The following is a 144,179-nucleotide window of genomic DNA, read 5'->3' as shown; positions in this document are numbered from 1 at the left end:
CGGTGATGTCACAACACACCACCGCTGTAGCCAATCGCTGAGCTAAGCGGCTGTGCCGAGGTAGGCGTCCTATGAGGAGTTGTCGACATGACATTACCGCTGCAGCTGAGCAGCGGAGAGGAACCAGTGCAGGACCCAGGGAGGGTGAGTACATTCTCTGTTATTACAGGTATTTTAGGGCCTTTGATGTCAGGAAGGCTGGACTTGCTGAAAATTAAGGAATCAAAATTGCTTTCCGAATCACCAACAGTCTTAAATAAGCAGATGATACAATGTTGATAACAACAAGCGTAGATGGAATGAAGGACGTATTACTGATGGCCAGGATGGAAAGCTTGTACATGGGACTCCTGCTCAACACAAAGACGACAGATACTGACCACTGCCCCGCACGACCAGGACACATTTGAGATAGACGACTACGAACTGGAAGTTGTAAAGGACTTCACCCTACACGGATCAACGATCACTCAAGATGCAGCGACAACACCGGAAGTCAATAAGTGAATAGTTATGGGCAAATCGGCATTGAAGTCACTTGGACAAGGTCTTCAAATCGAGGAACATTTCACTGGCGACAAAGACACGGCTCGTACATACTCTGATCTTTTCTGTAGTAACATGGATGCGAAACCTGGAAGATAAAGAATAGTGATGAGCGAATATACTCGTTACTCGAGATTTCTCGATCACGCTCGGGGGTCCTCCGAGTATTTTTTAGTGCTCGGAGATTTCGTTTTTCTTGCTGCAGCTGAATGATTTACATCTGTTAGCCAGCATAAGTACATGTGGGGGTTCCCAAGCAACCAGGCAACCCCCACATGTACGTATGCTGGCTAACAGATGTAAATCATTCAGCTGCGGCAAGAAAAACTAAATCTCCGAGCACTAAATAATACTCGGAGGACCCCCGAGCGTGCTTGAGAAATCTCGAGTAACGAGTATATTCGCTCATCACTAACAAAGACTAAAGACAGAAGAAGAATCAACCCCTTCAAAATGGAGAAGGATATTCTCAATACCATGGACGGCAACAAGAACAAACAAATGAATTATGGAATAAATCAAGCCAGACATGTCACTCGGGAAGGATCACCAAGCTACGACTTGTCTACTGTGGACACCTCATACGAAGAGATGATTACTGGAGGAGGACATCGGGGTCGGAAGAATGGAAGGAAGACCAGCAACTCGATGGCTTGGTACTTGTGTCAGATTTATACAGATAACTCCTTCGAAATGTGGAGCTGGAGAAGGATATTATCAATACCATGGACGGCAAGAAGAACAAATAAATCAATTATGGAACAAATCAAGCCAGACAGGTCACTCAGAGGAAGGATCACCAAGCTACTGTCTACTGTGGACACATCATACGAAGATAGCAATCACTGGAGAAGAACATCATGATCCGTAAAATAGGTACAAGGCAAAGATGAGACCAGCAATCCGATGACTTGATACAATCAACATACAACATAATGGTGAAGACCCTGGTGGACCTATCTAGGCTTCCACAAGATCAATCTTCCTGAAGAGCCTTCATCCATCAAGTTGCCCTGACTCGAGATAAAGCTGAAGGCCGATAAAGAAAGGGAATATCCAGTAAGCTCAAATATTGGGGGGGCTGTTGCTTTGGTCTCGACCATATGGAACAGTGTTGCCTGTGATATGGAGGAAATCTCCAGGAAGCTGAGATGTAGGATGCCTTTTTGGCCAATTTGGATTTGCCTGTGTGTGATGGAATTAAGATAGATTAGGTATGAAGAGCTATTTTTATGGGGGTCCTCACCCTGGAGAGCTGCCTTACATGTTCCTCTCTTGCCTATAAGGGCAGGTGCAGACAACAGTTTTTTTTTCCTCCATCTAAGCAAATTGTCTCATCAGAGTGGAAGAGGACTAGAACTCTAGTGCCACCTATTGGCAGCAGCAATCCTAAAAGTCAGTCGACCCCTTAACGAGCCTTGTCACATGACTAAGGATAAACGCCAAACCAGAATCTTAATTTGCAGACACTGTGTTTCGGGGTACTGCCCCTCGTCGGTGCAAAGTGGAGATCTGGCTTGGCTGAGTGCTACTTCCAATAGGTAGCACTAGAGTTCTAGTCCTCTTCCTCGCTGAAGAGACAATTTGCATATTTCCCAGGGGAGCATTGTGGCTTTAAGTCTCCTCATCTTGGCATGTTTAGCATGTCGATCTCTGCAAGGAGAAATTACACTTCTTGGATTTCTCCATCTGAGAAAATCCACCCAATTCGGCAAATCGCAATGTGATCAGAGTGGGATCTATGAAAATCAGACCCATAGACATAAATGGGCGAATGCCACCAGATTCAGTTTCTGCAGGACAGGGGCAGCGACTAGAGCAGTAAGGCTATGTGCACACATTAAGGATTTCTCGCAGAAAATTCCTGAGAAAAAACGGACATTTTCTGCAAGAAATCCACAAGAAAACCAAATGTGTTTTTGCCGCGTTTTTTTCCGAACACTTCCCAATGCATTTTGTAGTGGGAAATCCGCAAAATTAATGAACATGCTGCGGTTTTTACCGCGATGCGTTTTTTCGCGGAAAAAACGCATCATGTGCACAAAACATGCAGAATTCATTCTAAATGATGGGATGCTTATTGTATGCGTTTTTTTTCGCGGTTTTATAGCGTTTTTATCAGGAAAAAACGCGAAAAAAACGCAACGTGTGCACACAGCCTAAAGGTGCAATTTTTATACGGGCTTTATTCCCTACCAGGCTACGTGATTAGTGTATACTATCAGCCTGAGACTCCATTTAATAAGTGCCACCGAGCCCTAGTGTCTGGATCAGCACAATTCTTGCAGACTTCAGTTCTTCTGAGGGGAAAAAGCCGCTTCCATTGTGTGCAGTATTCAGCTTTGTTTCCATGTTGTCTTCTTTAAAATTAGTGCGCTTTTTTTTTTCTTCTCCTGGCGTGTTTGCGAAATTTTATTCCCACAGGCCCTAGCAGGACTTCTATCAAATTCTGGAGATTTTATGTTTTGTTATGCTCTTTCATATATGAGCACTTCTGATGTATTTATGAAGTTATTGCTTTCCAGCCCAGCGTTCTGTATCCTGATCCAAGTCTAAAAACTAGTAGCTTTCTAATAACAGAAAGTTACTCTTCTTCAGAAAGAAAAGATGCATGTCAAATATATATCTTCCAAATAATGGACTCCGAAGGGATGCGTAGACTTTACTTTTAGTAGATCATTTTTTCTTATTAGTTGTTATTCTGCTGCACGCATGCACAGTATTATAGTAGTTATATTCTTGTACATAGGAGCAGTATTATAGTAGTTATATTGTTGTACATAGGGCAGTATTATAGTAGTTATATTCTTGTACATAGGGGCAGTATTATAGTAGTTATATTCTTGTACATAGGGGGCAGTATTATAGTAGTTATATTCTTGTACATAGGGGCAGTATTATAGTAGTTATATTCTTGTACATAGGGGCAGTATTATAGTAGTTATATTCTTGTACATAGGGACAGTATTATAGTAGTTATATTCTTGTATATAGGAGCAGTATTATAGTAGTTATATTCTTGTACATAGGGGCAGTATTATAGTAGTTATATTCTTGTACATAGGGGGCAGTATTATAGTAGTTATATTCTTGTATATAGGAGCAGTATTATAGAAGTTATATTCTTGTACATGGGGGCAGTATTATAGTAGTTATATTCTTGTACATAGGGGGCAGTATTATAGTAGTTATATTCTTGTACATGGGGGCAGTATTATAGTAGTTATATTCTTGTACATGGGGGCAGTATTATAGTAGTTATATTCTTGTACATGGGGGCAGTATTATAGTAGTTATATTCTTGTACATGGGGGCAGTATTATAGTAGTTATATTCTTGCACATGGGGGCAGTATTATAGTAGTTATATTCTTGCACATAGGAGCAGTATTATAGTAGTTATATTCTTGCACATGGGGCAGTATTATAGAAGTTATATTCTTGTACATGGGGGCAGTATTATAGTAGTTATATTCCTGTATATAGGAGCAGTATTATATTAGTTATATTCATGAAATGCATGCAAATTATCAAAACATGGAAAGAAACCTCTATTTTTTTCATTATGGAATATGAGCCATATACAGTAGTCCCAGTACTTCCAACCTCAGCTGCTGTCACTGAGGTTATTAGTGGTCGCCTGAGAAGGTTCTGCCACACTGAATGCATCAAAATTGTCAAAATCCACCGCTGGCAGCTCCTGTGTAATCCTCGACCAATGGCGTCCCCCATGTGCTTGATGGGAGACCAGGTCGGACACTCTGCATCGATGGTTGCACATTTAGAACACGCAGGCTGCTCACCATAGCACGGGCAATATGCGGCCTGGTGTTGTCGAGTTGCAAAACGACTCCTGGGACACCTTGCAGAAATGGCCGCACCACAACCAAATCAATGTATCAGTGTAACTGCGAGCTGGAATGTAGGCTAGAGGGGTCCGGCACACCATAAAATTAAACTCACCTGTCAGGAAGGGGTTAAATGTGTTCGTTTTAGCATTTTACTGCATCCGTCTGCACTCTCGGCAGTAACTCGTGGGATCGCTGCAGCTATAAGTATTATGCACTAATTGTAAATGGCCGCACGGTCCCCTTATTTTCGCATTGGTGTAGTGACTGCAGTCACTGTTTCCTTGGAATTTAAGAAATATTTATAGAGCTGATCAGGTATCTCAGCGATGTAACAAGGATGAGTGCGGGACTTGTCTGTCCTACTCAAGGACGTGGAGACGAAATTGGTGTAAATGTACTCGGCTGTCATTACAACTGGGGAAGATATATAGGCGCTTCATGATACATAGTGTATGAGCAATGCAGCCGCTCTCCAGTGGAATCCGTCATCCTGTTACTAGATGTAAATATATGTGTATTTCATGCATGTATTACCATAAAGTGGGCAACGTGCAGATTCCGCACTGCAGTCCCCTGTGCTCCGTGATGTGGGTACGGGACATAAACGTATAAATAAAAGATATAGGTGTGAGTTATCATCCTTTATTACAGACCCGGGACAAGCAGCGTGGTCCTAATGCTCAGGGAGGAATTCAGAGATTGCAGGTACGGGCGTGGAATGGATTACTGATAATTGCAGCAGTGGAACGGACACTTTATTAGAGACCCCGGTCGTTTCACCAGCGGAGCTTCCATGTATGAAAGTTATACACGTGTCCCCAAAGTGCAGCGTGAAACCAGCAGATCAGTTTTCTTATGATCAGTTTAAGCATGAATCCACATTAGAATGGGAAAAATCGAGTGATCTGAGTGGCTCCCAATGAGACCTGGTCATTGGTGTTTAAGAAGTCCTGGCCCGGAAAGTCAACGTTCCAACGATGTGAAGAGTATGGCAAGAATGGTGTGATTAGAGAAAAACATCCAGAGAAAGGGGACGAAAGCAAGTGGACAACAAAAGTGGTGAAAGGAGGATGTAAAGAATCTGTCTGATTCCAGGTTTGGAGGAACATGTGAAGAACTGTTCTGATAAAAGGGATCAGAGGAGAATGTAACGAATCATTATGATAAATGGGGTCAGAGGAGGAGGTGAGGATTTTTTTTTTTCTGATAAATGACGTCAGAAAAGGATGTTAAGGATAGTAATGAAAGGATCAGAAGAAGATGTGATGGATCGTTCTGATGAACTGGGTCCGAACAGGATATGAAGAATAATCTTGCTGAAAACATCGGAGGTTGTTGAGAATCTTTTTTTTTTTTTTTATTAAAGGGAACCTGTCACCCCGTTTTTTGAGATTGAGCTATAAATACTGTTAAATAGGGCCTGCGCTGTGTGTTCCTATAGTGTATGTAGTGTACCCCGATTCCCCATGTATGCTGAGAAATAACTTACCAAAGTCGCCGTTTTCGCCTGTCAATCAGGCTGGTCAGGTCGGGAGGGCGTGGTGACATCGCTGGTTCTTCCTCAGCTTTACGTTGGTGGCGTAGTGGTGAACAAGCAGCGCGCGATCTGCGCTGTCATCCCTTTCGTCGGTGGGGGCGGCCATCTTCCTGGGGCCGCGCGTGCGCAGATCGACCAGCCTGATTGACAGGCGAAAACGGCGACTTTGGTAAGTTATTTCTCAGCATACATGGGGAATCGGGGTACACTACATACACTATAGGAACACACAGCGCAGGCCCTATTTAACAGTATTTATAGCTCAATCTCAAAAAACGGGGTGACAGGTTCCCTTTAAATAGGTCTGAGAAGTATGTGAAGAATTGTTCTAATGAAATGATCAGAGGAGTTTGTGAAGAATTATTCTCATGAAAGTATCAAAGGAGGATGTAAAGAATAGTAATAACATATGAAGACATTTTCTCATGAAAGGATCAAAGGAGGCTGTGAACAATCATTTTGATGAAATGGGTCAGAGGAGGTTGAGAAGAATCATTTTGATGAATGGATCAGAGGAAGATGTGAAGAATCATTCTGATTAGATGATCTGAGGAGATTGTGAAGAATTATTCTGATGAAAGAATCAGTGGTGGATGTGAAGAATATTAATGAAGGAATCAGAAAAAGATGACAAATCATTCTGATGAAAGGATCAAGGGAGGATGTGCAGAATCGTAATAAAGGGATTAGATGAAGATATGACGAATTGTTCTGATCAGGAACGATCCGAGGGAAATGTGAAAAATTATTTTGAGATGGGTCAGAAGAGGATGTGAAGAATCAATCTGATGAAAGGATGAGAGGAGGATGTGAAGAATAGTTTTGATTAAATAGGGCTGAGAAGAAAGTGAAAAATAATTGGTATTAAAAAATCAGAGTAAGATATGAAGAATCATTCCGTCAAATAGGTGTTGCACTGTCAAGACCACTATAGCCACATACAACTCTGGGGTCTGAGTTGGCGCACGCTTGTCCTGTAATACTTGTGGATAGATGACCCCTTTCTGGCATCTCGACAACGTTTCTACTACAACATAGCATCCAACAGGAGGGAAAACTCCAGGGAATAATGATATACTGAAGGGGTCGGGCATGATGCCATAGGGGGGATTTCGGTTTCATGCTCTGCCCCATACCCTTTACTAATTATAGGATACAATATCAGTTTTCCCAGATTATTCCTTTAAAGTGGTTGTGCAGCAAATTAAAGTTTAATGTAAAGGACTCCATATTCAATGTCACCGATCCCCGCTTGCTCCTGATCTCTCACCGGTGCCAGTTAGTATCTGCTTTCTGGTTCTGTTTTGGCACAATGAAAGGCCAGGAAGTGCTGGCTCAGCCAATGAAGGGCTGAGGCGGCCTCTGTTCTGGCCACTGATTGGCTGAGCAGGCACTTCCTGCAGTTGCCAGTAGGAAGTAAGTACAGGAACCAGGTAAGTAGGAAGAGCAGGAGCCGCCAGGGATCGGTGAGAAGTATCTTGTCTTTTTATTTTTTTGTAAACCAGTTTGAGCCTTTTAAGAATATTTTTGCCTATTTGCCAACCCCTTTAAGAAACTGCATTCAGAATACATCAGTGATATGAAAGGAGCCGTCTGAGCATCTTACCGCCAGGAATAAAAGATGAAGCAGCGTGGGAAAAAGCTGAGGCCGCAGAAAGAGAAAGTCAAATATTAGTATTTGTGGCAGTTTCTATGCTTGGTTTTATGACTGAATTGTTTGGCTCGATCTGTTATAAAGGGGAGGAGAACGCGGCGGCTGATGTTTGCTCAGCACATCACGCCCCGATTGCCGGTATGAAAGGCGCAGCCGTCTCCTCGTGTGCTGGCCGGGGAAGCAGAACTGCAGCCGCACACTCCGAGGACGATATCTACCAGATACAGGACAGATTTAATGTCCGGACGACTCATCCTCCTGCCGGAAAAATCAAAACAAAATCGTAATTAAAATGCTGCTCGGGGACGAGGCTTTATTTGTATCAGCGGGTAATTAAATTGGAGGGGAGCGGGCGAAGCGGAAATTGTGGAGGAGTCACATTACTTACACTAGATAGAACTTTTATTTGGGTGCTACATGGGCATCTGTTCACTGATCTGTAGACGCTGATTACTGATATTATGTTGGTACTATATGGTAATAAGTAAGCAGAGTATAGCACTATTATCTTGGCGCCATACGGTAGTATTACATAGGCATTGTATGGCGGTATATTCTATCTAAGCACAGTATAGCAGTGTTATATAGTCTCAATATGGTGCTATTATGAAGTCACTGCATGGTAATATTATGTAGGTACAGTGCAGCACTATTACGTGGGCACTATAGTACACTATAATGTACTAGTGTATAGCATTATGTGGCCAGTGTGCTATACAGGGACGTAACTACAGTGGGTGCAGGGGTTTCAGTACCAGCCAAGCCCTGGAGTCCGGTGGACCAAAAAGGTCTCTATTGGCCGATATGAGAAGACCAATGCAACTAAAGAGCTATATTTGAGGATCTTGTTGGAGAGTTTACTGATTAGGGCACATTAACTTCAAGTTACACCACTGGTGGTATGGTGGTATTATTTAGGCACAGTACAGAAATATTATAGTTTCTGTATGACCGTTATAAAAGCATGGTATAATAATGTTTTAACCTCAATATGGCACTAGTATGTTGGCAATGTATAGTAATGTTATATAGGCACTGTATAGCAGTGTTATTTGCCCTTTTGAATGGCAGTGATTTATAGGTACTGTACAGCAGCCCTATTAGAGCACTGTGATACACTATTATGTGATAGTGTATGGCATTAGTATGTCAGCACTGTGGTATGGCAGTATTATGTACTGTATAGAATTCCTATGGAGTTTCTATTGAGCCCTATTATGTAAGCACGGTATAGCAGTATTATATAGCTTTTTGTGGCACTAATATGTTGGCACTGTATAGCCATGTTATAGCCTTTCTGCGGCGATGCTCTGAAGGTACTATAGATCACTATTATATAGACAATGTAATACACTGGTGTGTAGCAGTGTATGGCAGTATTATGTGATCACTGTGGCGTTATTTAATACTGTACAGAAATATTGTGACTTCCCCATTATGTAACTAAAATATAGCATCGTAACACCATGATGTTGCTCTGTGGTGTTCTGATATAATGTAAGTTTTGTACAGAAAAGTTATTGCGTTTCTGCATAATCCTATTATATAGGCATGATTTATCAGTATTATGTAGTCTGTGGCAATATTAGATTGGCATTGTATAGCAATATTACATTGGTACTATGTAGCAATTTGAAGGTACTGTATATCACTAGTATGTGGGCAGTGTAACGCCCTGTTATGTAGCACTATATGGCAGCATTATGTCAGTGCTATGTGGTAGTATTATAGATTAAAGATGCCATTACCGCAAGGTGCTAAAATATCCAGTTTTGTGTGGGGGAAAAAAACAGGTGACACCTAACGACTGATGGGGAGAAATCAGAAATGGTTGCGGCTGCCATCATCCAATATTTTCCCTAGGAGGGTCCGATTACTGGCTGACGGACAAGGGCTCCTGTGCAAGAACAATATATGGGCCCTTTGCAGCCCAATAACTCATCACAAGGCACAATTCCACTTGCTTTGGGGCTGGATGTGGCCCCTTTACCTCTTGGGCCCCTGGTTCTGACTTTTAATGACCCTATGACGTCTTGCTACATTTCTCGCAATCACGCCAAGTAAACACTTACCATACAGCGACATTTTTACAGCGTAAACCAACACTATTCTCCTTTTTTTTCATCTTTTCTCACCATGAGGAAATGTCACCAGTCATCGGCCCTGCAGTAATTCCATCCAATTTTTATCATGTCCTCGCACACTTGATGGAAATATCCAAAGTCAGAGAAGCAGTGAATTGCACAAAGAAATAATATAAAAAAAGAGCAAATAAATATATATATAGTATGAGACCAAATCCTCCAGTTGTCTCCCCCGCGGTCAGGGAGATTGGGTTGGAAGCAGCTTTACTTCTCAGAGAGCAAATCTCCCCAGGCCTGCAGGCTCCCGCGGCGCCCAGGATCCTCCAGCGACTCCACACGCATGCACACAAGGCCTCCTCACGTGTTAGCCCTGCTTCCAATGCCCAATCTGCCATGCCTGAATCTCTGCCGCCAGAGAGAGCTGCCCAGATAACATATATACACGGAATATAAGCCGTGGTTTATATCATGGCAATCGTGGGGCGGAAAAGCAGAATACAGGACAACGGCGGGGTATTAGAATAAACAGCACTTATTAGATTGTTTATCATCGAAGAGTTCTGCAACTTTCCAGAATAATTGTCAAGACTTCTGCTTGCTGTCAGTGAATAGAAACGTTCACATTTGCATTCTGCATTTTCCTCAACTGAAAATGCAGATCTCTAAAGGAAGATTCAGATGGCCATATAACTCTGCTGAGGGTCACAACTCAATGCTCGGACTGGCCGTCGGCCCTGACTGATTAACCCTCCAGATGCTGCGGTCGTGACATTTTGGAAGGTTGTGAAAGGGAGGGAGTTCCCTCTCTCAACCCCATCGGCACCCCCACTATGAAATCACGGGGAGCCCATGGCTGTCATAGCACCTAGAGGTCAAACAATGACCCCCTGGTTTGCCAGGTATGGTGGCCTGTTAGACCCAGCCATGCGTAATATCACAGGTCTCATGCCTTGCAGGATGCGTTTTTTCTCCAAAACGACGCATTGCGACGTACAGCAAACAACGCTAGTGTGAAAGTAGCCTAAGTGAAAAAGATTGAATATAGTTATTAAAAAAAAACACAGCAAAAAATATTCCAATATCTATTTAAAAAAAAAACTAAATTAAACAAAACAGGACACATATTTGGTATTGCCCTGTGCAGAATGACCCAATCTATAAAACTGTCACACTAGTTACCCCTACAGTAAATGCAGTAATAAAAAAATAAAAAGGGGGGGGGGGGGGGGAGGGCAAAAAACTATGGTTTTTCATTATACTGGTGGAATAAAACATGGATCAAAACTGCAGATAGGGTTAAAAATGGTATTGCTGAAAATGTCATCTTGTACTGCAAACAAACAATCGCCATACAGCTCGATCAGTGGAAAATAAAACGCTATAGCTCTCAGAATACAGCGATGAAAAAACAATATTTTTTTTCTATAAAAACAAAAACTATAAAATTAGTCTCTATTGTGTAAACGCACCAGAATATAAAAAATATCTATAAATGTGGTAATGCTGTTATCGTACTGACCCGAAGAAGGAAGCTGCCTTATTACTGTTACTCCACGTGGAACGCCATATCCTCTCAACCCCCTCCCCCCCCCAAAAAAAAAAGAGTTTCTAAGTTGCTGGTTTTTGTTGATTCTGCCTCCCTTTAATTGGAATAGAAAAAAAAAATCAAAAAATATAATGTGCCTAAAAATTGTACCAATAAAAACATCAACGCCCTGCAAAAAATAAATTAAAACGGGGTCACTTTGGGGTATTTTCTGTCATATAGCCCCTCAAAGTCACTACACTACTAATGTGATGTGGGCCCTGATAAAATACATTTTGTAAATTGTGTTGGAAAAATGGAGAACTTTTACAAATTATGTTTCAAAAATGATATTACTGCAAAGTAGTCGTGGTAAATATTATTCATTAACTATTTTGTGACATAACTATCTGATTTAAAGGTGTAAACATTCACAGTTTTAAAAGTGCAAAATTTTCAATTTGGGGGGGGGGGGGGGGTCAAATTTTTTTATATTTTGAAAAATAAATTCTAAATATATCGACCAACATATGTGGCGCCCCAGGGTCCTGGTCGTCACAGTAGCATTGCTGTCCTCACGGGGAGAGTGATGTTACGCTTGAAGGCAAGAAGGGATAACTGTAACCTGGTACCACCAACATGCAACACATTCACACTCCAGGCCACCAGGGGGAGCTTTTGATCCTACTTAATAGGTGACTCCCCATATAGAACTGGGAGTCTGTAGGGAAAGTCTGTGAGTTCTTGCCAGGAAACAGACTGGATCAGTCTGAGGCAGCAGAGGGTTTACGGAGCTGTGTAGCTGCAGTGCAGCAGCTCCTGGAAAGAGACATTAAGGCTACTTTCACACTAGCGTTTTTTTATGTACGTCGCAATGCAAAATTGCCTGCAGGATGCATTTTTCCTCCATTGACTTTCATTAGCGACGCATTGCTATACGTCGCATCTGTCGAGCGCCGGATGCATCGTGTTTTGGCGCACCGTCGGCACAAAAAAACGTTACATGTAACTTTTTTTGAGCGTCGAGTCTGCCATTTCCGACCGCGCATGCGTGGCCGGAACTCCGCCGCCTCCTCCCCGGACCTTACAATGGGGCAGCGGATGCGTTGTAAAACTGCATCCGCTGCCCCCGTTGTTCATTTTCTTCGCAGTTTGCGTTGGGCCGACGCATGGCGACGGCCCTGTACTGACCCTAGTGTGAAAGTAACGTAAGAAAGCAGAATACATTGCAGAGAGCGTGCAGGACAGCAAATCACAGGAGAGAATACCAGGGGGAGACCAACCCCGAGCAGGCTGCCTCCTGAGACCGGTAGCCGGAACACTGAGGTTGTAAGGACCTCTGACTTGCATCAGAGACTGGCAGGACAGCTGAACTCCACATTACCTGTCCGATCTAACACCCAGGAGGCACGGTGGCACCCCTCAGAGGCCGGGGCATGCTAGAGTCCCTATAAACAGCCTCAAGCCACCAGTCATACGGGTTATATCCTATCCGGGGGACAGAGAGAGAGAGATAACATCTATGAGGACCTTATGGGAAGCCCTAAGCAGTAAGGGACTACAACACCACGGCGCACGGGAAGGCTTTTGATTTCCTCCTGGATAAGGGGACTCCTAACTTGCCTTCAAACCGGCCGGACCCTATCTGTCCTGTGATCCGGTGCCCTGGACTGTGGCTGCCTGAAGTCGACAGTAAACAAGGTAAAGAGACTGCAACCTTGTGTCCTCGTTCTTTACTGCGCCTTTGACCATCCTCCATCTACACCGGGAAGCCCTGGGGATATACTTCACCTGTGGGAAGGTTTACCATCTAGCTGCCATAACATCACCCCAGAGGACCTCTTAATGCAGCGTCGGTCCCCACTGACCGAAAACCACAGATGGCGTCACGAACATAAACTTTATTCCCTTTAAAGACCTTCCCCTTTTAAATGGGCGCCATGGGCCACGGACCCGGTCGCCACTGTAACATCCCCCTGTGAACCGCAGGACCCGGTACAGAGTACCCCAATGCTGGGCGACTCACATACACTGCTAATATGAAGTACAACATGTCACGAAAAAACATTCTCAGAATCACTGGGATCCATTGAAGCATTTCAGACATTTTTACCTCTTAAAGTGACACATCAGATTTTAAAAATAAGGTTCGGTCAGTACCATACAAAGTGACTCGATCCTTAAGGGGTTGATAGACAGCTGTAATCTTGGGCAGGAAGAATTTTAATAGATTTATAGAGTGAACGATGAGTTTAGGAGGCAAGGGATGGAGAAAGAAGCAGATTTCTTTGATAAAATATATTACATAATTCCTTATATTTGCTAGGACTACTGATTTATGCAAAACTTAAGTTTCGATTGCAGAGGAGTGGACGATCCCTTTAAGGAAAACGAAAACTTTTCTTTAACAGCCTGGCAGAAGAAAGTGTTTTTTATTCTAATGGGGAGAAGCTTTGTATTAACAGACCTCTGCATAATATAGCGGATCCGTGCGATGACGCAGCAGAGGTAATTCTCTGGGGTATAAACAGAAGCGGAGATGAAAACTTTCCGTAGAGACGGAGACATTGGGTCTCGCGGAGAGTTCAGGAAAAGCTGAATTTACTCCTTTTGTGGCAGATTAATAGTCATTTAGGATCGAGCCTACGTCTTGTATTTTTCATGGCACGGACTAATGAATGGCCTCCACGCGGCTTTAATACTCTCAAGGTTCGCGTCTCCGAGTCTCATTTCTGTAGGTTCCATTTGAGGGAATTGTTTGCTTCCTTTTCACCATTCTGTTGCACGACTTTGCCCCATCGGACAAGTTATTTCCAGACATTTTGTCCATTTTTGCTCTTTTGTGCTGGATGCGATTTACGATAGAAGAATTAAAGCTGAAATATCTGTATTCAGGACAAGACCCCGCTATAAAGATATTGTAATACATTCAATGGAAACTCCTCAGACGACGGGAGAAAGAGGATCTGGCCTGAATAATAAAGCCGAATTCTTCCCGTCTAATCACCCAGACTCTATTCCTGAAGATACAGACGTGCGTCTGCCGGTGGCGGCCCGGGATAGTGTGCGCGGCTTCCAGACCTGAATATCAGAAAAAGACGCGACAAAGCCGAAGAGGCATTCAGAGACTATTGAGGACGAGGCACGGTCCCTACATCAACCAGCGCCAAAACCAACTGCAGTCTGGGAGAGGTGAGAATGGCGCTGAGGCCTAGTCCTGACACGAGCACTGACTACATCCCTGCATTATCGGAGGTTTTGGATAACGGTCCTGATTCTTTCTTTTGATGCATTAGTTTTCCCCTGCCTAGAGGCCTGGAGAGGTAGCACATAGATATGGGGCCTAAGATCTGATGGTTTATGTGTAAATTGCTGTTCTTGGTCATCACTATTCACTATCCCTGTACTGACGTCACTGTATTTATCATTCCACTACATCACTGTGTGCATTATCTCTGTACTGTGTTGTCACTGTGTGTATTATCTGTGTACTGTGACATCACTGTGTACTATCTCTGTATTGTGACATCGCTGCATATTATCTCTACTGTAACATCACTGTGTGTATTATCTGTGTACTGTGACATCAACGTGCGTATTATCTGTGTACTGTGATATCACTGTGTGCATTATCTGTACTGTGACATCACTGTGTGTATTATCTGTGTACTGTGACATCACTGTGTACTATCTCTGTATTGTGACATCGCTGCATATTATCTCTACTGTAACATCACTGTGTGTATTATCTCTGTACTGTGACATCAACGTGCGTATTATCTGTGTACTGTGATATCACTGTGTGCATTATCTGTACTGTGATATCACTGTGTGCATTATCTGTGTACTGTGACATCACTGTGTGTATTATCTCTGTACTGTGACATCGCTGTGTACAATCCCTATACTGTGACATCGCTGCATATTATCTCTACTGTAACATTACTGTGTTTTATCTCTGTACAGTGACATCACTGTGTGCATTATCCCTGTGCTGTGACATCACTGTGTGTATTATCCCTGTGCTGTGACATCACTGTGTATTATCCCTGTGCTGTGACATCACTGTGTGTATTATCCCTGTACAGTGACATCAGTATGTGTATTATCTCTGTACAGTGACATCACTGTGTGCATTATCTCTGTACCGTGACATCGCTTTGTGTATCATCTCTGTACTGTGCATCGCTGTGTGTATTATTCTTGTACTGTGATATCGCTGTGTGCATTATCACTGTACCGTGGCATCGCTGTGTGTATTATTCTTGTACTGTGATATCTCTGTGTGCATTATCACTGTACCGTGACATCGCTTTGTGTATCATCTCTGTACTGTGCATCACTGTGTGTATTATTCTTGTACTGTGATATCGCTGTGTGCATTATCACTGTACCGTGACATCGCTGTGTGTGTATATATGAAGCTTCATTTTCTGATACCCATTTCTGTCATTAGAGTCTGGCAATGGACAGAAGGAATTATTATACCGGACCCCCTAGCTGTGTACTCTTGGCCCGAGCACCTCCTAATGTGGAGCAGGTCTTCTGGGAATTGCTTGTAACCTTGGTACTGGGACACCGTTTTCTGGGCACATGTATGGGGGGTACAATCTGTTACCAGGGTTTCTATTTTGGAATGGAACCTAAAATGCAATATTACAATCCGGCATCAATGGTTCATCAGCCTAAGTGAGCAGAGCTGCCGTATTCCCCGCAACACATGCTTCGTGACAGCTCTATATATTTTCATCTGCGGAAATTGCATTATTGATCACTTCATACTTCTTTTCCTTACAGTGTTGACTTCTCGGAGTTGCCAGAGACCCTGTAAATGACTCGATGTTGAGGGCGCCCACCGGGGATGTTGTACTTGGCACGTTACAATGTAACTCTCCAGATTGCTACAAACCTATAGTCCATGACCCTCCTCATTCTAGAATTTTTTTTTGTCTGATCTTACAAAGCCCCTATGGGCGTAGAAGAATGGGTGGGATATTGGAAATACAGCACCGCAGTCCCTCCTGTGATTTCTGGATGTTTGATGTGTCGGGGGAACTTGTGAGCAGATGCTGCATCTTCTAGAAATTGGACTAAGGGAGGCGGCAGAGGGCGGTGGCCACTCCGGCCATCTGGATGGGAAATCCAGAGAGGACTGAAGGATGGAAACTCGGGAGCTGCTGAACAGGCACCTTGCATGCCAATTGTCAGGGGGGGTCCTGCATGTGATGGGAACATGTTGGGGAGGGAGTAGTATTGTCTTCCTACAGGTATATGCCTAACCTACCAGAGGGAGATCTCCTGTGGGAGTGAAGACTTTTTTTTTTTTTTAACCTCGTCTTTGCAGCAAGCATATCTAGACCAGCATTTAATGTGCACAAGGTTAGAATGTTGGGTTGGGGGGTGCAGATTTCTGGGTTAAATTGTGCAATTTTGAGTTATTCATAGAGAGGCATCGGTGCATTAAAGAAGGTAATTGCATTGATGGGAAAAGCAAAAACCTCTTGGCAGAATGAAGGAGATGTGCTAGGCATGCATTAAATTGGAAGCCCCTGTAGATTTCCTCATTTCTTAACTTAGAGGGATTGCTGTTTGGAGCAACACAGATTATGCTTTAGTGTAAATCCTTCAGGTGGCTGGAATATTTTTCTGAAATATCTGAATAGGGCTAATGCCTTGGTAGGGTGGACGATCTGCAGCAAAGGAGATGGACGCTGAGATGGAACAGGCTGCTCTTCTTCCTTATTAAAGTAGATGAGACCTGAGACTGATGAAGCAATGACATGTTGCTTGATGCCAAAAGTCCCGATACTACAGTCTAAACGCCTCCATTACACATCCTTGTGATTCCTGTACAGGAAATACCAGTACTGGTGAGATCCGTGGTCCATATCCGTGTGACATCCGTATGGCCTCTTTGTATCAGTTTGCTGTCCGTGTGGCATACGTGTGCCGTCCATGTGACACATATCGGCGCCTGGGAAGAAGCAACTACAGTTCGTGCTGATCCCAGGAGCCAGCTGCTAAAGGCAGATATCATTGTAGCCTGGTCTCCCTTAACACCCACTGTGTATATTTTGTGTAAAATAAAAAAAAAATGGTGTGGGCTCCTGCATAATTTTCATAACCAGCAGAGGGAAAGCCGAAGGCTGACGGCTGATGTTAATAACCTGGGAAAGGGGTAATATTCCTAAAAGATTCCCAGACTGTTAATAACAGCTCACAGCTGTTTTCTTAGCTTTTACTGGTGAGTTTACTGGGGACCCCAGAAAAAATGATGTAAGGTCCCCCTATAAAATCAACCCAGCAAAGGCTAAACAGACAGCTGAAGGCTAATATTAATAGCATGGGAAGGGGCCATGGATATTTTTTGTGAATAGGCTTGTGATCGACAAGGGTGGTGAGTGATAGACCTCCTCCACTGATCTGATATTGGCAACCTATCCTAAAGTGACCATCATAGCACCATCACAGACACTTGAAGACTGTGGTACAGAAACGCCGTAATTTGCTCTTCCTTGGCTCTTTTTTTTTTTTTAACCTTCCTTGGATGCTGTAGACTTATACTTACCGTATATACTCGAGTATAAGCCGACCCCCCCCTAATTTTGCCACAAAAAACTGGGAAAACTTATTGACTCGAGTATAAGCCTAGGGTGGAAATGCAGCATTTACCAGTGAATTTCAAAAATAAAAATAGATCATTATTTCCCCATAGCTGTGCCATATAGTGCTCTGCACCGTTCATATTTCCCCATAGCTGTGCCCCATATAGTGCTCTGCACCGTTCATTGTGCCCCATAGCTGTGCCCCGTATAGTGCTCTGCACCGTTCATTGTGCCCCATAGCTGTGCCCCATATGCAGTGCTCTGCACCGTTCATTGTGCCCCATAGCTGTGCCCCATATACAGTGCTCTGCACCGTTCATTGTGCCCCATAGCTGTGCCCCATATAGTGCTCTGCACCATTCATTGTGCCCCATAGCTGTGCCCCATATACAGTGCTCTGCACCGTTCATTGTGCCCCATAGATGCTCCACATAAATCTGTGCCGCTGCTGCTGCAATAAAAAAAAAAAAAACACATACTCACCTCTCATGCTTGCAGCTCCCAGCGTCCGGTCCCGGCGCCTCCATCTTCCCGGCGTCTCTGCTCTGACTGATCAGGCAGAGGGCGCCGCGCACACTATATGCGTCATCACGCCCTCTGACCTGAACAGTCAGAGCGCAGACGCCGGGAAGATGGAGCGACGCCCGGCGGCTGGAACGCGGACAGGTGAATATTACATACTTACCTGGTCCCAGCAATCCTGGCGCTCCCCCTGCCGTCCCACGGCCTTCGGTGCCGCAGCCTCTTTCTCTATCAGCGGTCACTGGCACCGCTGATTAGAGAAATGAATACGCGGCTCCACCCCTATGGGAGGTGGAGCCGCCTATTCATTTTTCTAATGAGCGGTCCCACGTGACCGCTGAAGAGGGGAAGACGCTGCAGCACAGAAGACCGTGGGACGGCAGGGGGAGCGCCAGGATCGCCAGGACTAGGTAAGTATGCCTCAGCGCCCTCACCCGCCGACCCTGCCACCCACCTTGACTCGAGTATAAGCCGAGAGGGGCACTTTCAGCCCAAAAATTTGGGCTGAAAATCTCGGCTTATACTCGAGTATATACGGTATTTTGATTTCTCCAAGTTGAGGAGACATGGGATGATGTTGGTCCAATAAGAGAATTGAATGCAGTTGGGTACAAAACTTTGAGAACTGGTGCCCAAGTAAGAGAAAAATAGAGTAAAAAAAGAGTCTTGGACAAAGAACAATATGAATAAAAGAATGTAAACGTTCTCAATGGCTGATATTTCTTAAACCGGGCCTGCCATGGCCATTAGTCCACAATTACATTTTCGGGGCACAAATATATTGACTCAGGATCTAGAATCCTATTTAATTCCCTATTTGTGGTTACACAGTGTCTGATTATGAGGACGCTGTGGCGGCTAATGATGTCTATTAATAACCAGGATAAGAGCTGGAGAGAGGTGCCGCAGCCCCACCTAACCTCAGGCCTCCATTCCAGGAAAAGCACTTTACATCGCGGTAGGAACACAAAGTCCTGGAACTCAGAAACCACTTATACTCTCATGAGTCGCGCTATTTTGCCGGGCCTCGCTACATATGTCACTTAAAAAAGTGTTTCCTAATGAGCCACTATAGGATTTAATTTGCCGCCATTTCCATTCTCCACCTTGTCGTCACATGTCAGAGTTAGTGATCGGTGTTGTGAATATCTATAATGCGACACTTAGTCGACATTACTGTCAACCCTGAATATTAAGGACATCAGGTAAAATATCTTCTGAAATAAAGTGATCGTGCATCAGCACAGATATATACTGACAAGCAAAAGAGTATCAATGTTGAGACCTTCTGACTTTCAGGCTCCATAACCATCACCTACTGCTCTGAACGTGAGCCTGCCATCATTATATAGACAATCATCTCTTCTATCTCGTACATAAATGTGACTTGTAGCTATTTAGCATATGATTAGTTATCTGACCAGAAAGTCAGAACATTGTTAATCTTTTGCTTATCAGTGTATGTAAGTTAATTTGTTTGATTATAAAAAAAAAAGCAAAAAAAACCCCATAAAAATAACAAAGTAATACAAAATGGAAAACAATTCCAGGACATGCCTTTCGGTTTTGGACAAAGTACCAAATCAGACTAACCTGCGATTGACTTAAAATTAGACTCGCCTTTCTCACCTTTTTGGGCTCTTATAATTTTAATTAACCTACAAATGGTGGTTTTCAGACGGTGTTATTCTTTATTCACAATGGCAAAGACGATAGATCTGTCCGAACAGGTCAGAAATTATATTTTTACCCAGCACAAGCAGTCTACACAGGACAAGACCCTCTCTAAGGCTACGTTCAGATTAGCGTTCCGCGCCGCTGCGTCGGCGACGCAACGCACGAAAAACGCGTGCAAACGCAAAACGCTGCGTTTTGCGACGCGTGCGTCGGTTTTTGACAAAAATCGGACGCAAGAAAAATGCAACTTGTTGCATTTTCTTGCGTCCGACGCTAGCGTCAAAAACGACGCACGTGTCGGAAAACGCAACAAGAAAAACGCATGCGTCCCCCATGTTAAACATAGGGGCGCATGACGCGTGCGTCGCCGCTGCATTTCCCGACGCAGCGTCGGCAAACGCTAATCTGAACGTAGCCTTAAGTACTTTGCTTTCTGGCTTCAAGAGTTCGAAATGTTATCAAAAAGTTTCTACTTATGGAATACTGAAGTATCTTGCAGAAGGTGGTGAAAAGAGAAATATTGGTGAGCGAACCCTACAAAAGTTGGTTTAAAATGTGGAAAAGAAACCGAGTGTAATCTCCAGAGAACTTCAGGCTGATCTGGAAATATCTAGAGTAATGGTTTCAACGGTTAAGCCACATTCACACCTTCAGTATTTAGTCAGTGTTTTACATCAGTATTTATAAGACAAAACCAGGAGTGGAACAATCAGAGGAAAAGTCTAACAGAAACACTTCACCACTTCTGTATTTTTTACCCACTCCTGAATTTTTTTAAAAAAAATTTCAGTGTGAACATGGCCTAAGGGTTGCACACTTAGCAAAATGGTTCCATGAGCAGAGGCGAAGGAAAACCAAAACCCCACAGTTTAGAGAAATTAAAAAAGGGACTGAACTTTTTGAAACATTACACAGATAGTGGAAGTGCATAACAGCATTATGTTCTTGCATAATAAAATGAAACCTATAAAGGAATGTACAGTGACACATGGTGGAGGATCCTATAGAGAAAAGTGCCTGCTTTGTGTAGGTCCTATACAGAAAAATGTAGCCACGTACAGTAACACGGGTGTTCCCCAAATACACTGAAACACAATAAGGTGCCAATAAAGAATAGTGCCCTGTATGTACAGTGACACATAGTGGAGGATCCTATAGAGAAATATGCACCCCTATCGCCAGATGGCAGAGGAGCATTGGGGTGAAATATGTGTGTATACATATATATACTGTTTTGCATAAGTTGTATGTCTTTTTATTATCATATTTTATACCATTTCTTACTGTAACCACTGAACCTTTTTGTATTAAAGTATAAAACTTTAACAAGTTGAACCTTGAATGTTCTAAAAGAATCCATAGCCTTAGGTGTGTGAGCCTTATGAGTGGTAGACATTATTAGTACTAATATTTCCGGGACTCATCGCCCGTGTATTCGGTGACTGGTGGCGGCGGCGTGTATGAGCGGGTGTGTGGCCTGGGTCGGTGTGTGATTTATGCTCCCATTACAGCATAGAACAGAGGTTGAATGCTGGACTGAGAGAGTGGAGATAGATTAACCCTTGCAGGCACAACGCAAGTCACGTGCTGAGAGCGGGCACGTGACTAATTAGTTACACCACGGAGTAGGGATCCGTGACAATATAGAGAAAAGTGCCCCCTACCTACAGTGAAACATGTTGGAGGCTGTAGCGTAAAGTGCCCTTACCTACAGAGACGCATTAAGGAGCTTATAGAGAAAAATGACTCCTACCTACAGTGACACATGTTGAAGGATTTGGGATTATATTGCTGTCTTTAGGATTGCAGTCTTTGCATGTGTTATGGAAACAATGAAATCAGAGATTTATCAGAGCATTTCACAGTGATACCTGCCCCCAAGTGTAATAAAACTACACGGTGGAACCTCCAGCAGGATCATGGCCCAAAGCACACATCCAAATATACACAAGGGAAGTAAAAATGGACTGTTATACATTGGCCAACAATAATTCCTGATCTTAATCCAATAGAAAATCTTTGGAAAAACTGAAAAGGAATCCTGCAGCCATAGAAGATCTGGAGAGAAGTGTAGAGGAAGAAACTGCCAACAGACCGGAACAATATGGCACCCTACAGAATGTAGACAGTGTTATGTCCCATTGCACACTCCATTATGGAGGTATTCACTTCATTTGCCTCACTTTGGCACCATATGGCATCACACACACACAGTAGAAGAAGAGCTGAAAGTTCAATAACCCGTGACCAAAGTTTGTAGTCTGCACCGGAGCTGTATACACAAAACTGCAGATTTTAATCAAAGCTAAATGCAATTCTATTTTAAATACATCGAAGCAGCGATCATATTTGCCAAGATCTGTAAACTTTAAATGCACGTATGTTGCAAGTACAGAATTTTGGTTAGCTGTGGAAAAGTTGCATAACTATTGTAGATTGTAAGCTCTCACGAGCAGGGTCGTCTTATTTTGCTTTAATTATTGTATTGTTAACGTTGTTACTTATGACTTTTGTGTTTGAAACTGTTAAACTGTAAAGCGCTGCGGAATATGTTGGCGCTATATAAATAAAGATTATTATTATTATAACTACACTGTGGCTGCTATTGGAATAGTATTACGTTTTCTAGGAAGCACAGACAGGTCGGCAATAATTGCCAGATGTGCCTGGCAGCATGTATATGACGTCTTCAGGGGGTAGGCAGAGCCAGTGAAAAACTTTTAAAGGGAACCTATGAGGTTTGATAATGCTACTGATCTGTGGATATAGGGTTAATCTGCAGGTTAATGGCACTATATAGTTGCCCAACCGCAGTACTGAAAGTGTGGCACACAGGAGAAAATTAAATTTATTCCTCTTGGGAACTGCTATCTTTACGTCCTGCAGGCGTTCCGGGAGTAATTACAGTTACCGAGACTGCTGTCTGAAAGCATGCCCCCTCAGCACTGACTGACAGCCAGATCTGCAGCTATGCACAGTAGAGTCAGCTGTCAGTCAGTGCCGGGTGTTCCCACAGCCGCTGCTCAGTTCTGTCCTCTGGGCACGCCTGCATGATGGAAGACGGCGGCTCCTGGTCGAAGTAAAGTTCATTTTCTCCAGAGTGCTGCACTTTCAGAACTGCTTCTGGGCACTTTCATAATGCCATTAACCTGCGGATAAACCCTGTATCAGCAAGTAATTAGCGTTCTCTGCTGTTACAGGTTCACTTTAATACCTACCAACCATCACGGATCCAATGTTGCATTCCTGAATTTGGGCAACTGTTCCTGTAGTTTGGGGGTATGACCTCAGGATATAGATACAGTTGAATACCACAACGGTGGTGCAGGGAGCCATCAGCTCTCTACTCCACTGTTTAGTTTGTGTAAAGACTGAGGGACCTTCAAGGTTAGTAATTCTCAAGTCACATGACTGGCAGCAGAGAAGCAAGACATATGCAAGTAATATGCTTGTGTGGGGTCATCATACTGTGTGGGGGGACACTGGGCATTATATTGTGTGTGGGGGACACTGGGGGAATAATACTGTGTGGGGAGGACACTAGAGGCATCATACTGTGGGGTGACACTGGGGGCATCGTACTGTGTGGGTGGGATACTGGGGGAATTGTACTGTGTGGGAGGGACACTGGGGCATCATACTGTGTGGGGAGGACACTAGGGGCATCATACTGTGTGGGGAGGACTCTAGGGGCATCATACTGTATGGGGTGACACTGGGGGCATCGTACTGTATGGGTGGGATACTGGGGGAATTGTACTGAGTGGGAGGGACACTGGGGGCATCATACTGAGTGGGGGCATCATTATGTGGGGAGGACACTAGGGGCATCATACTGTGGGGGGACAATGGGGGCATCATTATGTTTGGGGAGGACACTGGGGGCATCATACTGTGGGGTGACACTGGGTGCATCATACTATGTGGGTGGAGATACTGGGGTCATACTGTGTGGGGAGGACACTAGGGGCATCCTACTGTGGGGTGACACTGGGGGCATCGTACTGTGTGGGTGGGACACTGGGGGAATCGTAATGTGTGGGAGGGACACTGGGGGCATCATACTGAGTGGGGGCATCATTATGTGGGGAGGAGACTAGGGGTATCATACTGTGTGGTGGGACACTGGGGGCATCATACTGTGTGTGAGGTCATTAAATTGTGTGGATGGCAGTGGGGGAACTGTGCATAGAGGGAATGCGAGCATTATAGTGTGTGGTGGATTGTGGACATCATGCTGTGTGTGGGGTACTGTCCTGTGTGGAACACTAATGGGCTAGGAGGAATATTTCTGTGTGGCCAAATATAAGGACAGGGCAAGTTGAGGGAAGTGACTAAGTGCAAAATAAAAATTGGTGTGGCGCACTAGTGAGTATGTCTCCTTTTTCCTCATCTTTCAATGCTGGGAGGTATGGTTAATGTGTGGTCAGGGCAGGACCCTCAACTCGCTAGTCATGGCCCTGTCCTTTTTTTCTATGGGCGTTATGGAGATGGATAGAGAAAAATACACAAATCAAAAGATATTTAAAAACTGCCAGTCAGGAGGTGAACATGGAGGAAGGGACGGTGTAGGACCCGATGCTGCAGTCATATACTCAGCCTCATTGGCTAACACCCCACTAAAATACAGAATACCGTCATGAGTCCAATAAAATATGAATATTTCACAATGTGAAATTTGCCAGTTTTCGGTGCCTTATTAAGCAGAAATGGGCACATCTGTTATTGCTTTCAATTGTGAGCCCATCTGAGCACAGCGTCATTTTATGAGTTTTATCCTGTTAGTCGAAATGTTTTAATTATGTAATTGCAATTATCCCGACTCTGCAGGAGGCTGCTGCTGTATAAATCATTCAGTTATTTCATGCACAACACAGCGCTGTCAGCCATTACTGCCCCGCGTCTATTCTGTAGGAGCGAGACTATCCAAGGAAGATCGCCTGCAGACCACCAAATATCCTGAACTTTACATTCTGCGAAATGGCGTATGTTTACACACATAAAAAGATATTGCAATATATAGTCCTAATCACGGCCTGCTACGAGGCTCAGCTTCACCAGAGGACCAACATGGCAGCGACGGGAGGGTCCTTCATGTCGCAGGAGAGCCCAATATACTAGGTGGTCAAACTCTCCATGTCCATAGGCCACAACAAGCAAGAAGGACTGAATCTCCGGTATAGTAATCTAACCAGATCAGAGTCAGATCATTTTTATACTGAGCTTTATGGCTGTGACTTATTCATGGGATTATTGCAGATCCAGCTGAAGGATTGTCTGTTAGCGTGCAGCAACATGGTATCATGTATACCTATTGTAGCTACTATAATTAGTGATGAGCGAGTGTACTCGTTGCTCGGGTTTTCTCGAGCACATTCAGGTGGTCTCCGAGTATTTGTAACTGCTCCGAGATTTAGTTTTTCTTGACACAGCTGCATGATTTACGGCTGCTAGCCAGCCTGAGTACATGCGGGTGTTGCCTGGTTGCTAGGGAATCCCCACATGTAATCAAGCTGTCTAATAGTCGCAAATCATGCAGCTGAGGCAACGAAAACTAAATCTCCGAGCTCTAAAAAATACTCGGAGACCACCCGAGCGTGCTCTGGAAAACCCGAGCAACGAGTATACTCGCACTTCACTAACTATAATGCTATCATACTGTATGTGCAAGAATATAACTACTATAATACTGCCCCTATGTACAAGAATATAACTACTATAATACTGCCCCTATGTACTAGAATATAACTACTATAATACTGCCCCCTATGTACAAGAATATAACTACTATTATCCTGCCCCTATGTACAATAATTTAAATACTATAACACTGCCCCTATGTACAAGAATATAACTAATATAATACTGCTATGTACAAGAATATAAATACTATAATACTGCCCCTATGTACAAGAATATAACTACTATAATACTGCCCCTATGTACAAGAATATAACTACTATAATACTGCTCCTATGTACAAGAATATAACTACTATAATACTGCTCACTATGAACAAGAATATAACTACTATAACACTGCCCCTATGTACAAAAATATAACTACTATAATACTGCTCCTATATACAAGACTATAACTACTATAATACTGCCCCTTTATGTACAAGAATATAACTACTATAATACTGCTCCTATGTACAAGAATATAAGTACTATAATAATGTTCCTATGTACAAGAATATAACTTATATAATACTGCCTCCCTATGTACAAGAATATAACTACTATAATACTGCTCCTATGTACAAGAATATAACTACTATAATACTGCTCCTATATACAAGACTATAACTACTATAATACTGCCCCTTATGTACAAGAATATAACTACTATAATACTGCCACTATGTACAAGAATATAACTACTATAATACTGCTCCTATGTACAAGAATATAACTACTATAATACTGCCCCTATGTACAAGAATATAACTACTATAATACTGCTCCTATGTACAAGAATATAGCTACTATAATACTGCTCCTAAGTACAAGAATATAACTACTAGAATAAAGTTTCTATGTACAAGAATATAACTACTACAATACTGCCCTCTATGTACAAGAATATAACTACTATAATACTGCCCCTATGTACAAGAATATAACTACTATAATAATGTTTCTATGTACAAGAATATAACTACTATAATACTGCTCCTATGTACAAGAATATAACTACTAGAATAAAGTTTCTATGTACAAGAATATAACTACTACAATACTGCCCTCTATGTACAAGAATATAACTACTATAATACTGCCCCTATGTACAAGAATATAACTACTATAATACTGCCCCCTATGTCCAGCAATATAGCTACTAGAATACTGCTCGTATGTACAAGAACATAACTACTAGAATACTGCCCCCTATGTACAAGAATATAACTACTATAAAACTGCCCCTATGTACAGGAATATAACTACTATAATACTGCCCCTATGTACAAGAATATAACTGATATAATACTGCCTTCCAATGTACAAGAATATAACTACTATAATACTGCTCCTATGTACAAGAATATAACTACTATAATACTGCTGCTATGTACAAAAATATAACTACTATAATACTGCTCGTATGTACAAGAATATAACTACTATAATACTGCCCCTATGTACAAGAATATAACTACTATAATACTGCCCCTATATACAAGAATATAACTACTATAATACTGCTCCTATGTACAAGAATATAACCACTATAATACTGCCCCTATGTACAAGAATATAACTACTATAATACTGCCCCTATGTACAAGAATATAACTACTATAATACTGCCCGTATGTACAAGAATATAACTACTATAATACTGCACGTATGTACAAGAATATAACTACTATAATACTGCCCCTATGTACAAGAATATAACCACTATAATACTGCCCGTATGTACAAGAATATAACTACTATAATACTGCTCCTATGTACAAGAATATAACCACTATAATACTGCCCCTATGTACAAGAATATAACTACTATAATACTGCTCCTATGTACAAGAATATAACCACTATAATACTGCCCCTATGTACAAGAATATAACCACTATAATACTGCCCCTATGTACAAGAATATAACTACTATAATACTGCCCGTATGTACAAGAATATAACTACTATAATACTGCCCCTATGTACAAGAATATAACTACTATAATACTGCCACTATGTACAGGAATATAACTACTATAATACTGCCCCTATGTACAAGAATATAACCACTATAATACTGCCCGTATGTACAAGAATATAACTACTATAATACTGCTCCTATGTACAAGAATATAACCACTATAATACTGCCCCTATGTACAAGAATATAACTACTATAATACTGCTCCTATGTACAAGAATATAACCACTATAATACTGCCCCTATGTACAAGAATATAACCACTATAATACTGCCCCTATGTACAAGAATATAACTACTATAATACTGCCCGTATGTACAAGAATATAACTACTATAATACTGCCCCTATGTACAAGAATATAACTACTATAATACTGCCACTATGTACAGGAATATAACTACTATAATAATGCTCCGATGTACAAGAATATAACTACTATAATAATGCTCCTACAGTCATTGCCAAAAGTATTGACACCCCTGCAATTCTGTCAGATAATACTCAGTTTCTTCCTGAGAATGATTGCAAACACAAATTCTTTGGTATTATTATCTTCATTTAATTTGTCTTAAATGAAAAAACACAAAAGAGAATGAAGCAAAAAGCAAAACATTGATCATTTCACACAAAACTCCAAAAATGGGCCAGACAAAAGTATTGGCACCCTCAGCCTAAAGGTACCGTCACACTTAGCGACGCTGCAGCGATACCGACAACGATCCGGATCGCTGCAGCGTCGCTGTTTGGTCGCTGGAGAGCTGTCACACAGACAGCTCTCCAGCGACCAACGATGCCGGTAACCAGGGTAAACATCGGGTAACTAAGCGCAGGGCCGCGCTTAGTAACCCGATGTTTACCCTGGTTACCATCCTAAAAGTAAAAAAAACAAACAGTACATACTTACCTACAGCCATCTGTCCTCCAGCGCTGTGCTCTGCTCTCCTCCTGTACTGGCTGTGAGCACAGCGGCCGGAAAGCAGAACGGTGACGTCACCGCTCTGCTTTCCGGCTGACCGACGCTCACAGCCAGTACAGGAGGAGTGCAGAGCACAGCGCCGGGAACAGACGGCGGTAGGTAAGTATGTAGTGTTTGTTTTTTTTACTTTTAGGAAGGTAACCAGGGTAAACATCGGGTAACTAAGCGCGGCCCTGCGCTTAGTTACCCGATGTTTACCCTGGTTACCAGTGAAGACATTGCTGGATCGGTGTCACACACGCCGATCCAGCGATGTCCACAGGAGATCCAGCGACGAAGTAAAGTTCTGGACTTTCTTCCCCGACCAGCGACAGCACAGCAGGGGCCTGATCGCTGCTGCCTGTCACACTGGACGATATCGCTAGCCAGGACGCTGCAACGTCACGGATCGCTAGCGATATTGTCTAGTGTGACGGTACCTTAACACTTGGTTGCACAACCTTTAGCCAAAATAACTGAGACCAACCGCTTCCGGTGACCATCATGAGTTTCTTACAATGCTCTGCTGGAATTTTAGACCATTCTTCTTTGGCAAACTGCTCCAGGTCCCTGATATTTGAAGGGCGCCTTCTCCAAACTGCCATTTTTAGATCTCTCCACATGTGTTCTATGGGATTCAGGTCTGGACTCATTGCTGGCCACCTTAGAAGTCTCCAGTGCTTTCTCACAAACCATTTTCTAGTGCTTTTTGAAGTGTGTTTTGGGTCATTGTCCTGCTGGAAGACCCATGACCTCTGAGGGAGACCCAGCTTTTTCACACTACATTATGCTGCAAAATTTGTTGGTAGTCTTCAGACTTCATAATGCCATGCACATGCTCAAGCAGTCCAGTGCCAGAGGCAGCAAAGCGACCCCAAAACATCAGTGAACCTCCGCCATGTTTGACTGTAGGGACAGTGTTCTTTTCTTTGAATGCCTCTTTTTTTCTCCTGTAAACTCTATGTTGATACCTTTGCCCAAAAAGCTCTACTTTTGTCTCATCTGACCAGAGAACATTCTTCCAAAATGTTTTAGGCTTTTTCAGGTGAGTTTTGGCAAACTCCAGCCTGGCTTTTTTATGTCTCGGGGTAAGAAGTGGGGTCTTCCTGGGTCTCCTACCATACAGTCCCTTTTCATTCAGATGCCGACGGATAGTACGGGTTGACACTGTTGTACCCTCGGACTGCAGGGCAGCTTGAACTTGTTTGGATGTTAGTCGGGGTTCTTTATCCAACATCCGCACAATCTTGCGTTGAAATCTCTTGTCAATTTTTCTTTTCCGTCCACATCTAGGGAGGTTAGCCACAGTGCCATGGGCTTTACACTTCTTGATGACACTGCGCAGGTAGACACAGGAACATTCAGGACTTTAGAGATGGACTTGTAGCCTTGAGATTGCTCATGCTTCCTCACAATTTGGTTTTTCAAGTCCTCAGACAGTTCTTTGGTCTTCTTTCTTTTCTCCATGCTCAATGTGGTGCACACAAGGACACAGGACAGAGGTTGAGTCAACTTTAATCCATGTCAACTGGCTGCAAGTGTGATTTAGTTATTGCCAACACCTGTTAGGTGCCACAGGTAAGTTACAGGTTCTGTTAATTACACAAATTAGAGAAGCATCACATGATTTTTCGAACAGTGCCAATACTTTTGTCCACCCCCTTTTTTATGTTTGGTGTGGAATTATATCCAATTTGGCTTTAGGACAATTCTTTTTGTGTTTTTTTTTCATTTAAGACAAATTAAATGAAGATAATAATAACAAAGAATTTGTGTTTGCAATCATTTTCAGGAAGAACAAAAAATGAAGAAAGACGCGGCAACACTCACCGATCCTGTAAAGCGGGCTTTACCTCTTTATTCAAGTAAGTGTGAGACCATCTTCACGGCACGGGGGAAACAAAATGAAGGAGGTGAGCGGGGGAGAGGACAACAGCCGTTTCGCGCCTGCACCGGCTCACCTCCTTCATTTTGTTTCCCCCGTGCCGTGAAGATGGTCTCACACTTACTTGAATAAAGAGGTAAAGCCCGCTTTACAGGATCGGTGAGTGTTGCTGCGTCTTTCTTCATTTTTTGATCTACATGTTTGCTGTGCCTTGGACGCGTGCACCTCACTGTGTATGCTGAGCTCAGTGGTTCCCGCAGTGACTCCATCTGGTCACTCTATATCGGGCTGTGCTGCTTTCTATTTTTTCGTTTTATACATTTTCAGGAAGAAACTCAGTATTATCTGACAGAATTGCAGGGGTGTGAATACTTTTGGCCATGACTGTATGTACAAGAATATAACTACTATAATACTGCCCCCTATGTACAAGAATATAACTACTATAATACTGCCCCCTATGTACAAGAATATAACTACTATAACACTGCCCCTATGTACAAGAATATAACTACTATAATACTGCCCCCTATGTACAAGAATATAACTACTATAATACTGCCCCCTATGTACAAGAATATAACTGTAATACTGCCCCCTATGTACAAGAATATAACTACTATAATACTGCCCCTATGTACAAGAATATAACTACTATGATACTGACCCCTATGTACAAGAATATAACTACTATAATACTGCTCCTATATACAAGAATATATCTACTATAATACTGCCCCTATGTACAAGAATATAACTACTATAATACTGCTCCTATGTACAAGAATATAACTACTATAATACTGCACCTATGTACAAGAATATAACTACTATAATACTGCCCCTATGTACAAGAATATAACTACTATAATACTGACCCCTATGTACAAGAATATAACTACTATAATACTGCTCCTATATACAAGAATATATCTACTATAATACTGCCCCTATGTGCAAGAATATAACTACTATAATACTGCTCCTATGTACAAGAATATAACTACTATAATACTGCACCTATGTACAAGAATATAACTACTATAATACTGCCCCTATATACAAGAATATATCTACTATAATACTGCCCCTATGTACAAGAATATAACTACTATAATACTGCCCCTATGTACAAGAATATAACTACTATAATACTGCCCCTATGTACAAGAATATAACTACTATAATACTGCCCCTATGTACAAGAATATAACTACTATAATACTGACCCCTATGTACAAGAATATAACTACTATAATACTGCCCCTTTATTCAAAGAAAAAGAATTGTAAGTTCGTGTTTTGCCCTATAGAAACACAAGGGGAGAACTTTTGGAGTCGGTGATCTTTGTACTCATTGTTTATATAAATTGGCAGCTTTTAAAATGTATTATCACAGTCAGTAGCTGAAAAATAGTATTTGGCACAAAATGCTATTTTTCGTGGCAGCTTCAATTGAAACCTGTAGAATGTATTTTAGCTACAGGCACAGCAGAGTCCCGTCATCCCCTGTCATCATCTCCATCTCTGTCCACCCCACTTTATGTACCCCTCCCCCCATGCTTTCATCTTTTGGCTGCTGCAATCAGTGGAGAAATGCCAGCTCCTGACCTTTACAGATTCTGGATTAGCCTTTTCTAAACAGTTTAAAAGTGTTTGACCAGGGTACAATTACAGCCTCTATTGAGTGATGTAAGATGAATTAATGGAGTCTCGGTAGGAAAAGGCCGGCGCCCCAGGAGGTGAATGGGTGGAAAGCTAAGGAAACATTTCTGATCATGGATAATTACTGATTTTTGTACAGTGTATCAATAATGTTACATAACCTCCTAATTCTTGTGCTGTTTCTTTGCTGGATGTTCTGTGGCCAGCTGCGGGCTGCGGACACCCCTGGGTCCATGTGCCTGAGAGGCCCTAAGGGCGACAGGGTGGATCATGATAATGTATTACCATTGGACAAAATTTTGAATATCTGCATAGAATATGAATTGGGACCTATTCAAAAATTGCAAAGCTGATTACAGCTGCTATCATAGGACGTAGTAGGGGCACCGCTATCATAAGACCCAGGAGGGGAACTGCTATCATAAGATCTAGGAGGGGCACTGCTATCATAGGACCTAGGAAGTGTACTGCTATCATAAGACCTAGGGGGGCACTGCTATCATAGGACCTAGGAAGTGTACTGCTATCATAAGACCTAGGAGGGGAACTGCTATCATAGGACCTAGGAGGGGAACTGCTATCATAGGACCTAGGAGGGGAACTGCTATCATAGGACCTATGAGGGGCACTGCTATCATAAGAACTAGGAGGGGCACTGCTATCATAGGACCTAGGAAGTGTACTGCTATCATAGGACATAGGAGGGGCACTGCTATCATAGGACCTAGGAGGGACACTGCTATCATAGGACCTAGGAAGTGTACTGCTATCGTAAGAACTAGGGGGGGCACTGCTATCATAAGAACTAGGAGGGGCACTGCTATCATAGGACCTAGGAGGGGAACTGCTATCATAAGACCTAGGAGGGGAAATGCTATCATAGGACCTAGGAAGTGTACTGCTATCATAAGACCTAGGAGGGGAACTGCTATCATAGGACCTAGGAGGGACACTGCTATCATAGGACCTAGGAGGGGAACTGCTATCATAGGACCTAGGAAGTGTACTGCTATCATAAGACCTAGGAGGGGAACTGCTATCATAGGACCTATGAGGGGCACTGCTATCATAAGACCTAGGGGGGCACTGCTATCATAGGACCTAGGAAGTGTACTGCTATCATAAGACCTAGGAGGGGAACTGCTATCATAGGACCTAGGAGGGGAACTGCTATCATAGGACCTAGGAGGGGAACTGCTATCATAGGACCTATGAGGGGCACTGCTATCATAAGACCTAGGAGGGGCACTGCTATCATAGGACCTAGGAAGTGTACTGCTATCATAAGACCTAGGAGGGGAACTGCTATCATAGGACCTAGGAGGGGAACTGCTATCATAGGACCTAGGAGGGGAACTGCTATCATAGGACCTATGAGGGGCACTGCTATCATAAGACCTAGGAGGGGCACTGCTATCATAGGACATAGGAGGGGCACTGCTATCATAAGACCTAGGAGGGGCACTGCTATCATAGGACATAGGAGGGGTACTGCTATCATAAGACCTAGGAGGGGCAATGCTATCATAGGACGTAGGAGGGGCACTGCTATCATAGTACGTAGGAGGGGCACTGCTATCATAAGACCTAGAATGGGCACTGCTATCAAAAGAACTAGGAGGGGCACTGCTATCATAGGACCTAGGAGGGGCACTGCTATCATAGGACCTAGGAGGGGCACTGCTATCAGAGGACCTAGGAGAGCCACTGCTATCATAGGACATAGGAGGGGCACTGCTATGATAGGACCTAGTAGGGGCTTCTATCATAGGAAGTAGGAGGGGCACTGCTATCACAGGACCTAGGAGGGGCAGTGCTATCATAGGATCTAGGAGGGGCACTGCTCTCATATGACCTAGTAGGGACACTGCTATCATAGGACCTAGGAGGGACACTGCTATCATAGGACCTAGGAGGGGAACTGCTATCATAGGACCTAGGAAGTGTACTGCTATCATAAGACCTAGGAGGGGAACTGCTATCATAGGACCTAGGAGGGGAACTGCTATCATAGGACCTAAGGAGGGGAACTGCTATCATAGGACCTATGAGGGGCACTGCTATCATAAGACCTAGGGGGGCACTGCTATCATAGGACCTAGGAAGTGTACTGCTATCATAAGACCTAGGAGGGGAACTGCTATCATAGGACCTAGGAGGGGAACTGCTATCATAGGACCTAGGAGGGGAACTGCTATCATAGGACCTATGAGGGGCACTGCTATCATAAGACCTAGGAGGGGCACTGCTATCATAGGACCTAGGAAGTGTACTGCTATCATAAGACCTAGGAGGGGAACTGCTATCATAGGACCTAGGAGGAGAACTGCTATCATGGGACCTATGAGGGGCACTGCTATCATAAGACCTAGGAGGGGCACTGCTATCATAAGACCTAGGAGGGGCACTGCTATCATAGGACATAGGAGGGGTACTGCTATCATAAGACCTAGGAGGGGCAATGCTATCATAGGACATAGGAGGGGCACTGCTATCATAGTACGTAGGAGGGGCACTGCTATCATAGGACATAGGAGGGGTACTGCTATCATAAGACCTAGGAGGGGCAATGCTATCATAGGACATAGGAGGGGCACTGCTATCATAGGACATAGGAGGGGCACTGCTATCATAGGACCTAGGAGGGGCACTGCTATCATAGGACCTAGGAGGGGCACTGCTATCAGAGGACCTAGGAGAGCCACTGCTATCATAGGACATAGGAGGGGCACTGCTATCATAAGACATAGGAGGGACACTGCTATGATAGGACCTAGTAGGGGCTTCTATCATAGGAAGTAGGAGGGGCACTGCTATGCTATCACAGGACCTAGGAGGGGCAGTGCTATCATAGGATCTAGGAGGGGCACTGCTCTCATGACCTAGTAGGGACACTGCTATCATAGGGCCTAGGAGGGGCACTGCTCTCATGATGTAGGAGGGGCACTGCTATAATAGGATGTAGGAGGGGCACTGCTATCATAAGATCTAGGAGGAACACTGCTAAAATAGCATTTAGGAGAAGCACTGCTATCATAGAAGGTAGGGGCACTGCTATCACATCATTGGCACTGTTCACTCACCTCTCTTGCTGTTATGATTGTGTGATTCTGGAGTAGGACCCTGTGATAAGGGTTACAATTTGCCTCTCTAGCAATCCTACGAGCAGCTCTCACTGAAATTTAGCTTGGTCTTCCAGACCTTATCCCTTATCTTGACCTCCACTGCTCCTGGTAACGGCCATTTCTTAATTACATTTTGAACTGAGGAAAGGGCAACTTGAAAACGCTCCGCTATCTTCTTATAGCCTTCTCCTGCTTTGTGGCCTCCACCATTTTCAGAGTGCGGGCAGCTGCTTAGAAGATCTCATGGCTGCTGTTTTTGTGCACAAGGTTAGAGGAGGCTGGGTTGTTATAAAGCTGTATATCACCTGGCCTTTCCTAACGATGATAGTGAACAAGCCATATCCCTAACAGGCTAATTAAGGTCTGAAACCTTGGTCAAAGTTATCTGAGCACACAAATCTCCAAGGGTGCCCAAAGTTCTGCATCTGCCCATTTTCCTTTTTGTAATTTTTAAAGTGTAAAAAATTACAATATATATATTTTTTGACTAAAATACAAAGGAAATGTGTCTTTAACTTTAGGACTTTTAGAGAAAATGTCATCTTCAACTTACTTAACTGTAAACCATAACAGGGGTGCACAAACTTTTACATTCCACTGTACATACGTAGTAACAGTTCTGATTTTGCCAGGACAATCTGGCAAAGTGGACTTCAGAAAGGGAAGGAATTTACGTAGACGCCACCTAAAGTGGACATTTTTCAAGAGACGTTGCTGAAAGTAAGCTAGCAGCTACTCTTTGCATAGGGGATATTTTGTTAAGCCTGCAAATGTACTGATTTTGGCTATATAAACATTAGTAAGTATCAAGGAATAAAAATAGCAGAAAAAATAAAAAATATCCCAGGTATAAAAATCTTAAATGTTTAAAATGGCTAAAAAAATGTCTAAAAGAAAAATAATGGTGTTTATTGAAGGTCTGAATGAACCAACAATATAAAATTGTTACATTATGTGACGACACAAAATTATCCTTTATTGAGTAAAACATTAAAAAGAAGCAAAACATAGAAAAGCAATATAACCTTGTGTCCTTATAGAAATAATATGTCTCTTATTCTGCATGTTGAACATTATGAGAACAAACCCTCCAAAAGTTAGGAAATGGCAGAACTGTTACCCTCCCAAAATAAAATGACCAAGTGACCCAGCACAATATAATCTCCTGCCCATATGTCCCGGGGGTCCGTACGTCTCCTCATCTTCTCCATAATGCGGATTTTACTTCTCACAACGGCCCCAAGGACAAACAAAACTTTTCTTATTCTTTTGCGCATTAAGAGGAGTTCTCCATCCATCCCGATATTAATAATAGATCCCGATCGATCCTCGCTGCGTCCTCCCTCCCCTCCATGAATATTTAATATCCCCCGGATATAACATTAATGATTGTCAGGGTGCTGATTGCTTGTTCTTCACCCTCCTTAGAAACAGGAGATATGACTTGTCTATTGATTTGCTGCTAATTCTCTATTTGCTGGCTTTGTTTAACACGTCATGCCGGACCTGGAGACCTACAGATAGGGAATCCATGAGCGGGGGCGGCATTCATCAGATCATGACATCTCTATAACAAGCTGAAATAGTGGGTAAAATGTCCCCCTCTAAATGCCCCCTGCCTCCATGAAACCAGGCACAACAGGGCTCTTTATGTTTTCTCTGACCATACTCCCAATTCTGCATATTGGGCCTCATAAGGAGAGAGGTTTATCCAAACTGCACTCAAAGTTGGGGGCTTTAGCTAGCATATCTTGAGGGGAATTTAAATGTCAAATTTGGTGGTCTCAATTTTTTTTTAAATTCTGTCTGCCTTCTGCCGCCACCAGAGGGCGCACAATATCCTGGATTTGTAGTCTGTAAGCTCTTAGGCTCCACCTAGTGGTTACTACTGGCAGAAACAAATCTTACCGCACAATTTCTTCTATTCATTGGGATTTAGAGATGTATCAGAAAATAGATTGATCAATTAATAGATTTTAAAGGTTTTTTTAACCAAAAATATAAGTTATCCCCTATCCATGCTATTGGAAATAACTAAAACCCCAACTTCAGTGGATCAGTAGTTTGCACTCGCGACCTCCGGTACAATTCATCGTCTATGGGAGTGCTGGAGAAAGGCAAAGCTTTCCTCATTCTGGTCGTCCCACGGAGCAGAGATTGAGCACAGAGATCTTCCATCCGTTCAGCATGGAGCTGCAGATCGAAAGCCCTGATTTTGGGATCACTGGGGTTCCCAGCAGCTGGATCCTCTGCTGTCATTATTAGGATAGGGCATAATTTGTGATTTTGGTAATATCTTGTTAACTTTAACAGCGTGGTCCCATAAACAACAAAAATCATCTATCCCCCGATAAAGCTGATAAATGTATTGTTGCAGAGGGTCTGACTACAGGGACCCCATTGATCCCGAGATCTGGGGTCCCAAAGTCTTCTGTGTGAATGGAGCAGCAGTGAGCATGTGCAAACCACTTTAATGTGGTGGTCGCGCATGCTCACTGCTGCTCCATTCGCACAGGGGACATCGGGTCCCCGTTCTCAGGATCGGTGGGGGTCTCGGTAGCTAGACCGCCAGTGTTCATATATTTATCATCTATCCTGCACACAGGGGATAATTTTATTTAAAGAGACGGGGCACAAATTTGAGCATTTTTAGAAAGCTCAGCTTTGGGTCTTCCTCCGGGATTATTAGCCACGTGAGCTTACACTCTAAATTCTCCGATCCGGCAGCAGCAAGCGCCACATAGTTCATATACGAAGACCCTCTGCTGGGCGCCCAATGGTGTCTTCATCAAGTTGCCGGCGTCTGGGTCATATTTGCTTTGCGCGGAGCAGGAGAGCGGTCATTACCGCCCTGGATATTTGTGTTTCCTTAAATATCAGACATGCCTTTGCATAGCATTACCGTTTAATTAAATATCGAGCGTCTCTCTTCTCCTGGCAGCCGCTGATGGGTTGCGAAAATCTCGCCCATGGTTCACGGACATTGTTATTCAGGGGGCAGCAGCTTTTCACGCATGCATTTAGTTAAGGCTAGAAGTGACGCCGCTGTGACTTTACACATACGGCTCTTGTCTTCCAAGCATCTGCCGCTGCCGTAGAAAGAGAAAACCTGGAAAAGTCCTTGAATTGTTCTCTCCGGTAGTTAGAAAGAATATTAAATGCTTTAGTTACTGTATGTCTGCTTCTAGGAAAGATGGGTGGCAATCACTTTTGTGGCCACTGCGGCCCCCACGTGGCTTGTCACCCAGCTTTCCTGAACTGCTGCATGCACATGTGGCCAGGCGTGCAGGAGTTCAACCCCTATAGCAGACACAATGAACCCCGGGATAGCCAGAATTCCCACTGTTCCAGCCACATTGCTCCATATGGCAACCACAATGTTCTTTGTGACTGCAACAATGCCCCATGCATACAAAACACCATCATGTGCCATCAACAGTACCCACTGTACACGCAGTGCCCCATTATACCAGCCACAGTGATACCCTGCAGCCCCAATGCCCCTATGTAGCCACCAATAGCCCATATCCGTCCAAATGCATCCAACAGCTGCCATAATGCCCACTGTACCAGCCACCTTGCCCTTATTTCAGCCCCCATGTGGTGGCCACATTGCCCTCGGTGGTAGCCACAATTCTCCTCTATGATCATGGTGCTCAAGCCCTATTTTTTCATTCAATCCCAGATAATTCAGGATTGACCATAAAGTGTCCTGTTCCGTGCAGGATTGCGGAGAGACTTAATTATCCTTTTGTTACAAGCATTAGCCGTGGCACGCCATGATGTCTGCGCTAAGCTTCTTGTCTGAATTACGCCCAGCTTTATCTGCCCTGGGATGATGGAAGTCTTCGGTGCCCCGCACACATCACTCTCCTGACTCCGGTTTTGGGGGGCACCTCTGTGATTGCCCCTATATGCACACACTATATATACAGGAGACCCCCGCACACATCAGTCTCCTGACTCCGGTTGTGGGGGGCACCTCTGTGATTGCCCCTATATGCACACACTATATATACAGGAGACCCCCGCACACATCAGTCTCCTGACTCCGGTTGTGGGGGGCACCTCTGTGATTTCCCCTATATGCACACACTATATATACAGGAGACCCCCGCACACATCAGTCTCCTGACTCCGGTTGTGGGGGGCACCTCTGTGATTGCCCCTATATGCACACACTATATATACAGGAGACCCCCGCACACACCAGTCTCCTGACTCCGGTTTTGGGGGGCACCTCTGTGATTGCTCCTATATGCACACACTATATAGGAGACCCCCGCACACACCAGTCTCCTGACTCCGGTTGTGGGGGGCACCTCTGTGATTGCCCCTATATGCACACACTATATATACAGAAGACCCCCGCACACACCAGTCTCCTGACTCCGGTTGTGGGGGGCACCTCTGTGATTGCCCCTATATGCACACACTATATATACAGAAGACCCCCGCACACATCAGTCTCCTGACTCCGGTTGTGGGGGCATCTCTGTGATTGCCCCTATATGCACACACTATATATATCGGAGACCCCCGCACACACCAGTCTCCTGACTCCGGTTGTGGGGGGCACCTCTGTGATTGCCCCTATATGCACACACTATATATACAGGAGACCCCCGCACACACCAGTCTCCTGACTCCGGTTGTGGGGGGCACCTCTGTGATTGCTCCTATATGCACACACTATATAGGAGACCCCCGCACACACCAGTCTCCTGACTCCGGTTGTGGGGGGCACCTCTGTGATTGCCCCTATATGCACACACTATATATATCGGAGACCCCCGCACACACCAGTCTCCTGACTCCGGTTGTGGGGGCACCTCTGTGATTGCCCCTATATGCACACACTATATATACAGAAGACCCCCGCACACATCAGTCTCCTGACTCCGGTTGTGGGGGGCACCTCTGTGATTGCCCCTATATGCACACACTATATATATCGGAGACCCCCGTACACATCAGTCTCCTGACTCCGGTTGTGGGGGCACCTCTGTGATTGCCCCTTTATGCACACACTATATATATCGGAGACCCCCGTACACATCAGTCTCCTGACTCCGGTTGTGGGGGGCACCTCTGTGATTGCCCCTTTATGCACACACTATATATATATACAGGAGACCCCCGCACACATCAGTCTCCTGACTCCGGTTGTGGGGGCACCTCTGTGATTGCCCCTATATGCACACACTATATATATCGGAGACCCCCGTACACACCAGTCTCCTGACTCCGGTTGTGGGGGGCACCTCTATGATTGCCCCTTTATGCACACACTATATATATATACAGGAGACCCCCGCACACACCAGTCTCCTGACTCCGGCTGCGGGGGGCACCTCTGTGATTGCTCCTATATACACATATACACACTATATAGGAGACCCCCGTACAGATAATCGGCGCAGTGTGAAGACTTTTGCTCTTCCAGATTAGCGCGGCTATAAATGTCTGCCATTAATCGTAGTCTTGGCGTTCACTTAGCGGCATCTATTTGCGATGCAGAATCGCTCAGCCATGTAATAGTTTCCCCGCCATTATAATTGTGGCTCCTGTGTTTTGTCATTAAATATATGTTTGGAGAATCAAGTCCCGGAGACTAAACGAAATATAGATTATTCCATAAAATGGGCCATAAGTCACAGTACAGAGGGGAGACCCTACAGGGGACGTTCAGTTATGGGAGGTGGGATGTGGCAGCGCGAAGCCGTATGGCCACGGAAAGATCATTTGGTGCAACAGGGGGCGGTTTATATAGTCCTGAAAAAAGTCACTTTGCAACGTTAACCGTATATCACGTCTCTGAATGCGCAGTGTCCTGGATTATATAGCAGAGCTGTTAGGGCTCGTCTAGTGAGGCCGATTCCAGCACGGACTGGAGGCGGTGGTACAGCAGTAAAAGTAACGGAGGCTGGACGGCAACTGGAGGAATGGAGGCTGTAGTGGACCACAGGGAGACTAAGCAAAGTAGCAGAACCAAGGTGAACAGTAGAGATGGGTATGTCAGGAGACTCCCTTGTAGTGATGAAGCAGAATCCAACAGTACAGCAGAGCTGAGTATGTCAGGAGACTCCCTTGTAGTGATGTAGCAGAACCCAGTGGGACAGCAGAGCTGAGTATGTCAGGAGGCACCATTGTAGTGATGTAGCAAAACAGCAGAGCTGGGTACGACATTAGACTCCCTGGTAGTGATGTAGAAGTACAGCAGAGCTGAATATTTCAGGAGGCTCCCTTGTAGTAATGTAGAAGTACAGCAGAGCTGAATATGTCAGGAGGATCCCTTGTAGTAATGTAGAAGTACAGCAGAGCTGAATATGTCAGGAGGCTCCCTTGTAGTAATGTAGAAGTACAGCAGAGCTGAATATGTCAGGAGGATCCCTTGTAGTAATGTAGAAGTACAGCAGAGCTGAATATGTCAGGAGGCTCCCTTGTAGTAATGTAGAAGTACAGCAGAGCTGAATATGTCAGGAGGATCCCTTGTAGTAATGTAGAAGTACAGCAGAGCTGAATATGTCAGGAGGCTCCCTTGTAGTAATGTAGAAGTACAGCAGAGCTGAATATGTCAGGAGGATCCCTGGTAGTAATGTAGAAGTACAGCAGAGCTGAATATGTCAGGAGGATCCCTTGTAGTAATGTAGAAGTACAGCAGAGCTGAATATGTCAGGAGGATCCCTGGTAGTGATGTAGAAGTACAGCAGAGCTGAATATGTCAGGAGGATCCCTTGTAGTAATGTAGAAGTACAGCAGAGCTGAATATGTCAGGAGGATCCCTGGTAGTGATGTAGAAGTACAGCAGAGCTGAATATGTCAGGAGGATCCCTTGTAGTAATGTAGAAGTACAGCAGAGCTGAATATGTCAGGAGGATCCCTGGTAGTGATGTAGAAGTACAGCAGAGCTGAATATGTCAGGAGGATCCCTGGTAGTAATGTAGAAGTACAGCAGAGCTGAATATGTCAGGAGGATCCCTGGTAGTAATGTAGAAGTACAGCAGAGCTGAATATGTCAGGAGGATCCCTTGTAGTGATGTAGAAGTACAGCAGAGCTGAATATGTCAGGAGGATCCCTGGTAGTGATGTAGAAGTACAGCAGAGCTGAATATGTCAGGAGGATCCCTTGTAGTAATGTAGAAGTACAGCAGTGCTGAATATGTCAGGAGGATCCCTGGTAGTGATGCATCAGAACCCAGCGGTACAGCAGAGCAGAGTATGTCAGGAGACTCCCTTTTATCGATGTACCAGAGCCCGCCTGACCCGGTCTGTATGGCCTTGGAGTGTGACCTCAGAAATGTGCAGTAAGACATCTGACAGTAACCTGACAAAAACCATATCTGTTGGTCAGTCAGAGCAGAGGAAGGACACGGAGTCTGGTGCTGGAGTGAGGATTTAGAGAATTATTTTTTTTATTGATCAACAACTATGTTCTCAATCAACCCAAAAGACTCGTAAATATCAAAGATTAATATTTTTGGAAGTTGGAGTGGTTTTTTTTAGATTTGGCTATCTCTTAGGAGGATATCTGTTTGTGCAGGTAACTATTACTGTGCAGAATTAGGCAACTTAATAAAAACCAAATATATTCCCATCTTAGTTGTTTATTTTCACCAGGTAAACCAATATAACTGCCCAAAATTTAGAAATAAACATTTCTGACATGCAAAAACAAAACCCCCAAAATGAGTGCCCACTATAGCCCCCTTTCTTTATGATGACGCTCAGCAGCCTCCATCCATAGATTCTGTCAGTTGCTTGATCTGTTTACGACCAACATTGGTGCAGCGGCCACCACAGCCTCCAGACACTGCTCCGAGAGGTGGACTGTGCTCCCTCCCTGTAGATCTCACATTTTATGAGGGACCACAGGTTCTCTATGGGGCTCAGATCAGGGGAACAAGGGGCCATGTCATTATTTTTTCTTCTGTGAGACCTTTACTGGCCAGCCACGCTGTGGAGTAGTTGGAGGCATGTGATGGAGCATTGTCCTGCAGGAAAATCATGTTTTTCTTGAACGATACCGACTTCTTCCTGTACCACTGCTTGAAGAAGTTGTCTTCCAGAAACTGGCAGTAGGTCTGGGAGTTGAGCTTCACTCCATCCTCAACCCGAGAAGGTCCCACAAGTTCATCTTTGATGATCCCAGCCCATACCAGTCCCCACCTCCACCTTGCTGGCGTCTGAGTCGGAGTGGAGCTCTCTGCCCTTTACTGATCCGGCCTCTGGCCCGTCCATCCGGCCCATCAAGAGTCACTCTCATTTCATCAGTCCATAAAACCTTTGAGAAGTCAGTCTTCAGATATTTCTTGGCCCAGTCTTGACGTTTTTTCTTATGTTTCTTGTTCAGAGGTGGTCGTTTTTCAGCCTTCCTTACCTTGGCCATGTCCCTGAGTATTGCACACCTTGTGGTTTTTGTTACTCCAGTAACGTTGCAGCTCTGAAATATGGCAAAACTGGTGGCAAATGGCATCTTGGCAGCTTCACGCTTGATTTTCCTCAATTTATGGGCAGTTGTTTTGCGCCTTTTTTGCCTAACACACTTCTTGCGACCCTGTTGGCTATTTGCCATGAAACGCTTGATTGTTCAGTGATCACGCTTCAAAGGTTTGGCAATTTCAAGACTGCTGCATCCCTCTGCAAGACATCTCACAATTGTGGACTTTTCAGAGCCGTCAAATCTCTCTTCTGACCCATTTTGCCAAAGGACAGGAAGTTGCCTAATAATTAAGCACAAATTATATAGGGTTCTGATGTCATTAGACAACACCGCTCCTCATTACAGAGATGCACATCACCTGATTTACTGAATTGGTAGTTGGCTCTCAAGCCTGAACAGCTTGGGGGAGGACAACATGTATAAAAAGCATCATGGGATCAAAATACAACTTGCCTAATAATTCTATAATGAAGCCCACCAGTCAGGACCACCATCTACTTTTCCGCAGCAGGGAGAACTATCAGTCTGGAGGACTCTACATCCATTTCATCCGAAAACACAAAAGAGAATAGTAAAACCAAAAACACTCAGTTTGAAAAAATGTTGCAGTAATCCGCAAGTGCTAGTAAAAAATGTAAAAAACAGGGTATTTGGTTGATACGTTTTTTGCAAAAAATGTATACTAAGCTGCTCTACCAATCTTCACGGTATACCCTTATCAGAGCAGTCCTAACTAATGTATGCAATCCCTATCTGATGTATTTAAAAACCTGATCATCTGTATATAACCTGTGTGAACAGGGTTCAGAGAGGAAAAATCCATGTGTGCATACAGGGTAGAACAGCTTTTGTGCAGATAGCCCAAGAGGAGTGGTGGAACTCCCCAGTCTTGTAGACACAAGAGAACAATTATGGAAACAGGAACACATGGGCTACTTGCACAGTGAACAAGTCTGTATGATCATGTTCACACACCACCAAGAAACCTGAAGACACAAAAGAGAATAGTAAAACCAAAAACACTCAGTTTGAAAAAATGTTGCAGTAATCCGCAAGTGCTAGTAAAAAATGTAAAAAACAGGGTATTTGGTTGATACGTTTTTTGCAAAAAATGTATACTAAGCTGCTCTACCAATCTTCACGGTATACCCTTATCAGAGCAGTCCTAACTAATGTATGCAATCCCTATCTGATGTATTTAAAAACCTGATCATCTGTATATAACCTGTGTGAACAGGGTTCAGAGAGGAAAAATCCATGTGTGCATACAGGCTAGAACAGCTTTTGTGCAGATAGCCCAAGAGGAGTGGTGGAACTCCCCAGTCTTGTAGACACAAGAGAACAATTATGGAAACAGGAACACATGGGCTACTTGCACAGTGAACAAGTCTGTATGATCATGTTCACACACCACCAAGAAACCTGAAGACACAAAAGAGAATAGTAAAACCAAAAACACTCAGTTTGAAAAAATGTTGCAGTAATCCGCAAGTGCTAGTAAAAAATGTAAAAAACAGGGTATTTGGTTGATACGTTTTTTGCAAAAAATGTATACTAAGCTGCTCTACCAATCTTCATGGTATACCCTTATCAGAGCAGTCCTAACTAATGTATGCAATCCCTATCTGATGTACTTAAAAACCTGATCATCTGTATACAACCTGTGTGAACAGGGTTCAGAGAGGAAAAATCCATGTGTGCATACAGGGTAGAACAGCTTTTGTGCAGATAGCCCAAGAGGAGTAGTGGAACTCCCCAGTCTTGTAGACACAAGAGAACAATTATGGAAACAGGAACACATGGGCTACTTGCACAGTGAACAAGTCTGTATGATCATGTTCACACACCACCAAGAAACCTGAAGACACAAAAGAGAATAGTAAAACCAAAAACACTCAGTTTGAAAAAATGTTGCAGTAATCCGCAAGTGCTAGTAAAAAATGTAAAAAACAGGGTATTTGGTTGATACGTTTTTTGCAAAAAATGTATACTAAGCTGCTCTACCAATCTTCACGGTATACCCTTATCAGAGCAGTCCTAACTAATGTATGCAATCCCTATCTGATGTATTTAAAATCCTGATCATCTGTATATAACCTGTGTGAACAGGGTTCAGAGAGGAAAAATCCATGTGTGCATACAGGGTAGAACAGCTTTTGTGCAGATAGCCCAAGAGGAGTGGTGGAACTCCCCAGTCTTGTAGACACAAGAGAACAATTATGGAAACAGGAACACATGGGCTACTTGCACAGTGAACAAGTCTGTATGATCATGTTCACACACCACCAAGAAACCTGAAGACACAAAAGAGAATAGTAAAACCAAAAACACTCAGTTTGAAAAAATGTTGCAGTAATCCGCAAGTGCTAGTAAAAAATGTAAAAAACAGGGTATTTGGTTGATACGTTTTTTGCAAAAAATGTATACTAAGCTGCTCTACCAATCTTCACGGTATACCCTTATCAGAGCAGTCCTAACTAATGTATGCAATCCCTATCTGATGTATTTAAAAACCTGATCATCTGTATATAACCTGTGTGAACAGGGTTCAGAGAGGAAAAATCCATGTGTGCATACAGGGTAGAACAGCTTTTGTGCAGATAGCCCAAGAGGAGTGGTGGAACTCCCCAGTCTTGTAGACACAAGAGAACAATTATGGAAACAGGAACACATGGGCTACTTGCACAGTGAACAAGTCTGTATGATCATGTTCACACACCACCAAGAAACCTGAAGACACAAAAGAGAATAGTAAAACCAAAAACACTCAGTTTGAAAAAATGTTGCAGTAATCCGCAAGTGCTAGTAAAAAAATGTAAAAAACAGGGTATTTGGTTGATACGTTTTTTGCAAAAAATGTATACTAAGCTGCTCTACCAATCTTCACGGTATACCCTTATCAGAGCAGTCCTAACTAATGTATGCAATCCCTATCTGATGTATTTAAAAACCTGATCATCTGTATATAACCTGTGTGAACAGGGTTCAGAGAGGAAAAATCCATGTGTGCATACAGGGTAGAACAGCTTTTGTGCAGATAGCCCAAGAGGAGTGGTGGAACTCCCCAGTCTTGTAGACACAAGAGAACAATTATGGAAACAGGAACACATGGGCTACTTGCACAGTGAACAAGTCTGTATGATCATGTTCACACACCACCAAGAAACCTGAAGACACAAAAGAGAATAGTAAAACCAAAAACACTCAGTTTGAAAAAATGTTGCAGTAATCCGCAAGTGCTAGTAAAAAATGTAAAAAACAGGGTATTTGGTTGATACGTTTTTTGCAAAAAATGTATACTAAGCTGCTCTACCAATCTTCACGGTATACCCTTATCAGAGCAGTCCTAACTAATGTATGCAATCCCTATCTGATGTATTTAAAAACCTGATCATCTGTATATAACCTGTGTGAACAGGGTTCAGAGAGGAAAAATCCATGTGTGCATACAGGGTAGAACAGCTTTTGTGCAGATAGCCCAAGAGGAGTGGTGGAACTCCCCAGTCTTGTAGACACAAGAGAACAATTATGGAAACAGGAACACATGGGCTACTTGCACAGTGAACAAGTCTGTATGATCATGTTCACACACCACCAAGAAACCTGAAGACCCAAAAGAGAATAGTAAAACCAAAAACACTCAGTTTGAAAAAATGTTGCAGTAATCCGCAAGTGCTAGTAAAAAATGTAAAAAACAGGGTATTTGGTTGATACGTTTTTTGCAAAAAATGTATACTAAGCTGCTCTACCAATCTTCACGGTATACCCTTATCAGAGCAGTCCTAACTAATGTATGCAATCCCTATCTGATGTATTTAAAAACCTGATCATCTGTATATAACCTGTGTGAACAGAGTTCAGAGAGGAAAAATCCATGTGTGCATACAGGGTAGAACAGCTTTTGTGCAGATAGCCCAAGAGGAGTGGTGGAACTCCCCAGTCTTGTAGACACAAGAGAACAATTATGGAAACAGGAACACATGGGCTACTTGCACAGTGAACAAGTCTGTATGATCATGTTCACACACCACCAAGAAACCTGAAGACACAAAAGAGAATAGTAAAACCAAAAACACTCAGTTTGAAAAAATGTTGCAGTAATCCGCAAGTGCTAGTAAAAAATGTAAAAAACAGGGTATTTGGTTGATACGTTTTTTGCAAAAAATGTATACTAAGCTGCTCTACCAATCTTCACGGTATACCCTTATCAGAGCAGTCCTAACTAATGTATGCAATCCCTATCTGATGTATTTAAAAACCTGATCATCTAATCATCCATTTCATCCCACAGATTTCACTGAGCAGCGTGTAATGCTTTGTTTCTCCTGTGGAGGCGCTGCAGGGAATTTACAGATTGCAGATGATCACTGGAGGTCTCCTTATGATCGGCTTATTTTCAGGGAACCATCTAAAGTACGGGATCCCTTTAAGATTAAAATACGGTATCCAGCAGCACAGACGTGAGCTCCAGAGCAGAATACGCCGGTAATAATGTATGTGCATAAAATATTCCAGAACTCTGCATTTATTTGGCGGCCACACTATGATCCCCCAGTTAAAGGGCCGGCGTCCCCCCGCTATCGCCGACTCATCGCAGTCTCTTTTCCTCTTAATGAGCCGGCGCCCGCTCGTCCTGTGATGTAAGCGTTCTGTACAAGACACGCACAGACATTTCAGGGTCCCCCCTGGGGCTGGTCTCAAGACTTTGCAGAATAATTTGCTAACAAATAAAAAAAAAAATCTTGTCCTAATTAGGGCAGCCTGACCTTACCCCGTAGTCCTAATTTGGAAAAAAGAAAAAAATATTTTAAAAAAACAAAGATACTGCTGATTCTGGATAAAAATGCGCTAATTTACATATCAATTACCAGTGGCCGCGCTACGGGAGCCCGGAGCGGTCACAGAAATAGATAGGACGCTGCAGTCAGATTCTGGGAGGCAGCCCCCAAACTGGTACGAAGTCACCCAGGCTCATGCAATAATATGATTTAAAGGGCAACAATCCTATTATTATGCTTCTCCAGAAACGATGAATTCATGTGACTTTATGAAACTTTGTAATATACTTTATTAGAGTAAAGTTACGACTTTCCTACTTTTCAGCAGTCGTTAGTTTTCTGTCTGAAGAATTAGAAATCTCACATAAAAAGGAACCTGTCACTTTAAAAAAAAACTTTTGATGGGTTAGTTTTGCTTGGCAGAGGTCCTGGTGTTAAGACCCCCTATCACTATTACTATGGGCTCCCGTCGTTTCTGATCGACTCTTTAGGTTAGGTTTGATAGACATTTTGTAGATCTGCTGACCGCTCGCGCCGCTTTTTAAGAAGAGCCGGTCTGAAATAAAGCTCAGCGCTTCAATTGTTTTTGTTTTAGCACTCACTGGGGTCTCAGCCACCAGATCAATCAAAACGTCATATATAAATATCACTATGAGATATCAAAGTAATTCACAGTTAGGAAGAGGATGAGACCGTTTATATCTTTCTCAGTGTTTCCGGGAACATTCATGCTGTGAGAGGGGAGATGGAGCTGCAGGAGAGACTGAGCACACAGCGCAGCTCTGACTTCACACCAGAAAGAGCCCACCCGCTCAGCAGGTATGGGAGCAAAAAATGTGCACCAGCCGAGGGAAGAGAAAAGACCCCAAATTTCCAGGTTACTCAATCCCCACCCCTCCATTGTAGATCCTGCGCTGGGCATAGCAGTGAATTTTTCCAGGATAATCCCTATAAATGCTGTCACATTGACATTCACTGTCACACACTCCTTTTTTAGACAGCCTGAAAGTCTAGTCTGCAGAAGTAATACCTAGAGGAGGAGGACAAAGAGAGCAACAAATGCAATAAAAAAGGGGAAATGACTTGACAGTGAGTGACGGGAACCACACCTGAGAGTCTGACAACTAGATCTTTAGAGAGATGAGTCAGAGGTCTGCATTCTGGTACAGAGCTCCAAATCCTCAGCGTAGACCAGGGGTGTCAAACTGCATTCCTCGAGGGCTGCAAACAGGTCATGTTTTCAGGATTTCCTTGTACTGCACAGGTGATAATTTAATCACCTACACAAATAATGAGTTGGTGATTAAATTATCACCTGTGCAGTACAAGGAAATCCTGAAAACATGACCTGTTTGCAGCCCTCGAGGAATGCAGTTTGACACCCCTGGCGTAGACAGATGAAACAAAAATAATGCTGACTACCGGAAGCCACCACAAGGGGGAGCTCACTGCATATTGTTCTGATTGCTTTTTATTTTATACACCATTTGCAGGAAGCGCCCTCTAGAGGAGGCTGCAGGTACCACATGTCATTTCTAAAATGCCCCCACACATTGGTTTTCCTGATACAGTCTCCCAAACTCTAACTCTGACTTGTTTAGAAATGTTATGAAAGTAAAATGCAAAGAATTATGCTTTTTAATTTAAATAAAGTTTACAGATTCATTTAACGCTTCTATCCCTGATTTTTCCTGTTACCATTGGTCAATAGATTCTAAGAAGGTATGGATAAAAACATTTATGATATCTGACACTTTTGTAGCAACTCTGATGCTACGTGTCAGATTTCCTGTTCCCTGAATAAAAAGGACCAAAAACAAGTCAGTACAGCAAGGAAAGACAGTCTACTGTACAGCAGATACAACATCATATGATCAATTAAAGAGTACTGGTCATTTCGGTGACTTTTCAGAATTCGTCATCATATGTGTGTACAAGAGGAATAATACCTGCATTATTCACCTGTTTCCACCTTTACTGACTTTATCTTCAGTTGTCCCCAGTGGGTAGAGACTAGTTGCTGTGATGTCTCCCGTTCACAGTGCACACAGACATGAGAGATTCCTGCTTTCCTGTCTTTATGTAGCACACATTCAGAAGAGGTATGGTTGACATAATGCAGGAATACTAAGCAGTGCTACTGTGAATCCAACACGGGGGTGACATAAACCAATAACTAGAAAGCAGCAGCATGGAGTACAATACACATTGGTACTGAGCAGTGTAGATGTGAATTCAGCATTGCAGTGACATAAAACTCTTACTAGAAAGCAGCATGGATGACATTATAAAGCAGTACTGAAAAATGTGGCTGTGATTCCAGCACTAGGGTGACATAAAAGATTAACATGCAGAAGTTCCATGGAGTACATTATACAGTGGTACTGATCAGTATGTTTGTGAATTCAGCAATGAGGTGACATAAAACACTAGAAAGCCGCAGCAGCATGGAGGACAATATACAGCAGTATTGAGCAATGTGGCTGCGATTCTAGCACTGGGAGGAGATAAAACACTAACTTGCAGAAACAGCATGGATGACATTATACAGAAGTACTGAGCAATGTGGCTGTGAATCCAGCATTGGGGAGATATAAAACACTTACTAGAACACAGCATAGAGGACAATATACTGCAGTAGTGAGCAGTGTGGCTGTGATTCCAGCACTGAGATTAGATAAATCACTTACTAGCAGAAGCAGCAGGGAGGGCATTATACAGCAGTACTGAGCAGTGTGTTTGTGAATCCAGCTCTGGGGCAAGATAAAAGCAGCAGAATGAAGGATATTATGCAGAGTAGTAAGTGTAGCTGTGATTCCAGCACTGGGATGAAATAAATCGCTAGAAAACAGCAAAGCATCTAATTTCTGTGCTTCTCGCTCTGCTCCTCGAACCCTCCTTCCCCCGCCCTTTTCCATAGATTCAATCTGATCCCTCAAGCGTTGGCAGATTTCCTTGTTTTGACCAAGACAGGATTTTATCTGCTTTTCAAAATAATTCTGAAATCAAGAGGCCGGTGAGAGGCGAAGAAGTGGCTCATAAGTGGAGTAAAAAGCAAACTTCTCCAATGAGATGTATTACAAAAATGAGTCATCTGCGCTTGTAGTGTTCATTCATGATTATGGAAGGCCAGCGACCATCTGAGCGTAAGCAGCTGCTCAAGGCTTGGTTACAGAAACTCACAACCCTGCCGGATCCTTTAAGAAGAAGCTGCGATAAATCAAGATTCTGCAAAGAAGCCTCCTACTAATTGCAGTGTGTACATGGGGCTGCTGCACGGAGTGATCCCATATGTAAATATAAGATTTATGGCCTATTCGATCCGCGTCAGCATGTTAGAGCCGCCCGGGCCCCCTGCGCCCATTATTCCCCATCGGAGTCACCGCGAAACAATGACCTCACTTAACTGTTTATTTATCATTGTTTATGCCATGAATAAGATATGTGATGGGTCACACCGCAGACACACTCTGCCTCCTGCAGCCGCCATTACGCCTCGTCTCTCCCCGAGCCGCCGGCCGCAGACGACGTCACCCTACATGATGCACCGCGCTAAGTGCTACTTTATAACCAGAAGAATGCGAGACAATGGAGCGAGATCAGATTCTATACTATTATTGTTATAGCGCCATTTATTCCATGGCGCTTTACATGTGAGGAGGGGTATACATAATAAAAACAAGTACAATCTTAAACAATACAAGTCACGACTGGTCCAGTCCTCCAGGTAAAGTGATGGTGCGGCGGGAGAGCAGTAGTGTAAGGCCCTGTTCACATTACCTGCCTGATGTCATTGGCGGCATCTTTTCTATTATTATTTGCAATGCCCTGATAGCTTAGAAGGTAGCGGTCATCAGATTCATGCTGGGCCCCCACAGGTAGAGGCAGCCAAGCTCAGCACAAGGACCGCTGCTGCCTGTGATTGGTTGCAGCGGTCAGAAAAAACACCTAGTGATATGCTGCTCAAGTCACCTGACTTCTGCAGACAATCACAGGCTGCAATACTTCTGCTGCTGGTGGAATGGTGACGTCTGTCTTCCTGTGTTAGCGCAGACCATGAAGAGACCTGATGTAGATCCAGATAGTTGAGTTTCTTACTTGGTTTGTTATTTTTTTTACAAGTTCAATCTCCTAAGGAATGTTTTTCTTTTTTGCCCAGACAACCCCTTTAATAACAACTGACAGGGCCGTACCGATTGGGGTCACAGAGGAGGCGACTGAGCCCATGCCGGAGGTGGGGGGCCTCTGACAACAGTGCCTACTTCAGCTGGATGTGCGTATACCAAGAAGGGACCCAGGGTGGAGGTCATTATACCAGGATGGGGCCCAGAAGGGCGGACATTATTATAGTATGGGGGACAGTATACCAGAAAGGGCCGATGATGGGGACATTATCCCACGATGGTGGACATTATTACAGTAAGAGGACCAGGACAGGGGTCCTTATACCAGGAAAGGGCCCAGAATGGGGGGCATTATTACTGGAAGGGGCTCAGGAATGGAGACATTATACCAGGAAAGGGCCCATGATGGGGGGCATTATTACTGGAAGTAGCTCAGGATGGGGCATATTATACCAGAAAAAGGTCCAGGATAGGGGGCATTATTACTGGAAGGGGCTCAGGATGGGGAACAGTATACAAGGAAGGAGCCGATGATGGGGGACATTATCCCATGATGGTGGGCATTATTACAGTAAGGGGCCCAGGACAAGGGACATTATACTAGGAAAGGGTCCGGGATGGGAGGCATTATTACTGGAAGTGGCTCAGGATGAGGGACATTATACCAGGAAAGGGTTCAGGATGGGGGGCATTATACCAAAACGGGGCCCAGGCTGGCGGACATTATAGGATGGGTGACAGTATACCAGGAAGCGGTCGATGATGGGGGACATTATCCCACAATGATGGACGTTATTGCAATAAGGGGCCCAGGACAGGGGATATAATACCAGGAAGGGGCCCAGGATGGTGGTTATTACAACAGAATTGGATGGCAGCATGGTGTACATTATTATACAGTAGAATGGGGGAGCGTATACCAGGAAAGGGTCGATGATGGGGGACATTATCCAATGATAATGGACATTATTACATTAAGAGGCCCCAGACAGGGGACACTATAACAGGAAAGGGCCCAGGATGGAGGACATGATTGCTGCAAGGGGCTCAGGATATGAGACATTGTTACAGGATGGGGGCAAGGATGAGGGATATTATTACAGGAAGGGGACATGACTGGGGAAACTATTACAGAAAGGAGCCAGGACAGGGAACATTATTATATGAAGCTTTCAAGATGGTGACACTATAACACATATGTCTTTATAGGATTTGGAATGCTACAAAGGCCTTTACATCTGAAGAACATGGAGGTGGAGGCCCAGGTTAAAATTTTGCATCAAGGCCCATGGGACTCTAGGCATGCCGCCACCAGAAACTAATTAATGTGAACTGTTTACAGTTGAGGACTTAGATTAACATGATCAGGCATTGATGGGATAGCCACTTTAAGACAATTAAGAAATAATGTAAAACTCTTTATATGCCCAATAAAGGGACCATCTTTTGCTCATTTCGTTGAGTAAAATGGGATGACAGTGGTTATTAAATCCCAAAAAACATCTTCTATGTAAAAAAAAATGCAGACACCCCAAGTTCAAAAAGACATAGCCATATTAATCTACTCATTCTGAACCTATAATTTTGAACAGATTTTAATCATGGCTCACTCTGCTCCCTCTCCCTTCATAATCACATTTACACACGCTCATTAGATGCTTTAATACAACAGATAGGGTCAGAGTCTGTTCATTGCTGCTAATGTACATGTGCATTTCCTGAAACAACAGGAAGTTAAAGTGTAAAATATCCCCAGTGGCCGCTGTGAGAATTGCAATATTTCTAATTTTTATTTCAATATACGGTAGATATGAAAAAAATCAACATTGCTAGAAATTATACAAAAATATACATATAGCAAAAAAGAAAACATTTAAACAATATGTCATTTTCTGACGGCAGTTTCCCCTTAAAGACAATGGAAACACTATAAATACACAGCAGCAGCGGCAGCAAGTAGTAGCAGCAGTGATCTGATTGGCTGCTCTGATCCGCCGCTCGACTATTAAACCATTTTTATCCATTAGGCTCAGTCTCCAATCTTCTGATCTAAAAGTCAAGAAAGATATAATAGTAAAGTCCCCGCTTTATTTATTATGACTTGTCAATTTTTTTGCGGAAAACTGTCTTCTCGTGAACGATTTCCTAATAATAATCATTTCTTTATCTGTCAGGTTCTAGGCGTGAGATTTTCAGCGCGGAGAAGCTGCTATTGACGTTTATTAATACGAGCGGACACCCATTGTGTTCCCTGTTCTCATTAACAGCCTGCAACTTCCATGGAACGGCGGGCAAATTATCATAAGAATGGCGAAGAAGCGGAAAACGAGCCAATAAGTCAATATGGCGGCTCTGAGATATTAATACTGAGCTTGCAGGGTGAACGCCGCTCAGACCTGGGACTGTTGGTAGGATCCTAAGACGCTGATATAACATGAGTAGCCCAGGCTTTAGTGGGTGTAACCAGGGATGCAATCAGGGCAGGAGACAAGGGGCAAAAACTCACCGCTGGGCAACCATCAACCTGCCACCACCATCTCTGCAAAAAGAGCAAACATGTTTCACTTATTAAATAGAAAGTGATGAGCAAACCTGGTTCCCCTTATGGTGCCCTTAAGACACGGACAGCTCAGAGACTGTCAATCATGTCCAGAGGGGGCGTGATTGCAGCATCTGAGGTCGGACTCGTCTGAGCAGACGCCAACCGGACTAATCCTGGTAAATATGCATACCACGAGGTGCACTGTTTAACTTGATTTTTGCAAGCCCTAAAAAAACAAAACACTGGTGGCGTTCGAGACCTGCAAGGTTCCCTTAAAGAAATTCACCGTGCAAAGGATTATTGACCTACCTGTAACAGTGTCCTTATCGCCAAAAATAGACACACCCAAGAGTCGCAATTCCGACACCGAAAAAAGCTAAAAAAAAAAAAAAATGCAAACAAGTTTCAGACGAGAATCTCTACACATTGTGCAATGAACATGGACACTCGTCTGAAATGAGTTTGCATTTCTTTTTTTCACTGTTGGAGTTGCAACTCTTGAATGTGTTATTATTTTTGTGATAAAATTATAGCTTTTGGCAGCTGAATCTGATGCTGGACACCTTTTCCTTTCCATATTTCTCTGTGGCACTGTCAGTTTTCACACAATTAATTTCTTCAGCAAGATTACTTTTACTATTATAGTAGACAGCAGCGGTCAGGAGAAGGAAATCAGAATCCCTAAGATTGCTGATTGTGACTATGCTGCAATCCTAAAATATGTCATATGTGTGATAGATGGGGTCCTGCCTGTGAGTCCCCCCTTCATTGGGCAAATGTGGTTTATATTTGGTGATGTATCCACAATAGGAAGCATTAATGCAAGGGACTGCTTCTACTGATGCTGTCATTGTGGCTTCCTGCAGCCACCACTAGAGGGAGCTCACTGCATGCACATGTACACACTTCCCATTGCATGCAATGCTTGCTGTATACATTCACATGTAACTAGCTCCCCCTTGTGGCGTCTGCAGGAAGCTAAAATAGTATAATTTCTCAACTGTACAGACTTTATACACAATGGGGCCCGTTCTGAGTGCACAGATTGCTATGTGTACCTCATCAGCTTCTTGCTTTAGCTTTTCTTAAACAAGATGAGTTGCATTGATACAATCATAAGAAAACTATCCTTCACTGAAACATCTGGTGCATAAAAACAAAGTATTCCCTGTGATTGTTTTCTCTGAAGTAACCCTTTAGTCACACTTATTCCTTTGTCTCTTGGCAGAAAGATTAAGTCAGAAATGGAAAAAAAGTCAGTGTTCTTCAGATGTGCGGATGATGGGTTATTCCCAACTCTGCCTCCAAACGACACAGTAACGACAGAACATTCGGACTCTGACTCCTCATCCTGCCCCCTGACCTTGGATGTGACCCAGAGGATGTCACACGGCGCCTTCTCCTGCCAACTGGTGCTGGCGCTGATCCAGAAAAGAGAAGAATTAAAAGAGGTTTTTTTTTCCTAAATGAGGTGTTAATTACCATAATCTGGTAATTGAGTACAATTAAATTATGCAGAACTAATGGATTTACAGTGATACCACAGGATTGTGATTGGGGAGGGGGTGTGCATAATCAAGGGTGGGAATGTGCAGAAAAAACTGCATCAGCAAAAGCCTCTGCTCTATCTGTAATGGAAAAGACAGGATGCAAGCCTGACAAGAGCACATACACCGCCAAATGTGCCGCCGGATCACTGTCCATATACATAGAGGCAGTATTATAGTAGTTATATTCCTGTACATAGGAGCAGTATTATAGTAGTTATATTCTTGTACATAGGAGCAGTATTATAGTAGTTATATTCTTGTACATAGGGGCAGTATTATAGTAGTTATATTCCTGTACATAGGAGCAGTATTATAGTAGTTATATTCCTGTACATAGGAGCAGTATTATAGTAGTTATATTCATGTACATAGGGGCAGTATTATAGTAGTTATATTCTTGTACATAGGGAGCAGTATTATAGTAGTTATATTCTTGTACATAGGAGCAGTATTATAGTAGTTATATTCCTGTACATAGGAGCAGTATTATAGTAGTTATATTCTTGTACATAGGGGCAGTATTATAGTAGTTATATTCTTGTACATAGGGAGCAGTATTATAGTAGTTATATTCTCGTACATAGGAGCAGTATTATAGTAGTTATATTCCTGTACATAGGAGCAGTATTATAGTAGTTATATTCTTGTACATAGGAGCAGTATTATAGTAGTTATATTCTTGTACATAGGAGCAGTATTATAGTAGATATATTCTTGTACATAGGGAGCAGTATTATAGTAGTTATATTCTCGTACATAGGAGCAGTATTATAGTAGTTATATTCCTGTACATAGGAGCAGTATTATAGTAGTTATATTCTTGTACATAGGAGCAGTATTATAGTAGTTATATTCTTGTACATAGGAGCAGTATTATAGTAGTTATATTCTTGTACATAGGAGCAGTATTATAGTAGTTATATTCTTGTACATAGGAGCAGTATTATAGTAGTTATATTCTTGTACATAGGGGCAGTATTATAGTAGTTATATTCTTGTATATAGGAGCAGCATTATAGTAGTTATATTCTTGTACATAGGAGCAGTATTATAGTAGTTATATTCTTGTACATAGGAGCAGCATTATAGTAGTTATATTCTTGTACATAGGGGCAGTATTATTGTAGTTATATTCTTGTATATAGGGAGCAGTATTATAGTAGTTATATTCTTGTACATAGGGGCAGTATTATAGTAGTTATATTCTTGTATATAGGAGCAGCATTATAGTAGTTATATTCTTGTACATAGGAGCAGTATTATAGTAGTTATATTCTTGTACATAGGAGCAGTATTATAGTAGTTATATTCTTGTACATAGGGGCAGTATTATTGTAGTTATATTCTTGTATATAGGGAGCAGTATTATAGTAGTTATATTCTTGTACATAGGAGCAGTATTATAGTAGTTATATTCTTGTACATAGGGGCAGTATTATAGCAGTTATATTCCTGTACATAGGGGCAGTATTATAATAGCTATATTCTTGTACATAGGAGCAGTATTATAGTAGTTATATTCTTGTACATAGGGGCAGTATTATGGTTTTCCTCACTGTACAGAGAGTACTGTTGTAGGATTACAGCAGTTGTCGCTTCCCTTCTCCTAATCTCCCTGTGACAGCTCATACATATTACATTACTTGGCATTTATGTCTTAATATTTATTGCTTTTTCTTCATCATTTCTGTTCTTTTCTACTTTAGTTATGTATTCTGGGTGTCTTTTTACCAATTTTCTCCTAAAACATACCGTATATAGGAATGATATATCTGACTGAGTGAATGTATATATGGCCTCCTGTCTTGCTTTCTGCTTCTATATTACATTGTCTTTTCTTATCTCTGTGCCCAAAATACTAACTCTGTGCAAAATGCTGATTTGTCGATAGCCGTAGTTCCAGCATTTTTGTGATTTGTCGCTGTTTTAGCTTCATGGTGAAATATATTGCTCCAATTAGGGCTTGGTGCAGACAGCTGGGCTTTATAGGATTTTTCTTTGTATTTCTAGCGGACAACGGTCATATAATAAAAAGCAGCGCGGCTTCGGATGGTTTTCTTATATTTATTTTCCATGACATAGAACTCTAGTCATGGGATTTTTCAGTTGGCGGTAGACACGTGTAAAGTGATAGATCCGTCTTTTGTACAAGTCTTTCCATTAGTTGCCGCTTTGACAATGTCACCGTTCTATAGTAGGAGCCGCAGCGAGGAAGGGAGCGACGCGTGTGGAGGAAGCCGGGGCTACAGCCATGAAGCTGGGGGACTCTGTGACGTCATATCTAAGGAGCTGATTAAATGTCTGCTATAAATCAGGAGTGAAGTCCGGAATCTTTGTGATTTATGTTATTATTATGTTAGTAAGCTGTGTCTTCATGAAGCTTGTAGTCCCGTTAATATTGTAGAGCAGTAAATACCGGACGGGGAGGAGGGAGATGCAGCTGCAGTCTCTTTAGAATATCATAGTGCGAGATCATGAAACGCTCACCTTAATATACCAGGAAAAGGCACCCTCCTCCACTCCTTAAAGGGGTTGTCCTGTTAAAACAAATTAACAGCCGTCCGCAGGATAGGTGATAACTTGTTGGTCTGTGGGATCCGACCGCTGGGACCTGCACTGATCAGCAGGATGGGAAGAATGTATCTAAGGATGGAGCAAGGGTACACAAATGCAGCCTGCTCTCCATTCATTCTCTATGAAGCTGGAGCGATGGTGGTCATGATCGCGAAAGAATGAAGTGACGGAGGTTGGCCATCTGACTTGCTCTGCCATCTTGGATTGGGGATTAAAGTTTCCCGTCTGCATTAAAAGTTCTCCATTTTGCCAATTAGTCTATGTTCCAGCAGTGAGACCGCCACCAATCAGCAGGTTATATCACCTATCCTGAGGACGGCTGATAACTTGTTTAACCAGGACAATCTCTTTAAGGGAAGATTGACCAGTCGGATCCCAAGATGGTAGCCCCCAGAACGGTCACTGGTTGCACCAATGCACTGAGGAATTGTAATGTTCATGTCTACGAATCATGAACGGGGAAGAGTTCAGGATATGACTTGCTGGAGGATAGGACAGAGAAGTAATCAGAGGACAGGAGGACCCAAAGTCTAGAACCTGTATAACCGGCACCAGAAGAGAACATAACGACGGAGGTAAATGGCCGACAAACCCACAACATAATCCCAAGCTCGGGATCAGAGACAAGACGGGGACAAGTATGGAAGAACAATAAGGTATGGCCGACATCTACGTCACATAGGCCACCTCAACTGATATCCGTAGAGACTGTTGGCGTCTATTCATAACTACCAACTCTGCAAAAAAAAAAACCATCACCAAAAACTCCAACTCCAAAAAAGGTCCAGAAGCTCCTGATAAAAAAAGGCAGTCCGTTTGGTCTCCTGGATTAGTTGTCAAGTCTCTTGGGCGCCTGTCAAGCCTCCACATGGCAGTGTGAGGGTGCAGGCTGTGAGAGGGGAGAAAGAGCTGCGAATGGCAGGTGCACGATTGACTCGGGGCAAACAAAACAGCAGCGAAATTACACCCGGAAGAGACAGGCCAATCAAAAGACGCAGGGAAAAAATTTACAAAATCCTCCAGAGGGAAAGAAAACTACCGAAAATGTGCAGGTGACACACAATACTCGTGTCTGCGCTGTTCTGTAATATCTATAGTGCCCTAGGTGGTAATTGGGAGGTCAGCAGTCAGCTCGATAGACCGCATCACCACATATATCAGGAGGTGATTAGCTACGGGGGGCTACAGAGACGCATATACAAGTCCCTTAATGAGCCCTTTAAGGAGCGGTTTATAGTCGGAGTGAGCCCACCAGATCAGTTATTAGGATGTATTACCGACGTGATGAGTCTCTCTCCCAGTGACACTTTCCCTTTAAGTTTATTTCCCCATAAATGAGATTATCGCGGCTCCCGTACCTAAGAAAAGGCTGCTATAAATACCGGGGATGAAACGTGTGTACTCGCGGATAGTCGCATTGTGCCGCTGTCATCTCCAGTTTTGCTGTTAAAATAAATGTACAGTATTTTCCTGCGAACAGCGCAAACTGCTGAAAATAACGTGGTTCAGGTTCACTTGCCAAGAAAAAGCCGCGTACGGATGACAACTCAGAAATAGATCTGCACGATATACATAAATTCTGCCACGGTGTGCGGATAACATTCTGTGAAGGCAGAAGGAGCCATTAAAGGAAAGCTCCAGCTCTGGGGGAAGCATTTATTATGCATATATCATATAGTGGATAACTTAGGGGCCCCGTAATGTTGGGGGTCAGTGCAGAGAGCTGGATAGATGCCAGAATGAGCCCGGACTGACTATTTTTGGAAGTCTCACTGGAGTGAATAGAGAGTGGTGCATGTGCAGACCCCTCTCCGCGCTCAACATCACAAAATGACGCCTGTTCCGGAGCTGTGGGTCCCAGAGATAGGACCTGCATCCATCACTAGAGACTTGTATAGAAGAAAAACTAGGTTCTTGATTTTGGCATATCGGCCTCTTTTAATGCATCCCATTTTTTTTATTTGCCTTGGCAGCAGCTGCCTGGCATTGGTCACTAAAGTTTAATTTACCATCCACCCATAACCACAAGACTTTTTCGGCTACAGTTGTATCCAGTGCTGTTCCATTAAGCACATAACTGCACATTTTATTTCCTTATCCCGTGTGTATGACCTTACATTTATCTACATTAAAGGGAACCTGTCACCCCGTTTTTTCAGATTGAGCTATAAATACTGTTAAATAGGGCCTGCGCTGTGTGTTACTATAGTGTATGTAGTGTACCCTGATTCCCCATGTATGCTGAGAAATACATTACCAAAGTCGCCGTGTTCGCCTGTCAATCAGGCTGGTCTGGTCAGGTGGGCGTGTTCACAGCGCTCTTTTCTTCCCCAGCTTTCCGTTGGTGGCGTAGAGGTGTGCGCATGTCCAAGGTCCGAATTCCCTGCGCCCACGTGAAGACACAGCGCGCGATCTGCGCTGTCATCCCTTTCATAGGTGGGGGCGGCCATCTTCCTGGGGCCGCGCGTGCGCAGATGGAGTGCTCTGCTGCACGGGGCTTCAGGAAAATGGCCGCGGGATGCCGCGCGTGCGCACAAGAGATCGCGGCGGCCATTTTCCCAAAGCCGAGTTTGCATCTCGTAGTGTAGGTGGGGAATCAGGGTACACTACATACACTATAGTAACACACAGCGCAGGCCCTATTTAACAGTATTTATAGCTCAATCTGAAAAAACGGGGTGACAGGTTCCCTTTAAATTTCAATTGCCGTTTCTTAGCCTAAGCCTCCAGTTTATATAAATTTCTCTGTGATATTAAATTATCCTCCTCTGTGTGGATTACCCTGCGGAGAGTTTAGTATAATGTTCAAATATTGAAATTCTACTCTGTTCGCCGTCTACAAGGTCAGAAATATATTAAAAGGAAGAGGGCCCAATGCTGACCCCCACTATTAACTGTGACTCAATCCAACTGTGTTCCATTAATAACAAACCTCTGTTTCCTATCACTGAGAATGTTGCGACATATTTTTCCCTAGTCTCATTGCTTTCATTTTATGTGCCAAAAATTTTATGAAGTACTGTATAAAACACCTATGAAAAGTCCAGATAGACCACATCCACGGCATTACGCCGGTCCAGTCTGGAACGTACCTCCTCATAGAAGCCGATTAGTCTGACCTTTCTGAACATATACTGCATGAACGTGTCCAATCCTCCTGGACAAGAGTCTCTTTTTGCAACAGCCACTTCTCCTAAACGATGAGGGTCCTGAGCTACATTAACTCAGAAATCCCTAATCCAGGATCAGAAAATGTATGTGGGATTGTAGGATTTGTGATGGGGCGTCCAGGAGATAGCGGGATGGTTTTCCATTAATGGTGGCGATGCAGATTATATGAATTGAGGCTGATAATTAAAAAAAAAATACTTGTCTGCTCTCCCGAAATGTCCATTAATCTCCCAGATTAAGGGGAAACCTCCAGGACTCCCGTAAGAGTCAGCGAATCACTTGTATCCCACCAAACCTGCCTGAAACTTCCAGGATACCAGCAATTCTTTATTTAGGAAGTTGGGGAACAGCATGGATCAGACATGGCGCCATAAAGGACAGACCCTACGCATAGCCCTAACAATTCAAATGATAGGAAGTAGATTTTATTGGGATCGGCCAACCATCTGATGTGTATGGTGGTGTCCTGACTCCTAAGACACACGTACTGGGTAATCCACAGTAAACAGCACCAGCACAGGTATAATCCACAGGCGCATTACCAAATTCTGTATATCGAGACAACAAGGACTATATAGAAAGATACAGTCATCATGAGGCATAAACAGATCCTTCCTAATACCTCTGGCCATAGCCGTAGCAGAGTGAAATCCTCCATTCTTTACACTGCAAAGTAGAAAAAAGGATTTTAAAATTAAGTTATGCCGAAGATCACAGCCGGGGAGGTCACGCCGATCCACCCGCTGCTACCTTTATGTCACAAACAGACCTCTGCTGCCCCCTTATCTTCAGGACAACTACGGAATTGACCAACAATTAACGGAGGAGGCTGCGGCTGTTTCCACTAAGGCCGGTTATTGGGAAACTAACAGTGAGCGTATGGTATAAACACCTCCGATACAACACATGGAATATATATATATACCGGTACAGTCACTGCTAATTTACATTTTCTCTACGATAAGTTACTATTTTTTTATTTAAGCACTAAAGATTCATTTTGTTTTTGAAAATGTTTGACCCCTCTAAGAACATTTCTACTTCTGTGTATTAAATCTGGGAATATTTCATTTAACCTGTTGTTTAAATGGAACATAAAGCAGAGATTATGTCTGGGTGTTCTCCTCTGGAACTCAGTCCTCAGGGTGTAGTTAACAATAAGTGTCAACATCTGTTGTCTGGTGAATTTAAAATGCAAATTCTGTAAAATGTACGATTGTTTATGTAAGACGACTATGTATTAATTAGATCGGGCGCAGCGAGTTCTGTGCGCCTCATACAGTGGTGTGGGAACAACATCTCCTCCTACAGATGAGCATAGACTTGGGTTGTCTGACAGTTCTCTCCCGATTTAATCATTAATGTGATTAGATGGACTTGTGACTAGAACCACATCAGTGATGCTGTTTGTGGGGGTTCTATCGGGCTTTTACAGATTTACATATATATAGTCCTTGGTGGTAGAATAGTTTCCAAAAAGGATGACATAAGGAATTCATGTGTACAGGAGACAGCTTAAGTACAGTGTACTCTACTCATGAAGAGGCAATGAGCTTGGTGGCTTCAATAAAATTACAAGAGGCAATGAGCTTTGTGGGATCCACAGGCTTACAAGAGGCAATGAGCTTTGTGGGATCCAGTCTTACAAGAGGCAATGAGCTTTGTGGGATCTACAGTCTTACAAGAGGCAATGAGCTTTGTGGGATCCACAGTCTTACAAGAGGCAATGAGCTTTGTGGGATCCACAGTCTTACAAGAGGCAATGAGCTTTGTGGGATCTACAGTCTTACAAGAGGCAATGAGCTTTGTTGGATCTACAGTCTTACAAGAGGCAATGAGCTTTGTGGGATCCACAGTCTTACAAGAGGCAATGAACTTAGTGATTTCAACAAACTTATAGGAGGCAATGCTCCACAAGAGGCAATGAGCTTGGCGGGTTCAACAATCTTACAAAAGGCAATAAACTTAGTGGGTTCCACAACAGACAATGAGCTTGGTGGGTCAATAACCTTACAAGAGTCAATGAGCTTGGTGGCTTCAACAAACTTGCAAGAGTCAATGAACTTTGTGGGATCCACAGTCTTACAAGAGGCAATGAACTTGGTGGGTTCAACAATCTTACAGAAAGCAATGAGCTCGGTGGGTTTGACAACCTTACAAGAGGGAATGAGCTTGGAGGGTCAACAAGAGACAATGAGTTTGGAGAGTTCAACAAACTTATAGGAGGCAATGGTCCACAAGAGGCAATGAGCTTGGTGGGTTCAACAACAGGTAGTGTGCTTGGTGGATTCAGCAATCTTACAAATGGCAATGAACTTGGTGGGTTCAACCGCAAGAGGCAATGAACTTAGAGTCTTACAAGAGGCAATGAGCTTAGCGAGTTCCACAACAGGCAATGAGCTTTGTAGGTCAATAACTTTATAGGAGTCAATGAGCACTCAGGCATCAGTCCACTCACCATATCGGTGGCTTTCAGCCTCTTCATTCTCAGACATTGGCATCGTTCTCCTCCTCCCTTGTGACTAAATGTTGCCCACTTGGCAAATGCACTCTTCACTCACAGGAATAAGCTGCTGTGCTCCCTCTGGGGTAGTAGTGGTCAACTTATTTCTCTGTAATGTCAGCATACTTTCCTACTGGTTGCTGGATCTCTCTAACCTGGGACAAACTATATCCACAGAAGTTCAGGCTGGAGCTTATTCTGGAAGCCTCGGAGGAGCACAGCTTTATAAGAGGGCGTCTCACACCCACCTACTAGCTAGCAAAGATATAGACACACTTTCTGTGGGGCTACAATTTTCCTTCTTTCTGTCAGGCTACTTTATCTGTGTGTCCATGAACTTTTCTGGAAACATGAACACTACGAATGTATTCATGAGACACACGGACCCCAGTGCTAGTGATCAGTGGGCGTCCCAGAGATCAGATTACCACCATTCATACCTTTATCAAATATCCACAGAATATTGTTGGTGGGATACCCCTATAATGATGTGACTGCGCCATGTAAAATAGAACACTGGGGGTTATTGATAGTCATTCCACAGACCATAATTCCATATTGGCCAGCAATGTCCTCCATATTTCATTCCTTTTAGCTTACTGCCTGTTTGTCAGTCTTCACTGAAGTTCTGTTATTGTATTCAATATACACGGGATTGTTGGTAATCAATCCACAATTTACCATGTTCTTCATTAGGGACGGCCGCGTCTTTTACCGCAGTCTACGGAGCCTCCGGGAATAGCCCTTTAAATGTGATCGAGGCCTGTGAACACGTCTACGGCAGCACCGATAGTCTGGTAAAGCGCTCATGAAGCAGATGTTTACTTCTGCCCCCGGTAATAACACTATGGAGGATAACGAGCTGTTACTGCTGGATCCGTTCCTAATAATCAGGCCGCTCTGAGAGTCTACAAAAAAAAACTATAATCAAAGTGAGATGTAGAAATACAGCGCCCCTTTAATAGAAACATCCCCAGGAACAGCGAGGCCCTCAATTACTGTCTGCATGTAAATATCAGCAAGTTCTAGAAATCCCTGGCAGGTAAAGCAAAAACCTGTGAAAATGCAGCATAAAACCCAAATAATAATCACATACTGGATCAGAATAACCATCCGCAGAGTTACAGCTACATGCCGAGATCAGCACCGCCGTACAGCAGCTCCCATAGCTCTCCAGCTGTTGTGAAGCTCCCAGCATGTGATTGGACTGGTATCATTCCCCTTCACCTATGCAAATGTCACTATTCATGGGAGGTTCTGTGGGCAGTCCTGAGCAGGGCAGGTGTGGTTCTTAAAGTCACAGGAATGCAATTCACAGATCTAGAGAGAAAATGATTTTATACATGAGATCCTGTCTGCAGTCACCACTGGGGGGAGCTCCCTGTATACAGAGATACATGATAAGATCCTGTCTGCAGCCACCACTAGGGGGAGCTCCCTGTATACACAGATACATGATAAGATCCTGTCTGCAGCCACCACTAGGGGGAGCTCCCTGTATACAGAGATACATGATAAGATCCTGTCTGCAGTCACCACTAGGGGGAGCTCCCTGTATACAGAGATACATGATAAGATCCTGTCTGCTGTCACCACTAGGGGGAGCTCCCTGTATACAGAGATACATGATAAGATCCTGTCTGCAGCCACCACTAGGGGGAGCTCCCTGTATACAGAGATACATGATAAGATCCTGTCTGCAGCCACCACTAGGGGGAGCTCCCTGTATACAGCGATACATGATAAGATTCAGTCTGCAGCCACCACTAGGGGGAGCTCCCTGTATATAGAGATACATGATAAGAGCCTGTCTGCAGTCACCACTAGGGGGAGCTCCCTGTATACAGAGATACATGATAAGATCCTGTCTGCAGTCACCACTAGGGGGAGCTCCTTGTATACACAGATATATGATAAGATCCTGTCTGCAGCCACTACTAGGGGGAGCTCCCTGTATACAGAGATACATGATAAGATCCTGTCTGCAGCCACCACTAGGGGGAGCTCCCTGTATACAGAGATACATGATAAGATCCTGTCTGCAGCCACCACTAGGCGGAGCTCCCTGTATACAGAGATACATGATAAGAGCCTGTCTGCAGTCACCACTAGGGGGAGCTCCCTGTATACAGAGATACATGATAAGATCCTGTCTACAGTCACCACTAGGGGGAGCTCCCTGTATACAGAGATACATGATAAGATCCTGTCTGCAGCCACCACTAGGGGGAGCTCCCTGTATACAGAGATACATGATAAGATCCTGTCTGCAGTCACCACTAGGGGGGAGCTCCCTGTATACAGAGATACATGATAAGATCCTGTCTGCAGTCACCACTAGGGGGAGCTCCCTGTATATAGAGACACATGATAAGATCCTGTCTGCAGTCACCACTAGGGGGAGCTCCCTGTATACAGAGATACATGATAAGATCCTGTCTGCAGTCACCACTAGGGGGAGCTCCCTGTATACAGAGACACATGATAAGATCCTGTCTGCAGTCACCACTAGGGGGAGCTCCCTGTATATAGAGATACATGATAAGATCCTGTCTGCAGCCACCACTAGGGGGAGCTCCCTGTATACAGAGATATATGATAAGATTCTGTCTGCAGCCACCACTAGGGGGAGCTCCCTGTATACAAAGATACATGATAAGATCCTGTCTGCAGTCACCACTGGGGGGAGCTCCCTGTATACACAGATACATGATAAGATCCTGTCTGCAGCCACCACTAGGAGGAGCTCCCTGTATACAGAGATAGATGATAAGATTTTGTCTGCAGCCACCACTAGGGGGAGCTCCCTGTATACAGAGATACATGATAAGATCCTGTCTGCAGCCACCACTAGGGGGAGCTCCCTGTATACAGAGATACATGATAAGATCCTGTCTGCAGCCACCACTAGGGGGAGCTCCCTGTATACAGAGATACATGATAAGATCCTGTCTGCAGTCACCACTAGGGGGAGCTCCCTGTATACAGAGATAATAATAATAATAATTTTTATTTATATAGCGCCAACATATTCCGCAGCGCTTTACAAATTATAGAGGGAACTTGTACAGACAATAAACATTACAGCATAACAGAAATACAGTTCAAAACAGATACCAGGAGGAATGAGGGCCCTGCTCGCAAGCTTACAAACTATGAGGAATAGGGGAGACACGAGAGGTGGATGGTAACAATTGCTTTAGTTATTTGGACCGGCCATAGTGTAAGATACATGATAAGATTCTGTTTGCAGCCACCACTAGGGGGAGCACTCTGTATACAGAGATAGATAAGATCCTGTCTACAGCCACCACTAGGGGGAGCTCCCTGTATACAGAGATACATGATAAGATCCTGTCTACAGCCACCACTAGGGGGAGCTCCCTGTATACAGAGATACATGATAAGATCCTGTCTGCAGTCACCACTAGGGGGAGCTCCCCGTAAACAGAGATACATGATAAGATCCTGTCTGCAGCCACCACTAGGGGGAGCTCCCTGTATACAGAGATACATGATAAGATCCTGTCTGCAGCCACCACTAGGGGAGCTCCCTGTATATAGAGATACATGATAAGATCCTGTCTGCAGTCACCACTAGGGGGAGCTTCCTATATACAGAGATAAATGATAAGATTCTGCAGTCATTCATTCAGCACTAGGGGGGGAGCTCCCTGTCTGCAGTCACCAATCTAGGGGGAGCTCCCTGTATACAGAGATACATAAGATCCTGTCTGCGGCCACCACTAGGGGGAGCTCCCTGTATACAGAGATACATGATAAGATCCTGTCTGCAGCCACCACTAGGGGGAGCTCCCTGTATACAGAGATACATGATAAGATCCTGTCTGCAGCCACCACTAGGGGGAGCTCCCTGTACACAGAGATACATGATAAGGTCCTGTCTGCAGCCACCACTAGAGGGAGCTCCCTGTATACAGAGATACATGATAAGGTCCTGTCTGCAGCCACCACTAGGGGGAGCTGTTTTCATACAGATGTGAGCTTTCGTAATTGTTTTTGCCCCTCCCGCCCCCAAAAATGTCCACATTTTTCTGACATTGGGTTTATGTGCTGGATTATTGGATATTCTTCATTATTGGATGCTGGATGAAAGGCTCTGTATGTGCTGGGATGGCATTACGCACCATGGTCCAGGTGACGGCAGCTTTCCTAGTTTGCACATTTCAGTGTATTTTGCCCCCATATACTATTTGGGGTGACTTCTCGCCGCCTTGGCTAAGGTTAGTGCAGGCTGCAGTCTTGTAAACATGTAGTTTGGGGGGAGACGCTCTCGTAAACAGCTTTTCCCGCACAACACGATGTGGAAATCTGATTTTCCAGCGTTGTATTAAAAAGAGCTGCTGCAAAGCGTAAAGAATCAGAGCCGCCGTTCTGAGAGCTCAGTGGGCAAATCCGACGCCGCACATGGAGCATCTTATCTGCAGCAGATTCATTGTGGGCAGCGGTGCCAACAGAGAGGAATTTCATACCCACAGACTCTGAGCTCGGTGTTACCACCGCAGCCCCTCATGTGCCCCCGTCAGCAGGATTTTGCTCAGTAACTATACACACTGTCAGGTTGGCGCCATTATACTGATTACAATGATACCTGGTGATGAAATCCGTCTTGTGGTTCTTGTGAAATCTTTATTTTCAGTTTTGAGTTAGTGATATGCTCGTGCTGTGGGCGGGGCTTTATATGGTGCTCTGATTACATATTCATCCTTATGGCTTATGACAGGTCTCTGAACCCTCACTGACCCTCCCCTTATTTTATATATTGCATATGTTATGGTTTGAACAAAAAAATCACATTCATCAAGCAGGGGCCGGCGGCTGCGCTGTAGCATGATCGCATCCATAATATCAATATTTTTATTTTATTTTGTCATAAATTCTTTAGAAAACAAAACAAATTCTTCCTTAAAATCCCGCCGGCCGCACCTGCACAGTAGCATAATTTGAAAAGCGATAGATGCTACTGTGCAAGCGCCATTTTGCTACAGAAAAAAAAACATCTAACGGTGACTTTACAGCTCATTTGGTACAGAGCGTTATCAAACATAAAGAGTAACGATATTACAGAATAGTGATCTTCAACCTGAGAGTGTGAGGACTTGCTGGAAGATGTAGTTCCACTGCTGGAGAGCAATAAAACTTTACTAAACTGCAGTGGTTGCAGAATAGTGAGTGCAGCTCTGGAATATAATACCGTATATAACTCAGGATCAGTAATGTAATGTATGTACACAGTGACTGCACCAGCAGAATAGTGAGTGCAGCTCTGGAGTGTAATACAGGATGTGACTCAGGATCAATAATGTAATGTATGTACACAGTGACTGCACCAGCAGAATAGTGAGTGCAGCTCTGGAGTGTAATACAGGATGTGACTCAGGATCAATAATGTAATGTATGTACACAGTGACTGCACCAGCAGAATAGTGAGTGCAGCTCTGGGGTATAATACAGGATGTAACTCAGGATCAGTAATGTATGTACACAGTGACTGCACCAGCAGAATAGCGAGTGCAGCTCTGGAGAATAATACAGGATGTAACTCAGGATCAGTAATGTAATGTATGTACACAGTGACTGCACCAGCAGAATAGTGAGTGCAGCTCTGGAGAATAATACAGGATGTAACTCAGGATCAGTAATGTAATGTATGTACACAGTGACTGCACCAGCAGAATAGCGAGTGCAGCTCTGGAGTATAATACAGGATGTAACTCAGGATCAGTAATGTATGTACACAGTGACTGCACCAGCAGAATAGTGAGTGCAGCTCTGGAGAATAATACAGGATGTAACTCAGGATCAGTAATGTAATGTATGTACACAGTGACTGCACCAGCAGAATAGTGATTGCAGCTCTGGAGTATAATTCAGGATATAACTCAGGATCAGTAATGTAATGTATGTACACAGTGACTGCACCAGCAGAATAGTGAGTGCAGCTCTGGAGTGTAATACAGGATGTAACTCAGGATCAGTAATGTAATGTATGTACACAGTGACTGCACCAGCAGAATAGTGAGTGCAGCTCTGGGGTATAATACAGGAGGTAACTCAGGATCAGTAATGTAATGTATGTACACAGTGACTGCACCAGCAGAATAATGAGCACAGCTCTGGAGTATAATACAGGATGTAACTCAGGATCAGTAATGTAATATATGTACACAGTGACTGCAGCAGCAGAATAGTGAGTGCAGCTCTGGAGTATAATACAGGATGTAACTCAGGATCAGTAATGTAATGTATGTACACAGTGACTGCACCAGCAGAATAGTGAGTGCAGCTCTGGGGTATAATACAGGAGGTAACTCAGGATCAGTAATGTAATATATGTACACAGTGACTGCAGCAGCAGAATAGTGAGTGCAGCTCTGGGGTATAATACAGGATGTTCTCAGGATCAGTAATGTATGTACACAGTGACTGCACCAGCAGAATAGTGAGTGCAGCTCTGGAGTGTAATACAGTGTAAGTAAGGTAATGTAATGTATGTACAAGGTCATTTAACGTGTTGTCTCATTGTTAGCGACGAGGACTATAGTATGGCGCCGTTTGCTGGGCTCGCCCTTGGGTGCAGTCGCCCTATCACTTTTATTAATGGCCTATTAGAATTCGGTTTTATTTGCAGATTTTTCCTGGATCACAATCTACTAATCCATCGTAGTGGAAACATAAACCAGTGTCAGAATTGCCAACGCGGCGCTGACACCTGATCCTTGCTTGCTCGCGCTTGCAATTGGCGCTTTCTCTCGCTTGGATATTCTTCCAGGCTCTAAACTCCGAAGTCTTGTTGTAATGAGACAGTCCCAGCTGAACGATTATCAGCGATGTTTATCAGCGGCGCTCACTTCCTCTGCTTAATGCTTCTCTGGCCCATCTGTCTCACGGCTGCAGTATTTCCAGTGCTGGATTTTCTTTCTCTTGGGGAAGCTGGAAAACAAACTCATCATTGAAGAAAGTGATTCTTTATTTCTGGATGTGAAGACGTTGCCGGCTGCCCTCGGGGACTAATATCTCCACTGGTGTATCCAGCTTGGAGTAAGACGGGGTACTTAGTTCCAATTTTTCCTGTCCGACCCTTCAATATTAACATCCTCGAAGCTTCTGTGTGCAAAGAATCAGCAAACTGTGACTCCGGAATCTTCCGCTGCTGCGTCGCTTCAAGTTCTGGTCTGGTTCTGCCTGCCTTGTGTTCAGACTGAGCAGATCTGAGCTGTTTATGCGGCACGATGCACTGAATTGTGGACTGCAAACAACTGCAATCACAGTGCATCAACTCAAAACTTCGCTGTCAAATTCAGCCCCACTTCAGCTTTATACTAGTGAAACTAAAGGTTACGTTTTGTAGGTTCCTCCACATTTTGACAATGTCTATGGGTCCTGGTGACCCTTGGCTTAAGAGTTGATTCACCATGGATGGATTACCTGTGAGATCCTTTTCTTACCAAACTGATAAGAATCTTGCATCTACTTAATAGACCTGACAGAATAACAAATCTGCAGGTGGTCGGGCATCTAGGAAATAGCGACCACAATATTGTGCAGTTTCACCTGTCTTTCACTAGGGGGACTTGTCAGGGAGTCACAAAAACACTGAACTTTAGGAAGGCAAAGTTTGAACAGCTTAGAGATGCCCTTAATCTGGTAGACTGGGACAATATCCTCAGAAATGAGAATACAGATAATAAATGGGAAATGTTTAAGAACATCCTAAATAGGCAGTGTAAGCGGTTTATACCTTGTGGGAATAAAAGGACTAGAAATAGGAAAAACCCAATGTGGCTAAACAAAGAAGTAAGACAGGCAATTAACAGTAAAAAGAAAGCATTTGCACTACTAAAGCAGGATGGCACCATTGAAGCTCTAAAAAACTATAGGGAGAAAAATACTTTATCTAAAAAACTAATTAAAGCTGCCAAAAAGGAAACAGAGAAGCACATTGCTAAGGAGAGTAAAACTAATCCCAAATTGTTCTTCAACTATATCAATAGTAAAAGAATAAAAACTGAAAATGTAGGCCCCTTAAAAAATAGTGAGGAAAGAATGGTTGTAGATGACGAGGAAAAAGCTAACATATTAAACACCTTCTTCTCCACGGTATTCACGGTGGAAAATGAAATGCGAGGTGAAATCCCAAGAAACAATGAAAACCCTATATTAAGGGTCACCAATCTAACCCAAGAAGAGGTGCGAAACCGGCTAAATAAGATCAAAATAGATAAATCTCCGGGTCCAGATGGCATACACCCACGAGTACTAAGAGAACTAAGTAATGTAATAGATAAACCATTATTTCTTATTTTTAGGGACTCTATAGCGACAGGGTCTGTTCCGCAGGACTGGCGCATAGCAAATGTGGTGCCAATATTCAAAAAGGGCTCTAAAAGTGAACCCGGAAATTATAGGCCAGTAAGTCTAACCTCTATTGTTGGTAAAATATTTGAAGGGTTTCTGAGGGATGTTATTCTGGATTATCTCAATGAGAATAAGGCTACGTTCACATTAGCGTTGCGCGCCGGTGCGTCGGCGACGCAACGCTTGACGCACAAAAAACGCGCACAAAAACGCTGCGTTTTGCGGCGCGTGCGTAGTTTTTTGACGAAAATCGGACGCACGAAAAATGCAACTTGTTGCATTTTCTTGCGTCCGACGCTAGCGTCGGAAACGACGCACGTGTCGAAAAACGCAACCAAAAAAACGCACGCACATTAGCGGAACGCTAATGTGAACGTAGCCTAACTGTTTAACTCCATATCAGCATGGGTTTATGAGAAATCGCTCCTGTCAAACCAATCTAATCAGTTTTTATGAAGAGGTAAGCTATAGGCTGGACCACGGTGAGTCATTGGACGTGGTATATCTCGATTTTTCCAAAGCGTTTGATACCGTGCCGCACAAGAGGTTGGTACACAAAATGAGAATGCTTGGTCTGGGGGAAAATGTGTGTAAATGGGTTAGTAACTGGCTTAGTGATAGAAAGCAGAGGGTGGTTATAAATGGTATAGTCTCTAACTGGGTCGCTGTGACCAGTGGGGTACCACAGGGGTCAGTATTGGGACCTGTTCTCTTCAACATATTCATTAATGATCTGGTAGAAGGTTTACACAGTAAAATATCGATATTTGCAGATGATACAAAACTATGTAAAGCAGTTAATACAAGAGAAGATAGTATTCTGCTACAGATGGATCTGGATAGGTTGGAAACTTGGGCTGAAAGGTGGCAGATGAGGTTTAACCCCTTAGTGACAGAGCCAATTTGGTACTTAATGACCAGGCCAATTTTTGCAATTCTGACCACTGTCACTTTATGAGGTTATAACTCTGGAACGCTTCAACGGATCCCGCTGATTCTGAGATTGTTTTTTCGTGACATATTGTACTTCATGTTAGTGGTAACATTTCTTCGATATTACTTGCGATTATTTATGAAAAAAACGGAAATATGGCGAAAATTTTTAAAATTTTGCAATTTTCAAACTTTGTATTTTTATGCCCTTAAATCAGAGAGATATGTCACGAAAAATAGTTAATAAATAACATTTCCCACATGTCTACTTTACATCAGCACAATTTTGGAAACAAAATTTTTTTTTGTTAGGGAGTTATAAGGGTTAAATTTGACCAGCAATTTCTCATTTTTACAACACCATTTTTTTTTAGGGACCACATCACATTTGAAGTCATTTTGAGGGGTCTATATGATAGAAAATAATGAAGTGTGACACCATTCTAAAAACTACACCCCTCAAGGTTCTCAAAACCACATTCAAGAAGTTTATTAACCCTTTACGTGCTTCACAGGAACTGAAACAATGTGGAAGGAAAAAATGAACATTTAACTTTTTTTTGCAAACATCTTAATTCAGAACCATTTTTTTTATTTTCACAAGTGTAAAAACAGAAATGTAACCATAAATTTTGTTATGCAATTTCTCCTGAATACTCCAATACCCCATATGTGGGGGTAAACCACTGTTAGGGCGCACCGCAGAACTTAGAAGTGAAGGAGCGCCGTTTTACTTTTTCAATGTTGAATTGGCTGGAATTGAGATTGGATGCCATGTCGCGTTTGGAGAGCCCCTGATGTGCCTAAACAGTGGAAACCCCCCACAAGTGACACCATTTTGGAAACTAGACCCCTTAAGGAACTTATCTAGATGTGTGGTGAGCACTTTGAACCCCCAAGTGCTTCACAGAAGTTTATAACGTAGAGCCGTGAAAATAAAAAAATCGCTTTTGTTTACACAAAAATGATCTTTTTGCCCACAAATTCTTATTTTCACAAGGGTAACAGGAGAAATTAGACCACAAAAGTTGTTGTGCAATTTCTCCTGAGTACGCTGATACCCAATATGTGGGGGTAAACCACTGTTAGGGCGCACCGCAGAGCTTGGAAGAGAAGGAGTGCCGTTTTACTTTTTCAATGTAGAATTGGCTGGAATTGAGATCGGACGCCATGTCGCGTTTGGAGAGCCCCTGATGTGCCTAAACAGTAGAAATCCCCCACAAGTGACCCCATTTTGGAAACTAGACCCCCCATGGAACTTATCTAGATGTGTGGTGAGAACCTTGAATGCCCAAGTGCTTCACAGAAGTTTATAATGCAGAGCCGTGAAAATAAAAAATATTTTTTTTTTCCACAAAAAAGATATTGTAGCCCCCAAGTTTTTATTTTTACAAGGGTAACAAGAGAAATTGGACCCCAAAAGTTGTTGTCCAATTTGTCTTGAGTATGCTGGTACCCCATATGTGGGGGTAAACCACTGTTTGGGCGCACGGCAGAGCTCGGAAGGAAGGAGCGCCGTTTTGGAATGCAGACTTTGATAGAATGGTCTGCGGGTATTATGTTGCATTTGCAGAGCCCCTGATGTACCTAACCAGTAGAAACCCTCCACAAGTGACCCCATTTTGGAAACTAGACCCCCCAAGGAACTTATCTAGATGTGTGGTGAGAACTTTGAATGCCCAAGTGCTTCACAGAAGTTTAGAATGCAGAGTCGTGAAAATAAAAAATATTTTTTTTTTCACAAAAAAGATTTTGTAGCCCCCAAGTTTTTATTTTCACAAGGGTAACAGGAGAAATTGGACTGCAATAGTTGTTGTCCAATTTATCCCGAGTACGCTGATGTGCCATATGTGGGGGTAAACCACTGTTTGGGCGCACGGCAGAGCTCGGAAGGGAAGGAGCGCCTTTTTGGAATGCAGACTTTGATAGAATGGTCTGTGGGCATTATGTTGCGATTGCAGAGCCCCTGATATACCTAAACTGTAGTAACCCCCCACAAGTGACCCCATTTTGGAAACTAGACCCCCCAAGGAACTTATCTAGATGTGTGGTGAGAACTTTGAATGCCCAAGTGCTTCACAGAAGTTTAGAATGCAGAGTCGTGAAAATAAAAAATATTTTTTTTTTCACAAAAAAGATTTTGTAGCCCCCAAGTTTTTATTTTCACAAGGGTAACAAGAGAAATTGGACCCCAGAAGTTGTTGTCCAATTTATCCCGAGTACGCTGATGCCCCATATGTGGGGGTAACCCACTGTTTGGGCGCACGGCAGAGCTCAGAAGGGAGGGAGCACCATTTGACTTTTGAGCGCAAAATTGGCTGTCGTGTTTGGAGACCCCCTGATGTACCTAAACAGTGGAAACCCCCCAATTCTAGCTCCAACCCCTAACCCTAATCCCAACCTGATCCATAATCCTAATCACTAACCCTAACCATAATCACAACCCTTACCCAAAAACAACCCTAATGTCAACCCTAACCATAACCCTAATCAAAACCCTAAATCCAACACACCCCTAATCCTAATCTCAACCCTAACCTCAAACCTAACCCTAATCCCAATACACCCCTAATCACAACCCTAACCTTAACCCTAATCCCAAACCTAACCCTAATCCCAAGCGTAACCCTAATGCCAACCCTAACCCTAATACCAACCCTAATCCAAACCCTAAACCTAATCCCAGCTCTAACCCTAACTTTAGCCCCAACCCTAGCCCTAACTTTAGCCCCAACCCTAACCCTAGCCCTAAGGCTACTTTCACACTTGCGTTGTTTGGCATTCCGTCGCAATCCGTCGTTTTGGACAAGAAACGGATCCTGCAAATGTGCCCGCAAGATGCGTTTTTTGCCCATAGTATTGCCGACGGATCGTGACGGATGGCCACACGTCGCGTCCGTCGTGCACTGGATCAGTTGTGTTTTGGCGGAGCGTCGGCACAAAAAAACGTTCAATGAAACGTTTTTTTGTACGTCGCATCCGCCATTTCTGACCGCGCATGCGTGGCCGTAACTCCGCCCCCTCCTCCCCAGGACATAGATTGGGCAGCGGATGTGTTGAAAAACTACAGCTGCTGCCCACATTGTGCACAATTTTCACAACGTGCGTCGGTATGTCGGGCCGACGCATTGCGACGGCCCCGTACCGACGTAAGTGTGAAAGAAGCCTAACCCTAAATTTAGCCCCAACCCTAACCCTAAATTTAGCCCCAACCCTAACCCTAAATTTAGCCCCAACCCTAGCCCTAACCCTAGCCCTAACCCTAGCCCTAACCCTACCCCTAACCTAACCCTACCCCTAACCTAACCCTACCCCTAACCCTAACCTAACCCTACCCCTAACCTAACCCTACCCCTAACCTAACCCTAGCCGTAACCCTAACCCTAACCTAACCCTACCCCTAACCTAACCCTAGCCGTAACCCTACCCCTAGCCCTACCCCAACCCTAACCCTACCCCTAACCTAACCCTAGCCCTAACCCTACCCCTACCCTACCCCTAACCCTACCCCTAACCCTACCCCTAACCCTACCCCTAACCCTAACCCTAATTTTAGCCCTAACCGCTGTTCTCCTGCCGGCCGGCAGATGGAGACAGATGGCGGGCGCACTGGGCATGCGTCCGCCATGTTCTTCTGCCGGCGGCCAGGAGGAGCAGCAAGAGGATCCAGGGACCTAGGTGAGTATGCTAGGGTCCCCGAATCCCCCTATTTCTCTGTCCTCTGATGTGCGATCACATCAGAGGACAGAGAATTACACTTTACTTTTTTTTTTTTTTTGCGGTCGCCGGTAAACAGTTAATTACCGGCGATCGCAAAACAGGGGTCGCTAAAACCGACCCCCGATCATGCTCTTTGGGGTCTCGGCTACCCCAGGCAGCCGAGACCCCAAAGATTCTCCCGGTGCCGGCCGGCGGGCGCACTGCGCATGCGCCCGCCATTTTGAAGATGGCGGCGCCCACCGGGAGACACGAGGAGCATCGGGGGAGCTAGGTGAGTATTGGGGGGCCACCTGGGACCCCTTTTCTCTGTCCTCCGATGTGCGATCACATCGGAGGACAGAGAAATTAAAAAGAGATCGCTTTTTTTTTTTTTTTTTTTTTTTTTTTTTGCGATCGCCGGTAAACGGTTAATTACCGGCGATCGCAAATGCGGGGAGGGTTAAAAACCCCCCGAATCATGTTCTCTGGGGTCTCGGCTACCCTCGGCAGCCGAGACCCCGGAGAAAATCGGCCTGTGGGGGGCGCTATACACTTTTTCCACAGCGCCGTTAATTAACGGCGCTGTGGTTTAAGTACCCTTAGCGGCCGCCGTTAAAAGGCGTATCGGCGGTCGCTAAGGGGTTAACAATGATAAATGTAAGGTTATACACATGGGAAGAAGGAATCAATATCACCATTACACACTGAACGGGAAACCACTGGGTAAATCTGACATGGAGAAGGACTTGGGGATCCTAGTTAATGATAAACTTACCTGGAGCAGCCAGTGCCAGGCAGCAGCTGCCAAGGCAAACAGGATCATGGGGTGCATTAAAAGAGGTCTGGATACACATGATGAGAGCATTATACTGCCTCTGTACAAATCCCTAGTTAGACCGCACATGGAGTACTGTGTCCAGTTTTGGGCACCGGTGATCAGGAAGGATATAATGGAACTAGAGAGAGTACAAAGGAGGGCAACAAAATTAATAAAGGGGATGGGAGAACTACAATACCTAGATAGATTAGCAAAATTAGGATTATTTAGTCTAGAAAAAAGACGACTGAGGGGCGATCTAATAACCATGTATAAGTATATAAGGGGACAATACAAATATCTCGCTGAGGATTTGTTTATACCAAGGAAGGTGACGGGCACAAGGGGGCATTCTTTGCGTCTGGAGGAGAGAAGGTTTTTCCACCAACATAGAAGAGGATTCTTTACTGTTAGGGCAGTGAGAATCTGGAATTGCTTGCCTGAGGAGGTGGTGATGGCGAACTCAGTCGAGGGGTTCAAGAGAGGCCTGGATGTCTTCCTGGAGCAGAACAATATTGTATCATACAATTATTAGGTTCTGTAGAAGGACGTAGATCTGGGGATTTATTATGATGGATATAGGCTGAACTGGATGGACAAATGTCTTTTTCCGGCCTTACTAACTATGTTACTATGTTACTTATCCTACAGGATAGGCATGAATATTTGGGGTGGTTGTCCCCTTCCTCGTCTATGGCCACCTGTTCAAGACTATTCAAAGGAATGTGTAGGTGTGTGGATGACGACATAGCCAAGATGGAAGGTTACATGGGTGACAAGACGATGGTGATAGGAAATATAGCAACCTGGAGCACGTGGAAGACACAATGGAAATTTGAAGCATATTTGACCCATGATCAATTGAGTAGATATGTTATACCCTTCTCAAGCCAATATGAGGTAGGCAGGATTTCAGATACATGCGAATGGTCCAGATACATGTGAAACTATCCATGATGGATAGAATGATGACATGATGGCGCTGGAGGAGCTGATGACAGAGGAAAAATGGAAAATAATGGTGACATTGGGAGCCTTGCTGAGATTGGGACATGACGTTTTCGGCTGTGACCTAGTGAGGATGGGACGGAAGGCGCTTTGGTAGAGACAGGAAACATGGAGCTATGGTTGAGATAGCATGGACGGTGACATGATGGAGATCAAAGGGCTGGTGATAATAAGGTAAATCAATGAATGCTGACATTGGAGAGATTGGGACATGAGGTTGGATTGTGAACTTATAATGGAGACACGACCATTCCTATGACCACATGTAACAGGGTGAAGACTTAGGAAGGAGTGGAATCGTTGAGTTGACAAAATGGATAAATGATAGAAAAAGACGCATCGAGACATGGAAAGATTCTAGGTATAGAGCCAAGGAGGCAATGTCAAGAGATTCTGATATAAGATATATGAGTAGGATTGTGACCAGGTGGAGATGGATTAGATGGTGGTGTGGTAGACATGTGTAGATAGAGGCATGACTGAGATGGAAATTGCAAATATTACCGAGGTTGAAACAATGGAAGAGCGGTGCCTTGGTGATATTGAAGAAGCGGTGCTATGGTGGATATTGAAGAAGCGGTGCCATGGTGGATACTGAGGAAGCGGTGCCATGGTGGATATTGAAGAAGCGGTGCCATGGTGGATACTGAGACTGAGGAAGTGGTACCATGGTGGCTATTGAAGAAGCGGTGCCATGGTGGATACTGAAGAAGCGGTGCCATGGTGGATATTGAAGAAGCCGTGCCATGGTGGATACTGAGGAAGCGGTGCCTGGTGGATATTGAAGAAGTGGTGCCATGGTGGATATTGAAGAAGCGGTGCCATGGTGGATACTGAGGAAGCGGTGCCTGGTGGATATTGAAGAAGTGGTGCCATGGTGGATATTAAAGAAGCGGTGCCATGGTGGATACTGAAGAAGCAGTGCCATGGGGGATGATGAAGAAGCCGTACCATTGTGGATATTGAAGATTATTATTAAGCGGTGCCATGTTGGATATTGAAGAAGCGGTGTCATGGTGGATATTGAAGAAGTGGTGCCATGGTGAATATTGAAGAAGTGGTGCCATGGTGAATATTGAAGAAGTGGTGCCATGGTGAATATTGAAGAAGTGGTGCCATGGTGAATATTGAAGAAGTGGTGTCATGGTGAATATTGAAGAAGTGGTGCCATGGTGAATATTGAAGAAGTGGTGCCATTGTGGATATTGAAGAAGTAGTGCCATTGTGGATATTGAAGAAGCGGTGCCATTGTGGATATTGAAGAAGCGGTGCCATGGTGGATATTGAAGAAGTGGTGCCATTGTGAATATTGAAGAAGTGGTGCCATGGTGATTATTGAAGAAGTCGTGCCATTGTGGATATTGAAGAAGTGGTGCCATGGTGAATATTGAAGAAGTGGTGCCATGGTGGATACTGAAGAAGCCGTGCCATGGTGGATATTGAAGAAGTGGTGCTATGGTGGATATTGAACAAGGGTGACATTTGGAAAATGCAAAAATGGAGATATGTCTGAGATGAGGCCTCTGATGACATAATGAGACTGGCGGAGCGGCGCATATACAAGGGACTGGCACACAATACATAAGGTTATTGATGCAATGAAGATGGCACATGAAAAATTGAGTTTTTATATATACGGCGCCGTGCATTAAGCTGAAGTGATTGGCATATGAGGTACATATTCTTATGCAAAAGATAAATTGGTATAGTAATCTAGCACCTTAACATAATAACTAATACCTAAAATAAATTCTTTATTAATGACTGCACGGCACGTTTTGTTGTGAACTGGTTTATTTGTTGTGTACTGGTTGTATTTCTGTCACTTTTTTTAGGGTTCAACAGATTGTATCTAGGGTGAGCCATCGGTGAGCGGGGGCGCCATATTGCGTACAAGCTAGGGTGCCAACCTCCGCTGTCAGGAAGGGTACACTAGGGAGTAATAGGGTGTACTAGGAGCTTTCGGTATCATTGTTTTGCAGGCTGTTCGTTTGTGGCAATTTGTCTAAAAGGTTTTAATAGTGATTAATAATTTATTTTAGGTATTAGTTATTATGTTAAGGTGCATATGAGGTACATAATTAGTCTTGGGGACAAAGATTAAATGGTGCCATGGCAAAATGAAGATTGATAAGATGTCAGACATAGGCAAGATGGAGATATGGGAAGCGTGGTGACATTATGGAAGTGGAGAATGGTGCCATGGTGAAGGCTGAAGAAGTGTGATATGGTGGATGGTGACATGATGAGATTGAAGACATGGGGACATAAGATGCATTGCTAGACTAAGCTTGTGACCTCGTAGAGATTACCGTATTTTTTGGACTATAAGACGCACTTTTTCCCCAAAAAATTTGGGAGGAAAATGGGGGTGCGTCTTGTAGTGCGAACGCAGGCTTACCGGGGGGTTGCGGCAGTGGTGTAGCAGCGGAATCGGCGGCGGCAGAGGTGTAGCGATGCTGCGGTGGTGGGCGGGCGGTGCAGAATGCACCTGAGCAGGGTCACTTCCTCAAGATGCCGATGTTCGAAATGTAGAGATGCCACGGCCCGGCATCCACAGCCAGCAGAGCCGAGTGCATCACCGGTTTCCCTGTGGCCATCTACCTGAAGCCATGGGCCGCTGGAAGCCGCGCATACACAGACTGAAATCTCAGCTTCTGGAAAATGGTCTCCGAGATCTCAATCTGTGCACGCGTGGCCTTCGGCGGCCATTTTCCTGAAGCCTCCGGCGGCCCATGGCTTCAGGAAGATGGCCACAGATAACTGGTGAAGTATTCGGCTCTTCTCGCCATGGACACCGGGCCGTGGCATCGCCACATTTCTGCCACCGGCATCCTGAGGAAGGGACACTGCTCCATGCTCTGCTTCACCACCGATATCGAACCCACAACATCACACCCCTAGACTGCAGCATTGCCCCACTTCTGCCGCAGCCGGCTTCCTGAGGAAGGGACTATGCCTTCTGTGATCCCGCTGTACTACCGCCGGCCCTCAGGTAAGATACCTTGAATTCGGACAATAAGACAGACCCTCATCTTATAAAAATCTTTTTTTTTTCTGCTATTTTCCACCCCAAAATTTGGGGTGCGTCTTATGGTCCAGTGCGTCTTATAGTCCGAAAAATACAGCAATTAGATAGCGCCATAGTAGAAAAAGGCAACATGAGGATATAATAGGAGATTTTATGACAATATGGAGTGTTGAAAGAGCGCTGCCATGGTGGAGAATGAAGAGGTTGTGATGTGGTGGAGATGGCTGAGATGTGGATGGAGGCAAAATAAGATCAGAAGAATGGTGCCATGGTGGAGATTGAAGGCATTGGGGCATGAGATACTTGGGTAAATTGTGACCTAATAGAGTTGGATTTGATGATGCCATGATAGATACAGGGGACATGAAGATATGGTTGAACAGTAATAATTTTGGAGGGATGGTGCCATTACTGTAAGGCAGAGAACAGAGAAGTCCTATAATGTTCCCCGCTTCCCATCTCATATAGCTCAGCCATGTTCCTAATCCCGGCTCAGTGCCGACAGTTCTCGGCAGCTCTTCTAGCACGATGATTAGTAAAGTGACCACGGAGCAGGCAGGTAAACATTGATTGTTCTCCAGTGTTCCTATTCTGGGCCCCAGATGAAAGTTAAGTAAAAATCCATCGTCAGATAGGAAGGGATAAAGTCACGGTGACCTAGTGCAATCCCACCATTACGTGGCCTCATTACCTTCCTTAGCAGAGGGTAAATGGTATGAGCGAGAGGAGATAAAATGGATAAAAAAACAGAACCTTCTTTATGTGGCAATTTATAAAACAGTCATTGAGAACAATTCGAGGAAAGCTGCAGTCCCTAAAGGCTTCCTCCGACTCCCGCCTCGTTCTCACCCCATCTTCGCTCGTAACTCTCCCCTGATTGGAGCTATTCGCACGAGCAATAAGCTGTGCCTTGTAGGAGAATGATGGAGGCGTCAGGATGGGATCTGCCAGTGAGGATAAAGCTATCCCCTCGGGAGCGGCAGGTAATCAGAGAGAATTAGGATGGATGAGATGAGCGGGAAAGGTTTGTTTAAGGGGATGTGAGAGATTGGAAAACAAGCTGACATGCCAAGGACTTCGGCTCATCTCAGGGGATGTACTCAGCGCTAATTGCACTAGCGCCTGGCAGCTGCTGTAAAGGCCAGGTAGTGATCGGGCACCATCCTGTAACCCCATCACTGTAAATGTCAGGGCTTTGGAGATGAGCAGATTTACCTGATGGAAGAACAGCATCACAATGGCGCCCATTTATCTATGGCTGAGACGGCTGAAAACCTGCAGCTAAAACTATAGAAAAGGCCTTAGTGTTGTTTTGGCTCAGTGAAGACGTGAATCCTTTAAGCCCAAGGTCCAAGTAGGCACACGGGCCACGTGTATCAGTACAGCAGGCATGTGAGACAAGTGGGAAACAGACAGCAGAGGTACCGGAAGCCGCAGGCAGGCGACTGGGTAACAGATAGCAGAGATACTGAAAGCTGCAGGCAGGTTGGAGACTGGGAAGCAGAGGTGCTGGAAGCCGCAGGCAGGCTGGAGACTGGGAAGCAGGTAGCAGAGGTTCTGGAAGCCGTAGCAGGCAGGAGACAGGGAAGCAGGTAGCAGAGGTGCTGGAAGCCGCAGGCTGGCTGGAGACTGGGAAGCAGAGGTGCTGGAAGCCGCAGGCTGGCTGGAGACTGGGAAGCAGGTAGCAGAGGTGCTGGAAGCTGTAGCAGGCAGGAGACTGAGAAGCAGGTGGCAGAGGTGCTGGAAGCCACGGCAGGCAGGAGACTGGGATGCAGGTAACACAAGTGCTGGAAGCCGCAGGCAGCAGACTGGGAAATAGATAGCAGAGATACTTGAAGATGCAGGCAGGCGGCAAATTGGGAAGTAAGTAGCAGATGTGCTGGAGGTTGCAGGTGTCTTGCCGAGCCATGTATAGGCCCAGGCAGATGATCACATGGGAGCATGCCGGGCCACCAGCAAAGCCCTACGTGGAGCACAGCAGAGCACAGTGGACCAGGGTGAGGGAAGCAAAGCCTAGCTCCGGGACAAGTGCATATCAAGTGTGCCACAAACTGTGTCTACTGCCAAAGAGCTTGTGAGCTAGCCACAGAACACCATTCAGTCCATGGTGTTATATATTAAAAGATCCATGATCTCCATCTTATATTTATCTGTGGGACCCCATTTCTGAAAACAGACTGCTTGGTGGTCCCATACTTGCCAACTCTACTGAAATGTCCAAGAAGCTCCTGGAAATTTGAAGAGACAAAGTGTCTGGCAAGTCTCTTGGATTCCCCAATAACCTCCTGTAAGCCTCCCATGCTCCCCTGTGGTTTATGATTACGGGGTAACCAGGTGGCAGGGACACTGTGATCCTCCAGGCTGTGGTTTGCCATTCTGGTATGAACAGCCGGTGTGATGATGAGCCGTTCGCGGAGCCCAATAGCCGCCGTTCAGACGCGTCTCTGTGCGTTTTTAAGTCATTGACGTCTTAATAATATTATTAAATGAATCCCGGCACTTCCCCCGTCTCATTATGTCACAAAAGGAAACGGCCCAATGATGTGTGATCTAATTACGCATCACAGCAAACTTTTCCGTGCTCGCGTGGTGAGAATGACCTTTCAAGATCTCATAAATTGGTATTTTGGGTGATGATCCAATAAAATCTATCAGAGTCAGCACCGTGTATGGAATTACTCCATCATACGAGACTGGAGACAGAGAAGGTAATCAATACCGAGGCTGAGCTGTCACTCATTGCCGGGCCCCGCTCCTAAAGACGCCGGCGTGCGGTATTAATAAACTGTAAATGGGCAAAGATCCATAAAACTCACCGGTGACTGTGATACCACCCCTCCCCCACCAAAAGGGTGAGAGACTGCTTTATTCTATCCTCATGATATTGCTGCAGAGTCATAATTACTGTGCTGCAAATTGTAGAATTTAAGGGCCTCTCCATGGGGTGTATTCTGTGCACTGTGTGCGGTATACTCGGTGCCGCACAGTTCTGTACACAGACCTGTAATTTCATGGTGCGGCGCTATCATTTCCAGGCTGTGAGCACCGTATGACTTAATTTGCATACAGTCATGGTATGACAATGTTATTTATGTGGGGCTCCGTTATTTGTACTCTCAATGGCACTTTTATTTGTGCACTTTATGGCACTATTATTTTCACACTACACTGTATTGGTTTTTACAAGATACATGGCACTTGTCTCTGCATGGCCCTGGTGTTTGCACTCTCCCCATCACTCATTTCTGCACTGTATGGCACTATGATTTCTGCACTGTATGGCGATATGATTTCTGCACTGTAAGGTGCTATGATTTCTGCACTATATGGTGTTATGATTTCTGCACTGTATGGCGATATGATTTCTGCACTGTATGGTGTTACGATTTCTGCACTGTATGGCGTTATGATTTCTGCACTGTATGGTGTTATGATTTCTGCACTATATGGCGTTATGATTTCTGCACTGTATGGCGTTATGATTTCTGCACTATATGGCGTTATGATTTCTGCACTGTATGGCGATATGATTTCTGCACTGTATGGCGTTATGATTTCTGCACTATATGGTGTTATGATTTCTGCACTGTATGGTGTTATGATTTCTGCTGCGTTATGATTTCTGCACTGTATGGCGTTATGATTTCTGCACTATATGGCGCTATGATTTCTGCACTACATGGCGTTATGATTTCTGCACTGTATGGTGTTATGATTTCTGCACTATATGGCGTTATGATTTCTGCATTGTATGGCGTTATGATTTCTGCACTGTATGGCGCTATGATTTCTGCACTGTATGGCGTTATGATTTCTGCACTGTATGGCGTTATGATTTCTGCACTATATGGTGTTATGATTTCTGCACTGTATGGTGTTATGATTTCTGCTGCGTTATGATTTCTGCACTGTATGGCGTTATGATTTCTGCACTATATGGCGCTATGATTTCTGCACTGTATGGCACTATGATTTCTGCACTGTATGGCGTTATGATTTCTGCACTGTATGGTGTTATGATTTCTGCACTGTATGGTGTTATGATTTCTGCAGTATATGGCGTTATGATTTCTGCACTGTATGGCGATATGATTTCTGCACTATATGGCGTTATGATTTCTGCACTGTATGGCGCTATGATTTCTGCACTGTATGGCGCTATGATTTCTGCACTGTATGGTGTTATGATTTCTGCACTGTATGGTGTTATGATTTCTGCACTATATGGCGTTATGATTTCTGCACTGTATGGTGTTATGATTTCTGCACTATATGGCGTTATGATTTCTGCACTATATGGCGTTATGATTTCTGCACTGTATGTTGTTATGATTTCTGCACTGTATGGTGTTATGATTTCTGCACTATATGGCGTTATGATTTCTGCACTATATGGCGTTATGATTTCTGCACTATATGGCGCTATGATTTCTGCACTGTATGGTGTTATGATTTCTGCACTATATGGCGTTATGATTTCTGCACTGTATGGTGCTATGATTTCTGCCCTGTATGGCGTTATAATTTCTGCACTGTATGACACGGTTATTGCACTTCAGTATTTTTATGCACATTTTATGGCTCTCACTTTATTCTCCGTATGACTCTGAGGTTTGCACACACTATCAGTCTTTTTTGCTCACTCTATGGCACCATTACCCGACAGTATTTTTGAACACTATTTGGCTCTCTTATTTATAAGCCCCGATGGGCACTTTTATTTGTGCAATGTAATTTCTTGGCTTTACGTCACTATTATTTCAACATTATACTGCAATATTTTTGAGCACTATTTGGTTCTTTTATTTTCACTCTATAGTCCTGATGTTTGTATCTTCTAAGGCACTTTTATTTCTCTTACGGTAATGTTTTTTGTACTGCATTGCAGCATTTTTTGCACACTAGGGCTCTTTTATTTGTGCTCTTCATAGCCCTGATGCTTGTACAATCTTTTATTTCTGCACTTTATTGCACTTTAATTTAAAATCTGTACTGTAATATTTGTGCCCCTTTTTTGGTTCCCTTATGTGCCCTCTGTATAGCCCTGGTGCTTGCATGACCAGTGGCGCTCTTATTTTGCAGTTTGTACAGTACATACAGTTGTGGCCAAAAGTATTGACACCCCTGCAATTCTGTCAGATAATACTCAGTTTCTTCCTAAAAATGATTGCAAACAGAAATTCTTTGGTATTATTATCTTCATTTAATTTGTCTTAAATGAAAAAACACAAAAAGAATTGTCCTAAAGCCAAATTTGATATAATTCCACACCAAACATAAAAAAGGGGGTGGACAAAAGTATTGGCACTGTTCGAAAAATCATGTGATGCTTCTCTAATTTGTGTAATTAACAGCACCTGTAACTTACCTGTGGCACCTAACAGGTGTTGGCAATAACTACATCACACTTGCAGCCAGTTGACATGGATTAAAGTTGACTCAACCTCTGTCCTGTGTCCTTGTGTGTACCACATCTAATCTAATCAGTTTTTATGAAGAGGTAAGCTATAGGCTGGACCACGGTGAGTCATTGGACGTGGTATATCTCGATTTTTCCAAAGCGTTTGATACCGTGCCGCACAAGAGGTTGGTACACAAAATGAGAATGCTTGGTCTGGGGGAAATTGTGTGTAAATGGGTTAGTAACTGGCTTAGTGATAGAAAGCAGAGGGTGGTTATAAATGGTATAGTCTCTAACTGGGTCGCTGTGACCAGTGGGGTACCGCAGGGGTCAGTATTGGGACCTGTTCTCTTCAACATATTCGTTAATGATCTGGTAGAAGGTTTACACAGTAAAATATCGATATTTGCAGATGATACAAAACTATGTAAAGCAGTTAATACAAGAGAAGATAGTATTCTGCTACAGATGGATCTGGATAAGTTGGAAACTTGGGCTGAAAGGTGGCAGATGAGGTTTAACAATGATAAATGTAAGGTTATACACATGGGAAGAAGGAATCAATATCACCATTACACACTGAACGGGAAACCACTGGGTAAATCTGACAGGGAGAAGGACTTGGGGATCCTAGTTAATGATAAACTTACCTGGAGCAGCCAGTGCCAGGCAGCAGCTGCCAAGGCAAACAGGATCATGGGGTGCATTAAAAGAGGTCTGGATACACATGATGAGAGCATTATACTGCCTCTGTACAAATCCCTAGTTAGACATGGAGTACTGTGTCCAGTTTTGGGCACCGGTGCTCAGGAAGGATATAATGGAACTAGAGAGAGTACAAAGGAGGGCAACAAAATTAATAAAGGGGATGGGAGAACTACAATACCCAGATAGATTAGCGAAATTAGGATTATTTAGTCTAGAAAAAAGACGACTGAGGGGCGATCTAATAACCATGTATAAGTATATAAGGGGACAATACAAATATCTCGCTGAGGATCTGTTTATACCAAGGAAGGTGACGGGCACAAGGGGGCATTCTTTGCGTCTGGAGGAGAGAAGGTTTTTCCACCAACATAGAAGAGGATTCTTTACTGTTAGGGCAGTGAGAATCTGGAATTGCTTGCCTGAGGAGGTGGTGATGGCGAACTCAGTCGAGGGGTTCAAGAGAGGCCTGGATGTCTTCCTGGAGCAGAACAATATTGTATCATACAATTATTAGGTTCTGTAGAAGGACGTAGATCTGGGTATTTATTATGATGGAATATAGGCTGAACTGGATGGACAAATGTATTTTTTCGGCCTTACTATGTTACTATGTTACATTGAGCATGGAGAAAAGAAAGAAGACCAAAGAACTGTCTGAGGACTTGAGAAACCAAATTGTGAGGAAGCATGAGCAATCTCAAGGCTACAAGTCCATCTCCAAAGACCTGAATGTTCCTGTGTCTACTGTGCGCAGTGTCATCAAGAAGTGTAAAGCCCATGGCACTGTGGCTAACCTCCCTAGATGTGGACGGAAAAGAAAAATTGACAAGAGATTTCAACGCAAGATTGTGCGGATGTTTGGTAAAGAACCTCGACTAACATCCAAACAAGTTCAAGCTGCCCTGCAGTCTGAGGGTACAACAGTGTCAACCCGTACTATCCGTCGGCATCTGAATGAAAAGGGACTGTATGGTAGTAGACCCAGGAAGACCCCACTTCTTACCCCGAGACATAAAAAAGCCAGGCTGGAGTTTGCCAAAACTTACCTGAAAAAGCCTAAAATGTTTTGGAAGAATGTTCTCTGGTCAAATGAGACAAAAGTAGAGCTTTTTGGGCAAAGGCATCAACATAGAGTTTACAGGAGAAAAAAAGAGGCATTCAAAGAAAAGAACACGGTCCCTACAGTCAAACATGGCGGAGGTTCCCTGATGTTTTGGGGTTGCTTTGCTGCCTCTGGCACTGGACTGCTTGACCGTGTGCATGGCATTATGAAGTCTGAAGACTACCAACAAATTCTGCAGCATAATGTAGGGCCCAGTGTGAGAAAGCTGGGTCTCCCTCAGAGGTCATGGGTCTTCCAGCAGGACAATGACCCAAAACACACTTCAAAAAGCACTAGAAAATGGTTTGAGAGAAAGCACTGGAGACTTCTAAGGTGGCCAGCAATGAGTCCAGACCTGAATCCCATAGAACACCTGTGGAGAGATCTAAAAATGGCAGTTTGGAGAAGGCGCCCTTCAAATATCAGGGACCTGGAGCAGTTTGCCAAAGAAGAATGGTCTAAAATTCCAGCAGAGCATTGTAAGAAACTCATTGATGGTTACCGGAAGCGGTTGGTCGCAGTTATTTTGGCTAAAGGTTGTGCAACCAAGTATTAGGCTGAGGGTGCCAATACTTTTGTCTGGCCCATTTTTGGAGTTTTGTGTGAAATGATCAATGTTTTGCTTTTTGCTTCATTCTCTTTTGTGTTTTTTCATTTAAGACAAATTAAATGAAGATAATAACAAAGAATTTGTGTTTGCAATCATTTTCAGGAAGAAACTGAGTATTATCTGACAGAATTGCAGGGGTGTCAATACTTTTGGCTACAACTGTAGTATGGCTCTGTAACGCACACATTGTATCTGTCTGTTATGTTTTTAGTGCAATTATTTGCATTTAACAAGCTCTTGTATTTGCCCTAAATCTTCATTGTTGTTTTCACTTTTCTGGAGTAATTTCCTCTTTTTTAGTAGCATTAGTATTTGCGCCTTATTTTCTATAAGTTTTGAGCCACTTTTTACGTTTTCTTTTTAAAGTTTCTTTTTTAAATGATCTTTCCTTGACAACTTTGCTTATCCAGATGTTTAGGCAATGTTCCCACGATGAGCTTTTGGTGCATTTTTCCAATAATATGCAGCATAAAAAGAACTCACCAATTAATCACTGTGGGAATGTAGTCATAGACATATTAATAAAATGCAACTTTTAGTTACACCAGTTTTTTTGCTGCATCTCACTCCGTTACTCTGGAATAAGATTTCTGGAGGAGTTTTCATTTTTGTGATTTCTTTTTTTTTTTCTTTTTAAGTATTTGGTGCTAAAACGTAAAACAAAAAAAGAGCATTTTTTGAATTTGTGTCAAATTCATGAACCGCGTGCTGCACTTTGAAGAATTAAAAAAAAAAAAATACCAAAAACCAAAGACTAGAAAAGGAAAATAACTTCAATAAAATGTTAAATATTGAAATCGGCCCCTATGCGCTCTGTCTGTACAGCGCCCACCAGGCCGGTATCTGTGTACATGTGTGGGGTCTGCCCGGATTATTCCATGTACTGATTGTGGCATTACTGCATCGCAGTGCCAGGGTGCGCAGCCGCTCGCCCACATGCCACGGCCCGTGGGTTCCCTAATGGCTAATCATTTCCTATGTACGTCCTGTAAACAGCTGCGTCTTCTTACATTTCATTAGGCAGAACATTGTCCTGTAAGACGCGGAGAGATGATTACCGGATCACGGAACAAGCCTGGCCCTCCTCGCACACTCCTGGCTGATGTTGCAGCTTTTACCTGCGCTGATACATTGTAACAAAGTCTTATTTACAAGCAGGACTAGGCTAGGATGGTGATAAAGATGGCAGATCTGGAGAAACCCGGAGAAAAGACCCAGACACGTCACTCTCTTGCACTGGGAGCAGTTACCAGTCCTTTGACTTCCTGCGGGAAACAGTCAGCAATTAAGGCTACTTTCACACTAGCGCCAGTACGGGGCCTGACGTACCGACGCAAACTGCGAATATAATGAACAACGGGGGCAGCGTATGCAGTTTTACAACGCATCCGCTGCCCCATTGTAAGGTCTGGGGTGGAGGGGGCGGAGTTCCGGCCGCGCATGCGCGGTCGTAAATGGCAGACTCGACACACAAAAAAGTTACATGTAACCTTTTTGTGTCGACGGTGCGCCAAAACACGACACATCCGTCGCACGACGGATGCGACGTGTGGCCATACGTCGCAATGCGTCGCTAATGCAAGTCTATGGAGAAAAACGCATCCTGCAAGCACATTTGCAGAATGCGTTTTTTCTCCAAAACGACATTGCGACGTACAGCAAACAACGCTAGTGTGAAAGTAGCCTAACGGGTAATTCTGATGCGGTTGCGTTATGGACACAGTGTTTGCAGCTACCTACATACCTCCCCCCTCTGACTATTTGGGGTCCTTTCCAGAACAATGCAGACCACAGTCTTCCACTGCTCTCTGCTCTCCATGGTCACCCCAGGGTCAGTCTCATTTTCTTTACTACTTACAGCCCCTTCTTTAAATGAGGATTCACAAGTGATCAGCTGATCGCTGCTGATCTGTCAGCACAGTACAGCTGCACATTACTTCTACAGTGGCCTCTGCTGGAGAAAAGTGTGAATTACAAGGTGCCCAGTCTTACGAGTCGGCGAGCTTGTGATGAGTCCTCCAGAGCTGCTCTTTGCAAATTTCCATATCCAGAAAATTGGGTGTCAGAATAAAGGAATTGTGTCATTCCTCTTATTCATTGAGTCGGGCTTCCGTCGGTCACCAGTCAGACTTATGACTCCCTGGTATGAGAAGGACTTGCGTCGTTCTCGCCTCCGGTCTGATCCGCTACACGTCAGCTTCTTATGCGCCTCTTCCATCAACTTGTGCCTCTAATTTTCATTTAAAGACTCACAAGGACTGTCGCGGATGATTAATGAATCCCATAATTACCGACTGTAAGATGACTGCGCTCACATGGCTGGCATAACAAACACATCCCCCAGACTGGCAGGACGCTCGCTAATAAACTTGTCGCATCCTTGAAGTTAAAGGAGTAAAATTAAAATGTGGAGAAAAAAAATAATAGAAACAAGAAAATCACAAAAAGTGCAAAAGGCTCATTCCTTTCTCTTCTTCTACCGTGACTTAGTTATATCTGTTTCTGGGAAAGTTGGGTGGCATCAGAGCAACACGAATACATAACTAGGCATGGCATCTGACTCTGGCAAAGGCGGGTGACATCACAGATATAGGAGTACATAGCTAGTCATGCCATGGCACCTTTTTGGGAAAGCTGGGTGACAGAGATATAGGAATACATAGCTAGTCGTGCCATGGCACTTTTTGGGAAAGCTGGGTGAAATCAGACATAAAGGAGTATATAGATAGGCGTTCCATAGCATCTTTTTGGGAAAGCTGGTTGACATCAGAGATATAGGAATACATAGCTAGTCATGCCATGGCACCTTTTTGGGAAAGCCGGGTGACATCAGACATATAGGAGTACATAGCTAGGCATGCCATGGCACTTTTTTGGGAAAGCTGGGTGAAATCAGACATAAAGGAGAATATAGATAGGCGTTCCATGGCACTTTTTTGGGAAAGCTGGGTGAAATCAGACATAAAGGAGTATATAGATAGGCGTTCCATGGCATCTTTTGGGGAAAGCTGGGTGAAATCAGACATAAAGGAGTATATAGATAGGCGTTCCATGGCATCTTTTTGGGAAAGCTGGTTGATATCAGAGATATAGGAGTACATAGCTAGTTGTGCCATGGCATCTTTTTGGGAAAGCTGGGTGACATCAGACATATAGGAGTACATAGCTAGGCATGCCATGGCACCTTGTTGGGAAAGCTGGGTGACATCAGAAATACACTTAAGCTGAAACAATAACTAGGTCTGAATGACCTAGACCGCACTTTGCCCCTTAAAGTAGATCACTGCATCCTGGAAAAGCTGTATATGCTATAAGGGGGTTCTCCAGCGCCTTTCACTTCTTCATGGAGGGGGGGTGGGGGTAGGTGACAGGAGCTGATGACATTGCAGGGGCCTGTCAGGATAACAGGAGCTGCCAGGTATGATGAATGCTTCCTGGCATCCACCTGTCAATGTAACGCCATTAGACACTCACATCTCTCAATGCAGAAGTGAGATGCAATGGAAGACCCCTTTAATGTTGGCCATATTGGATGTCACTCAGCTTTCCCAGAAATTGGCATGACCAAGGTGTACGTCATTGGCAAACATCTGGTCTTTAGGCACAAATTGCCAGAAAGTCCTTTCTCTTTCAAGGCTCTGGGGGTGCAATGCGCTTGTCATGCCCACCAGAGGGCGCTTGTCCTTGAGAGTAAGTGACAGTCACTTTAATGGGGCACAGACATCTGGCATGGCACCGGGCCAACCCCAGCACCATCTGCAACCAAATTGGTTCCATGATAACAATTTGCAGTAACAGGGATGCCGCCTGCCTCTCTTTATGGATCCCAATGAAAATTACAATTTGAAGTTTGCTGACTGCATCTCCCCAGGCAGTCATTCCCTCGAAAGCTTCCATGATTGGGGGGTGGGGGAAAGTGTGTACAGATTATAATTACCTAACCCCACTGTTACGTTGCCCAATCAATTCTTTATGTAGCCCTGGGCAATGTGCAGATTTGCCAGCGCTCAGCTCTTGGGCTGTCGGCCCGTGCGGCCTCAGCAGGGGGCACTGGGAGATAATGACTTGATGCTGGTGGAGAGAAATAAGCCGCTCTGTGATGGTACTCTGCTGACGGGAATCAGTAAATTACCCCTTTCTGACATTAATAATTTCATGTGAGGCTGTGGAGGCTGGCAAGTATTGGGACCATGTGTCTTTCCTTTAGCGATTGGTAGAATGAGGGCGATTTATCCTGTGCGGCTCACGTGGAAAACAAAAATTCTGCACAATGTAACTTCATGCATAAAGAAGCAGATACAGAATATCCAGAAAGATTATATTGCTTTCCTGTTTATGCAGCTGATACATTGTAGTAACAATGTATCGATCCTCATGGGAGGAGCTGCAGCCGGAAGCTCGTTCTCAATGGCGGCCACTGCTGGAGAAATGTAGTATTACACAAGGAGTAGAGGACTCCATCTATAAATTACATATGTCCCAAAAAGAGAAAAGGGAGAGACCACACATTGAAAAAAAATGTAAAATACCCACGATTTAATTTTCATGTCTTTCCGATAAGACCAGTTTTGGGGTACCCGGGTGTGCCATGTCAGTGCAACTGACCACAACTGTGACGTGTTCATAGACAAAAGGTTGTATTATACTGCATCTATCTATCATCTATCTTCAGCTGAAATAAAAATTGTTCAACCTACATTGAAAATTAGGAAATTTGCCAGAAGAAGCGGATATCTGTTTATGCACGATGTCTGCAGCAGGTTATAACAGCCAGAGGGGCTCTGCTAAGATGCTGGTCCAGAAGGAGTCAGTAATCAGTGGTCCTTTGTGCAGCATTTGGAGGAAACACTTGTTATGTTAGTTGTGTCCAGCTCCTGACATTGTTCTTGTTTCATTGGTTTATTGCACATGGCAACATTTATGCACAATGTGGAAGCTGTGCAAAACATATTGCAAATTTTGCCATTTTCTCACTCCTATCCTGACCAGCTATACAAATTATTATTATTAGACATTTCCATAGCACCATTTATTCCATAGTACTTTACTTGTGAAAAGGGGGCAAATATAAACAAATACAATAAACATGAGCAAAAACAAGGCACTAACGGGTACAGAAAGAAAGAGGACCCTGCCCAATATGTGTGGAGAATGGGCAGGACGGGTCGTAGCCCATCAAACTCATGAAAAGCTATTCCACTAGGCACAACTTACTCCAGAGATGTAATCCAGTCATTGCCTGCAGTAACTTTTCTTTTCTACATTCACTTAATTAATTAGGTGGCATCTAAAGGGCTTAGTTGCCTGTTACTCCAGCCCCTTAAGACTGGCATGTGCAACATCAGTATTAATGAATCGGAGCCATAGAATATAAATCAGGGGTGCAAGCCTAAGGTGAGACATATTGTGCCAATAATATATACCATGAATGTATCGCAGGGCTCCAACCTATCAGGAGAATTGGGGTCCCATTCTCCCCCAGCAGCACTCCGCAGACACCATGCATGTGGCTCTCTCCGATAAAGTCATGGGTATGGTGCTAAGCTTTATGCTACTCCTTTTCTTTCTGACACATGCAAACACTGCTGGGGCCCGATGTTTAGGGGCCACACAGAAGGGCATTGTGGGCTGCAGTTTGTGCACCCGATGGTCTTGACCGTCCTTTGTCAGCTAAACCTATCAAACTTCGCTACAATGCATCATTGTAAACAAAATGTATCAGTGTCGAGTTCCAACTGTTCTGCTCACAGATGATTGTACACGCCCTGCACCCTTGTCGAGCCCTAAATATGGAATGGGGGAGGCAGTAAATTACATGATGTAGGGTGGGAATAAGTTTCATGCCTAAAAAAAAAAAAAAAGTAATGACTTCTCTATTTAGGTATCAGATGCGGAGGAGGGCCACAAATAGTCACCGGTATTGCTACAATGCGGTTCTTAGCTGCAAAGTATCAAGGTTCAGGTTTTTAGAAAATGCATTTCCCATATTTCCCTCCAAACTATTTTTATGTCTAGAGACTTATTGCTTCCATTTATAAATAAGTAATTTTTTGGGGGGGAAATATGACAATCAGTCACAACACCCTCTGAAATTGGGGAGGGCACAGACTGGGCAGTATAGGGTGTAGATAATTCTGCATCAATACAGAGAGAAGAGACCACAATGGGAATATGTTAAGCGAGCGGTGGGCAGCAAAAAGACGGAAGAAAATTGTGCTTAACAGCCTAAGCCACCCGCACGACGGAGGATGCAGAAGGCAATTCCATCATAAATATTATAATTTCATTACTTTCCTCAGCACAGAAAAAAAAAGAGCAGCGTGAAATGCAATGAGATTGAGAAAGGACAAGCTGCGTGGTGGGGGGAGATGGAATGCCAGCGCGGGGACCGGAAGGAGGGGTGCCAGGTGCCAGCTGTCTGAGCCCCTGTGTTTAAAATTTAATACCAAAATCTCAGCTGAAGGTTTTGTTATCTATCAGAATAATGTCGCCTCACCATACGGGAACTTCTCTAATGCGCGAGTCAGATTAAAAAGGAAAATATCACACCCGGCTCCATGTGCACCGGTCGCCGTCACCTTGGGGATACGAAATAGGGAAACGGACCCAGTCAAGATGTTGTATTAAACCATCAAAGCGGTCTTTGATGCCTCCATTTTACACTGGCCCCTTGATGATTCCTCGCGGGAAAGATCTTTTATTATAGATTATTTTCAAAGAGTAGTTATTAAGGCAGCGAGTAAATAGCGCCTAACCGTATACAGTACTATTTGTATGCAGTAGGGGGCGCAAGAAAAACACTGCCAAGTCCTAACACAGGGCAGCCCAGTGCCCACTTTGCCCCCTCCATTCATTGTTAGGGTGGGGTCAGATCAAGCACAAGTTCCTCCTCCAGTGTGGAAGAGAATTTTATTTATAAGGAAGGACGGAGATGATAAGCAGCTGTTAAAAATGTATTTTGCTGCTTATCGCCCATAAAATAATGGAACAGATAAAAAAAAACCTACATGTCTGATCTTTGGTTCCAGCACCAGGAAAGCATCTGCCAGTCACCTGTCCAACATGCCCAATCCTTGTGATCCAGGACGAGCGTGTGGCATCTATGGGGAAGGTCGATAAGCAGCTGCCAGTCACCTGAAAGGAAAAGATTGGACAGGTAAAAGATCCAACATGTCCGATCACTGCTTCCACCAATAGTCCAGATATTTCTATGGAGGTTGGGAGATAAGTAGCCGCCATACCATACACCTCGTATACTGCTTATCTCACGGGAAGGGATTGGACAGGGAAAAATCCAACATGTCGGATCATTTCTTCCTACGGTTTCCCACCATTGAGTGAACCTATCTATGGTTGAGGAAGATAAGAGGCCGCCAGGCACAACTGCTTATCTCAAGACAAAGGATTGGACAAGTAATGAACCAACAGGAAAAAGTCATTGTCTAATAGGTTCCACCATATTTGAGGCTGATCAACATGTGAAGTCTATGGTTTTGGGGGATAAGCGGCTGTCAGGCGCCTCTGCTGCTTATCTCGGGGGACACAAAAGATAAGATAGAACTTGTCTGATCATTGTTTCCTATTGGTGATGAAGGATATTTGGGCTGTACATACATAGATAGTTGGTGGATAACAGTAAAATCTCCCCAAAAGACTAGTCCCTTGTCAAGACATGATTTTGTGTGACCATATAAAATAAATATTGATCATTTCCTTGCAGACCACCCCATGGGAAGACCACAGCAGATGCCCACTCAAAGAGGGTTCACCGTATAAAAAGGAACTGTTCATAGCTGACAAATGTATCAGTCCAGGAAGATACACAGGATGCAACTGACACATTGCCGCAAACTTCTACAATTACTGATACAATGCAGCAAACTTATGGAATTACAGATACATTGTATCAAACTTCTACAGTTACTGATATATTGTGGCAAACTTCTAGAATTACTGATAGATTGTAGCAAACTTCTACAATTACTGATACATTGCAGCAAACGTCTACAATTACTGATACATTGCAGGAACTTTATGGCATTATAGATACATTGTATCAAACTTCTACAGTTACTGATATATTGTTGCAAACTTCTAGAATTACTGATAGATTGTAGCAAACTTCTACAATTACTGATACATTGCAGCAAACGTCTACAATTACTGACACATTGCAGGAACTTTATGGCATTATAGATACATTGTATCAAACTTCTACAGTTACTGATATATTGTTGCAAACTTCTAGAATTACTGATAGATTGTAGCAAACTTGTACAATGCAGCAAACTTATGGAATTACAGATACCGTACATTGTATCAAACTTCTACAGTTACCAATATATTGTGGCAAACTTCTAGAATTACTGAAATTGCAGCAAACTTATGGAATTACAGATACATTGCATCAAACTTCTACAGTTACTGATATATTGTCGCAAACTTCTAGAATTATTTATACATTGTAGCACAATTCTTGAATTACGATACATTGTAGCAAACATGGAATTACCAATACATTGTAGTAAACTTCTGGACTTATCTGTGCCGATGATCTACTTAACCAGTTTGGAGCATTGTCTAGACTTGATACAATTGTCAGCTGCCAGCAGGACCAGCATATGTTTATATTATTAACTGACAGCAAAAAGAATTCTTTAAAATGGTAAGAAATTGAAATGCAAAGGCCTCAATTCATGTAAAGGTTTTGACCAGATTTCTGGCATAAAACTTTTTGAAACTTTACAAAGTTTTTGCACAATAAAAAAAAATGTTCTTTTTTATGTCATCCTAACTCCAGCTCCACCAACATTTTGAAAACTGGGGTGAGCTTCATGGGAAGGGGTCGCGGATGACAAGTTATCAATCATATTTTACTCCACAAAAGTGATGCAAATTGCACAAAAAATGTCCTCGAGTCCCCAACCGGAGCTCGATGCTTCCAGAGACATAGGATAGCGGAAAGAGGCAACAGAGTCACTGAAAGGTGCACGTGACCGTCACTTTATGAAATTGGCGCATTTAGCTCCCTGTTCCCTGCAAAATGCTAATCTTAATGAATCGGGGCCAAGGAATATTAGAAAGTTCTAGACCTTTTCAATTTTAAAGTGGTTGACTCTATTTGTATAAAATCAGACAACCCCTTCAACTACTACCCCCATCATGCCTCTATCCTGCCCTAGAGGCTAATAATGAGGCCACATTGTATTTTGCCCTCCAGTAAAGGGCTCTTTGCGTTTCACGTTCTTTACGGCTTTTTAGCCCCAAAACCTTAATATTATCTTTACCCAACCACAAAATGCCTCGCCTAATGTATGAGCAATTGGGTTAAACACAGGAGGAAGATTTGAGGCCGCTCATATATCCTCGTTTAGAAACAGCAATTAGTTAAGGTGAATGCAATAAACCAAAAGCAAAAAAAAAAAAACAAGTAAGAAAAAGCATCATCATTTGTGTACGGCTGCAGAACCTGCAGCCGCCGGGTCCATGAAGCCGGAGCAATGTCCTAATTTAATAAGCACATAAAGTATATGTGTATAAATCATGTATACGCCGACACCGCTGACCAGAATGCATTGGCTGCCATAACTCAGCGGCTACATGACTAGAATACGCAGGAAGTCGCGCTCTGCATTACGTGTCGCTGCCGCTATCCAGAACATTCATCTGCAGCCGCGCTCTCCCTCCAGGTAAAGAGCGTGAGGGGGGCGCTGACATCACTCAGGTCCAGAGGTTAATGTCACCTCCGTCTTATTAACCCGACCGAAGCAAATGGAACAGAAAAATCAATTTTAGATAGAAAAAGCCATGCTGACTGATCTCACCTTGGAATGACCTCAAAGGTGCTTACTCAGATAGATGGCGGCTATACGTAGGACGCCAGGGTCTGGAATGTTAGGGAATAGTCATATAAGCAATTCTCATATAAATTGTTATTAGTGGAGTATTAAAAAGGTATTCCACTGCAAACAATTATTACCAGTGCAATGGATAAAGGACTACAGTGGGATCAAAGCGCTCTCACTATAAAAGTTATATTCTTGCATATACAGTGAAGGAAATAAGTATTTGATCCCTTGCTGATTTTGTAATTTTGCCCACTGACAAACACATGAACAGTCTATAATGTTAAGGGTAGGTCAATTTTAACATTAAGAGATAGAATATCAAAAATAAAATCCAGAAAATTACACTGTATAAAGTATATAAATTTATTTGCATTTTGCAGTGAGAAATAAGTATTTGATCCCCTACCAACCATTAAGAGTTCTGGCTCCTACAGACCAGTTAGACCCTCCTAATCAACTCGTTACCTGCATTACAGACAGCTGTCTTACATAGTCACCTTTATAAAAGACTCCTGTCCACAGACTCCATTAATCAGACTCTAACCTCTACAACATGGGCAAGACCAAAGAGCTTTACAAGGATGTCAGGGACAAGACCATAGACCTGCACAAAGCTGGAATCGGCTACAAAACCATAAGTAAGACGCTGGGTGAGAAGGAGACAACTGTTGGTGCAATAGTAAGGAAATGGAAGAAATACAAAATGACTGTCAATCGACATCGATCTGGGGCACCGTCCAAAATCTCACCTCGTGGGGTATCCTTGATCATGAGGAAGGTGAGAGATCAGCCTAAAACTACACAGGGAACTTGTTAATGATCTCAAGGCAGCTGGGACCACAGTCACCAGGAAAACCATTGGTAACACATTACGCCATAAAGGTTTACAACCCTGCAGTGCCTGGTCAAGAAAACACATGTGCAGCCTGTCTGAAGCTTACCAATGAACACCTGGATGATTCTGTGAGTGATTGGGAGAAGGTGCTGTGGTCAGATGAGCCAAAAATTTAGGTCTCTGACATTAACTCAACTCGCCGTGTTTGGAGGAAGAGAAATGCTTCCTATGACCCAAAGAACACCATCCCCACTGTCAAGCATGGAGGTGGAAACATTATGTTTCAGGGGTGTTTTTCTGCTAAGGGCACAGGACTACTTCACCGCATCAATGGGAGAATGGATGGAGCCATGTACTGTAAAATCCTGAGTGACAACCTCCTCCCCTCCTCCAGGACATTAAAAATGGGTCGTGGCTGGGTCTTCCAGCAAGACAATGACCCACAACATACAGCCAAGGCAACAAAGGAGTGGCTGAAAAAGAAGCACATTAAGGTCATGGAGAGGCCTAGCCAGTCTGCAGACCTTCATCCCATAGAAAACTTATGGAGGGAGATGAAGCTCCGAGTTGCCAAGCGACAGCCTCAAAATCTTAATGATTCAGAGATGATCTGCAAAGAGGAGTGGAGGAAAATTCCTCTTGACTTGTGCACAAACCTCATCATCAACTACAAAAAGCGTCTGACTGCTGTGCTTGCCAACAAGGGTTTTGCCATTAAGTATTAAGTCTTGTTTGCCAGAGGGATCAAATACTTATTTCTCACTGCAAAATGCAAATACATGTATATAATTTATACAATGTGATTTTCTGGATTTTATTTTTGATATTCTATTTCTCAATGCTAAAATTAACCGACCCTTAAAATTATAGACTGTTCATGTCTCTGTCAGTGGCCGAACTTACAAGATCAGCAAGGGATCAAATACTTATTTCCTTCACTGTATAGATAAAAAAAAAAAAATCAATGTTACTGTCCCCACAATCACAGGCGCTGGGACCCCCGCCGTGGAATGTGTGTGGCATAAATAGAACCTTCCTGCCTAATATTTTTAGGCAACTTATTGCAGGAAACGAATTTGGCTTTTCTTAGTATATTTATTGGTTTATGTAAAACTTTGCTTCCCGCTTGTTATGGCGACACATTCGCGTTTGCATAATCCCGGAGTTACAATGATGGCATTTTGCAGTGCAGGGGCTGCGGGATTAACAGGATCAGGATGCATTGTGTAGGGTGCGGGGTGCGGTGAGAATCTCTTCATGCGGAGAGGTTATAAATCCATCTTCTAGCACTCGGATAGTTTGGCAGAGGAAGGAAGGACGGAATTTATTGTCAATAATGTATAAAGCACCATTTATCGTTCTGCTTTGTGGCCACAGAAGCAAACAAGGTCATGAATAACTAGTTTAATGCAAGCGAAAAAGGAGGCTATAAACACGGACTTCTGGGAGACTTTATGAGGCAATGTCCCAAAAACTTACATTTTAAAGGAGTTGGTTTTTTTTGTTCTAAAAACAGCACCCCTTCTTTCCAATAGGTGATGCCTGGTATTGCAGGTTAGCCCCTCGCACTTTAATGCCCTACGTAGCCCACAAATACAATAGCTGCTGATTCTAGCAATGGTGCCACAATGCACAATCTGATATAGCGCCCCCAACTGTCTGACATTATTTATATTACTGATTCCCCAAGTGCACCCTCCGTAGTTAGGCCCGTGCATTTATGTGTCTTCTGAGAAGATAAGCGGCATCACAGCTATCGGTCACCGCTTACCCTCCTCTGTAGTAAAATAATGCACAGGTTGTAAAGTTCAGCTCCTTTTCCCCCAGACCGGTCGGTAGCTGTGCATTCACACCCAGACAGCGCTTGTCAAGCTTGATGTCTCATCGGGCGGCATCAGGGTCTCCAGGTCATCTTCTCTACTTGCCAGTAGCGGTGCCAACCAAAAAAAAAGTGCCATCTATGGGAAAGCCCCTGCAATAGTGTAAGGGACACCCCGACCAAGTCCCTAGGGGCATGAAAGGTTGGGGACCAGTGGCCTTCCCTGGCATCTTTTGGGGACCAGTAGCATCTTCCCTAGCAGATTTTTTATTGAATTGCACTAATAATAATAATCTTTATTTTTATATAGCGCTAACATATTCCGCAGCGCTTTACAGTTTGCACACATTATCATCACTGTCCCTGATGAGGCTCACAATCTAAATTCCCTATCAGTATGTCTTTGGAATGTGGGAGGAAACCGGAGTGCCCGGAGGAAACCCACACAAACACGGGGAGAACATGCAAACTCCTTGCAGATGTTGTCCTTAGTGGGGTTTGAACCCAGGACTCCAGTGCTGCAAGGCTACAGTGCTAACCACTGTAGTGCTAACGCCCTAGTCCGTTTTTCTCGCAAATGAGTATGAGCCCTAAATGGGGGGGTTTTCTTTGGGACTTAGTTTGGGGCTTCATATTTTCAGTGCATATTTGCAAGTGAAAAATCCAGAAATCAGCAGCAGAATAATGTACGAGCTAATAGATTTACAACTGTGAAACATTTCATTGCGGAAATAGGCAAATGTGCAGAATTCATGATGGAAGTCACTTCAGCATTCTTTGCTGCATTCTACGTTACCTGCATATCCGGAGCAAATCCATGTTACATGCGGTTTTCGCCATGGATCAGCGTTAGAATTTGTTCATTTTTCATCTGGATTTTGCAGGTGTGAAAATCTACCCAGTATAAACAGCAAGAGCAAAGTCCAGGAAATCTGCGGCATATTCTAGTCGTGTGAACAAACCCGTACAAAAACCTGCGACACTCCAGCTACTGAAAATCTCTGAGCATGCCCTGACTCCTGAAGGACATGCTGATAGTTGTAGTTGTACAACAGGTGGCGCGCCACGGTTTGAAGAAGTCTGAATACATTGGCCATACACTTTTCATGCTACTGCTTAAAAATAATCTGTGCAGACGCCGCACAAAAATCAACCTGTGCTGCAAATTTTAGAGCCACAATTTGTCAATCTGCATCCCATGTGGCGGTCCCCCGGAGCCTGCGTCCACCACCTACGTGGGCCAGGAGATAGGAAGTGTCCTGATAATTTGTTGGTTGCTCCTCCAGGAACCTTGGCTATTTCATGTGAAACTGGTTCTTTTGCTTCCAGCTCTGGAGGAATTCTGGGGGGGATTATAATTTGCCATCTTCGGATTTAGTAACTGCCTGCTATGTGGATTATAGGTTCCTTTATCCTCGGGATGATACACTGGATCAGGTAATTCAGTGTAACGGGCACCCCCTATAGCAACAGCAGTGTTTGCCAGGGGGCATCTCAGGGGTCTCACCACCTGTCGTAGGTGCGGTGGAAAGGACGACTGTGGAGATTGTACATATGCTGCTAATATTCATTATGGTAGTTGCACATTATTAAACCATGGTTAATTTTTTTTGGAAAACAGCTCCCCCTCCGCCCATAGGTTATATGTGGTATTGCAGCCCGACTCTTCTGAATCGAATGGTACAAGGAAGACCCCTTTAATCTCTCCAGATGGAAAACACAGTTTCTGATGATCTGCGCTCTTCTGTCGTTTTTCTGTCAACCAAATATTTAATTTTGTTTTTCTGGATGTTTGTAGAAATAAAGATGAGACGATGCCGCGGGTAAGTGAGGACTTTACCCAGAAATAACAAGACTTGTGCAGCAGAGATGAAGGATAGACGTCTCGTCCGTGTCTTGGATGCTGTTTGATGTGAAATGTTCTCTTTGTGAAGGCTGCGGTGTGCGGTGCGGAGAGCGTGTCATTCATTATACATCACACTCGGGCTTTACAACTGCTTAACGTGCCAGGACAATTGCTTTTCTAAGACTTTGCTGTCCCGAGAAGCTTTATTTTGGGGGCCGCAGGTTGCAGAACTGAAGTCGTCCTTCTTGTCTCATTCCCATCCTAATAAGTTATGATTTATGCACGGGACATGTGATAATTTGCTAATCCCTGCAACGCACGCAGATTTTAATAATGGGCCGCCTAAATGCCCAATTGGATTAGGGAGGCGGCTATGCGTGCCCCTGATTTATTCTTTCCTGAGATAGATGTCCCAGTCTAATAGGGAAATTCAGAGTCCCAATCTTGTTGGTCCAGTGGTCAGAATTCCGGCAGTCAGCAAGGACCACCAGGATATTACAGTAGTCAATCCAGAGTCCCAATCTTGTTGGTCCAGTGGTCAGAATTCCGGCAGTCAGCAAGGACCACCAGGATATTACAGTAGTCAATCCAGAGTCCCAATCTTGTTGGTCCAGTGGTCAGAATTCCGGCAGTCAGCAAGGACCACCAGGATATTACAGTAGTCAATCCAGAGTCCCAATCTTGTTGGTCCAGTGGTCAGAATTCCGGCAGTCAGCAAGGACCACCATGCTATTACAGTAGTCAATCCAGAGTCCCGATCTTGTTGGTCCAGTGGTCAGAATTACGGCAGTCAACAAGGACCACCACGCTATTATGGATCGCCCCCAGACACAGGGCCATGCGTTTCGGTACCGGGCCTCTCTGGTTCGGTTCTGAGGCTGTCACGGTGGCTAGACCCGGTCCTCGACCCTGCTAAGGGGCGTCCAATAAAGGTGGTGGAACAGTCTGTCAGTGGTTCGTGACGCCACCTGTGGTGTTCGGTCAGGGTGACCGACGCTGCTGTGGGGTCCGCTGGGGTGATGGAATGGCAGCTAGATGGTATACCTTCCCACAGGTGAAGTGTGTCCCCAGGGCTTCCCAGTAAGGTGGATGGTGATGGTGTCAGGTACAGTCAATAATGAGGACACAAGGTTGCAGTCTCTTTACCTCTTTACTGAAGGCTTCAGGATCCTCTATCCAGAGTACGTTTAACAGGGCTCTCAGAGACCGGCCGGTCCGATGGGCACATCCAGAGTTTCCTTCACAGATGGAAATTGTTCCCCACCACTAGCGCCTGTGTGTTGTAGTCCTATCCTGCTGAGCATTCGGAATAGTCCTCACAACTGCTGTTCTCGTTCGTTCGTTCTCTACAGCTCTCTCTCTCTCGTTCTTTGGTTCCAGATGTTACTAGTTTCTAACGTCCCCCAATTATGTTATGGCTAGGACGCCACCCGTATGACGGGAAGGCTTGGAGGTCTTCCGGGACCCTAGAGACGCCCCTCTCCCAATGTTGCCCCCTATGTCTTCGTAGGTGTAGTAAGGTAGACAGCCAACCTATGACTAACTGTCCAGCGGAGTTTGAAGTAAGGCCTAGAGTCAGTTACTCCTACGGTGTTCCGGCCACCGACTACGCGCCTCAGTAAGATGTTGCCTCTCTCTCTCTCTCGGCACGACTCTTACTGGCTCTCCTTTGTGCTTGATCTCGTTTACACGGTTCCACAATATCCTTCCCTTCGTGTCTCTTTCTTAGAATACCGCCGCAGGGTGTGCAGGTGCGGTTCCGTGACGTTCTGTTTTGTTCGCTAGGCACCTGCCAGGTTCCCACGCCCGACAGGGGCCCCCCTGTGCCTTCTCCCTGCAACACCCCCTGCCACGGGATATTGCCTGAATCCAACCCAGTCAGCTTCTGACTAACTTCCTCCCCAGCCCCTAGTTTTACCAGTGTGAGGAGTGGTCCAATAAATAAAGCCTTTTTCTCCCCCTAGTGGCCGGAGTGTGAAGTGTAATGTGTTCTGGTGATACCTGGTCAGGAGAACTCCTTAGTGCCATCAGACGTACCGCTACTCCCCTTAGCGGCAGAGTGCCATACTGCAACGACCAGGTCTCTGGGGCACTGCAATTTCAATAGTCAATCCAGAGTCCCGATCTTGTTGGTCCAGTGGTCAGAATTCTGTCGGTAAGCAAGGACCACCACACGATTGCAATAAGCAATTCAGAGTCCCGAACTTGGGGGTTCAGTGGTCAGACTCCCAGCACACTGCAAGGACTTCTGGCGGTCAGCAAGGACCACCACGCAATTGCAATAGGCAATCAGAGTCCCAAACTTGGGGGTCCAGTGGTCAGACCCCCAGTGGTCAGCAAGTTATCACTTATACTATGGATAAGTAATCGCTTCCCAAGATGGGAATAATCAGTAAGATTTAAGACCACTGACAGCAATTTCTCTCAACCTTACAATATGCTGCTGAGACCCCCAAGGAGCAATGGAACAGACGATTCATTGTCTATGGCACGACCGGAGACAGTCGCATGGACATAGAGCAGAGTGGCGGTGCGCATGTGCGGCCAGCGCTCAATTACAATTAGGCAGTTCAGAGCCCCTTCCTTGGGACTGATGGGACCCCCCCACAATCAGCTAGTCATCACCAATAGTGTGGACTTGCTTACGCCATTAAAATAGTGCACCGCTCTTTCTCCCAACCTTCCAAAATACATGCACGGTTTTAATGGGGATGGTCATGCCCCCTGGTTAGTGAAGCCTTTTCCCGCAACAGCGTCCAAAACAACGACCGCAGATGGAATATCATGTTGCGTGACACATCAGCAACCGCCATATAAACTCCCTGTGCATGCGCTAATTTCCAGGACATCCAAGACCTGCACAAGTGTGGATAAAAGCGTAGAGTCCAGGAATACAACTACTTTTGCTAGAGCTTGTAAGTTTCCTGGAAATTAGCGCATGCGTAACGAGTTTTATTGGCGTTTTTTTAGAGAGGATATGATGCCGGACCAGTGCAGCACCTTTATTGGACTGATTAGTGGCGTTGGATCCCTACTGATCAGATATTGATAATTGACAATAAGCGCTAATGGCAGACCCCAAGGTGATAATGTCTGACCGCCGGCTGCGGCTCCTGCGCTGCTATTTGGATATTTCTTACACGATCTTACTAAACTGACAGATGAAATAGATAAATGTTCTGTAAAAATTATTCTTCTAATATATATGTTTTGATTTTAATCCCAGATTATATTTTTGCAGTGTGTAAATATAAAGTCCCAGCTCCTGAGCGCAGCCTTGAAGGTTTTGTCTAGAGCTGATGAATTTTATATTTACGAGAAGACTCCAATACATCCACGTTCTGCGGCCTCTGATATATTTGTCTGGAATCACAGGAGCCGCGGATGTTTATGACGCGGCGACAGCATCGATGCTCGAAACACATCACAGAAATACTGCGCCAAAACCGAGGGTCGTGCATCCGGAGCCACAAAGGCACATTTGATGGTAGACAGGGGTCAGGATTGGCAATACTCACACCTCTCACCCCAGCAGACTTTCCAGTTCTGATATACTCTGACCTGGTCCTCTACCCATCAGATGGGTCCTTGTCCAAGTCGCCTAACTCCTTACACTTGCCCATTTTTCCTGCATCCAACACATTAACGTCACCTGCTGCCTGACATATCCCACCATTGTCAGATGCAGAGAGTTCATCAGTGTTGTTCACTCTACTTGTCAGTGGTTACACTGTATTTGTTTACACGCCTGTTGTCAAGTGTAATCCGCTTCACCAGGATCGCTCAGAGAAAGGGAGGGTGGAGCTTTGCCTCTCTAAAGGAAGTGGGGGCGAGTCTTTGTCTCACTAGAGGAAGTGGGAGTGGTTCTGTCTCTCTACAGGAAGTGGGGGCGAGTCTTTGTCTCAGTAGAGGAAGTGGGAGTGGGTCTGTCTCTCTACAGGAAGTAGAGGGCGAGTCTTTGTCTCTACAGGAAGTGGGGTGGAGCCGTATCTCCCTACAGGAAGTGGCAGTGGACCTTTGTCTGAGTACAGAAAGTCTGTATCTCTACAGGAAGTGGGGTGGAGCTTTGTCTTCCTATAGGAAGTTGGGGTGGGATTTTCTCTCTTTACAGAAAGTGGGGACAGGTCTTTGCCCTCTACAGGAAGTGAAGGCAGGTCTTTATCTCTCTACAGGAAGTGGGGGCAGGTCTTTGTCTCTCTACAGGAAGTGGAGACAGGTTTTTGTCTCTATAGGAAGTAGTGACCAGTCTTTGAACCTCTACAGGAAGTGGGGGCAGGTCTTTGTCTCTCTACAGGAGGGTAAGGCAGGTCTTTATCTCTGTACAGGAAGTGGAGGTGGGTTTTTGTCTCTCTATAGGAAGTGGAGGCGAGTCTTTGTCTCTCTATAGGAAGTGGGAGTGGGTCTTTGTGTCTCTACAGGAAGTATGGACTGGTCTTTGTCCATCTACAGGAAGGGGGGACTGGTCTTTGTCTCTCTACATTAAGTGGGGGCAGGTCTTTATCTCTCTATAGGAGGTGGGGGGGGGGTGTTTGTCTCTCTACAGGAAGTGGAGGGCAGGTCTTTGTGTCTCTATAGGAAGTATGGACTGGTTTTGTCCATCTACAGGAAGTGGGGGGTATTTTTCGCTCTACAGGAAGTGGGGGAGGGTCTTTTTCTCTCTACAAGTAGTGGGGGTGGTTGTTTCTCTACAGGAAGTGGGAGCAGGTCTTTGTCTCTCTACAGGAAGTGGGGGTGGGTCTTTGTGTCTCTACAGGAAGTGGGGATGGATCTTTGTGTCTCAACAAGTGCGGGCGGGTCTTTGTCTCTCCACAGGAAATAGGGGTGGATCATTTTTTTTCCCTCTACAGGAAGTGGTGGCAGGTCTTTGTCCCTCTACAGGAAGTGGTGGCAGGTCTTTGTCCCTCTACAGGAAGTGGTGGCAGGTCTTTGTCCTTCTACAGAAAGTGGTGCCAGGTCTTTGTCCCTCTACAGGAAGTGGAGGCAGGTCTTTGTATCTCTACAGGAAGTGGAGGCAGGTCTTTGTCCCTCTACAGGAAGTGGAGTCAGGTCTTTGTCCCTCTACAGGAAGTGGTGGCGGGTCCTTGTCTCTCTACAGGAAGTGGTGGAAGGTCTTTGTCCCTCTACAGGAAGTGGTGGCAGGTCTTTGTCCCTCTACAGAAAGTGGTGGCAGGTCTTTGTCCCTCTACAGGAAGTGGTGGCAGGTCTTTGTCTCTCTACAGGAAGTGGAGGCAGGTATTTATCTCTCTACAGGAAGTGGAGGCAGGTCTTTGTCCCTCTACAGGAAGTGGGAGCAGGTCTTTGTCCCTCTGCAGGAAGTGGAGGCAGGTCTTTGTATCTCTACAGAAAGTGGTGGCAGGTCTTTATCTCTCTACAGGAAGTGGAGGCAGGTCTTTGTCCCTCTACAGGAAGTGGAGGCAGGTCTTTGTCTCTCTACAGGAAGTGGAGGCAGGTCTTTGTCTCTCTACAGGAAGTGGAGGCAGGTCTTTGTCTCTCTACAGGAAGTGGAGGCAGGTCTTTGTATCTCTACAGGAAGTGGAGGCAGGTCTTTGTCCCTCTACAGGAAGTGTGAGTGGGTCTTTATCTCTACACGGATATGGGCAATGAAGTAGATTAGGGTAGACCGTGCTTTTCTACAGGTTCGGTGTCATAGAACAGGTCCAAGAAATTTACGACCCTTCAGCAATATCCAAAATGTAACTCTGCTCCATGAAGAAACTTTCCTTTCAGTAACATCTCCCATGTTCTCAGTTATTAGTGAAATCTACGTGTTCGAGTTTAAGTGTTTCATCTTAAACCCAATATGTGCCGGATGCATCCTGAGCTGAGAATCGATGGCCGCTCCAGTCCACGGCCCGCTCCGAACAGCCATTGATCTGATTTTCATGGCGTTTGCAGAACATTGATCTAACACAGCGGCGGACACGTCCGGATAATCAGCACAAGTATTTAGCTGTGATGGCATTTAGAGAGGAAGGGAGATGAGGGATGGAACGGAGGGAGCGAGCCAATACATGGCGGAAGAGAAAATAACCGCACAAACACAGACGGATATTAAATATAGTAAGAGGGATAAAAATAGCAAAGAGGAACGGTGATAAAAAAACACATAGACATAAGATATAGATAGACAATAGATCGATCATATGTGTAGCAGAACGTCCTGCAGAGCCTGCAATGTCTTTTACAGGAGCAGCTCTGCTACATTTGTACATATCTATACATATTGCAGGTACAGGCCGACATGGGACTTTATGGAGGAGATTGTCTCTCTTCTGCTCAATAACTCCTCATTGCAGCCTGAAAAGTGGAAAATACATTGAGCAAATTTGTAGGGTAATTTTAGCACTTACTAAAGAAAATGAAAATATGTTACGCTAAATTGTTCATCCCAGTGAAGCCGGTAAATGGGGAAATGTCACCGCTCCGTACTGTAATATATATTAGTGAAATCGTCAGAATGAAGGAGCAAATGGTAATCGAGATTTAGTGTTTTTTCAAATATAAAATGTTCAGACAGAAATAAGCTAAAGTTATTATCACCGTACTGGAATAGTCCCATTGTAAGCTGCAATCTACATGGTTAATGAGGGGTGATCTGGAGAGAGATAAAAAGTCACACAGCACTGCCCCACAATTTATAGAGCCACCATACAACAGGGGAGAGGAGCATATAAAAACGAAAGCAACCTCGAATTATAACATATTATTAAATAATACTTTCAATATCATGCAATACATATGTATAGCTACTATAATACTGCTCCTATATACAAGATTATAACTGCTATAATACTGCTCCTATGTACAAGAATATAACTACTATAATACTGCCCCTATGTATAAGAATATAACTACTATAATACTGCTCCTATGTACAAGAATATAACTACTATAATACTGCTCCTATGTACGAGAATATAGCTACTATAATACTGCCCCTATGTACAAGAATATACCGTAACTACTATAATACTGCTCATATATACAAAAATATAACTACTATAATACTGCCCCTATGTACAAGAATATAACTACTATAATACTGCCGCTATGTACAAGAATAGAACTACTATAATACTGCCTCTATGTACAAGAATATAACTGCTATAATACTGCTCCTATGTGCAAGAATATAACTACTATAATACTGCCCCTATGTACAAGAATATAACTACTATAATACTGCTCCTATGTACGAGAATATAACTACTATAATACTGCTCCTATGTACAAGAATATAACTACTATAATATTGCCCCTATGTATAAGAATATAACTACTATAATACTGCTCCTATGTACAAAAATATAACTACTATAATACTGCCCCTATGTACAAGAATATAACTACTATAATACTGCTCCTATGTACAAGAATATAACTACTATAATACTGCCCCTATGTATAAGAATATAACTACTATAATACTGCTCCTATGTACAAAAATATAACTACTATAATACTGCCCCTATGTACAAGAATATAACTACTATAATACTGCTCCTATGTACAAAAATATAACTAGTATAATACTGCCCCCTATGTACAAGAATATAACTACTATAATACTGCTCCTATGTACAAGAATATAACTACTATAATACTGCCCCTATGTATAAGAATATAACTACTATAATACTGCTCCTATGTACAAAAATATAACTACTATAATACTGCCCCTATGTACAAGAATATAACTACTATAATACTGCTCCTATGTACAAGAATATAACTACTATAATACTGCTCCTATGTACAAGAATATAACTACTATAATACTGCTCCTGTGTACAAGAATATAACTACTATAATACTGCCCCTATGTACAAGAATATAACTACTATAATACTGCTCCTATGTACAAGAATATAACTACTATAATACTGCCCCCTATATACAAGAATAGAACTACTATAATACTGCCCCCTATATACAAGAATAGAACTACTATAATGCTATACCCCATGTTCTGGTACTGTATCCATCCACTCTATTACCTTCTTTTGATCTTTCTTTTCTGTTCATCTTCCTATTTGACGTCTTTTGGGGTCAGGCTTCTCCCTGTAGCTTGGGGCAGATGTGACCAGTCTTGTAGCTGCTCCTGGAGACGTCATTTAATGGGACAGAAAAAAATAATTGTTTTATTTCTTTATTATGAAACATTTTTGTGGTAACTGAGTATCAGATAGAAGTGTCGGCTCCCGACCTCCAGTCCTTCTTTCCTCTCTCATCTATCTGTGGATATATTTGGTTCTTTCTTCCAGCACGTTGTTTCCTGCTCCCTCACTGATCATGTCTCTGCTCTCATCAGATGATCCGAATTCCCTCAGGATCAGTTTCCCGAGTTCTTGAAAATACACTTTCATGCTGGTAATTATTTTCAAGACTAATTTAGCATTGTTTTATCTAATAAGAAATTGTCCATATGGCATCGGGGGGAGGCCGGGGCGAGATGTGTCAAGGACAACTACTGTCAGAGGTCGAGGGGCCTTCAAAATGTCAATTTTTATAGAAATCATGGAATTTGGAAAAAAAATATGTCATGCAGTGATAATTCTAGTAATAGGTTTACTACGCGGATAAAAATTATTCACACCCGTTTGAATGTTATGTTTTTTGGGGGGATTTAATCTAAAATCTGTAACAGGACCCCCACCTTCAGGCTTTTGGGTCCTCACCTTCAGGCTTTCGGGCCCCCCACCTTCAGGCATTCGGGCCCCCCACCTTCAGGCATTCGGGCTCCCCACCTTCAGGCATTCGGGCCCCCCACCTTCAGGCATTCGGGCCCCCCACCTTCAGGCATTAGGGCCCCCCACCTTCAGGCATTCGGGCCCCCCACCTTCAGGCTTTAGGATCACTCAGGCACCCAAACCAGAACGAATTCATAAAACATTTAAAGGGGACCTGCACCATTTCTGTAGAGCCGGATATTGGACCCCAGTCTGTATTTAGTCCCCAGTGCATATCTATCGTATTTTCCTTTTTGTATTCCACTTCTCCTAATCCCATAGTTTTGGTTACTTTTATGTTGTTTTTTTTTTGTGCCGCAGTGGTTCCAGCCGGCTCAGCGTTCTCTGTAATTAAATCAGAATGTATTATATGTCTGCAGATATTAATTACTTTGTTATTCAATGTTAAGTCATTACATTGAGGGATCTGCTTAATGTGTTTTCGTTTCTTGTCCAAAGCTTAAAAGAATCGTAGCGAGTTCCTTGATTTACTGCTAAGAAAGAGACATAACAAGAAAGTGATGAGAAAAAGGGAGCAGAGAGGATCTGCAGCAAATGGGACAAGTGATAGTGCAGCGCCCCAGAGTCCTGGTCGTTGCAGTAATGTCGTTCTTCCACCAGGGGGAGCGATGTTACGTCTGATGGCACCAAAGGAGTTCACCCTGCCAGGTATCACAGCCACACACACACTTCACACGCCGGCCACCAGGGGGAGCAAAAGGTTCTATCTATTAGGCCACTCCTCACACTTGGGTAAAACTGGGGGTTTGGTTAGGAAGTCACTTGGAGGAGAAGGCAGTTCTGACTGGAGGGAGAAGGAGACAGTCAGGAGGAGAGGAGCAGACTGGGCTCGGTCCAGGAAGGAAAGAAGGACACGGAGCTGTGCCTGCACCTGATTGTGGCAGCCTTCAAGGAAAGGACAAGAAAAGGAAGCGTGTCGTAGTGAGTGAGCACTGAAGTCGTAGCAACAGGAGTAAAACACCAGTGGGAGACCAGCTAGAAGCAGGCTGCCTCCCACTGTGCGCAGAGCTGGTGGTCGGAACACCGAGGGAGTAACAGACTCTAAGCTTAACTTCAGAGACCGGCAGGACAGTCATATTCAAGTCGGCTGCCCGACCTAAGAACCTAAGCAGACAAGGTGGCAATGCGGAGGAGGGGCGACGCTAGGGTCCCTATAAAATAGCCTCAGGCCACCACCGTCATACGGGTTGGTCCTATCCATCTGGGAGACCGAGAGAAGAGTAACAAGAGTGAGGACCCTATGAGGGCTAATGCACGTAGGGACCTACTACGTTACTGTGCGCAAGAGGAAGGCTACTGATTTCCACCTGGATAAGGGGACTCTGGAATTGCCATCAGAACGGCCGGACTCTGCCTGCCCTGTTATCTGGCACCCTGGACTGTGGATGCTGAAGCCTTCAGTAAAGGTAAAGAGACTGCACCCATTGTGTCCTCGTTATTCACCGCGCCTTGCACCACCCACCATCAACATCTTCACTTCTGGAAAGCCCTGGGGATACACTTCACCTGTGGGAAGGTATACCATCTAGCTGCCATTCCATCACCCCAGCGGACCCCTAAGCAGCGTCGGTCACCCTGACCGAATACCACAGGTGGCGTCACGAACACTTGACAAACTTTCATCACCTTTCATTGGACGCCCCTTAGCAGGGTCACGGACCGGGTCTAGCCACCGTGACAACCCCAGGACCGAGACAGAGAGGACCGGTACCGAGTACCCCATTGCCCTTACGTGGGGGCGATCCAACAGCTGAACCCAGACATTGGGGCTAACAGAGGTTCACTCTATATTCATATAGAAATGTCTGTAAATATATTACTTACTAGATGGTGGCCCGATTCTAACGCATCAGGTATTCTAGAATATGTATTTATGTATGTATACAGCAGTCACATAGTATATAGCACAGGCCATGTAGTATATAGAAAATACTACGTGGCTTGTGCTATATACTATGTGGCAGCTATATACATACATACATATTGTAGAATACCCGATGTGTTAAAGGGAACCTGTCACCCCAAAAATCGCGGGTGAGGTTAGCCCACCGGCATCAGGGGCTTATCTACAGCATTCTGTAATGCTGTAGATAAGCCCCCGATGTTACCTGAAAGAGGAGAAAAAGACGTTAGATTATACTCACCCAGGGGCGGTCCCGCTGCTGGTCCGGTCGGATGGGCGTCTCTGGTCCGTTGCGGCACCTCCTATCTTCTTTCCATGACGTCCTCTTCTGATCTTCAGCCACGGCGCAGGCGTACTTTGTCTGCCCTGTTGAGGGCAGAACAAAGTACTGCAGTGCGTAGGCACCGGAAAGGTCAGAGAGGCCCGGCACCTGCGCACTGCAGTACTTTGCTCTGCCCTCAACAGGGCAGACAAAGTACGCCTGCGCCGAAGCCGTGGCTGAAGATCAGAAGAGGACGTCTTGTAATGAAGATGGGAGGCGCCGCAGCGGACCAGAGACGCCCATCCGACCGGACCAGCAGCGGGACCGCCCCTGGGTGAGTATAATCTAACGTCTTTTTCTCCTCTTTCAGGTAACATCGGGGGCTTATCTACAGCATTTCAGAATGCTGTAGATAAGCCCCTGATGCCGGTGGGCTTACCTCACCCGCGATTTTCGGGGTGACATGTTCCCTTTAATACAGGCCACACAGTATATAACAGTGGCCACACAGTATATAACACAGCCCAAACAGTATATAACACAGCCCACATACTATATAACACAACCCACGCAGTATATAGCAGCCACGCAGTATATAACACAGGCGACGTAGTATATAACACAGGTCACGCAGTATATAACACAGGGCACGTATTATATAGCACAGCCGACGCAGTATATCACACAGCCCACGTACTATATAACACAGCCCACGTGCTATATAACACAGCCCACGTACTTTATAACACAGCCCACGCAGTATATAGCAGCCACGCAGTATATAACACAGGCGACGCAGTATATTACACAGCCCACATAACATATAACACAGGGCACGTAGTATATAGCACAGCCCACACAGTATATCACACAGCCCACGGAGTATATAACACAGCCCACGTACTATATAACACAGCCCACGCAGTATATAGCAGCCACGCAGTATATCACACAGCCCACGTAGTATATAGCACAGCCCACGTATTATATAACACAGCCCACGTACTATATAACACAGCCCACGCAGTATATAGCAGCCACGCAGTATATCACACAGCCCACGTAGTATATAGCACAGCCCACGTATTATATAACACAGCCCACGTACTATATAACACAGCCCACGTACTTTATAACACAGCCCACGCAGTATATAGCAGCCACGCAGTATATAACACAGGCGACGCAGTATATAACACAGGCGACGCAGTATATAACACAGCCCACATAACATATAACACAGGGCACGTAGTATATAGCACAGCCCACGCAGTACATAACACAGCCCACGGAGTATGTAACACTGCCCATGTAGTATATAGCAGCCAAGCGGTATATAACTCTGCCCACGCAGCATTTAGCAGTGTGGGCACCATATCCCTGTTAAAAAATAATTAAAATAAAAAATAGTTATATACTCACCCGCCGGGATCCAGCGAAACTCTGGCGATGCGCGCGCGGCTGCCGCCATCTTCCATTCCCAGGATGCATTGCAAAATTACCCAGATGACTTAGCGGTCTTGCGAGTGGAGCATGTGTAACCGGACATGCGGCGCAACTTTCTAGACTGCACCATGTCTATGTATCTTGTGTAGACGATCCGTTTAGGGATAAATCCTCCTGAATTATATCGCGGTCCAGGCTGGTTATTTATGGGGCAGCCCTTCTCCTCGGCCGGGAGTCTCTGAAGCCTTTTTTCCCTATGAATAGGAGATAATTCGAGGTCTGCGCCTTTTTCTGCTCTGGGCTCCTTAGTTTCGCTGAGTGAACGTGATCTTTCCTAGAGAGACGGCAAACAGCGGGGGTCTTCCCGTCCCTCCCCCACCCCGGCAGTGCCCCTACCACTGATTCATGGAGATAGCAATCTTTAATTAGACCTCAATATTAATGGCTGAGCGCACATCTTATCAGCGGCCTGGCGGGAGCGGAGACATTGGCGCAGCGCTGAGCCTCACGTTCCCGTCACATCTCTCATTTGCAGGACCACAGGTGACAGCATTCGGCGCTATCGCTCAGGGCCGCGTTACACAAAATGGGCCAATTTATTTTTCTTTTCTACTTTTATTTAAGAGAGAGATGGTGGTAGAGATGGCAGTGGGGGCGAATGTCGCAGGCGTAACTCTTCATAAACGGTTACAGACACAGAATTATTTTGATTATCTGTAAATATTTTGGCTTTTCGGGGAGACAACATTTTAAATTAAATTTTCCATCGTCATAAAAACAGAAAATCCTCTTCTTTCATGTGAAATGTTGTCATTTTTTAAGGCACCATATTGCGCTAGAAATAATTTAACTAAACACTAATTATATTTTGGGCGGTCTGGAATGTAAAAAAAAGATTCTGCAATTTTTTTGGATTTAGATTTTAAGGAGTTCATCGGCGCTATGCGACTTATTTACTGCAGGGGATTCGCTCATTGCGTTTTTGTGATGGCAGTGACATCCTGATACTATACAGCCGTGTGGGATTATCAGGTTAGCCCTGTTTTTGGATAGTGCATATTATGGAAGCATTATATGGGGATACAGTGAGCCATTTTTCTGGAGAAACATAGGGTGATATTAGATTGGCAGTATATGGCAGTATCATTTTAGTACTATACCATAGTATCGTATTATCATCTGAGCCATCTTTTGGATTTTGGACCAACTTGATATGGTGATATTAGATTGTCTTTATTTGGCAGTATCATCTCAGCACCAGATTTGCGGTATTATGTTTAATTTGGATACTGCATTTATTTATGAGCACTATATGGTGGCATTATATGGAATGTGTGTGCAGTTTTACCTTGACTCTATATAGTGGTATGGAAATGATTAAATTAGCAGGCTGCTATATGTTTTCTCATGGGCCTGCTAGTCCATAAACGTACCGAAAGTCACTGAGTGGATGTAGTTTGTGAAGTTGTAATATCTCTGCAGATAAAACATCGGGGTCCGGAGCACAATGGCTGCCATTCCAGCGTAGGCTACTTTCACACTAGCGTCGGAATCTCCCCGTCGCAATGCGTCGGGCAGAGATTCCGACGCTAGCGTTTGACGCACTGCACAACGGGTGCAGCGGATGCATTTCTCCAGCGCATCCGCTGCCCCATTGTGAGTTGCGGGGAGGTGGGGGCGGAGTTCCAGCCGCGCATGCGCGGTCGGAAAAAGCGGTCCGTCAGGAGCAAAAAACGTTACATGTAACGTTTTTTGCTCCCGGCGGTCCGCCACAACACGGCGCAACCGTCGCACGACGGTTGCGACGTGTGGCAAAGCGTCGCAATGTGTCGCTAATGTTAATCTATTTTTTAATCTGTTTTTTGCCATAAACGACACATTGCGACGTCTGGCAAAAAACGCCAGTGTGAAAGTAGCCTTACACAGCGACTGTGAGCCAGCATCTAACACCTGGGAATGGAGTTATTTCTAATGGCAGCCATTGCTGCAGAGTTAGGCTATGTTCACACATTAGAAGAACCGAAAGAAAAATGGACACTAGAGCTAAAATTGAATATTTATTGAAAAATACGTATAAAAATAGAAGAACAACACTAACAAAAATAATAATGAAAGATGCAAAAAAAACAAGGAAAGGCTACACACTAGTGCCACGTACTAATAGCCATACCAATATCAAATACATAGGCAACAAAGAGATGTACACTACTCCTATCATAGGAAGTCAATGGAGATAGAAAATATATGCAATTTAATATGTAATATCCATAAAATATAGAGACTACAGAGTGTGTGAAAGACCATAATAATCAATAAATATATATATGAAATATCGGATAAAACAAGGCTTCACACATAGTAGGTTTCACATAGGAGCAAGGCTCATGATAGCAAGGCTAAGTTTAAAGGGAGGTTCATACATAGGGAAGTACACGGTGCAGCATGCAGATAAGTATATAAAAGGAAAATCCCATATAGTATAAAGGCTGCATAAATAATTACCACAATATCCTATGAACCAACCTGTAATAGTACGTGGAAGAGGAGGCCCCGATGTGCGTTTCGCACAATAGCTTCCTCGGGGGGCGTATGTTCACACATTGCATTTTTGCAACATTTTTTTTTGCAGCATTTATGCTAATTTTTGCAGTACCAGCAAAGTCTTTGAGATTTCAGAAATCTCATGCACACTGCTTGTTCTTTTTTTCCTGACTGTTTTGTCAAAGACGCTAGTGGCAAAACGCGCGTTGGGGTGAGGAGGCGCAACTCCAAACTCCAAGGTGAATCCGTCTCCTTTACTTTGCGGACACCCCCCGGAAGATGCCAGGGGCGAAACGCGCATTGGGGTGAGGAGACGCTACTCCAGACTCCAAGGTGAATCCGTCTCCTTTACTTTGCGGACACCCCTAGGAAGAAGCCAGAGGCGAAACACGCATTGGGGTGAGGAGACGCTACTCCAGACTCCAAGGTGAATCCGTCTCCTTTACTTCGCGACACCCCCCGGAAGATGCCAGGGGCGAAACGCGCATTGGGGTGAGGAGACGCTACTCCAGACTCCAAGGTGAATCCGTCTCCTTTACTTTGCGGACACCCCTAGGAAGAAGCCAGAGGCGAAACACGCATTGGGGTGAGGAGACGCTACTCCAGACTCCAAGGTGAATCCGTCTCCTTTACTTCGCGACACCCCCCGGAAGATGCCAGGGGCGAAACGCGCATTGGGGTGAGGAGACGCTACTCCAGACTCCAAGGTGAATCCGTCTCCTTTACTTTGCGGACACCCCTAGGAAGAAGCCAGAGGCGAAACACGCATTGGGGTGAGGGGGTGCAACTCCAGACTTCAAGGTGAATCCGTCTCCTTTACTTTGTGGACGCCCCCCGGAAGAAGCCAGTGGCGAAATGCGCATTGGGGTGAGGAGACGCTACTCCAGACACCAAGGTGAATCCGTCTCCTTTACTTTGTGGGCATTGTATTTACTAATGTCTATGGTCACTTGTCTCAGTCCTCGCTAGTAGGTATTACTTTACATGCTGGTGGGTCACAAACCTGGACCTGCTATTATTATCTATTAATAGGCATTGTCTGTTTTGTATTCCCTGGGTACTTATATCTTGTCTTTGAAGGGGTAACCTTTAGAGTATGATACATTGATTCAGGGCATTGAAATCTATCAAGCACTGGGCACTTTATTTATTGTCTGGTAATAATAAGTTGATCATTGTCTTATCACAATTTACACTTTTTATTCCCTGTCTCTGTTTACATTTTTATTATCCAGGCACTTAAAGGTTAACCGCATTTGTTTGTGAATGGTATAGTCATTATCACTGTTATAGATTGTTACCTATTGGTTATCTGGGCGTCTCCTATGTGAAGCACACTGCTCTTTTACATTGTTTATGTATTTTGTTTTTATTTATTAATAAAAGTTAATTTTTAATCTAATGGATTTCTTCATTCCCCCTTTTCACGCTCATTGGGGTTGATGAATTACATGTTTTGTCCGAGAGCTGCATTTTTGCAGAACAGAGCATGTCGCATCTTTCAGCGTTTTTTTTTTTCATTTTTTTTTTGCATTTTTGTAGCGTTTTTCACTCATTGAAAGCAATCTATGGTGCAAAAGACGCTTCAAAAGCGCTGAAAAAGTGCAGGTATCAGGTTTTGGTGCCAAAACCTGAAGAAGTTGAATCAGATAAAGTTTGATGCATGCAATAAATATCAGCATGCACAAGAGACAAATGTACCCTGACAAAAACGCAACAAAAAATGCAAAAAAAAATAAGCAGCTTAAACTTTGCATAAAAAAACACACAACAAACATAGCCTTATAGCTGTAATATAGAGCTGACAGCGGCTGCAGCTCCACCGCCTGCATCATTCCTGTATATCTCCAGAGCTGTGCATCCCGATGAACGGAAAGTCCTGCAAATGAGTAGAAAGCGGCATCTTGCTACTCTGCATCCATATGGCGGTAGTGGGGTCCTATGCCTCCGAGCAGCAGACCCCCGAGTCACGTACTCCTCACTCACGCAGAACCTGGCGCCTCCGGAGCTGCGCTCCTGCCTTTGTTCTCAGCTGGGGCTGAATTAGCTGCTGATAGATGATGAGATGAGCCTCATTTTTCTCTCTCTATTATTTACTCCGTGATTTGATGCTTCATTATACACAACTATTGCTTGGCGGCTCATTAGCCGATGTCGGTGGCGGCCCGGGCTCGGGGTGGTGTTAGGTGTCTACCCCGCTATTCGCAGGGATAGCGGCTTATACACACAGCTATATGTGGCGTCCTCCTTCAGATGCCTTAGGCCGGTTTCACACGTCAGTGGCTCCGGTACGTGAGGTGACAGTTTCCTCACGTACCGGAGACACTGACTCACTAAGACACATTGAAATCAATGTGTCTGTGCACATGTCAGCGTGTTTTCACGGACCGTGTGTCCGTGTGCAAAACACGGAGACATGTCAGTGTTCGTGGGAGCGCGCGGATTACACGGACCCATTAAAGTCAATGGGTCCGTGTAAAACACGTACCGCACACGGACGCTGTCCGTGTGCAGTCCGTGTGCCGTGCAGGAGACAGTGCTACAGTAAGCGCTGTCCCCCCCACGTGGTGCTGAAGCCGCGTTCGCTGGAGAGAAGATATGAAAAATCCTTTTTTTTTTTTTTTTCGTGTTTAAAATAAAGATCCCTGTCCCCACCCCCCTCCCACCCCCTGTGCGCCCGCCCGCTGTTATTTAAATACTCACCCGGCTCCCTCGCAGCGTCCTGTCCTCGCCGCAGCTTCTCCTGTATGAGCGGTCACGTGGTGCCGCCGATTACAGTCATGAATATGTATATATAAGATATGAATGGCGGCTTCAGCACAAGATGCAGGGGACAGCATTTATCTCTAGCGCTGTCTCCTGCACGCTCTGTATGGTACCCAGTCGGCACACGTGTGCCGCACGTGTGCCACACGGATGGCCACACGGATGGCCTACGTGAGCTCACGGACACACGGACACGGATAATTCTGGTACCGATTTTTCAGGTACCGGAATTATCTGGACTTGTGAGACTGGCCTTATGTAGAAGCCATTCCCCCCTAGATGCACTGCCGAAAAGGGTGTGCCAAGTGCGCGAGCCCCAAGACCCATGGAGGAGCCCATGGCAGGATACTTGGGTCACAGCATATATGGGTGGTGCCAACACACCGCTTTGCCTTGGCCGAGGGTATTCAGATGAAAGACTTGGGACAAAAACTTTGCCGCGGTCGTAGTTCAGACTTCCTAGGTCTTTAGGGGTGTAGCTACCTCTTCCTCCATTCCTCATTGTAATTTCCCAAGAAGAGAGGGTATCGGATATGGAGTAACACATGACGGTGCGATCAGACAGCACAGGGCTTGTTTGTAGTCTGTTATTATGAAGACACATAGTTTTGCATAGGGGCTGTATACACAAAACGGTATGAGGTTTTTTGTGTCATGACTATTTTGCAAAATATTTTATTCATTAAATAACATGTATCAGAGCAAAAATAACATTCACACCACTTACAGGGAAGCGGTTATGTGATTCCTGCTGCCCAAACCACCGGCGGCAGGAACAAGACACCGGTGGCGTTATTGCAGCCGTGGATATTTGACGCTGCAGCGTTTCATAGAGAACAAACGATGCAATGGCGGCTGAGGGTGATGGGTCTGTGATGACCGGTCCCCATAGCTTCTTTCCGCCCTGCCCCAATAAATTGTCAGGACTCTTTATGTGACTGTGAGTCAAAAGGGTCGGGGCAGGAAGAAGTCCTTGGGCTAAATATTCCTCGGTCGACTTTGCAAAATGTGTTTTCTCTGAACTAAGCATAAAGCATTTGCGGCTGCACTAACAGGTGGTCTGGGCAGTAGGGATCAGATGGCAGGATCCCTTTAAGAGGTCCTCCGGACAGGATACATTGTTCTCTGCTGCTGACAGATCCGCATTGCTACATGTTGGAGTCCATCCTGCAGTGATTGCACAGATTTCTAGGGAAGTTTTGACCAAAGTCTTTTCCAAGATCACTGGTAGAGGGGGGAGGTATGTAAGGAGGCGTTCCGTGCCCCTGCCCAAGTGTCGAACACATGTGCCATCCCCGGAGCAGCGTGTCCTGTCCTTGGGATATGTATTGAAGTGCTGTCAGCTGTGATCTGCGTGATCTGGACACTCATCCACATTGACTCCCAGTGTGAGACGACTTTAAACCTGTCATAACAATTAATCCGCATGCAACGATGGATCCGAACGGAGCTGCCGACCGTCCACATTCAGCCCACGCTGGTGCGGAATATCATTTCTACACTCGCCCTCTGTGAGCATGTATGGCAGAAGGGGCCCCCATACGAAAACATGGGCCCTTTACAGTCCAAAATCTCATGATAATGCACAATTCCACCTGCTTTGGAGACCGCGGTGCCCCCTGACCTCTTCGCCCCCCACCATTAGTGTGTCCACCCCCATATAAAAATTTTCATGTCTTTCCAGGTACAGTACTGATTATTATTAACTATGTTCCAATCACTTCCAGAGCTGTATTCAGAATTCTGCCTACTCCTGTGTGGAGGTGCCAGTTTCTACAATACTTTCATGTCCCCATGATAACACTTCCTGTTATTGGATAGCTGAGTCCTTTCCTAAAAACTTGTATCATTCTCATATGTTCACTTTGATTTTCCCTGCTCCTATTTTAGGGGCTTTTAGTTTTGTTTTCCATAAATCAGTAATATGTAAAATTATATGAAAATCCATCACCTTTAGCAGCTGTAGACCTCTCCGGATATCTGCAAAGGTTAGGTTGCCTCCTAAAAATTCCATTTCAGTAATTCGTGAACAGCCAGGAAGGAGAGGAGGGAGATGCAGCTGCAGCTTCTCTGAACTATGGGTGGGGTCAATAATTGAATGAGGCATCTGATTGGCTTAGAATACTGCCAGTAGCATAACAGAAGGAAGATCACACCCAATCAGCACTCAGGAAGAGAAACAAGACCCCCAAGTGAAGCTTTGACACATCTAATTGGCAGAGAGGCTTTATCATCACAGTTACTCCATATCTATGATAAATACAACTGAGGATTGAAATCAACATAGTCAACATATGATCAGTTCTCCTTTAAGTCCACTCCTTCTTAAAGGGGTTGTCTAATCAGGAACAATCCCTTTTATTGAAGATATGTAAAAAAAAGAATTAGCTGATCACCATCAGTCTGGCTCCGAGGACCCTTAAAAACACAGTAAGAAAATATACATATACATAATATACATAATGTTGATATTACCTAATAGTGTCAACAGACAGGACATGTCCTAATGGGTCGACCCCTTAAAATACATTGGACTATAGAAACCAGAAACTTGTGAACAAACACCAGAATCGTCACAGACCTTGGCTGTGTAACAACCCTGCTGGCATCACTGCATGGCCTCCCATCCCCCACCTGCATCACACTCAAACTCTCTTACTTCTCTGGGCCTTGTGGTGACTTTGCTCCATGCTGTGTGCCTCATGTCTGCTGCTTGCTCTGTGCATGCTCTGTCTGTGTGCATAGGGGGGCGGCGCCGGCAACTCCTGTGTCTTATTGAGACTGTGTGCACCTTGCTAAGGTGTCCCCGGCCAATAGCCATGAGGCTTCCTGTATTCCATTGGTGGGGGCCTGTGCAACTTACTCCCTCAGTCAGTTCTTAGCTGCTGAGGTGCCAGGCCCTGTCTCTGTGACTTTTGTGTCCGCCACCCAGTGGGGCGTTGTACCCTGGTCTGTGTTCTTGTGTAGCCACCCAGTGGGGCGTTGTACCCTGGTCTGTGTTCTTGTGTAGCCACCAAGTGGGGCGTTGTACCCTGGTCTGTGTTCTTGTGTAGCCACCAAGTGGGGCGTTGTACCCTGGTCTGTGTTCTTGTGTAGCCACCCAGTGGGGCGTTGTACCCTGGTCTGTGTTCTTGTGTAGCCACCCAGTGGGGCGTTGTACCCTGGTCTGTGTTCTTGTGTAGCCACCCAGTGGGGCGTCGTACCCTGGTCTGTGTCCTGTGTAGCCACCCAGTGGGGCGTCGTACCCTGGTCTGTGTCCTGTGTAGCCACCCAGTGGGGCGTCGTACCCTGGTCTGTGTTCTGTGTAGCCACCCAGTGGGGCGTCGTACCCTGGTCTGTGTCCTTGTGTAGCCACCCAGTGGGGCGTCGTACCCTGGTCTGTGTTCTGTGTAGCCACTCAGTGGGGCGTCGTACCCTGGTCTGTGTCCTTGTATAGCCACCCAGTGGGGCGTCGTACCCTGGTCTGTGTCCTTGTGTAGCCACCCAGTGGGGCGTCGTACCCTGGCTTGTGTCCGTGTTTCTGTGCCTTGTCTCGTTCCTGACTCTTAGTCTAGTCCTGTTCCTGTGTTCGTTTATATCCGTCTTGGTTTGCTTTCTCTGCTGTGCGTACTCTGTGTCTTACTTTGCTCTGCTCTGCACTCTGTGGCTTTGCTCTGCTTTCAGCTCTGCACTCTGTGTCTTGCTTTGCTCTGCTTTCGGATCTGCTCTCTGCGACCTTGCTTTGCTCCTTGCTCTGCATTCTGTGACCTTGCTCTGCACTCTGTGGTTTTGCACTCATCTCTGCCCTCTGACTTTGCTCTCAGCTCTGCACTCTGTGGCTTTGCTCTCGGCTCTGCTCTCTGTAGCTTAGCTCTGCACTCTGACTTTGCTCTGCTGTCAGCTCTGCACTCTGTTGCTTTGCTCTGTGGCTCCTTGTGGTTCTACCTTGCTCCGCTTCTTGCGGTTCCTCCCTGCTCCGCCTCCTCCGTATCTGCTCTTGGCTCCGCCTTCTGCTTTTGGCTCTGCCTCCTGCGTCTCTGCACTTGGCTCCGCCTCCTGTTCTTGGCTCTGCCTCCTGCATTTCCGTGCTTGGCTCCGCCTCCTGCTCTTGGCTCCGCCTCCTGCGTCTCTGTTCTTGGCTCTAGCTCCCGTGCTTCTGCTCTGCATCAGCTCTTGTGGTCTTTCTCTACCTATTCATAAATCCTCCTGTCTGAACAGGTTCTTACCTGTTTTTCATACCTGTCTGCAGACCAGTCCCTAACGGTTCTTCCAGTGTACCAGCCTTGTCCGCCTGTCCTGCCAGAGAGCCACCCGTACCTGCCTGCCAACCAGAGAGCCAGCCGTGCCCGCCTGCCTGCCGGTGTCTGTTGTACCCGTCTGCCTGCCTGTATCTTGGCCGTGCCCGCCTGTTTGCCAGAGTGCCAGCCGTGCCCGCTTGCCTGTCTATGTTCCGTTCCCCGGTGGGATCAGCAGCCACAGCAGACATCATCCTGGAGTGGCACCTGGTAGCTTCCTGACGCACAAGTCTGACCTCACCATCAGAGGCTCCAGCAAACACCTAGGAAGCTACTTAGTTACCCTTCCAGGGTAGTCTGGTCTGTGGTCCAGTGGGGGCACACCCCCGGACGCCCGCGCCATCCAGTCTGGGCGCGAGCGTGACAGGTTGTCAATGTTGTGTCAAGTATTTGAGCAGCTCCAGTATTGTGTTTATGAACTAGGCTGCTCAGGATGAACAACTCTAAAAGTCCTAAATCGGGGCTGTAATGTCATACAATCGATAAATGGCTGCAGTCCACCCAAATACCATCGGCCTCATAAGACTTTATCCTCCAGCCTCGATGTACGTGCTGACGTCAGCGGTGACATCTCCTCTTCAGCGTCTGGCTCATAGCAACCAATTGGTTAAACCCCCAAATCTCACACTGCACTAATACTGGACATAAAGAGGCGATAAAAATCCGCAGCGGACGCCTTCGCATTTCCCTGTCTGCATTAATGGATTTATTTTCTGCGATGAGTGGGAGAAGAGGAATTATTGTACCCAGGACCCTCCATAAAACAATCCTGTTAATTGTATCAGTATGCTAAGAAACAGTGCAGAGCATAGCACCGCCGCACACTGCGCCCTCACATAGCACCGCCGCACACTGTGCCCTCACATAGCACCGCCACACACTGCGCCCTCACATAGCAGAGCCGCACACTGCCCTCACATAGCAGAGCCGCACACTGTGCCCTCTCATAGCAGAACTGCACACTGTGCCCTCACATAGCACCGCCACACACTGCGCCCTCACATAGCACCGCCGCACACTGCGCCCTCACATAGCACCGCCGCACACTGCGCCCTCACATAGCAGAGCCGCACACTGCCCTCACATAGCACCGCCGCACACTGCGCCCTCACATAGCACCGCCGCACACTGTGCCCTCACATAGCACCGCCACACACTGCGCCCTCACATAGCAGAGCCGCACACTGCCCTCACATAGCAGAGCCGCACACTGTGCCCTCTCATAGCAGAACTGCACACTGTGCCCTCACATAGCACCGCCACACACTGCGCCCTCACATAGCACCGCCACACACTGCGCCCTCACATAGCACTGCCGTGCACTGCGCCCTCACATAGCACCGCCACACACTGCGCCCTCACATAGCAGAGCCGCACGCGCATCACAGTTATTAGGAAGGAAATAATCAGCAATCAATCAGTCCGGATTCACAGCGCTGCTGACGCTTCACGGGTTGTGACCCCAAAAAGACACAATGAGTCACTATGGCCTTCAGCCTCCACACAGTATCAGTGGGGGTCCCAGGGGGGACATTCAGCTCCACTGCAGAAATCATTCCGCCACGAGTACCTGCACCTCTCATTACACAAACACCTCCAAGCACAAAGTAACGGAGGGTCAGCTGATGAGTATACAGCGCATTCATCTACCGTAGTCATAAACCGGCGCACCGACCCGTAATGTAACAGATACAGCGTAACATGGTTCAAGACCATAAAACATAGGGACAGTATTATAGCAGTTATATTCTTATACACAGTGACAGTATTATAGTAGTTATCTTCTTATACATAGTGGCAGTATTATAGTAGTTATATTCTTGTACAAAGGAGCAGTATTATAGTAGTTATATTCTTGTACATAGGAGCAGTATTATAGTAATATTCTTATACATAGTGGCAGTATTATAGTAGTTATATTCTTGCACATAGGGGGCAGTATTATACTAGTTACTGTATATTCTTGTACATAGGAGCAGTATTATAGTAGTTATATTCTTGTACATAGGAGCAGTATTATAGTAGTTATATTCTTGTACATAGGAGCAGTATTATAGTAATATTCTTATACATAGTGGCAGTATTATAGTAGTTATATTCTTGCACATAGGGGGCAGTATTATAGTAGTTATATTCTTGTACATAGGAGCAGTATTATAGTAGTTATATTCTTGTATATAGGAGCAGTATTATAGTAGTTATATTCCTGTACATATTGGCAGTATTATAGTAGTTATATTCTTGTACATAGGGGCAGTATTATAGTAGTTATATTCTTGTATATAGGAGCAGTATTATAGTAGTTATATTCTTGTACATCGGAGCAGTATTATAGTAATATTCTTATACATAGTGGCAGTATTATAGTAGTTATATTCTTGTACATAGGGGCAGTATTATAGTAGTTATATTCTTGTACATAGGAGCAGTATTAAAGTAGTTATATTGTAGTACATAGGGGCAGTATTATAGTAGTTATATTCTTGTACATAGGAGCAGTATTATAGTAATATTCTTATACATAGTGGCAGTATTATAGTAGTTATATTTTTGCACATAGGGGGCAGTATTATAGTAGTTATATTCTTGTACATAGGAGCAGTATTATAGTAGTTATATTCTTGTACATAGGGGGAAGTATTATAGCAGTTATATTCTTGTACATAGGAGCAGTATTATAGTAGTTATATTCTAGTACATAGGGGCAGTATTATAGTAGTTATATTCTTGTACATAGGAGCAGTATTATAGTAGTTATATTATTGTACATAGAGGCAGTATTATAGTAGTTATATTCTTGCACATAGAGGCAGTATTATAGTAGTTATATTCTTGTACATAGGGGCAGTATTATAGTAGTTATATTCTTGCACATAGAGGCAGTATTATAGTAGTTATATTCTTGTACATAGGGGCAGTATTATAGTAGTTATATTCTTGTACATAGGAGCAGTATTATAGTAGTTATATTCTAGTACATAGGGGCAGTATTATAGTAGTTATATTCTTGTACATAGGAGCAGTATTATAGTAGTTATATTATTGTACATAGGGGACAGTATTATAGTTATATTCTTGTACATAGGAGCAGTATTATAGTAGTTATATTCTTGTACATAGGGGCAGTATTATAGTAGTTATATTCTTGTACATAGGGGCAATATTATAGTAGTTATATTCTTGTACATAGGAGCAGTATTATAGTAGTTATATTCTAGTACATAGGGGCAGTATTATAGTAGTTATATTCTTGTACATAGGAGCAGTATTATAGTAATATTCTTATACATAGTGGCAGTATTATAGTAGTTATATTCTTGCACATAGGAGCAGTATTATAGTAGTTATATTCTTGTACATAGGGGCAGTATTATAGTAGTTATATTCTTGTATATAGGAGCAGTATTATAGTAGTTATATTCTTGTACATAGGAGCAGTATTATAGTAGTTATATTCTTGTACATAGGGGCAGTATTATAGTAGTTATATTCTTGTACATAGGAGCAGTATTATAGTAGTTATATTCTAGTACATAGGGGCAGTATTATAGTAGTTATATTCTTGTACATAGGAGCAGTATTATAGTAATATTCTTATACATAGTGGCAGTATTATAGTAGTTATATTCTTGCACATAGGGGGCAGTATTATAGTAGTTATATTCTTGTACATAGGGGCAGTATTATAGTAGTTATATTCTTGTACATAGAGGCAGTATTATAGTAGTTATATTCTAGTACATAAGGGCAGTATTATAGTAGTTATATTCTTGTACATAGGGGCAGTATTATAGTAGTTATATTCTAGTACATAAGGGCAGTATTATAGTAGTTATATTCTTGTACATAGGAGCAGTATTATAGTAGTTATATTCTTGTACATAGGGGCAGTATTATAGTAGTTATATTCTAGTACATAAGGGCAGTATTATAGTAGTTATATTCTTGTACATAGGAGCAGTATTATAGTAGTTATATTCTAGTACATAAGGGCAGTATTATAGTAGTTATTATATTCTTATACATAGGGGCAGTATTATAGTAGTTATATTCTAGTACATAGGGGCAGTATTATAGTAGTTATATTCCTGTACATAGGAGCAGAATTATAGTAATATTCTTATACATAGTGGCAGTATTATAGTAGTTATATTCTTGCACATAGGGGGCAGTATTATAGTAGTTATATTCTTGTACATAGGAGCAGTATTATAGTAGTTATATTCTTGCACATAGGAGCAGTATTATAGTAGTTATATTCTTGTACATAGGGGCAGTATTATAGTAGTTATATTCTTGTATATAGGAGCAGTATTATAGTAGTTATATTCTTGTACATAGGAGCAGTATTATAGTAGTTATATTCATGTACATAGGAGCAGTATTATAGTAGTTATATTCTTGTACATAGGAGCAGTATTATAGTAGTTATATTCTTGTACATAGGAGCAGTATTATGGTAGTTATATTCTTGTATATAGGGGCAGTAGTATAGTAGTTATATTCTTGTACATAGGGAGCAGTATTATAGTAGTTACATTCTTATACATAGGGGCAGTATTATAGTAGTTATATTCTTGTACATAGGGGCAGTATTATAGTAGTTATATTCTTGTACATTGGGCAGTATTATAGTAGTTATACTGCCCCTATGTACTAGAATATAACTACTATAATACTGCCCAATGTACAAGAATATAACTACTATAATACTGCCCCTATGTACTAGAATATTATAGTAGTTATATTCTTGTACATTGGGCAGTATTGTACTAGTTATATTCTTGTACATTGGGTAAGGGTTAACACTAGGAATGATAGTAAAATCATTTTAAAAATCCTAAAAATAATGAATAACCTGTTGGAGCTCTGATCCGGACTGTGATGGTTTATTGCTCTGTTCAGGATTCATGAATCTCCAACATAAATACTTTGCAGAATATGATTTGTTTCGGATGGAGCGCGGGGCATCTCAGACATAACACATTTGCTATCACACTGTAAACATGCCGAGAGGAGGCAATCTGCAGGTTTTATCAGGAAACAATCTGGCTTCCAGTAGTAATGTAAGCAAATAGGAGCTACAAATGCCAGAATCGGGCTGACAATGGAGAATTCTGATGTGACTCATCTACAGATCATTACATCCTGGATGAGAGACACTTTGCTGGAAATAAGCCGCTTCTCAATCTGCGGCAATTAGTATTAAACCACCGGTGCATCAAAATGATTCACACAGTGGGCAATTATACTCAGGTCCCTATGGCTGGGGATCCATAACTATCTTTAAAGGAGTTGGCTACTACCTATACAAATGACTACAAAGTGGATCTGCAGTAGTCGGAAATGGCCACTAGATGGCGCTACTGTGTTCCGGTTGCATCCAAAAAATTCTGCCCAGCACCATTACCAGTTGGTTGGTAGTCTTGCTGTAGGTCATAGCCCTGCCCATCAGACAATGAAGATAGACCATCAGTAAAAAAAATTGTGGTCAACCACTTCCTTTCAACACCATATTAATTTTAGGTGCCACATTTTTTGCTTGGCTCATAACAGAATCGACATACTGTTTGTAATTCAGTTTCTCTAAAAGCTCTAAATGTGCTGCTAGGTCATCGGAAAAAAAAAATTAAAAAAATCCTATTGACCTGATGCCACCACTAGAGGGAGCTTTGCAGCTAAATGCATACTGATAGCTCTATACATAAGCAGAAAGCAGGGAGCTCCCCCTAGTGGCAACTTCAGGCAAAATAATTTCATCTTGAAATCTAGATGTAGTTTTGGATCTAAAACTGAATACATTTCCTTTAATAGTCAGATATAAAAAGTAAACATATGACATAATTCTGATTACACAATGATGTAATAACATTTAGAAATGACTCAGTATTAAAGGGTCATTATCAAAATAATAATTTATCCAATATAACAAATTGTATTAAAAAGTGGCAGAAATTTTCAAATGCATTTCCCCTATACTTTATAGTGCAGCGCTGCTCCTTTATTCTACAAATTGGGTACAACTTTGGCTGACAGCCAACAGACAGGAAAGAAGAGATTGATTTTAACTTGCAATCAAAATTACCGCCAGTAAGAACCACAAGTAGGGTGAGATGTATGAACCTTGATGTCTTCACTTTAGATATTTCCAGAACTGAGATGCAACTTACATAGGTATCAGGGAAGATATCAGATTCCCCCTTTATAACACTCCTGCACTATTATAAGTGGCTGTGTGCTATCGGGAGGATCTCATTAGTCCGGGTTACTGAACTCTTTGTCTTTACACATTGTAATCCGCAGCCACGGATCCTCCGCCACGTGCCGCAAATGGACGCGATTCACCGGACGATTCAGGCGCAGGCAGAACAGGTTGGATGCGTTTCCTTCACCTGCTGACATTGAATATGTCCCGCTGCTGTCCGTAGTGCCGAACCCATCCATTGTGTCCGTCAGGGCGGAGCAAGGACTACACTCACAACACCTGGAGGATAACTCCCATCAGGATGCACGAGCCGTCGCCAGCAAAAACGCTCATTTTCTCCCTGGAGCGTTTCAGCTACGTGCAGGCGCTGGATGGGATAGTAACGCTATTAACCTGCAGATTAAGCCCATATCTGCACGATAATGGCAATATTGCTGGTGACAGGTTCCCTTCAAATAAATTTACTAAGTGACTCAACTTTTATGTGTGTTATAAAGTGATGACGGCAAATTATAAAGCCCAGATTACTACATCTTTAATAGGGTGGTCTCAACCAAGACAACTCCATGGATGTACAAGAATATAACTACTATAATACTGCTCCTATGTACAAGAATATAACTACTATAATACTGCTCCTATGTACAAGAATATAACTACTATAATACTGCTCCTATGTACAAGAATATAACTACTATAATACTGCCCCCATATACAAGACTATAACTACTATAATACTGCCCCTATGTACAAGAATATAACTACTATAATACTGCTCCTATGTACAAGAATATAACTACTATAATACTGCTCCTATGTACAAGAATATAACTACTATAATACTGCCCCTATGTACAAGAATATAACTACTATAATACTGCTCCCCTATGTACAAGAATATAACTACTATAATACTGCCCCTATGTACAAGAATATAACTACTATAATACTGCTCCTATGTACAAGAATATAACTACTATAATACTGCTCCTATGTACAAGAATATAACTACTATAATACTGCCCCCATATACAAGACTATAACTACTATAATACTGCCCCTATGTACAAGAATATAACTACTATAATACTGTGCAAGTCCCCTCTATAATTTGTAAAGCGCTGCGGAATATGTTGGCACTATATAAATAAAATTATTATTATTATTATTATTACTGCTCCCCTATGTACAAGAATATAACTACTATAATACTGCCCCTATGTACAAGAATATAACTACTATAATACTGCCCCTACGTACAAGAATATAACTACTATAATACTGCCCCTATATACAAGAATATAACTACTATAATACTGCCCCTATGTACAAGAATATAACTACTATAATACTGCCCCTATGTACAAGAATATAACTACTATAATACTGCCCATATGTACAAGAATATAACTACTATAATACTGCCCCTATGTACAAGAATATAACCACTATAATACTGCTCCTATGTACAAGAATATAACTACTATAATACTGCCCCCTATGTACAAGAATATAACTACTATAATACTGCCCCTATGTACAAGAATATAACTACTATAATACTACCCCTATGTACAAGAATATAACTACTATAATACTGCTCCTATGTACAAGAATATAACTACTATAATACTGCCCCCTATGTACAAGAATATAACTACTATAATACTGCTCCTATGTACAAGAATATAACTACTATAATACTGCCCCTATGTACAAGAATAACTACTATAATACTGCTCCCTATATACAAGAATATAACTACTATAATACTGTTCCTTTGTACAAGAATATAACTACTATAATACTGCCCCTATGTACAAGAATATAACTACTATAATACTGCTCCTATGTACAAGAATATAACTACTATAATACTGCCCCTATGTACAAGAATATAACTACTATAATACTGCTCCTATGTACAAGAATATAACTACTATAATACTGCCCCTATGTACAAGAATATAACTACTATAATACTGCCCCTATGTACAAGAATATAACTACTATAATACTGCTCCTATATACAGGAATATAACTACTATAATACTGCTCCCTATGTACAAGAATATAACTACTATAATACTGCTCCTATGTACAAGAATATAACTACTATAATACTGCCCCTATGTACAAGAATATAACTACTATAATACTGCTCCTATGTACAAGAATATAACTACTATAATACTGCCCCTATGTACAAGAATATAACTACTATAATACTGCTCCTATGTACAAGAATATAACTACTATAATACTGCCCCTATGTACAAGAATATAACTACTATAATACTGCTCCTATGTACAAGAATATAACTACTATAATACTGCTCCTATGTACAAGAATATAACTACTATAATACTGCCCCTATGTACAAGAATATAACTACTATAATACTGCTCCTATGTACAAGAATATAACTACTATAATACTGCCCCCTATGTACAAGAATATAACTACTATAATACTGCCCCTATGTACAAGAATATAACTACTATAATACTACCCCTATGTACAAGAATATAACTACTATAATACTGCTCCTATGTACAAGAATATAACTACTATAATACTGCCCCCTATGTACAAGAATATAACTACTATAATACTGCTCCTATGTACAAGAATATAACTACTATAATACTGCCCCTATGTACAAGAATATAACTACTATAATACTGCCCCTATGTACAAGAATATAACTACTATAATACTGCTCCTATATACAGGAATATAACTACTATAATACTGCTCCTATGTACAAGAATATAACTACTATAATACTGCTCCTATGTACAAGAATATAACTACTATAATACTGTCCCCTATCATCACAGGTCCTGCGCTCATACCAACCCTGGGACACGGAATATGTCGTGGCCTGTGCTATATACTATGTGGCTGCTATATACATACATACATATTCTAGAATACCCGATGCGTTAGAATTGGGCCACCATCTAGTATATAAAAAATGTTTTTCATATAATGTGTGTTTATCATCTATGGAAAGCTGTGTCCATCGGTCTCTGTGAGTCATATCAGCTACCAATTAGCCACAATGATAAAAGACGATGCCAGCAATGGAAAAATTCTCATTTTACTGTATTTCACCATAAAGGTGGACAGATTGGCCCAGACTTGATGTATAATCCTGCTGGCCCTGAACATCCCACGTACAAGTCGTGAGGTCAAGACTGACAGGTGCGATTCAATGAAATGATTAAAGTGATGCAGCGAGATCAATGGACAAGGCAGTGATCGTGAACTCACGGCTTAATGTGACAGCGGTGACAGAAGTGCAAGCTGAACCGGGCTCCAGCAACACAGCGATGGCAGATAAGGAGCAGATTAGCTCCCAGGTAATAGAGGCAGCATTATACTGTGCATGTATAAACAGTCACGTGGGGATCCAAACCAGTCAATCTCCCAGATAAACACTGTGTAGGCACAATGTCAAACATCATGTGAAGTGAGACTGAAATCTGCAGCTTTACACCGCAACCTAAAGTGCGATAACTCAAATTATGGAGATTGAAACTAGTTAAATAAATGAATAAAAAGTCAATGACAAGCAACATAGGTTATTGCTATTGTATAACTTCTCTTGTACTGCCTCTATGTGCAAGAATATAACTACAATAATACAGCCCCTATGTACAAGAATATAACTACTATAATACTGCCTCTATGTGCAAGAATATAACTACTATAATACTGCCCCTATATACAAGAATATAACTACTATAATACTGCCCCTATGTACAAGAATATAACTACTGTAATACTGCTCCTATGTACAAGAATATAACTACTATAACACTGCCTCCTATGTACAAGAATATAACTACTATAATACTGCCTCTATGTGCAAGAATATAACTACTATAATACTGCCTCTATGTGCAAGAATATAACTACTATAATACTGCCCCTATATACAAGAATATAACTACTATAATACTGCCCCTATGTACAAGAATATAACTACTGTAATACTGCTCCTATGTACAAGAATATAACTACTATAACACTGCCTCCTATGTACAAGAATATAACTACTATAATACTGCCCCTATGTACAAGAATATAACTACTATAATACTGCCCCTATGTACAAGAATATAACTACTATAATACTGCCCCTATGTACAAGAATATAACTACTATAATGCTGCCCCCTATGTACAAGAATATAACTACTATAATACTGCCCCTATGTACAAGAATATAACTACTATAATACTGCCCCTATGTACAAGACTATAACTACTATAATACTGCCCCTATGTACGGGAATATAACTACTATAATACTGCCCCTATGTACAAGAATATAACTACTATAATACTGCTCATATGGACAAGAATATAACTACTATAATACTGCCCCTATGTACAAGAATATAACTACTATAATACTGCTCCTATGTACGGGAATATAACTACTATAATACTGCCCCTATGTACAAGAATATAACTACTATAATACTGCTCATATGGACAAGAATATAACTAGTATATTACTGCCCCCTATGTTCAGTAATGTAAATTACCTATGATTCCTCTTGCTTATTTGCAGATGATATAAAGTATTAACCCCTCTGTGACCTTAGACGTACTATCCCGTCGAGGTGCCCTGGGCTTATCTGACCCTGGACGGGATAGTACGTCATAGCCGATCGGCCGCGCTCACGGGGGGAGCGCGGCCGATCGCGGCCGGGTGTCAGCTGCTTATCGCAGCTGACATCCGGCACTATGTGCCAGGAGCGGTCACGGACCGCCCCCGGCACATTAACCCCTGGCACACCGCGATCAAAGATGATCGCGATGTGCCGGCGGTGCAGGGAAGCACCGCGCAGGGAGGGGGCTCCCTGCGGGCTTCCCTGAGCCCCCCGCAGCAACGCGATGTGATCGCGTTGCTGCGAGGGTCTCCTCACCTCCCTCCCTGCTCGAGCCCCGGATCCAAGATGGCCGCGGATCCGGGTCCTGCAGGGAGGGAGGTGGCTTCACAGAGCCTGCTCAGAGCAGGCACTGTGAAGCCTGCAGTGCTGCATGTCAGATCAGTGATCTGACAGAGTGCTGTGCAAACTGTCAGATCACTGATCTGTGATGTCCCCCCCTGGGACAAAGTAAAAAAGTTAAAAAAAAATTTTCCAAATGTGTAAAAAAAATAAAAAAAAATATTCCAAAATAATGAAAAAAAAAAAAAAAATATTATTCCCATAAATACATTTCTTCATCTAAATAAAAAAAAAAAACCAATAAAAGTACACATATTTAGTATCGCCGCGTCCGTAACGACCCGACCTATAAAACTGTCCCACTAGTTAACCCCTTCAGTAAACACCGTAAGAAAAAAAAAAAAAAAACGAGGCAAAAAACAACGCTTTATTATCATACCGCCGAACAAAAAGTGGAATAACACGCGATCAAAAGGACAGATATAAATAACCATGGTACCGCTGAAAGCGTCATATTGTCCCGCAAAAAAAGAGCCGCCATACAGCATCATCAGCAAAAAAATAAAAAAGTTATAGTCCTGAGAATAAAGCGATGCAAAAATAATTATTTTTTCTGTAAAATAGTTTTTATCGTATAAAAGCACCAAACCATAAAAAAATGATATAAATGAGGTATCGCTGTAATCGTACTGACCCGAAGAATAAAACTGATTTATCAATTTTACCAAACGCGGAACGGTATAAACGCCTCCCCCAATAGAAATTCATGAATAGCTGGCTTTTGGTCATTCTTCCTCACAAAAATCGGAATAAAAAGCGATAAAAAAAGTCACGTGCCCAAAAATGTTTTCAATAAAAACGTCAACTCGTCCCGCAAAAAACAAGACCTCACATGACTCTGTGGACCAAAATATGGAAAAATTATAGCTCTCAAAATGTGGTATTGCAAAAAATATTTTTTACAATAAAAAGCGTCTTTCAGTGTGTGACGGCTGCCAATCATAAAAATCCGCTAAAAAACTCGCTATAAAAGTAAATCAAACCCCCCTTCATCACCCCCTTAGTTAGGGAAAAATAAAAAAAAATGTATTTATTTCCATTTTCCCATTAGGGCTAGGGTTAGGGCTAGGGTTAGGGCTAGGGTTAGGGCTAGGGTTAGGGCTAGGGTTAGGGCTAGGGTTAGGGTTAGGGCTAGGGTTAGGGCTTGGGTTAGGGCTAGGGTTAGGGCTAGGGTTAGGGTTAGGGCTAGGGTTAGGGTTAGGGTTAGGGCTAGGGTTAGGGCTAGGGTTAGGGCTAGGGTTAGGGTTAGGGCTAGGGTTAGGGTTGGGGCTACAGTTAGGGTTGGGGCTAAAGTTAGGGTTAGGGTTTAGATTACATTTACAGTTGGGAATAGGGTTGGGATTAGGGTTAGGGGTGTGTCAGGGTTAGAGGTGTGGTTAGGGTTACCGTTGGAATTAGGGTTAGGGGTGTGTTTAGATTAGGGTTTCAGTTATAATTGGGGGGTTTCCACTGTTTCGGCACATCAGGGGCTCTCCAAACATGACATGGCGTCCGATCTCAATTCCAGCCAATTCTGCGTTGAAAAAGTAAAACAGTGCTCCTTCCCTTCCGAGCTCTCCTGTGTGCCCAAACAGGGGTTTACCCCAACATATGGGGTATCAGCGTACTCAGGACAAATTGGACAACTCCTTTTGTGGACCAATTTCTCCTGTTACCCTTGGGAAAATACAAAACTGGGGGCTAAAAAATAATTTTTGTGGGAAAACAAAAAGATTTTTTATTTTCACGGCTCTGCGTTATAAACTGTAGTGAAACACTTGGGGGTTCAAAGTTCTCACAACACATCTAGATAAGTTCATTGAGGGGTCTAGTTTCCAATATGGGGTCACTTGTGGGGGGTTTCTACTGTTTAGGTACATTAGGGGCTCTGCAAACGCAATGTGACGCCTGCAGACCAATCCATCTAAGTCTGCATTCCAAATGATGCTCCTTCCCTTCCGAGCCCTCCCATGCGCCCAAACGGTGGTTCCCCCCCACATATCGGGTATCAGCGTACTCAGGACAAATTGGACAACAACATTTAGGGTCCAATTTCTCCTGCTAACCTTGGAAAAATACAAAACTGGGGGCTAAAATATAATTTTTGTGGAAAAAAAAAATTTTTTTATTTGCATGGCTCTGCGTTATAAACTGTAGTGAAATACTTGGGGGTTCAAAGCTCTCACAACACATCAAGATGAGTTCCTTAAGGGGTCTACTTTCCAAAATGGTGTCACTTGTGGGGGGTTTCTACTGTTTAGGTACATTAGGGGCTCTGCAAACGCAATGTGACGCCTGCAGACCATTCCATCTAAGTCTGCATTCCAAATGGCGCTCCTTCCCTTCCGAACCCTCCCATGCGCCCAAACGGTGGTTCCCCCCCACATATGGGGTATCAGCGTACTCAGGACAAATTGGACAACAACTTTTGGGGTCCAATTTCTCCTGTTACCCTAGGGAAAATACAAAACTGGGGGCTAAAAAATAATTTTTGTGGGAAAAAAATTTTGTTTTATTTTTATGGCTCTGCATTATAAACTTCTGTGAAGCCCTTGGTGGGTCAAAGTGCTCACCACACATCCAGATAAGTTCCTTAGGGGGTCTACTTTCCAAAATGGTGTCACTTGTGGGGGGTTTCAATGTTTAGGCACATCAGTGGCTCTCCAAACGCAACATGGCGTCCCATCTCAATTCCTGTCAATTTTGCATTGAAAAGTCAAACGGCGCTCCTTCCCTTCCGAGCTCTCCCATGCGCCCAAACAGTGGTTTACTGCCACATATGGGGTATCAGCGTACTCGGGACAAATTGGACAACAACTTTTGAGGTCCAATTTCTTCTCTTACCCTTGGAAAAATAAAAAATTGGGGGCAAAAATATAATTTTTGTGAAAAAATATGATTTTTTATTTTTACGGTTCTGCATTATAAACTTCTGTGAAGCACTTGGTGGGTCAAAGTGCTCACCACACCTCTAGATAAGTTCCTTAGGGGGTCTACTTTCCAAAATGGTGTCACTTGTGGGGGGTTTCAATGTTTAGGCACATCAGTGGCTCTCCAAACGCAACATGGCGTCCCATCTCAATTCCTGTCAATTTTGCATTGAAAAGTCAAATAGCGCTCCTTCCCTTCCGAGCTCTCCCATGCGCCCAAACAGTGGTTTACTGCCACATATGGGGTATCAGCGTACTCAGGACAAATTGGACAACAACTTTTTGGGTCCAATTTCTCCTGTTACCCTTGGTAAAATAAAACAAATTGGAGCTGAAGTAAATTTTTTGTGTAAAAAAGTTAAATGTTCATTTTTATTTAAACATTCCAAAAATTCCTATTAAACACCTGAAGGGTTAATAAACTTCTTGAATGTGGTTTTGAGCACCTTGAGGAGTGCAGTTTTTAGAATGGTGTCACACTTGGGCATTTTCTATCATATAGACCCCTCAAAATGACTTCAAATGAGACGTGGTCCCTAAAAAAAAATGGTGTTGTAAAAATGAGAAATTGCTGGTCAACTTTTAACCCTTATAACTCCCTAACAAAAAAAAAAATTGGTTCCAAAATTATGCTGATGTAAAGGAGACATGTGGGAAATGTTACTTATTAAGTATTTTATGTGACATATCTCTGTGATTTAATTGCATAAAAATTCAAAGTTTGAAAATTGCGAAATTTTCAAAATTTTCGCCAAATTTCCGTTTTTTTCACAAATAAACGCAGGTACTATCAAAGAAATTTTACCACTATCATGAAGTACAATATGTCACGAGAAAACAATGTCAGAATCACCAGGATCCGTTGAAGCGTTTCGGAGTTATAACCTCATAAAGGGACAGTGGTCAGAATTGTAAAAATTGGCCTGGTCATTAACGTGCAAACCACCCTTGGGGGTAAAGGGGTTAATATCTCGGGTGTTATCCAGGGCAGATGTCTCCATATCGCGGCAGTATAGTCTGTATATTGCGGTTTTACATAATATTTCTGTAGTATTCGGATATACCGATGTGCTGGAGAATCCCTTGTCACACACAGGGGGCTGCAGCTCACAGACCCCTCTTCTAAGCTTCCATTTCTTCCTTTCTATCCTTCTTCCTAACTAAATGTATCCGTATAATATAAATAACCGGTCACTTTATCAGAGGCTCTTGGCTGATTTCCCCAGTGTGCTCCTTTAAATAATGTCAGCGGTAAAACGTGCACCACAGCTCTCCGGCTGTTATGGCAGATTTATTCCTGCCCCCTCCCAGCAGAGTGAATGTGAGTGTGGAAGAGACAGAAGGAGAAGAGGAGAAAATGAAGGAGAGATAGGAAGAGAAATTGCAAGGAGGGGAATGAAAGCCACTATTGTCGGGGGAGGGGTGAGGTGGGGGGCATTGATCAGCCTCATATACAGTAATAGCCAGGAAATTACTACTGTATCGATCTCCGCTCTGTAAGATCATCGCTGCTGTGTAAATATCACTGTTTTCCAGGATATATTAGAAAATAGCTTAAATAGCAATTCCATGATATAAAATCCTTATAAATGATGCCGCTTCGTAATAACAAATTTCCGTCATTTGTTTATTCTTTACAGTAGTAAATCTGCCCTATTCTGTAACGTCGGTCACCGGTCAGCTTTTGTTTCATATACAGATGAGGGCGCTTCGGTGCACTCTTGGCGTCCCCTATGCACTGGTGCACCGTTACCCTCCTATGTGCAGCCCCTTTTCTTGATTGATCGGTTCATGTGTTTGTGACACTGCACTGATACTGGAGGAGCACAGTGGAGTGCCCCGATTATCATTGTGGGCACGCTCTGATGCCTGGTTCAAGCCTGTCTGTGGCGAGGAAATTAAGGCAGGAACCAGGGGTCAGAACGCCCACAGCCAAATAATTTGCACGCTTGGAGCATGGCTCTGTGCTCCTCCAGTGTCAGTGCAGTATCACATGCACATGAACTGACTTTACATAGCACTGGCTCTTACCATCAGAGCACCATCAATCTAGACAAGGAACTGACTTTAATATGCAAATAGGAGGGTAATGGTGCACCAAGGCGCAGGCCGCGCCAAGGGTGCACTGAAGCTCCCTAATTTGCATATTAAATAAAAGTACATTTTCAGTAAGTCCTCTGTCCAACGCCAGATTGCCACGCTTCTCTTCTGCCCGGCGCAAGATTGCCAGGCGCCTCCTCTGTCCAGCACCAGATTTCCAAGCGCCTCCTCTGTTCGGCACCAGATTGTTGCATGCCTCCTTTGTCTGGTGCTAGGTTGCCACATGCCTCCACTTTCCGGCGCCAGATTGCCACGTGCCTCATCTGTCCGGCACCAGACTGCCATGTACCTCCTCTGTCCAGCGCCAGATTGCCATGCATCACCTCTGTCCAGCACCAGATTGCCATGCATCTCCTCTGTTCAGCGCCAGATTACCATGCATCTCCTCTGTCCAGCGCCAGATTGCCATGCACCTCCTCTGTCCAGCGCCAGATTGCCATGCATCTCCTCTGTCCAGCGCCAGATTGCCATGCATCACTTCTGTCCAGCGCCAGATTGCCATGCATCTCCTCTGTCCAGCGCCAGATTGCCATGCATCACTTCTGTCCAGCGCCAGATTGCCATGCATCTCCTCTGTCCAGCGCCAGATTGCCATGCATCTCCTCTGTCCAGCGCCAGATTGCCATGCATCTCCTCTGTCCAGCGCCAGATTGCCATGCATCTCCTCTGTCCAGCGCCAGATTGCCATGCATCTCCTCTGTCCGGCGCCAGATTGCCATGCATCTCCTCTGTCCGGCGCCAGATTGCCATGCATCTCCTCTGTCCAGTGCCAGATTGTCATGCATCACCTCTGTCCAGCGCCAAATTGCCATGCACCTCCTCTGTCCAGCGCCAGATTGTCATGCATCACCTCTGTCCAGCTCCAGATTGCCATGCATCACCTCTGTCCAGCGCCAGATTGCCATGCATCACCTCTGTCCAGCGCTAGATTGCCATGCATCTCCTCTGTCCAGAGCCAGATTGCCATGCATC

General features: G+C 43.8%; 1 long non-coding RNA gene across 1 annotated transcript; it reads right to left on the bottom strand.

Moving 5' to 3' along the window:
* Positions 1–97,696: 97,696 nt before the first annotated feature.
* LOC138645792 (uncharacterized) lies at positions 97,697–136,512 on the bottom strand. The gene is made up of 3 exons (XR_011314762.1): positions 136,449–136,512; positions 113,019–113,122; positions 97,697–97,807 (listed from the first exon to the last, which is right to left on the bottom strand). It is a non-coding gene; the product is annotated as an uncharacterized lncRNA (long non-coding RNA).
* Between the last annotated feature and the right edge of the window lie 7,667 nt (positions 136,513–144,179).

Source organism: Ranitomeya imitator, chromosome 7 (assembly GCF_032444005.1).
Source record: "Ranitomeya imitator isolate aRanImi1 chromosome 7, aRanImi1.pri, whole genome shotgun sequence".
Classification (NCBI taxonomy): Eukaryota; Metazoa; Chordata; class Amphibia; order Anura; family Dendrobatidae; genus Ranitomeya; species Ranitomeya imitator.
The sequence above is the reverse complement of the archived record's forward strand: the minus strand, read 5'-3'. Positions and strand labels throughout refer to the sequence as shown.